We start from the raw sequence: 129,273 nt of genomic DNA on the forward strand, positions 1-129,273 counted from the left end.
ATATTAGTTCTCCAATATTCAGAATATGACATCAAACTTTAAAAAAGATCTTCAGCTACATTTAAAGCCCAACTTTGTGCTCTGCCCCCCCCAACCCTATTTCCCCAGAGGATATCCCTCTGCCCCTTGAGATCCCCTGTATATATTGTATGCTTTGTTTTCTATACTTACCTTTTCCAGGTGTCTTCGAGGTGGTTATGCCTTCTTCTGATCTTCTTCCAGCAGTGGGTGTTCCTCAATGTTGCATCGATCCTCAATGATCTGCATTATTAAACAGTGAGTGCGAAGGACCTCTGCGATGCCCTACATCCCTGGTGCCAAACCTGTGGCCTGGGGGCTGCATGTGGTCATTTGGCACTTTTTGTGTGGCCCCCGGGACCCCTGCATCTGTGCTACCCTATTGTTCTGTTATAGCAGTGATTTTCTAGCAGTCTCACGTAATAAGTCTCCATTCAATGACTTTGTCTTGAAACATGTCCCCTGTCCTCAATGACTGCTATAGCATGTTCACAGTCTCTGACCATCTCCTGTATTATGTCCGCAGTCTCTGACCATCTCTTCTATTATATCCAAAGTCTCTGACCATCTCGTCTATCATATCCAAAGTCTCTGACCATCTCTTTTATTATATCCAAAGTCTCTGGCCATCTCGTCTATCATATCCAAAGTCTCTGACCATCTCTTTTATTATATCCAAAGTCTCTGACCATCTCGTCTATCATATCCAAAGTCTCTGACCATCTCATCTATTATATCCAAAGTCTCTGTTCAACTCTTGTATTAAATCTGCAGTCTCTGACCATCTGTTGTATCATGTCTGCAGTCTTTGATTACCTGTTTTATCATGTCAGCAGTCTTTGATTATCTGTTGTATCATGTCCACAGTCTCTGACCATCTCTTGTATTATGTCCAAAGTCTCTGACAATCTCTTGTATCATGTCTGCAGTCTCTGACCATCTCTTGTATCATGTCTGCAGTCTCTGACCATCTTTTGTGTCATGTCTGCAGTCTCTGACCATCTCTTGTATCATGTCTGCAGTCTCTGACCATCTTTTGTGTCATGTCTGCAGTCTCTGACCATCTCTTGTATCATGTCTGCAGTCTTGACCATCTCTTGTATTATATCCAAAGTCTCTGACCATCTCTTGTATCATGTCCACAATCTGACCATCTCTTGTATCATACTTGCAGTCTTGGACCATCTCTTGTATCATGTCTGCAGTCTCTAACCATCTCCTGTAACATGTCTGCAGTCTCTGACCATCTCTTGTATCATAACTGCAGTCTCTGACCATCTCTTGTATCATGTCTGCAGTCTCTGACCATCTCTTGTATGATGTCTGCAGTCTCTGACCATCTCTTGTATCATGTCTACAGTCTTTGACCATCTCTTGTGCCATGTCTGCAGTCTCTGACCATCTTTTGTATCATGTCTGCAGTCTCTGACAATCTCTTGTAACATGTCTGTAGTCTCTAACCATCTTCTGTAACATGTCTGCAGTCTCTGACCATCTCTTGTATCATGTCTGCAGTCTCTGACCATCTCTTGTATCATATCTGCAGTCTCCGACCATCTCTTGTATCATGTCTGCAGTCTCCAACCATCTCTTGTATCATGTCTGCAGTCTCCGACCATCTCTTGTATCATGTCTGCAGTCTCCAACCATCTCTTTTATCATGTCTGCAGTCTCTGACCATCTCCTGTGTTATGTCTGCAGTCTCTGACCATCTCTTGTATCATGTCTGCAGTCTTTGACTATCTCTTGTATCATGTCTACATTCCAGTAAATCTGCTATGGGGCGGTCGGGTGATGTCCCCCCCCCCCCCAAAAAAATGCATTTGAAAAACCACGCCACAAATTATACATGACATAAACAATTGTAACTACAAATGTTTTGTTCTCCCAAGCCTTTGCTTTCAGAAAATAGATCATGTTTGGGGGTTCTAAGTAATTATCTAGGAAAAAAAAAAAATGAAGATCTTTGCATGTATAGGAAGTGTGCCAGAATTGACTTGGGCAGCTATGGCTCAATAAAAGCTCAGTGGTTGCAGTACAGATGTTGTCGTCTCTCATTGTTCTTTGCTCTGCTTTAGTAGTTTGTTGGAGTTCTAGGGTTGCTGGGGATTATAAAACCCTGGCAGGAAATTTGCTGAATCATAGAGCACATGTGGGGCGGGGGGGGGGGGGGCCGCAGCACAGCTGAACAAAGCGTGTCCCTCTTGTGACTGTAACTCGCTCTTCACCTTTTCCCTCCTCTCCCAAACCTCTGCTGTCTACACGTGATACAACCTTTGCTCCATCTCCTGAGCGTCTCCTGTTATCAGAACCTTCATACACTATATTGTCAAAAGTATTGTGACACCTGCCTTTACACACACATGAACTTTAATGGCATCCCAGTCTTAGTCCGTAGGGTTCATTATTGAATTGGCCCACCCTTTGCAGCTATAACAACTTCAACTCTTCTGGGAAGGCCGTCCACAAGGTTTAGGAGTGTGTCTATGGGAATGTTTGACCATTCTTCCAGAAGAGCATTTGTGAGGTCAGGCACTGATGTTGGACGAGAAGGCCTGGCTCACAGTCTCCACTAATTCATCCCAAAGGTGTTGAGGTCAGGACTCTGTGCAGGCCAGTCAAGTTTCTCCACCCCAAACTCGCTTATCCATGTCTTTATGGACCTTGCTTTGTGCACAAACTGTTCCCACAAAGTTGGGAGCATGAAATTGTCCAACATGTCTTGGTATGCTGACGCCTTAAGAGTTCCCTTCACTGGAACTAAGGGGCCAAGCCGAACCCCTGAAAAACAACCCCCCACACCATAATCCCCCCTCCCCCAAATGATTTGGACCAGTGCACAAAGCAAGGTCCATAAAGACATGGATGAGGGAGTTTGGGGTGGAGGAACTTGACTGGCCTGTACAGAGTCCTGACCTCAACCTGATAGAACACCTTTGTAGTGAATTAGAGCGGAGACTGCGAGCCATCTGCTTTTCTGGAGAGAAAAGCAGATGAACTCCCCCCCCCCCCCCTCACCCCCTGTAACTGTAACCTGAAATATGCTTTTAGCAGGCATGTATCCCATTTTAGGGAAGCTTGGAGCTTGCTAAAAACTTACTAAAGCTTGGTAAAAGTTTAGATTAAGCCACATTCATCAAGACCTGTACTCACACTGTGGTTGTGTGCAGGGCCGTCTTTAAGGCAGGGCAAAAGGGGCAGCTGCCCTGGGCCTCATCATTGTTGTGGGGCCCAAAGCAGCTGCCTTATACTTGCCAACTATCCTAATTTAAATTCCCTTGTCCCTTGAAGATTTAGTCCCGTGTTGTGTCCTGATATCTCACTGTGAAGTTCTGTTACTAATGCTACCCAGCTTTGCCCTCACTCACCTGTAGACCCTGTGTTTTCTTGGAAATAACCGGCATCGATAAGTAAATAGCGGCGGCATTAATATGTAAATAGCGACAGACCGGCGGCATTGATATGTAAATAGATGCGGCATTCATGTGTATATCATGCCCCCCTGAGGTCATATCCACCATCACTTCTGCTGAATGCTGCCCACTGGGGAGGTAAAGGGGCATGCTTGAAAGTCCTGCCTACAACTGCGGTCATTGCCCACTTGCCTACTGGGCACTTAAACCCCCTTCCTGCCCAGGCCAATTTTCAGCTTTCAGCGCGGTCGCACTCTCAATGACAATTGCGCGGTCATGCTATGCTGTACCCAAAATAACATTTTTATCATTTTTTTTCACATAGATATAGCTTTCTTTTAGAGGTATTTAAAAACTGCTGGATTTTTTATCTTTTGCTAAAAAAAAACGAAAAAAAGACCAAGCATTTTGAAAAAAAAACACAACAGTTTCATAATTCGTTATAAAATTTTGAAAACCAGTAATTTTTCTCCTTCATTAATGTGCGCTGATGCAGCTGCACTGATGGATACTGATAAGCTGCACTGATAGGCACTGATAAGCTGGCACTGATGGGCACTGATGAGGTGGCACTAATGGGCACTGATGAGGTGGTACTGAGAAGTGGCACTGATGGGTGGCACTGAAGGGCACTGATAGGTGGCACTAATAGGTGGCACTGATGGGTGGCACTGAAGGGCACTGATAGGTGGCACTAATAGGTGGCACTGATGGGTGGCACTGAAGGGCACTGATAGGTGGCACTAATAGGTGGCACTGATGGGTGGCTCTAATGGGCACTGGTAGGCATTGGTAGGTGACACTGATAGGCAGCACTAATCTGTGACACTGATGATGAGGCACTGATAGGCATTGATTGGCAGCACTGATGGGCATTGATAGGTGGCACTGGTGGGCAAAGGTAGGTAGCACTGGTGGACACTGGTAGGTGGAACTGGTGGTACAGCACATTCCTGTGGTGTCAGGAAAACGATTTTGCATGCGTTCCCGAAAGACACAAATGTGAACGCTAAATTTCTCATTTACATTGGTGGTCAATTTCAATCTTCTCATTACATTGGGGCTTGGTGTACAATCATTTCATTCACACTAGCGGCCAGTGTGAAGGTCCTCCTTACATTGGTGGTCAGTGTAAATCCCCATTACATTGGTGGCCAGTGTAGAAACTCCTCTTTTTATTGGTAATTGGTAAAAAAATCCAAACTTGCATTCGTGGCCATTTTCAAATTCTCCCTTACATTGGTGGTCCATGTAGAAGCCCCCCTTTAAATTGATGGTGAGTGTAAATCCCCCCTTATTGGTGACCAGTGTAGAAATCCCCCTTTATTGGTTGTTTATGTAAAATCCTCCATTACATTTGTTGTCAGTGTAAATTCTTCATTACATTGGTGATCAGTGCAAATCCCCCTTCACATTGGTGGTCAGTTTAAATCTCCTCTAAAATTGGTGGTCGGTGTAGAAGTGTTACCTTACATTGATGGTCAGTACAAATCTCCTTGACGATGGTTGTCAGTGTAAATTCCCCTTACACTGGTGGTTGGTGTAAATTCTTCTATTACATTGGTATCAGTGTGGAAATCCCTCTTTATATTGGCGGGGGAGTAAAATCCCCTGTTACATGTTGGTCAGTGTAAATCCCCCTCTCATTATTGGTCAGTGTAAATTACCCATTACATTGGTGGTCAGTGTAGAATCCCCCACTATATACTTGCCAAAAATTTCCAGCTTTGCTCTACATGATTCAGAATTTGCCACAGTGTACTGCCTCCTAACTCATCCCATCCCCCCACCACTGCCACTGATCCCATCAACCCCTAAGCATTGCCACCGATCACCCCCCCCCTCCTCCCCCAGCATCACCACTGATTCCAGGGGTCCTAGGATGCCTAGGGGTTTTCTGTCTTTTGATGGGTCCCCTCACCTCCCCAGTTCATGGTATATGCAGGCAGTGAGGAGATGATGTGCTGTAGCCTTTAGCAACCAATCAGTGAGCAGTAATGATGTGCACTAACCTCTTGCAACCAATCAGTGAACAGTAATAATGTGCAGTAACCTCTAGCAACCAATTAGTGAGTAGTAAGTATGTCCAGTAACTTCTAGCAACCAATCAGTGAGCAGTATCGATGTACAGTAATCACCAGGAACCAATCAATAAGCAGAAGTCATGCACTGTAACCTCTAGCAAATAATCAGTGAGCCATAATGTGTGCTGTTAGCTCTAGTAGCCAGTCAGTTCCCTGATTATCGGTGTAGATGTCTCTTTATCACAAGCAGGTTATCGGTTCTCTTCTCCCCTCCTTGCACTGTCAGTGTGAAGAAAGGAAAGCTGATAACCGGATTGTGTTGATATCATGATCAGCTGTGATTGGACACAGCTGATCATGTGGTAAAGGGCAGCTGTGATTGGCCCCTTACCTCGTGATTATGTCACACTGCCACTTCCCCAAAGCACCCCGTGCCCTGATGAAGTTATGTAGGTGGTGAAACATGTCGGGAGCACATTGCACAATGCATTTGTTGAGCAGAGCACTATGCAGCAATAATATTTTTGGTAAAGGATGGTACAGTATAGGAATGAGAGAAGTGGAAAGTAATAAATAGAAGAGCAGGAAAGGACCGGTATAAAATGTATAGAGAACCCATTCACTGCCAAGTCCTGCCTAGAACATATAGAAATCTATTGACATCTGAAAATTTGATGCAAAGTGAAAATGTTTCCCCTCATCTAATAATATTCTATTTAGTCTGTCTGCAGGATTTAATTGTGTATCGGTAAAAACCTTTTCCAAAACCCAGATAATCCAAAGAACAATTGGTTATCTTACAATCAGACAGTGGCGGCTGGTGCTCTATTTTCTCTATTTTTGGCAAACAAGTCATCTGACCCCCCCCCACCTCCATTCGTTCGGTCAGTCAAACCCACCACCAGTGTCGGTCTGACCATTGAGCCACTCGGGCACTGCCCGAGGGCCCTGGGCCACTAGGGGGCCCCATCAGGGTTGCCAGCCTCAGTAAAACCAGGGACAGTATGTATAAATCTGTGTTTTTTTTACATCTGTCTGTGTATACTGTGTGTACATGTATGTGTATACTGTGTGATTGTATACTGTGTGTGTGTATACTGTGTGGCCCCATAATCTCTGATTGCCTGTTGGCCCCATAATCTCCTATTGCCCGGGGGCTCCATGAGTTAACAGTCCACCCCTGCCCACCACCACCCCCATCACTCGCTTGATCGACAAACAAACCCCCCCGTCGCTCGCCCGTCCGTCCATCAGCCCTGCACTTACCCCATCCATTCGGTGTATTCCCCCTGCATCTCCTCCTTGGCGCCTCCCCCCCCCCCCCCCCGCTCCCGACCAATACAGTCTCTTCACCTCTTGGCCAATCAGGTCTCAGGACCCACTTCCTGATTGGCTGGGAGAAGAAGCCGGAAGACAATAGCGAAAAATAATTTGCCATTGTCACATAACTGGGTGGGCTCAGGGCGCAGTGCTTTGCGCCCTGAGCCCACCCTTTTTTTAAGCCAATAAGAGCCTCAGGCTATAATCTTTAAAAAAAAAAAAAAGAAACACCATTGAAATCTATGCGTCCGGTACCCTGCATGTAAATTAGGGGCCGGGGCGCATGGATTAGGGGGGGCAACGCCCCTGCACCCCTAATGGAGCGGTCGCCACTGCAATCTAACATTCCATAGAGTCGCGCTATAGGCTAAAAACAAATAGGAAAAAGCAGCTTGCACAACATGTGATATATAGGGGTTGATTTACTAAAGGCAAAAAGACTGTGCACTTTGGAAAGTGCAGTTGCACACAACAAGAGCAGTTGCTCCAGAGCTTAGTAAATGAGCAGAAGCTCTGCTGACTTTCCTCAACCAATCATGTGCAAGCAAAAATGCTGTTTTTTTTATTTTCCTTGCATGTGATTGGGTATTCTTTGCAAAGTGAAGCCTTACCTCATTTACTAAGCTCTGGAGCAACTGCACTTGCAGAGGGCAACTGCACTTTCCAAGGTGCACAGTCTATTGGCCTTTAGTAAATCAACCCCATAATGTGGCTAAAATGATAAAAGAAAACGTGCTGGGCAAATTTACTCAAATCATATACAATATATCTTTATTGTGAATCGTGTCTCCTACTCCAATCCTCTTCACAATAGGAAAAATACAGAATATGTCACACATAGGAAACAAAATATTACAAACCATAAAAAGGAGTGAAATAAAAAGCATTCATACAGTGGGTATAGAAAAGAATCTCCTCCTTTAACATAATCACATTGGGGGTTATTTACTAAAGGCAAATCCACTTTGCACTACAAGTGCAAACTACAAGTGCAAAGTGCATTTGAAATTGCACTGAAAGTGCATTTGGAAGGGCAGTCACCGTAGATCCGAGGGGGACATGCAAGGAAGCTTGCACATGATTGGATGATAAAATCAGCAGAGCTTCTCCTCATTTCAGATCTACCCCTCAGATTTACAGCGACTGCACTTCCAAGTGCACTTTCAGTGCAATTTCAAGTGCACTTTGCACTTGTAGTTTGCACTTGTAGTGCAGAGTGGATTTGCCTTTCGTAAATAACCCCCATTGTGTTGCTTTGCAGCCTGAAATAAAGACAGACACAGTTTTTGTTTTATCCAGCTGTATTTACTCAGTGCAACTTATAACATCCAAGTGAAGAATATAACACCAACTTGTCAGAAAACAATAAAGAAAAAAATTCAAAAACAGAATGACTGAGTTGGAAAAAGGATCATCTCTTCCTAAAATTGACTTGTAAAGACAATCAGGTGTAGTGAATCACTTTCTCAATAACACACAAAAGCCATTTGACTTTCAACTATCCCCTCCCCCCCCCCAGGCCCTTCCTTTTCTGAATAGACACAATGAGTGATTGGTACTGCACTCACTGTGTCCATTCATAAATGAAGCATAGTAACTGTGTTTACAAAGCTTCCGTTTGTGAATGAATGTTAAGCTCTGTACAAAGCTATTCCTGAGATTGTAGATGGTGGTTCTGTTCCTGGGATTGTAGATGATGGTTCTGGTTCTCAGTTTGTAGATGGTGGTTCTGGTCCTGAGTTTGTAGATGGTGGTCCTGGTCCTGAGTTTGTAGATGGTGGTTTTGGTCCTGAGTTTGTAGATGGTGGTTTTGGTCCTGAGTTTGTAGATGGTGGTTTTGGTCCTGAGTTTGTAAATGGTGGTTCTGGTCCTGGGTTTGCACAGGGTGGTTCTGTTCCTGGGATTGTAGATGCTGGTTCTGTTCCTGGGATTGTAGATGGTGGTTCTGGTTCTCAGTTTGTAGATGGTGGTTCTGGTCCTGAGTTTGCAGATGGTGGTTTTGGTCCTGAGTTTGTAAATGGTGGTTCTGGTCCTGGGTTTGCACAGGGTGGTTCTGTTCCTGGGATTGTAGATGGTGGTTCTGGTTCTCAGTTTGTAGATGGTGGTTCTGGTCCTGAGTTTGTAGATGGTGGTTTTGGTCCTGAGTTTGTAAATGGTGGTTCTGGTCCTGGGTTTGCACAGGGTGGTTCTGTTCCTGGGATTGTAGATGGTGGTTCTGTTCCTGGGATTGTAGATGGTGGTTTTGGTCCTGGGATTGTAGATGTGGTTTTGGTCCTGGGTTGTAGCTCCAACTGGGTCCTTGTTACATACGGAAGGTGAGATCTGTGTCAGACATTTCCTTCTGGTAATATTCATCAAATCTCTCATTTTGGGCTACAGTGAATTGGTTCTTCCAGTCACCGCAAATTCCTAGAGGGAAGAGAGAGATGTGACATGAAGTATCATGGAGGACTTCACACTCATACTTACACACATTGTGGTCCTGGATTCCAGAAAACTCAACCCCACACACAGTATGCAGTTTGCCCACCGACTTTCTGGCTGGGTGTGCACAAATCACAGCCAGTTTGTTGTCTGGTCCCACCCAGACCCCACCTCTAAGAATGCAGAGATTACTGACCATGTCCACTTTGATGGTTGGTTGGTCCCACATAGATCCATCCTACTCGTGTCCCCAAGCCCCGCAGTTATTCTCTTTTTGAGTTACTGCACATATATCACAACTTAAATAAGGTTAATGCTGTGATCCAGAGACATGAGCCGAGACACAACATTGGGGTGACAAAGAACCTAGATGCAGGACTGTCCCAGCAAATCCAGGACAGTTGGCATCTCTACATGGACATTATCATTTGTTTAGGTTTTGATGCAAATAATAGTTGTTTTTCAAAATATTTTTGATGTTTTTTCTTTGTGTGGACACTCAAGAAAAAGTTTCAGTGTATCGCAGTTCTTTTTTCCTTACACAAACTGTGATAAAAAGAACTGTGAGGAAAAACTTTAATAATGTAAAGCGTAACTAAACTTAAGAACAAAAGTGGAATATAATGCAGTTTACCAGTCCTTAGATGTGGTAGCTGCATTTGTTTTCTGTTTTTTCCCCCTTCTATCCACCTGGCGATCCTGACAGTAACACACCTCCTGTCCTAGGGTGACAACGCTCAGTCACTGTACTGTATTCATGGAGGAGAGGTTGTCACTCTAGAACAGGAAGTGCGTTACAATTACAGGACACCTTCTCCTGTTCACTGCTTGACATAAAACTGCAGTGTGCACAGGACGGCACTGGATTTCCAGCACAATAAACAGGTATTTTTCTACTTATCAAACAGATTTATCAAAGCTCTTTTTGTTGTATATTAAACAGACCAAAAGGGAGGACATAGCTGAAGTGCATTATTGGAGGGTTATATACATTATAAGTTTGATGTCCTTTTAGGATAAGGATATCTATTAACAAAAAGAATGGCTGTTAGGATAGAAAGATCTGACAAACCCAAAACTGTGTGGAGAGAATGGGGGAGTCATACTGAACCTAGTGCCACCCTAATTTTCCACAGAATTCACAAGTTGGTAACAAAATTTTGAGGAAACACAATCCAGCTTTAGACACTTTAGACAAAAAAGCAGACGTGTCATAAATCTCCACTGCAATACTCATCTTTGAGTATGTTTCTAATTTATACTAAACTGAACTTCCAAGGCCAAAACTCTATACATAATCCATAAATCCTGCTACAATGGAGTTATCTTCATAAAAAGTAGTTACACTAACGTATAGTAAAATGCCAATTAGTTAGACACCAAACACACATATGTTACAAGAATCAGAAGGCTAATGGGGCATATTAGACCTCCTAACAGAATCATATATAATATCTACATCATATTTGGTATCTAACAAATTGTAATTTTATTCTGCTAAACAATACGCTAATTTTATTCTGCTAAACAACATGTTCATTCTGAAAGCTTGTCAGATGGAAACATAAATCTATTTTGGATAGTTAGCATCAAGGGTCTTTGCGCCCTCTAATATAATGTAATACTCTCCAGACCACTGCAGCACCCCCTTGGACCCTTTGATTGGGTAGAGCTGGCTTTGCGACAACCTCTCCATGGATAAGAGAAGTTGATTGTATTTGGCTCTCTTTTTACATCAAAACTTCCAAGGGTATTAAAAGTCACTTTTTCTAACGGCCATTGACTCTTGCAAACATCAGGCTAGACTTTGACCCCAACACACTATTATGCCGCGTACACACGGTCGGATTCTCCGCCGAAAAAATGTTCAATGTGAACTTGTTGTCGGAAAGTCCGACCGTGTGTATGCTCCATCGAACATTTGCTGTTGGAATTTCCGCACACAAATGTTTGAGAGCAGGTTCTCAAATTTTCCGACAACAAAACTTGTTGTCGGAAAGTCCATTCGTGTGTACACAAGTCCGTCGCACAAAAGTCCACGCATGCTCTGAATCAAGCAGAAGGAGTCGCACTGGCTATTGAACTTCCTTTTTCTCGGCTCGTTGTACGTGTTGTACGTCACTGCATTCCCACGTTCGGAATTTTGTGCCAACATTTGTGTGACCGTGTGTATGCAAGACAAGTTTGAGACAACATCCTTCGGAAAAAAATCCACGGTTTTGTTGTCGGAAAATCCCATCGTGTGTACAGGGCATTAGATTTTCTGCAGATTTTTGTCTTCAGATTTACCACAACCATGTAGGGCAAGGGCCTGCTTGATTGCATACAAATGAAAATGAATTTCTGGATGCTCTAATTATTTAAAGAACTTACCAAATGTTGCCCCTGTAATAAGCTATCATAGTTCAAGCTCAGTTACATTCCCGTCTGGATGTGGCAGCGAGTGATACAGACATTTTCTTTAAAAGTCAGCATTACAACAGCAGATGCAATGAACAGTGCATGTTTCCATTAAAACGTGATGGAGGCTACTGTGTGCAATTATATAGACTCAGTTAATCTGCCCTAGTGACAATCGCTTACAGTCTGCTGGTGCTTAGGTTGTTCTCCCAGAGCAGGAAAATCTCTGCACAGGTGGGGTTACTGTTGTTATGGGATGAAGTTACCCTTTAATAATAAGAAGGGCTATTTATTTATTGATTTTTTTTCTTGTTATCTTTGTATTTTTTGCTTTCATTTTTTTAATTGAAGCCAATTATTTTAAATTGAACATAACATTTCATGTACACAATGCACTAACCAATAAAGAAAGTGTGGGGAGCAAAGAAGTAGTACAATGACCACATTATTTTTTTATTATTATACAGGATTTATATAGGGCCAACAGTTTGCGCAGCGCTTTACAACATGAAGACAGACAGTAAAGTTACAATACAATTCAATACAGGAGAAATCAGAGGGCCCTGCTTGTTAGAGCTTACGATCTAGGAGGTATAATAATAATATTAATAATATTGGGCTTAGATTTTCTACTCCAGCCAAACTTGCATGCTGATTAGTAGATTGACGTTCTTTTGCATATAATTGACCATTCATGTATGTCTCTGCAATGAACTAACATCATTTTTTGTTGATTTTGCCAATACTTGTTTAATTAAGGATTAAGGAAACATAAAACAACATAAGGAAGATTGCTAAGGCTTACCTTTCCTCATAAATGGGGATATTGAGTGATCCATGAATGGGAAGGTACTATAGTTGGCCATGGGGTTGTCCTTCATAGCCTGGAAGGAGGTGTTCTTGTGTATTTTTTCTACAATTTCTTCAGGAAGTTCCTGATTCATGAACTTCATCACCTTTCTGATTTCACGTTTTGGGTCCTAACCAAAGAGATTCGGGGAGAGTCAATAAGATTCAATTTTCTGTTATAGGTCAAGAGTTCTCCAGATGATGGCAAGACGAAGTCAAGTTACCTCCAGCATGTCTTCGTAGAACAAGTACAAGATCTTGTGTTTTTTCCTCATCTCCCACCAGCCCTTCACATGTTTGGCCCATGACCCAAAAGCAACTTCCGGACAAAGCAAAATGTTTGAGAGAATTGGCCATGAAAGAAAAGTAACAGAACATTAGAAAAGTCTTCAAAATGCCTAAGCATGTTTTCCAGTCTGTCCATTCCACAATACAGAACATGGACATTTCATGGGAACTATCAGTTTCTAAGAGCCCAACTACTGACTCACGTACCATTACCCTCCATGTAGGCATTTAGATATTCATCCCACGTCCCAGGTTCTGGATGTCCATAGGCCATTCTGTAGAAGTGATAGTACGATACTGCTACATCCTTTGCATTCCTAGCCACATAGATCATCTAGAAAAAGATGGTGATACCTTTGTTTTCAATGCAAGAAATGTCACATAGAAATGTCCCTCTCGAGACTAAGGAAGACAAATAACCTGGTAAAGCCCCACACTTGCTTAGTATTGCATTGCTTTGCTTAGTATTGCACTTTAAATGATAATCTGGAGAGCTTTCTTGAAGCCTATGAACCACCCATCAGAACCCGTCTGGTATTTTGGAATTCAGATCTTGCAATGGGGAAACCTATGGTTACCATATTATCAAAATGAAATTAAGGGTTTCCCTTACTGACTATGCCGGACAAAGGCAAGTAAAGGGCCACATTTTGGAGATCACTGCCCTAGACTGTTCATTTAGCCTGAAAGAGTGACTTCTACTGTGTGCCTGGCTGCCTCTGCACTGAATAGAAAAAAAAAACCTTGGCCTGCCCCTACAGAGGTAATAACTAACTCAAATTCTAACAAATGCAAAATACAAAATACGACAGATACTCAAAAAACAAAAGGAAACCTTGCAATTCTTTTCCCAGAAGCTCTTCGGAAGAACGTCTGCTTGAAGATGGGTCTTAATCACACGTGGGGGGTCCAATTTGTTCAGTATCTCAGTTGCTGGAGGGAAAAAAAAGATTAGAAGGAAAATAAGTAGTAATAGGAAAAGAAGATTAGAAGTAAAAAAAAAAAATGGGAGAAAGAATCTTGTGATTGCAAATTTATTCCATGAAGTTCCAGCTCTCACCAGCTCCAGAAATGGGAGGACAAAACATAATAGCTCTGGGGTGACTATAGCCGACTCAACCACCCAAAGAGAAAAACATTCCTCCTCTGACCCTACAGGGCAGTCACATAAAAATATTACTTTCAGTAAAATTATTAGAAATATTATTAGTAGTAATTACAACGGTGGAGACTCTTGTGGAGAAACATGCAAACTATTTTTCAATACTAGTCTTGATTTTGCTAAGGCTTCCCTTGTGCATACTCTGATTGGCCGAGGTGGAGACCGCGACGTCATCCACCCCTCCTTTTCACCTCGTTCAATCAGAGAAGGCCTAAAAAATACAGGAGGTTCACGCACCCCCATGTGTTCAGTAAGCTCACTTGAGCTCCGGAAAGGTTTTACTCCTTTCACGACCAGAGCATTTTTTTGCTATTCAGCACTACGCTACTTTAAAGCGGACCTTCAGTCATTTTTTTCATCTTTCCATCTATTAAATCTTCTGGCCTTGTTGTTTTAACTTTGTATAGTAAAAAAAAAAAAAAATCTGCCATTAAATACCTTATACAGCCCACTTCCTGTTTCTTGTCTGGTCATTAGCCTAGGCTTATGACATCATGCACAGCTCTCTCTCTCACTCTAGTTAGAGTTTGCCAGGAAGGGAGGGGGATGAGTCATAAGAGGGCCAATGAGAGCTGCAGAGCTGGAGGTGTGCCTCTACTTGTCTGTGTAAATCCAGGAAGTGAACAGGCAGCAGCTTCAGCTGCCCACAGTTAAAATGGTCGCAGCCAGACTCAGTGGAGGAAGAATTTTGCTGCATATTTAGCAAGTACAGAATCACGGTATATATAAAATAATATGCAAAGTGGTTGGAGGGAAGCTTCAGAATGGCAAAGATGTTTTTATTACAAATTATGTGAGCAGACTGCAGTTCCTTTTCACTGGTAATTGTCATGCAACACTGTACCCAAATTAAATTTATATCATTTTTTTTCACACAAATAGAGCTTTCTTTTGGCGTTTTTTGATCATTATTATTTTTTTTATCTGTTATTTATATTATTATTTATATTTATATATAAACGAAAAATGACCGAAAATGTAAAAAAAAAAACAACAATAAAAAACAATATTTTCTATGTACTGTTAGAAAACATATCCAATACATTCAAATTTCTTCATTAATTTACACCAAAATGTATTCTGCTACATGTCTTGATTGGGGACACTAGTATAGTTCTGATCATGATCAAGATACTGATCCCTACAGACACCATACTAGTAATGGCAGTTATAGTGTGACTGTGATAGTGTGGCGGACAATCTGGCACTAACTGACACAGGCTGGTGACACTAATACAGTGATCAGTGATAATACTGTACCCTGTACCATACCTCCCTTGAGATTGGAACGAGGGACACCTATTAGTAAACGTATGTAGGCATAGGACACACCCCCTGCCACACCCCCTTAAAGGAGAATTATAAAAAAAAAAAAAAGGATTACTTAAACCCACAAGTGCTTTTTATTTTGCCACTTTATATTGGCTTTTGAAATTTACAAATGCAGCAATTTAAAAGTTGGGTGAAAAGTTTAGCACTGGGAAACACTTTTTGGAAGATAAATGGTGCATTTTATATACAACTATACAGATCAGACCAAAATAAGGAGGATAGAGGGACAGAGGGGTCCAAAATCAGGGACAGTCCCTCGAAATCAGGGACAGTTGGGAGCTATGCTGTACTAATGGCAATGGCTGGGTGAAAGGAGTGATCAGAAGACAGATCTGTATGTTGTATTTACCAACACGCAGATCTCTGTGCTGTGATTGGCCACAGCCAATCAGCAGGTATACAGCCAAAATGATTGGCTGTAACCTGCTGACAAAATCGTGCTGTATCAAATTACAGCACAGGTTATGGCATGCGTATCTCTAAACCAGGAAGCTCCTGGGGCTGTCACCTGCCAACAGTAAATGTGCCGCTGGTGGTCAGCAAGAGGATACAGAAGACAAGTCACTGGAGCAACACCTGGAAGAGACCAGTCCATCAGCTCACTGGATGTGAGATATGAAGAATCAAATGGAAGCAAACTGGACCAATGTAAGTTTAAAAAAAAGAAAGATAACTCTTGAAGTTCACATTTAACGCTACAGCATATAAAGAGATTTTACACTTTGTTGTGTTAACCTGGTATGGACAGATACCTGCGGGAATTCCAGGTCCACGGCTCTCCATGAAAGGCACGCGCTCAAATATGGCTCCTTTCTGACTCTTCTCCAGGTCTCCCCCATTCATGATGAGATCTACGATCTTGCTCACCCATGTGGTCCCTGCAAATATTAAACATATTAAGGGGTCCACTTCTAAAAACAAAATTTGCATGGCCATCCATCTATCAAATCTGCGATTCCCTCGCAATACTTGGCGTAACATCGTCTTTCACATTATACAAAAAAATTGGGCTAACTTTACTGTTTTTTAAAATAAATTTTTTTTTATAAAGTGCATTTTTTCCCCCAAACAAAATGCGTTTGCAAGACTACTGCGCAAATACAGTGTGACATACAAATATTGACGACTGCCAATTTATTTTTTTTATAATCAAATTTTAATTTCTATTAAAACCTCAACATTTACATTCAATATTATACATTCTTGTATTTCATATTTTACATTAAGAACACCCAAATAAACCTTACAAGAAAAAACTGAATACTAAATTATCTTGTCGAAAATTATACTACCCCCCTTAAAAAAAAAAAAGACAACCACCATTTTATTCAATAGGGTCTCTGACATAAATAAATAAATAAATAAATAAATAAATAAATAAATATAAATAAATATATATATATATATATATATATATATATATATATATATATATATATATATATATACACAAAATGTTTGGGGGTTCTAAGCAATTTTCTAGCAAAAAATACTGATTTTAACTTGTAAGCAACGAGTGTCCAAAAAAGACTTAGGCCCCTTTCACACGGGGTGGATCGCGGACTCTGCTAGTTCAGCGGGAGATCACTCCGTTGATCTCCGCTAAGCCGGCAGATGACAGGTCCGTCTCTGCTCACTGAGCGGGGAGGGGCCTATCAGAGCCCCGCTGATTTCTATGGGGAGATCGAACGAAAACGGACAGCACGTCTGTTTTTATCAGATCCCATCCGATCCGTCAGACGGATGGCGAACGGCTCGCCATATGTCTGTTTTGAGCGGATCGGATGGAAGATGGGTGTCAGTGGACACACCTCCGTTGACATCTGCCTGCCCATAGGAGTCAATAGGTGGCCTGCTCGGATCCACCTGTCCGTTTTTCAGGCGAATCTGGGCTTATCGTGTCCTTATGTCTTTAACCACTTAAGGACCGGCCCTTTTTTTAGGACTCGGTGTTTACAAGTTAAAATCAATTTTTTTTGCTAGAAAATTACTTAGAACCCCCAAACATTATATATATTTTTTCTAACACCCTAGAGAATAAAATGGTGGTCCTTACAATACTTTGTGTCACACCGTATTTGCACAGCGGTCTTACAAGCAAAAATACACTTTTTGAATTAAAAAAATAAGACAACAGTGAAGTTAGCCCACTTTTATTTTATATTGTGAAAGATAATGTTACGCTGAGTAAATTGATACCCAACATGTTACGCTTCAAAATTGCGCCCGCTCGTGGAATGGCGACAAACTTTTACCCTTAAAAATCTCCATAAGCAAAGTTAAAAAATGTCTACAGGATTACCAGTTTTGAGTTACAGAGGAGGTCTAGGGCTAGAATTATTGCTCTTGCTCTAACGATCGCGGCAATACCTCGCATGTGTGGTTTGAACACTGTTTTCATGTGCGGGCACTACTCACGTATGCATTCGCTTCTGCGCACGAGCTCAGGGGGACGAGACGTTTTACTTTTTTTTTTTCTTATTTATTTAACTTTTTTTTTTTTTTTTGACACTGTCCTTTTAAAAAAATTATTTGGGTCACTTTCATTCCTATTACAAAGAATGTAAACATCCCTTGTAATAGAAAAAAAGCATGACAATATGAGATCTGGGGTCAAAAAGATCTCAGATCTCATATTTACACAAAAATGCAATAAAGAAAAAAAAATGTAATAAAAATAAATAAATAAATAAAATAAATTCTCCTTTAAGAGCATTGGGCGGAAGTGACGTTTGACATCGCTTCCGCCAGTCAATGCTATGGAGCCGAGCGGGGGGCCATCTTCCCCTCACTCGGCAGCCAGCCAAACAGGGGATAGGACGCGATTGTCTCCGCCGCTACCCACGGCTCCGATAAAAGTGATTTCGCAGCGAATCCGCCACAGAGACCACTTTTATCTGAAAGCGGACCACCCGCTGAAGAAGAGGATACCGGAGTTATAGTAGATAGCTGCTGCCATAACAACGGTATTCCTCTACAAACAGCCAACGTATAACGACAGCGGGTGGTCCGTAAGTGGTTACCGTTACACTGACCTCATTTGCAGACTGAAGTTCATCCTTTTGATCTAAAAGAACCAAATGATACATTGTTTCTTTTCATCTCTCAGCACTGAGCAATGTTGTGATAAACTTTGCTGGCTGCTCTTTTTTTTTTGACAGCTGTGAGTGAGCAGAGAACGGCTCTGCACTTGTTACATGAATCGTGGAAATGCTGGATTAAGATCGTGAGGGGGATTGAATCGAGATCGCGATGGTGCAGCTCTACAATAATAATTGAGCAATTTGAAGTTAGAAGCTGATTGGCCACCATGCACAGCTACACCAGATTTTGTACTCTCCAGTTTTATATAACAAAGACTACTTTTTCCTATGCTCCTCAGCACCATCTAGTGGCCATGATACAATATTTTACTACTGATTTTTTTTGCCCAATTTGCACAGGATGAATATACCTACAGATTCACTGGAGGAATGGCTATGCAATTTTTAAAAATAAATAGACCCCATATGTGTATACATTTACCACAATGCTGGTAGACCAGAGCTGGAATATTATTTAAAGTGTAAGTTCATGTTTGCACCTTTGGTCTCTCAAATGTATTACATTTTTATTTATTTTTAAAAGGTGGCCTGGTACGGACGCACTATTGATTTCTGTCCTCACCGGATTTTGGATAGGTGGCTATTAGCAGATCATCTTCTCGGGCCTGGAATTTCACAATGTTGTCCCAGTTGGCAGCAAAAGGACCGATGATGGGCATCCCATTCACCCATATGAGTGGGGGGCGCTTAATTGACTCCAACTCTTCTGGGGTAATGTTGGGAAGAACCATTGTGTGCTGCGCCATTTACTTGTCCAATAAAACACCTTGAAAGTCGCCGTCAGATGTCGTCAATGCCTAGAAAGTTTAAAAGGAGAATGATAATTAAAGAAAAAAATGTATTGAGATATATGAGAATGATATAGGCTTAATGCAAACAATTTTGTCAATGTATGTTCATTTTCTAAATTGCTTGTTTTAATATAAAACTCTATATGTACATGGGGACAGCCAGAGGCGTGACTAGAGCCTTCCGGGCCTGGGTGCAAGAAACCATTAAGGGCCTCCTGACCCTTGGCGGGGGGCCCTTCCCTTCGAGTCCAGGACCCTTCCCTCCGAGCCCGGTGGCAGAACACCAGGGCCCAGTCGTAAGTGCTACCTTTGCGACCCTGGTAGTTCCGCCACTGGTGTCAGTAGTTTTTTATTTTTTTTAATTTTTAATCATTTTATGATTATTTTTTTTTACAATATTATTCTTTACTATTTTATTTACAATTTTAAAGAAGCCCCATTGGGGAGCTTTGGTGAGATATCTGGGGTCTAAACAGACCTCTGATGTTTCACCTTTGAGACAGAGACAGGAGATTGAGCACACAGCCCTCAATCTCCATCTCTGTAGGCTCAGCTGTACAGAATAAAAGGACAGGAATAGCTCTGTACAGCGCTTCCTGTCAATTCATAAACTGAAGCATAGTAATCACAGTTTACTACACTTCGGCTATGAATGAACAAAATCAGTGATTGGTACCAATTGGTCATTTTAGACAAGGAAGGGGCCGGTAAATGAGATATGTACCGGCCCGTTCCCCACTCTCCATCCTGACAGAAGGGGGGGGGGGGGCAGGAAAAAGTACAGGAGAGACCGGAGTAGAGCATGAGGATTGGAGAAGAGTGTGTGTGTGTGTGTGGGGGGGGGGGGAGGGGGAGGGGGGAGGGTTGAGAGAGCACAGGGACTGGAGAAGAGAGGGGGGTGGGAGAGAGACCAGGGGACTTGAAAGTTGCCGGGGGGGGGGGGGCTTTGGGGGGTGGTGGAGAGCATGGGAACCGGAGAACAGTTAACAGGGGACTAGGGAATAGCATGGGGACTAAAAGGGACGAAAAAGGTTATAGATTCGATTTAAAGAGGAACTGCAGTCTGCTCACATCATTTATAATAAAAACATCTTTGCCATTTTGAAGCTTCCCTCCGACCACTTTGCATATTATTTTATATATACTGTGATTCTGTACTTGCCAAATATGCTGCAGAAATCTCCCTCCACTGAGTCTGGCTGCAGCCATTTTAACTGTGGGCAACTGAATCTGCTGTCTGTTCACTTCCTGGATTTACACAGACACACACCTCCAGATCTGCAGATCTCATTGGCCCTCTTATGACTCATCCCCCCTCTCTTCCTGGCAAACTCTCACAAGAGAGAGCTGTGCATGATGTCATAAGCCTAGGCTAATGACCAGACAAGAAACAGGAAGTGGGCTGTATAAGGGATTTACTGGCAAGAAGAATGCACTGACACCATGATAGATGTCTATTAAAAAGAGGTGCAAATCACATGCCCTCATGCACAACCAGTACAGATGGGTGTGTACAGAAATAAAATAATCAATGCACCGCTGGAAATTTGAAAGGTGTGTAAAAGTGTACTACAGGTCAATGCTAAAAAATAGCTCAAAATCTGAATTACTAAACAGACAAGATTTAGGATTCATAGTGATCCATTATATTCATATTTCTAGACTTTGCTCATGTAATTATGATTTTGATCATAGTGCCCAGCACACACCCAGCGCCTGGCATTACGCCTTGACTGGCTGTCACCTTTGTAACCAATAATGACCGAGTGTGCCTGGGCTTGATTCACAGGTGATTTGGTGAACTCATCATTAAATGTGGCAAAGTGCAAACTTTATTGCAAACACCATTGAAGGCAATGGGAAGTGGATATTGAAAATCAATTCTAGCAATTTTCAAAGTTGATAGGCAAGAGATAGTCAAACAAATGGCATGGAGAGCTGGGCACAGAAGCTAGTGTCCAAATAACTGGAGTTGAAAAACTTAACGCAAATCAATCACCAGGACCAGATGGCTTACACCCAAGAGTCCTCAAAGAACTTGGCGTGGTTATAGTCAGACAGTTTTTCTTCATTTTTATGGAAAGCTTACCGGTTGACTACATCTGGTTATCACATATGGCTATAGACCTATATGGTCAATAATGTCCTCAAAAAAAGTAAACAAAACCAAAAAAACAGCTTAGGTTCCCCCTAGAATGCATACCAGACCCAAATCCAAGTATGCAAACTGCCGGGCCAAAAAAGGGAAGGTAAGTGAGCATTCAAACCCCTCCCCTTTACTTTGAGTCATACAAGGCCAAATGACCTCAACATTAGGACGGTGTCTTGAAGGCCTCTTGGCGAGGCACCATGTCAAAATAATAATGTGTTAATTGGAATAAGGGCCTCATCCCCACAACCCTGGCCTGGTGGGGGTCTTGGGGGGGGGATTCATCTAAAAGCCCCCTCTAGAATAGCTATCCAGCTTCCCTCTACATCACAGGTGTCAAACACAAGGCCATTGACCATTGGTCTGGTTATCCACTTGTGCACAGGATTATTCTTTCCCTGCTATCAATTATCTTTGATAATGCACATGGCTGGTGCGCCCTTTCTTTCTTTTTTTTCGTTGACTACTAAGATTCCCCATCCTTGAGGGCAGCAAGGCCTGTGTCTTTATACCATTGGTCTGGTTATCCACTTGTGCGCAGGAGCGTTCTTTCTCTGCTGTCAAACACAAGGCCTGCGGGCCGAATCCGGCCCTCCAGGTAATTTCATGTGGCCCTCGCACCTCTCCTGCAGCTGCAGGAGAGCTCTGGTCCTCCTCCAGACCCCTACTTTCTGCTTTCAAGCAATGCATCCAGCTTCTTCCCAGCAGCAGCATAAGGAAAGGGGGGTGCACTGTGATGTAAGGGAGAGTGGGGGGACTCAACTTCTGATGGTGGGGTGACTCTTGACATCTAATGTAAGGGGAGGGGATGCATTGGACATCTAATCTTACAGATACAACCGGCCCTTTTGAGGGCAATCATAATGCTGATGCGGCCCACGATGAAATTGAGTTTGACACCCCTACTCTACATGAATGTGTAGGAGGTAAAGTGTACCCCTGGTCACTCATTCACCCAAAAAATTTTTTTTTAAATTTAAATAGTATAAAAAGTAAGGCTGGGGATATTAAGGATTAATTCCTCAATTAATTGTGAATTGTTTTGATCGATCAAAATTCTTTTGATCGGTACTCACCTCTCCGCCGGCTTCCGGGTCTTCAGGGAGTTCCGTTGGAGATCTGGTGACGTCACCGGACTCCTCCCTCCTTCCCCAAGTGCCTCCGTCTGCTAACGAAGGGAAGGGGGGAGGAGTCCGGTGACGTCAATGTCCGTGAAATCATAAATTGAGGAACAGATCCTAACGATTTGATTGATCTCACTGGTCAAGTATGTAAATCCTGGACTTGGCTATGAAAATCAACATATCTGAGGGCTTTCCAGGCTGTAAGTCAGTTTGACGATGAACTGACATTGATTGGTTATCCAGCAATCAAGAAACATTTATGACGAGGGCACTTTTTTCCCAAAGAGCTGACACTTTGCTGTCTCAGCAGGTGATGGATGTCTCTGGCTCTCCATCGGTCCCCCTGATGCACAATGGTGCTATTTAAATAGACTGTAGGGTGATGCCGTAGACTTGCTCCGCTGAGGAAGTTCTAAAGAAGTTCTGATTGAACGTAACGCGTACGGGGGAGGAGCTGCACATGATGTCAGATAAAAGTAGTTGGATCTGTTTGTGCGTTATAATTAATCGAAATTAGTCGCTTAATCAATTTTTTAAAAAATCGATTAATCGAACACGAAAATTTTAATCAGTAACAGCCCTAATAAAAAGATAACAGCACTATAGTAGTAATAGTATAAAAAAAACAGTATAAAAAAAGATCCACAATGTAAATCCATCATCAGTCACATCATCCAGCAATGCAGGTTCCAGCATCAATCTAGATGAACGGCGATCCTGAGGACACAAACGCCATGACCTCTTTTACTGGACTCTCGCCACAACTAACAGCTCCCTGGCCGGCGGTTAAATGTAAATGAAGGGGTTTGAGATGCTGGATGACAACAATGACTAAAAATGACTATACCTGGGATAAATTCTAGCAAACGGTCTGTTAGGTGTTCTATCAATCGATTATGTCACGCATTGACACTTCCCCACAGCCCCTATGGCCCCTGATAAAGTTACACAGGTGGTGAAACAGGTCGAGGGGCATATTGTACAGCTTATTTGCTGAAAAAAGCACTATGCAGGAGTAATATTTTTTGGTGAAGGATGGCACAGTATAGGAATAAGGGAAGTGGGAAGTAAGAAATAGAAGAGCAGTAAAGGACCAATATAAAACACATGGAGAGGAAAGAGATACAAAGGATAATAAAAGGGTCTTCAGCTTGTAAACTCTAGACATCTGAAGTAAGGTATAGCAGGTATAGCAACTTTTACTTATGACTTTGTGATTATTGTGAATGATTAGCAGGGTTAACTTCTCATAACTTCTCAGCCCGCCTCGTGTCACCATAGCACGATCTTCTAATTATAAAGGGATTATGGTACAATCCACAGACCACAGCAGATTAGCGGTCCCAGCCTTGATGATAGACTTACCTTCCAGGGGTCTGATCAGTGGGACAGAAGAGTGACACTCGGAGAGTGGCAGGTCACCTTTGCTCAGGTTTGCAGGCAATGTGCGATTGGTGAGCCAACAGTAGCACCAGAGACTGACACGCAGAGGGCGGGGGGTGTGTACGGATTATATTTCAACCCATTCACTGGCCCTGCCTAGAACACAAGACACTTTATATGCCTAGTAAAAATCGAATGACGTCTTTAACATTCGACGCAAAGTGAAAATGTTTCGCCTCATCTAATAAAATTCTGTGTATTCTGCCTGCAGCATTTAGTTGTATCTAATGCCGCGTACACACGATCGGAATTTCCGTCCGTAAAAATTCGGATGGTTTTTCCGACGGAATTCCGCTCAAGCGTGCCTTGCATACACGCGGTCACACAAAAGTTCTCTGAACGTTCGACCGCCAAGAACGCGGTGACGTACAACACCACGACGAGCCGGGAAAAAAGGAAGTTCAATACTTACGAGCATGCATCGAATTGTTTCGGAGCATGCGTGATTTTTTTGCACGTCCGAATTGCATACAGACGATCGCATTTTCGGATAGGAACTTTTCCCGACCGAAAAATAGAGAACATTCTCTCAATCTTTTGCTGGCTGGAATTCCGCCAGCAAAAGACCGATGGAGCATACACACGGTCGCATTTTCCGACAAAGGGCTCTCATCTGAGTTTTGCTGGCGGCATTTCCGATCGTGTGTAGAGCCCTTCCATGACTGTTAGAGAAAAAAAAAGAACGGATCCAAAGAGCAATCGGAAACAGGTTATTTTATAATCTAATTGTTAAGGTTATCAGATGTGGTATAGCGATCACAAACGCAAAACAGAAGGTATAATAATAAGCAAAGATAAATATTTTAAAAGTTTAATTCCAGGCAGATATACCATCAGTAGCGGCCTGTCCATTAGGGGCACCAAGGCGCCAGCCCCTCTAGCCATGGCCGCCACCCCCTATTTACGCGTCCGGCCCCTTTCAGGATGCCGGGGTGCATGAATTGCAGTGGAGGGGGTGTTTTTTTTTTTTAAAGCACCTGATTAGAGCCAGAGGCTCCAATAGGCTTCAAAATAGGGCCGGCTCGTGGCGCAGAGCATTGCGCCACGAGCCCACCCAGGTGTTACAACAGCGAATGAATATTCGCTATTGAAACGCTGATCTTCAATCCGGCCAATCAGAAGAGGGTTTGAGATCCATTTTACGATTGGCTGAAAATAGAAGAGTCCTGATTGGCCGCCGAGGAGAAGGGAGGAAACGGAAGCCGCCACAATGCCCGTGGAGAGCAGGGGAAGCTGACGGTGAAGCCAGGGAGAAGTTCTGCCCACTGTAGATGGGGTTAGTGCTTCAGGCCCGACTGAACGACCGACCAAGGGGGGGTGGGTGGTCGCTTCCCCCCCCCCCCAAAAAAAAAATTACAACCGACCGCCACTCTATACCATACAAAAATAATTACAGCTGTTATTATTAAGACAGATCTCAGCAACCTTTTTCACATTTTATAAAACATTCAGATAGCAATTCGCTCTTTGAAAGTCCATGTTCTGTGAGAGTGGGGCACAAACAACGACTGTGAGACCCCTTTCACACTGGGGTGCTTTGCAGGCACTACAGCGCTAAAAAATAGCACCTGCAAAGCGCCCTGAAAGAGCCGCTCCTGTCTCTCCAATGTGAAAGCCCCGAGGGCTTTCACACTGGAGCGGTGCGCTGGCAGGATGCTAAGAAAAGTCCTGCTAGCAGCATCTTTGGAGCAGTGAAGGAGCGGTGAAGGAGCGGTGTGTATACACCGCTCCTTCACCGCTCCTGCCCATTAAAATTAATGGGGCAGTGCGGCCATACCGCCGGCATAGCGCTGCTGTAGCAGCGCTTTGCGGTGGTTTTAACCCTTTCTCGGCCGCTAGCGGGGGGGTAAAAGAGCCCCGCTGGCGGCCAAATAGCGCAGCGAAATTGACGGTAAAAATAGCGGCACTTTACCGCCGATGCACCCACCGCCCCAGTGTGAAAGGGCCCTTGGAAACACAGAAAAGTGACAGCAGAAAAAAGACTGAGTAGTCCATCGAGTCTGCCCCTTTTTTGTTTTGCTTTGTTTTTATTGTTTTTTTCTGTTTTTCTTTTCAAGAATTATTTCAAAACTAATTCTAGAAAGTATTATTTTACTGAAAGGGTAGTTGATGCTTGGAATAAACTTCCAGCAGAGGTAGTGAGACAGTCAACAGTAAATGGCTGCAAACATGCTTGGGACAAACATACTCAGATCAAATCATTTGGTGGAGGGGGGATTATGGTGTGGGGTTGTTTTTTAGGGGTTGGGCTTGGCCCCCTTAGTTCCAATGAAGGGAACTCTTAAGGTGTCAGCATACCAAGACATTTTGGACAATTTCATGCTCCCAACTTTGTGGGAACAGTTTGGGGATGGCCCCTTCCTGTTCCAACATGACTGCGCACCAGTGTACAAAGCAAGGTCCATAAAGACATGGATGAGAGAGTTTGGGGTGGATGAACTTGACTGGCCTGCACAGAGTCCTGACCTCAAACCGATAGAACACCTTCGGGATGAATTAGAGTGGAGAATGCTAGCCAGGCCTTCTCGTCCAACATCAGTGCCTGACCTCACAAATGCACTCCTGGAAGAATGATCAAACATTCCCATAGACACACTCCTAAACCTTGTGGACAGCCTTCCCAGAAGAGTTGAAGCTGTTATAGCTGCAAAGGGTGGGCCAACTCAATATTGAACCCTATGGACTAAGACTGGGATGTCATTAAAGTTCATGTGTGTGTAAAGGTAGGTGTCCCAATACTTTTGGTAATATAGTGTACTGTATATAGTATATTAGATAGTAGTTTAGATATGACAATTAAATCTGACACTCTTGTACTGATTTGTGAATTTTGGGGTCAGATGTGAGTGGCAATGTGTTCAATATGACGTATTTTGGGGTGAGTCAGTCCTCATTATCATCTCACCTACACTTTGTTGGGGGGTCCCACTGAGAGGATGGCAAGCTCCTTTCCAACATGACCAATGCAATTGCTGGCACTACTAGTGCCAGGACAAACCCTCCATGTTGCTGTGGTCACTTTCCTTGTACTGTATGGTTGTAACAAAACATCCCTCACAGCAAACATACATACACATCCCATAATACACAAGACAGAGAGACACAATAGAACAATGGAATACAGCAGCCACACCCCAAACGACCCAGCAAAGAGTACACAACAGTATGAGACCATAAACAAGATATATATATATATATATATATATATATATATATATATATATATATAATATACATACACACAACATTCCAGTGTGGTTGTACAGTGAGTCCGATTAGTACAGATCAGACTGGGGTTCTCGGTCACCCTGTGCCCCTATTAGGGACACAGGGTGGCATAGACATAGGAGGTGAATGGGGAGCTGAAACAAGGGTTTCCCAACCTCTCCAAGGGATTCTGGGTTCCATGCCCCCCCCCCACACCCAAAGTGACTCCTGTCACAATGGTGAAATTTTATTGCTGGAGAATCAAGAGTGGATTGTGGTCGGTGGTCACTGTGAAACTGTCGCCATACAGGTATGGTGTTGCAGCTTTTACAGCACCTACATGATTGCAAGACAGCCTCTATTAAACAAAATACTGTATGGGACTACAAATCCCTGGAGGGGTGGTGTGCTGCGAAAGGAGGAAAAACGAAGGAGAAGCCTGCACTGGGGGAGTCTCACGTGGGGAGTGAGAGGAGATGGTTGGAGTGCTTCTGAATTGGAGAGGCTTTTGTTGCCAGAGTTAGCCGTCGTGTTGGAGTGGCACTGTGCTGCTGTGCTTGCCCGGAGGCTGCTGTCATCAGAGATCCAGCGAGCTGGAGGAGACTCAGGAGAGGGGAGTACTGACATTGTAAGAGATCATCGCTAGAGCATCCACAGTTGCTGGCACTACCACGGGCCCTGTGGGAAGCATCCCTTGTACATCCAGGGTTCTGGACACCAGAGAACAGGAGGGGGCTTTGTTCTGTCCACCAGATGTCTATGCTGATTATCTGTACCTGTGTTGTTAAAATTACATGTAAGGTTTGTAATTTACATAAGACAATCATATGTGGAGTGCAGGCTCCATCTAGCGTTCTTTTTTGATATTGCTGCAGTTCTGTTTATTTGATTTACTGTATGTGTAGTTAAGGAAGTTGTTAGTAAGCAGGGAATTCTGGGTAGAATCTTCACAGGAAGTGAAGCAGCCACCATTCTTTGAGAAGATACTGCAGAAGCAAGATGTGTATTTCTCAAGCTATCGCCATCACCCCTTAGAACTTAAAAAGTAAGTTTTTACTATCTCATCCTATATTGTAGATCGTTGTTTCTGTAATATATGCTGTAATTTATGCAATATTGTACTTATTGAGGTCTATTTCTGTTATTTTGTAGTTTCACCTGGCTTGTTCTAATAAAACTGAGATCAAAGAAATATGCTATCTGAAATTTATCGGGCAAGAAGGTTTAGCTATATGTCCTTGAGACAGAACAGGCTTCACAACAGACTGCATAGTGGTGAGAGGCCACTGGCCACAACCTTATTACCTTACTCTTAAAGGGAAATCACGACCCCAACTTGGGACCTAATTTGGGGACTTAGACCCTTTATAGTGAGATTGCAAATTTACTTCAACGCAGGAATTTGGGCCACAAAGTTTAATGGGAATTGGGAACAGAAATACTTGGTCCTCACACTGTCTTTTGTTATATTGTACAAATTTGTTTTACTTTGTGAATGTTTATTACTGTTGCCATTTTTTATGTAGTTGTCGTTGCCTCGTTGGGTGTGTAGATCAATTAAATCCTTCTTCGGTATCAGTGTCTGTTGGGTTCAACAGGGGGAAACAAAGGCACCCATCCAAACAGCGGCTCCTCGGGGGGGGTAGTGTTGCACATGGAATACCTTCCCAGAAGAGTGGAGGCTGTTGAGCTGTCAGTGGGGAGAGAGGGCAACACCAACAAGCTCATATAGGTGAAAAATGTAATTTTATTGCACTATCCTAATGTCACTCCTAGAGTGACATCAAATGAGAAAAAACAGCTGCAACTATAATGTGAGACACACACAATACACAATGTATGCTTATTGTGATCAGAAAATAAAGTGACTTATAAATAATTGTTCTAGTATAATGGAGATATAAAATCTCTGTGTAAGCCAATATTGCATAAATGATGAACATAACACAAGTGAAGTGTACAAAAAAATTAATATAAATATGACACAATGATGACACAATGAAGGCTACAAGAGTTCTCCAAATGTTCAGTCTACCCAGATGGATTGTTAAAAAGACGTTCCACAAGGTATATAGTTCATAATGACAGTTCAAGTGATGGTTCCTCAAGCCTCTATTCTGTAGTGACATGTAATCACGACGCCCAAAAAGATGTGATAGGGTATGACAGGAAAGATCCTCCACCAGTAATAATACTGCCGCTTACCAGCTTGTTAGATCTCTTGTTTAACGAGATCACAAGTGCCTGTGGCTTTATCCCCAGCCCCAGGGCTCTGTGCTTGGATAGCTAGATGTCCCCAGACACTCTGCTCAGGATATCCTCAGTGCAACTGGCAGCTATGGGTCGCCGCAGCCACTCACCAAGCGCTCAATGTTCACAGCTCGGAAACAATGTTGCACCAGGCTCCTCAGACTGTAGAAGTAGTTTGCTACCAGACAGTTCATCCAACAACCAGAAGGGTCAGGGCAGGCAGGGAGAGTTGCTCGTATTAAGGTGCAAGGTTAGCCTGTAGCAGTCCTGCATCAGGTGTCTGCTAGCCAGAAGGGGGACAAGTCTGCCAAAGCGGGAACACTAAAGCGAAGCGGGAACACTAAAGTTCAGTTCAGGGGGTAAAAGAAGCGAACATAGGGGCAGTACTCACATGGGTCCATCAGGCCGTGGAGCGGAGGCAGAGTATGTGACGGTGGGGTCCTGCGAGCCTGCCACCGACAAAGGTAACATCACATATCCTAGCAGGCTCCCCTGTGTGGGTAGTTACCAAGAGTCCACATGGCAGAGGGATATGCAATAGGCACCTCAGGCCATAGGAGCTGCCAGATGAGCCAAGGCAGACAGGGACAGTCACACCGGAAGAAGCGGAAGACACTCTCACACAGACCGTCTGTCGGCTGGGAGGGAGACAGGTCTGCCATCATAATGGTGAAAGAGAGGCAGTGTAATGCAACCCAGGGGGGCACAGAAAAAACAAAAAAAAACATAGGGGCAGTACTCACAAGAATTCTCCAGTCCGTGCAGCAAGGGCGGCCGCCATCTCTACGGAGGTAGAGTGTTTACCTATTGAGTCGCCTCAGCCGGCGAGGCAAAGAAACGGGTTCATTCCCTGTCCACCACCTGAAGGCGAGCGGGGAACAGCATGCTATATTTGATACCCTTGGCTCGAAGGGACTGCTTGACCGGATCAAAGGATTTTCGGAGCTTCTGAGTATCCACAGAGAAATCCGGAAAGAACATGAGCTTGGCGGCTTTGTGACGGATCTCGTCCTTCTTCCGGGCCTCCCTAAGCACCAGATCACAGTCCCTGAAGTTCAGCAGATGGCAGATGAATGTGCGGGGAGGTGTTCCAGGAGGGCCGTGAGCAGAGGGCATCCTGTGGGCCCGCTCCACCACAAAAAGGCTGCTTGCGGGAAAAGTGTGTGAAAGAGCTTTTCAGTAAAGGAGGTGGTATCAGAGCCCTCCGTGCCCTCCGGGAGGCCGAGGATTCGGAGTTTGTTGCGCCGGTTTCTGTTCTTGGCATCCTCCGCTCTGGATTCAAGGTGCTTCAGCCGCACTTGCATGGTATGGAGTGTAGCTGAGTGGTCTCTCACCCTATCCTCCATGTCCCCAACCCGGCATTCGGCCTCAGTAACTTGGCCCCGGATCTTGTTGATGTCCCTCTGAATAAGCCCCATCTCCAGCTGTAGGGAGTCGAACTTGGAGGTCAATGCAGATTGGCAGCTGTTGATCGCCTGCATCAGGGCCGAGAAATTGGACTGCCCGTTCAGGGCCGCGTCTGATGCAGCGGTGGTCTGGGTCGCCATGTTAGAGGCCCGCGCCACGTGTGTCGCCGATCCGCCAGGTTTAATGGGTGTTTAACGGGTGTTCCTGCTGATTTACGCGGTTCTTTCCCCGTGTCAACATCTGCTAGCAGGTGAGTACGAGAACCATGGGCATCAGCTAGGCTTGGGAGGATATTAAACAGGATTTATCCCTGTTTTGCAGCAGAGCTCTGTGCCTATATGACTTGTGCCATCTTGGTCACGCCCCAAGAGCTGTTTTCTTAAATCTGTATGTTTTAAATATGTTGATGTTAATTTAATAAAACTTTATTTGTTTTATATAACTGTGTATCTTAATTGTTACGGTACCATTAAAGTCCATTAGCCTCAAATACAAACCTTTCCATTGTCTCTACAATGTCGAATCTTTTCTCTCTGTGTCGAATAATCTTGGACTAATAGAGTTAGGTTAGGCACATTTGACCGCAGGTTGGATAGACACAGATCGCTATTGTCACCGTCATGTCGAATCTTCTATCTATCTATATCGAACTGTTGTTGCAATGATACGAAAATATAACGGATACGAAGATAAAGCATTTTTTATTTCTGATCTTCAGGGTTTCGGATTCTGCGTGTTCGTTATAGTTTTGTTAAAACAAACAAGATAATCCCAGAAATTCGGACAAATATGCATTCGGACGATAACAAATGTACATGTCTAGTGTGAACCGGCTCCATAGAGATCCGGTCACACTTGTCTGTCATGCAAATTGGATGTGAGGAAACCTGCATCCGATTCACATATATGTGAACCCAGCCTTAATAAATGAGCTGTCCTAATAAATGAGCTGTCCTAATAAATGAGCTGTCCGGTACAATAACACATGGTAATGGAACGCGTAATGTGAAAGGAGCCTAAACCTGGTGGTCACATACACTAAAATGTGATTTGTACTCCCCCTTTTTTGTAAATGAATTACCAGCTTGTTGTATGACCTAAACAATCTATTTAATTTATAACATGAAGGTGTGGTGCTACAACCCCTATATTCCACATTGAATGTAGCAAACTCCACTGTGTTAAGACCCCAGCTGGACAAGCTGTCAATACGAACATCCTAGGAATAGAAGGTCGGCACCCAGCTGTGTGTGATACACAAAAAAAATCTTCTTTATTACATACCCTTAGAGATTCAGAGGGATTCAATACATAAACTGATGCTGACGTGTTTCCGTCCTTACGGGCCTTAGTTGTAGCCACATAGGCTCGTAGGCTACGACTAAGTGAAGAAATGCGTCAGCATCAGTTTGTGTATTGAATCCCTCTGTTTCCCTATAGGTATGTAATAAAGAAGATTTTATGTGTATTGCACACTCGGGTGCTGACCTGCTACTACTTGGATAAACTATTTAATTTACATCTAACTAGGTGTGGCACCCTCTAGTGTGCTACTGGGTTAGTGCAGGCAAATTTACTTGCATGACTCATGGTTAGTTTTTTGAGTCAGGAATCTTTGTCAGGGTTTACTGAAGATCAGGCTGGATGACTCACAGAGGCTGGTCTCTAGTGCCTCTCCCTGGTTCTGGAAGTTTGGAGAAACTTCTCGAAGTTAATGGGCAGAGGCCAGGAGTGTTGATCTGCATCCTTGGGGGGAGCTTAGCCATTCCCCAGGCAGAGATTCTGGCACGGTGGTTGAGTCAGCCCTTCGGATTTGGATGAGTCATGACAGCAGAGGAGTCAGGTGGAGATGGAGTGCTGAGGAGACTGTCGGTGGCCTAGGAGGAGACCCCTAATTCAAGGGGGGCTCTGCCTCTAGGTGGTGCTCAGGCTGGCTTGGGAAGATCCTGAAAACAGTGCAGTTTGAAAGGAATCTTGCCTAAGAGGCAGCGGGAGCAAGGAGGACAGTGTGAGTACATCAGCACACCCCTGGGATTAACAAGGGAATAGACTGCCATATGTAGCCAGCCTTTCTGGAGGACAGTGTTGTGCTTAACCCTTCCCATCCCTTGCCCTGGGAGATCTTTGGAGCAGCCAGAAGGGCTGGTGAAGAAGCAACCAGGAGGGCTGGTGAAGAAGCAACCAGGAGGGCTGGTAGTTCCTGCAGGCAGTAAAGCTGGGATCAGTGTCTACATTGGAGTGGGAAATACTCCTGTATGCTGCTTAGAACACAATGAGCTACTTTCTAATGGACTGAGTTCTAGTCCTCAAGGGGCTTTTGCATTCCATCTTCAGAGACTGTCCGGGAAGGTGGACAGTTCAAGATCTTGTACATAGAGAGGAAGTTGTCCCTGGTTGTTATTTCAATTAAGCTGGGCATCCTATAATTCATATTCCCATCCACGTTTTTACCCCTAATAAAACAACAAATAGCAACCTCAAAGACTCAGACATCTCAATTCTCCCGGAAGGTGCGGGAGACTCCCGCATTTCTGCGGCGGCTCCCGCACACACGGAGGCGCCTCCTGATCTCCCAGGAATGATCGGTGTGGTGGGAATCAGCTGTGATCACGATCTCCTCTGTATAGATTTTGCCGCTTCTCGTTCTCTCCCTCCCGCGGCTGAAGGCTAAAAAGCTATACAGGGAGATCGGTGATCGCAGCTGTTCCTCCAGCCGCACCGATCATCCCCAGCTGTTCTGTGTGCTCCTCCCCCGGGCCCCTCCGTGTCCTTCTCCAGCCCCCCTCGTCCCCCGCAGCCGGCTCCCCTCCTCTCCTCTCCCACCAGCTGTGGGGGGAACTAGCAATTGGACACAGTGAGCGAGATCGCTCCTGTGTTCTGTGATAACTGAGCAGAGTAAACTGTGTTTATGAATGGAGAGGAGCCTCTGTCTCCTGTTCATTTATCTTTAGTGCTGAGAAAGGGACTGGGGAATCTGTGTCCTCAGTCCCTTTGTCTGTCTCAAAGGGGAGATGTCAGGGGTCTGTTTAGACCCCTGAAATCTCACCAAAGCCCCCCCCCCAAAAAAATTGTAATAAAATTCTAAAAAATGAAAAAGCGTAAAAAAAAAATAAAATAAAACTACTGACACCACTCTCCTCTGCCCTACCAATACTGTCCACTGCCCCAACCCCCTCCCCCCAAAAAGCATTGTGAAAAAAAATTAAAAACAAATTAAATTATTAAAAATAAAAAACTACTGACACCCACCCCTTCCCCAGAAGCACTGCGAAAAAATATTGAGAAAGTGATTTAAAAAATATTTTGCCGCGGGGGGGGAGGCGGGCCGGGCGTTTGCGGGCGCGAAGCGTCACCTCTCTGAAATGAGTTTTTGCAGGTTGGGATGTCTGAAGACTGTTCCTTGTGTCTGGATAAGAGTGAATGGGGAAACCAGTCATCTGAAACCCTTTCCGAGGTAGTGCTACATAACTAGACCGTCACACTACATGCTTGTTGGTAAAGCTAGAGGAAGTTGTATAATCACTTACGGGGTCAGGTTAAGTTTTAACCAGCTTTAGCTTTATGTTTTGCTCAGCCCCTTGCAGTTAAGAAGCCGAATGAGATGAGCTGCTAGACCAGTGATGGCGAACCTTGGTACCCCAGATGGTTTGGAACTACATTTTCCATGATGCTCAACAACACTGCAGAGTGCATGTGCATCATGGGAAATGTAGTTCCAAAACATCTGGGGTGCCAAGGTTCACCATCACTGTGCTAGACTGTACCAGAACATTTTTTACCTAGATTTTTTTTTTTGTAAATGGATAGCAATACAAGTCTTCTGACCAAAATTACTTTAGTCATAAAATGTCCCTGTAATAAAAGGGATAAGGGAAATAGGAGATTTATTCCAATGCAGCATCAGTCTTGGAATCGGAAAGTTAGATCTGTGTCGGACATCTCCCGCTCCAAATATGCATCAAGGATTTCATTCTGTGCCACTGTGAGATGATTCTTCCAGTCCCCGCAGACACCTGGAGACAGAGACATGCAGAGGCTGATCCATTAAAGGAGAACTAAATGGTATCTGAGCACCACAGATCAAAACACTATTTAATTCAGTATTGATATTCAAAGCAAAGTCACCCACCCATCCATGTCTCCATGATTTATTTTGTCGAGAAATCAATTTTAAAAACACCCTCTACCACGTCTAACTGTGGCCATCTAGAGTAAGGGCAATCTGCCCTTACTCAAGATGACAGCTCATGCATTAGGACAGCTCATGCATTAGGACAACTTAACTATGCTGGCATGCATGTACCATTTACTTCCTGAAATCCATCTGCCCTTAGCTCAGGCATGCAGGCAGGAGAGGGTTCTTGTGTAGAGTTGCCACCTCATCCCTTTAAACCTGAACACATATGAATTACACAGGTTCTGAGGCTAATTTAATGCAGATAAGGCACCAAGTGAGTTTAATTACCACCTTAATCAGCCACAGAACCCGTGTAGTTCATATGTGTTCGGGTTTAAAGGGATGAGGTGGCAACTCTATTCTTGTGGGTGGGTGCAGTGCAGTGTGGCGGCAATAACACATACAGTCTGAGTGCAATGAAAGAACCCTTTATTGAAATAATAGTTCACAAATAACCTCTGCCGGGTTAGCCCCCCCCCATATCAAAATTTTTGAAAAAATCTTATGCAGTTTGTTAGATCTTTGTTAGATCAGGTTAGATCAACCGTTGTTTGCGTTAGATCTCACACAGAAGAAGCAATATTAACAGTTATTTGCTGGGGGGGCTAACCCGTTATCAGCCCCCCCTTATCAAAAAATTGACCAAACAGCTATTTTGGAAGCTATTTGTTAGATCCGGTAAGATAAAGTGGTTTTAACGTTAGATTCAAATATGGTAATTAGAGGTCACAAATAACCCTGTGGGAAGTCAGCCCAACCGGGAACACTCACAGGTTCAACATCGTGTAGAGCAGGGTTTCTCTACCAGGGTTCCATGAAAGCCAAGGGTTCCTCTAGAGATGGGATATGCAATTAGCAGACCTCCACTACAAGTCCCATGAGGCATAGCAAGACTCTGACAGCCACAAGCATGACGCCCAGAGGCATGATGGGACTTATAGTTTTGCAACAGCTGGAGGTCCGCTAATTGCATATCCCTGCTCTAGAGGTTGCTAGGGGTTCCTTGAGCAATGAGCAATTTCTGCCTCTCCTATAAGTTTCCATTGACCAGTGGTGGTGCAGCCATAAAGGGCGCAGGAGCGCCGCCCCGTCTCTCCTGTCACCGCTCTATCACCATAGATAGATGCATGCATTGCATGCATCTATCTATGGTTGCTGCTGACACCCCCTATTCAGGTGTATGGCCCCTTTTCGAGTGCCGGGCACCTGAATTACAGCGGCGGGGGTGTTTTTTGGAAGCACCTGATTAGAGCCATAGGCTCTAATAGGCGCCCAAAAATGTGAATAGTGGGCGCAACGCTGTGCGTTCGCTATTCACTCAGCTGTGTGTTAGCAAAGTGAGAAGAATTATAAATATTTATCCTTCCTAAAACTATCCATGATACTTTTTTTTCTTATTTGCATTAACATCCACAGTTTCAGGTAGACATGTGCACTGACAAAAAATTTGTTCATTTTCGTTTCATTTGTTTTTTTGCTTTTTTCGGAAATTCAGAATTACGGAAATTCAGAAATCTGAAAATTCGGATTTTCGAATTTCCGAATTATCAAATTCCAAATTATCAAATTCCGAATTTTTGAATTTTCAAATTTTCGAATTTTCGATTTTCGGATTTTCGAATTTTCGAATTTTCAATTTTCGAATTTCCTAATCCCCAATTTTCGGTAATTTGAAAATTCGAAAACCTGAAAAAAAGAAAGAAAATCAGTAAAATTTGAAATAATAACTAACTAATAACAACTAACTATTGAATTATAGGTATTGGAATTTCCTTTCAAATTTGGCTGTTTGTGAACGTAACAAATACAAATTTATCTGAAGTTACGAATTTTTCGAAAAAACGAATGCCGTATCCAAACAAATGGAATGGAACAAATTTATAATAAATAAAAATAAAAAGTTTTTATTATTGTTATTTATTATTATTAGATCCTTACGTTCCATTCGTTTAGATACGGCATTCGTTATTTCAGATAACTTCGTAACTTTGGATAAATTCATATTCGTTACGTTCACTAACAGCCAAACTTGAAAGGAAATTCCAATACCTATAATTTAATAGTTAGTTATAGTTAAGTTATTATTAGTTAGTTATTATTTCTGATTTTTGGGTTTTCGAATTTTCGCATTTTCATTCTTTTGAATTTTCAGATTTTCATTCTTATTTTCGGACTTTCGAATTAGCGAAATTTCCAATTCCAAATTCGAAAATTCTGAAATTCTGAAACTTCCGAATTAACTAATCGGTCAAAATTCATTAAAAATAGAATTTGAAACTAAATGAATTGCACATGTCTAATTTCAGGACAAGCTTTCGTGTACCTCCTTCTTCAGGGTCCAAGCAGTACTAATACACAAAGTTTTAGAAGAACTATAGGCACTTTTTTCGTTTTTTTTTCATTTTGGATAGAGCAAGGGAGGGTTATAAATCCTTTTTCGCCATCTGTGTCCCATTGCGGAGATTTCCCTTCACTTCCTGTCCCATAGCCAAACAGGAAGTGAGAGGAAATCCCTGCATATTAGGGTAATTCCTTGGGGACCCCCAGGTCACCAGCACTTAGTGTCTCCATTGGAAAATTTCCTCTCTATTACTTTTCTGGGGACAACCCAAAAACTTGGGATTTTCTTTTACTTTCCCTTTCAATGATAATGGTAATCAGGACAACTAGAGAGAGTGAACCTCCATAACGGGGGCACAGAGAGCAATAAAAACTGACAGGGGTTCTAATACCTCAGCACTCTATCCAAAACTAAAAAAAAAAAAAACTGTTGCCTTTAGTTGTACTCTAAGTATTGCTTGGACCTTGAAGAAGGAGGTACACCCTGAAATCTTGTCCTGCAAATGTGCATGTTAGTGCAAATAAAAAAGTATCGTGGACACTACACACTTGTTCTATTGCATTAATACGGCTATAATCACCTCAAGTATTCCTAGCCAATCACAGAGGAGTTGGTCCAATATAGTAAGCTTAGGATAGGAAATGAATCCTTGGCATATCGTTCCAGAGTGCTCTGTCCTTTTTTGGGCTCTGCCCTAGATGGAGCTATGCTAGAGGAAGTTAATTGTTCCTCTGGGTTCCACACGAAGAGAGCCAGTGCTAAGAGTTTAATGCTACTCTTGGCCCTGCTTAGCAGCTCCCCAAAAAAAATGTATTTCCTGGAATTCTGTCCAGAGGAAGATGTGACTGAAATATTGAGGGAGATGTACTGCAACCTGAGGAATCACTTGTGCCTGCCTGCAAAGAGTAAGCAGAACTGAACCAGTCAGATGGGGAGGCAAGCACAAGAACCTCCTGGCTGACCTGCAGTTACTTATGGAGTAACCAAGAAGACACAATAACCTTGGCTTCTATTCTTCCTTGGTGCATTGGGTGATACAAAAGCTTTCTAAAGCTTTCTGAAGTTGTTGCATGCGTAAAGCCAAGGGGCTTCTGTACATAGAAGTACTGCTATTGTGCTTTCAGGTATACTCTTCCCTCACCCTCTACTTCTTGAATGCTCGTTAATAAATCTACAAACCCAACTAAAGTGACCATCAAACCTTTGGTGTTTTACCGACTGCACAAGAAGGATCCAGTTATGCAAGTAACAGGACTTGGACTTTCGGAGTGTACACCTAGTGGTCCACTTGGGGGTCATCTCACATGAACCTGTAATAGTGTTACATACAGTAGGACAGGTAATATGGTGGTATAACTGTACCTCATGTATGTACACGATTACAAACTATGTATTGAAACTCATCAAGATGAATTATTATGTGTTTACCTGAAAATAAATATTTAGTTCCTGTAAACTCGTAGCCCTCATGCACACAGGCTGTTAAAAAAACGTTATGAAAACGCCAGTATCTTTGCAGTGAATTTTTTTAACTTTTTTCAGCTTTTTTCAGCGTTTTTGCAATAGCGGTTTTTAGCGTTTTTGAGCGTTTTTCCGCGTTAGCGTTTTGAGCGTTTTTGAGCGTTTTTAAGCGTTTTTCAGCGTTTTTGAGCGTTTTTGAGCGTTTTTCAGTGTTAGAACGTTTTTACAGCTGAAAAACGTCTTTCAGAACGCACTGGTCCTGGGTTTTTTTTACAGCTTAAAAACGCTTATGCCACTTGCAGCTCAAAAACGCCTAGGTGGGCATGAAGCCATAGACTAACATAGACAGGCCTTTTTAAGCTGCAAAAAAAGCTCAAAAAAGCAGCTGTAAAAACGTCCATGTGCATGAGGACTTAAAACAAAAATTACTTTCTACTAGCAGGTATAGATCTGTGGATTTTATCATTTGGAATGGAGTGGGGTTGAGGATCTTTACCTTTCCGCATAAAAGGGGAGATGTTGTGGTCCATGACTGATGAAGGTATGGTAGAATAATTGGACATTTTGTTTTCCTTCATAGCCTTGAACGTGGTGTGCTGGTGGATCTTCTCCAGAACATCGTCAGGAAGGTCTTTCTCTATGAACTTCAAAACCTTCTTGATCTCACGCTTTGGATCCTTCACCCAGAGAGAAGAAGATGAAGACAATGTGCCTGGTCTTAGCGGAAAAGACAGATACATTCATAAAGCACTTCTCTGATCCCTGAACTAGAAGACCTCAAATCTGCCATCACCAAAAAAGGTGAGAAGACATCACAATGATCAGTTGTGGCCGGGAAAACTAAATTTGAAGCTGTCAGGTTTTCAAAGTTCAGTATTAAACTTTTCATCCAATGGTATTAAGTATTGGTATTAAGTGAAGTAATCATTTCACCTATCCTCTTCTAGCAGAAGGAGACTGTCTCACCTCCAGCATATCCTCGTAGAAAATATAAAGCACATTTTTCTGCTGTCTGATCTTCCACCAGCCCTTCACATGCTGGCTCCAGGAGCCAAAGGCAACTGCAAGAAAGAATAGGACAATTTCAGATTGCTTACAGCTAGAACCTGTGTTTCAGATTTATGTGGATGCTGGAAAGCTGAATCCTACACTTGCTTCTTATATCACTTAGGGAATCGAGTTTTGAGGTGACTCCAATTCATTCAAAAGTTGTTTTGTTGTTTAAACATGGTGTGCATCTTCACTCATTTTTTTTTTTTTGTTGGCCGCCATGTTTTATTTATATAAAATAGTCCTGCGCTGCCACCTAGATATTACAAATCAAACAAAATAATCAATTACCAACCGATAAGCTGCTGCAGATACCTTATATGTGTACCCACGTCTATACTTATAATATAAAATCAATATTGATGCCAAGCTGCTCACATTAATTCATAAATCCATAAACCATCAAAACAAATCCATCACCATTATAGTGCCCCATAGCCAAAAATACATGATCAAACCACATATATACAACACTTATTATGTAAAATAAATTACTGGTACTTCCATGTGGGGATTCCATGATGAAGTCATGTGATCGATGACACAACATGTTGGGCGGAGCTGGGTGGCTTCACACCAGGAAACCAGAAGTGCAGTTCTGAGCAGCCCTTGCAATTTGCTTATGCATGCTGGATAACTGTGATGATTCTCCTGCAGTGCACCAGTAGATGTGCACTGACATATGTGAGTGTTTTAATAAATTACTCCTCTGATTTAAAGTACTACACTATGGTGGCTCTTTATTCGATTTGAGTACATTCTAGCTGAAAACTGAATTAGTGGACAGAAGGAATGCCCAGCCTCCTAAAGGGAAAACATTCATTGCTGATTTGATGGACCCCAACCCTTGATCTGTGGAAGTGTCTTGAAGCCCATCATCTTCCCTCATAAAAAAAGGTTTATATGCAGTAGACCTGTATCCTTACATGGGTCCAAATTATAAGGTCAGAAATGTCATCAGCACACCAGGGATTCCTCAGAAGGATCCAAAGATTTATTTACATGGTCACACAGTACACAAACAGCAACGTTTCAGAGCCATGCAGGGCCCCTTTGCCAGGCACTTGCCTGAGAAAGGGGCCTCTGGTACTGTCTAAAAATACACAGCACTTACATTTTTTAATTAAAGGACCAGCTCACCCAAAAGTAATTTTTGTAGATATACAGTAAATAGGGTTTAGTAAGCTTAATCAGCCCCTGCATTCTTATGGATTTTGAATGCTTCAACAGCAAGAACATACCACCATAATTCCTGACTCTGCTCATGTCCACTTAGGTGCTTTGGGTGTTCTCACTCACATTTGGTATTTCTTCTCCCCCTGTTACATTCTACATAAAATAGAATAAACAAAAACAGGGATGGTGGAAGGTGTGCAGATCTGGGAACAGCAGGTGTACAGACCAGGAACTCAGCACAGGGATGGTGGGAACATCTCATAATGGGCACAGCAGGTAAACAGACCTGAGAACTTAGCACAGGGATGGTGGGAGCACCTCATAATGGACACAGCAGGTGTACAGGCCCAGGGATGTAGGACATGGAGGGTGGAAACCCCTCATAATTGGCACAGCAGGTGTACAGACTCAGGGACACAGCATGGGGATGGTGAGAACTCCCTATAATGGGCACAGCAGGTATACAGACTGGGAATTCAGCACAAGGATGGTGGAAACCCCTCATAATGGACACAGCAGGTGTACAGACTAGGGAACTCAGCACATGGATATTGGGAACACTTCACAATGGGCACAGCAGGTGTACAGACCCAGGAACACAGAATAGGGATGGTGAGAACTCCCTATATTGGGTACAGCAGGTATACAGACCCGGGAATATAGCACAGGGATGGTGGGAACCCCTCATAATAGGCACAGAAGGTGTACAGACCGGGAACTCAGCACAAGGATAGTGGAAACCCCTCGTAATGGGCACAGCAGGTGCTTTAGACTCTAGATCTCCAGAATCCACCAAACAATGAACACAATGGACACAGCAGGTGCTTTAGACGCTACAGCTCCAGAATCCACCAAACAATGAACACATATATCAGATAAAAAAATCCAAGATGTGTACCACCACAGGTGCTCCCCCCTCTCCAGAAGTAATTTCACCTAAAACGGTGTGACCACTGCAGCTAAGTAGGGTCAGAAACAGCTTTTTTAGCCTCTCTAGGGCTACACCATGGCAACCCCAGAACTCCTCTCCACTCCTTGCTCCCAGGTACCCAGTAGTGGCCGGTGAAAAAATGTAGATAAAAGCTAATAGTGCTTATATCATTTTAAAATAGGTGTTTATTGCATAAAAGGCAATAACAGGGTACTCACATTTTTCTGGTGCTACAAGCGCACCAGTCTATAAACAGCCAAAAAACAATCCGTGTTTGGAATCTACCTCTTCCGTTCCACACAAGCCCCGCTGACACTTCTAAATTAAACCAGCTCCACGCTAGTTCCTAATATCGTGGTCGTCCGTGCCCCTCCCCTATATGTGTCGACACAGGGTCATGTGTCTTCCTCAGGAGGATTTCATGAACAATGATCACCATTTTAAGCCCTTCATACAACCAAGATAGGTATAAAAAAGGAATACATACTTGTCCCATCCATAAAACCTTGAAAAAATTCCCCGAATGTCCCAGGATCCGGGTGGACAATGGCCATTTGATAGAAATGATAATATGATACCAACACATCTTTAGGATTGCGTGCCACATAGATCACCTGCACAGAGATGGAAAAGAATCTGTAGAATTAAAACAGATCTGTGCAACGTGTGAGATATTCCAGCTGTTTAGTGGCACAGTGTACACTGAGAGCTTGAACACTCTTTGTAGTAGATGAGCTGAGCAGACCAAATGGACCCACCATCACTGGTCTCTTTCTTGTCATAGGGGATTGATATAATATTCTGACATGTACATGTGTAAATGCAGACTAAAAAAATTGAAATTCTGCAGATAGGTGAAAAAAGGAAACAGCTAGCAAAACATAATACAAAATTAAATACATGAATACATAAATAAAATTGATAGGCCTCATTGTGATAAATATGAAAATTTCCAAAAAAGAGGGCTATATCAGACTTGCCATAGATAGACTCTAAAAAAAATATAGACAGACCTTTCCATCATGATACAGATCAGACGCTTCAGAAAGAGATGCAATATGCTTTCCACTAAGAGGGTGTGTTGCATTTAATATGTATGTATATATATATATATATATATATATATATATATATATATATATATATATATATGTCTGTTTTTCTGATTTTTTTTTCTCAGACTTATGCCTGGTACACACTATCAGATATTCTTTGAATAAAAAAAAGAGGCGCTAGGGAGGAGCCCCTGTACTAACAATCTGATGTTAGTGCAGCGATCTGAGCTATGGTGTTCTGACAGTGGGATGCTCCCTGCCACAACACTCCAGTCAGCGCTGTCAGCCATTGGCTGCTAGCGATGATCGGATGCTGATCGGATGCTGATCGGCAGATGTTTTTCTGGCATGCCCCTTTTTGACAAAAGCCGAATGTCAACCGGTTTCTGTTGAACCAGCCAATACCGTGTGTACCAGAAGAATGTGTTTGTTTGCCTTAGAAGGAGACATTAAGTTTCTTTGCGTGTTTGAGTGGATACTCAGCAAATGCCTGGGAAACATTTACACAAGCTGTCCTCTAAAACAATGAACTATATGTTGGGCTAAAGTCAGCTGGCAGTTAAATGTTTCTAGTGTTTTACATTAATTATGTAACTGAAGTCAACAAGTCAGGTAACCAATGGTCAACATAGCTTGACCTTTTGACATATATGACCTATGGCATGTATGATACAACAGTGTCATCTAGAGGTTGAGTTAAGTTGAGAAATGTTCTCCCATATAAAAGTAGTGAGAAAGGGTACACATATGGGGGATTGTCTAACTGAACTTTCCAAATAACAGTCTAAGCTGACAGGATTGTCTAACTGAACTTTCCAAATGACAGTCTAAGCTGACAGGAGGACCCTATAATGACACCAAAGAAGGTCTATGCCAGAAGAAACCTTTTTGTGTAGTCCTATTGTACACAGACCATAGTTCATGTGTTTGCTAGGAAGTTGGTGGCATTTTGCTTGTCGTATGTATATCTGTCAGTCTTGTATTGTTTTCCTATAATTGTAATATTTTGTATGTGCAGCATTTTTGTTTAGTAAAAGCACATTAATAAGCTACAGAGGTCTAAGCTTTCTTGCTTCTAATGCAAAGTTACCTTAATAGATGCAAAGCAAAATAGAGGGCTACACCAGGCTCTTCTGGCAGATTTAAAGCAGAGTTCCACCCAAAAATGGAACTTCCGCTTTCAGTGAAGGTGACCCCCTGACATATCATTTTTTTTGGGGGGGGGGAGCAAATACCCTCTTTTTAGAGGCACCCAGCTCCCACTTCCTCCCGCGGCACCTCTCCCCCTCCCTCCATGCAATCTTCTGGGATATGTCACAGGTCCCAGAAGATTGCCCGGCCAATCAAAGCACGCAGCACGGCTCGCAAATGCGCAGTGCGTGCCCGGCTGTGAAGCCACAGCCAGGCGCCCACAGTCAGAATGCCGGCGCCGTGCAGAGGAGGGGGAGAGGAGCGGGGCTTCGTTCTCCCGCATCACTGGACCGTGGGACAGGTGAGAGTCCGATTATTAAAAGTCAGTAGTAACACTCTTTGTAGCTGCTGACTTTTATATGGGTGGAACTCTGCTTTAATTCTCCAGAAAGATATTTCAGGATTTCTGTATTAATATGTGTTAAGCTTTATACGCAGTGATATGCAATTAGCGGACCTCCAGCTGTTGCAGAACTACAAGTCCCATGAGGCATAGAAGGACCCTGACAGCCACAAGCATGACACCCAGAGGCAGAGGCATGATGGGTCTTGTAGTTTTGCAACAGCTGGAGGTCCGCTAATTGCATATCCCTACTTTATAGAATAGTGTATTGGTTTTTTAAGAAGAAGAGGTGGACATGACTTTCCAATAGAGAAGATAGACCAGACTCTCAGGAAGCATAGACATGACAGGCTAATTGCATATCCCTACTTTATAGAATAGTGTATGGATCTTTTAAGGAGAAGAGGTGGACATGACTTTCCAATAGAGAAGATAGACCAGACTCTCAGGAAGCATAGACAGGGCAGGCTCAAGGATGTGAGAGGAATACCAAAATGTACAGAAGAAGGATATAGTAGAAAGAGAGACAGAGCGGGTTCTCCAGAATGAGATATAATTTGGGATCTCCAGAATAAGTAATAGACCAGGCTTTCCAGAAACATAGATCAAGCAGGCTCCCCAGAATGAGGGATAGACCAGATTCTCCAGAAACATAGATAGGACAGGCTCTGCAGAGTGAAGGTTAGACTGGGCTCTCAAGAAACAAAGGATAAACAGGATCTCCAGAATGATAGATAGAAGTGATTATCCAGAATGAGGGATAGACCTGGATGTTCATAAAACAGGGATAAGAAGTTCTTGGAGGTCCGTTGAGCCCAAAACTGGGTGTGTGTTGCTTTTGTTATGTTGGTACTCTTTATACCGGGAGCTCCACCCCTCCACATTTCTATTCAGTATGTAGGAGTCGGAATAAGAGACACCTTTTTTTGACTTTTTTAAGTTTTATAGATCAGTATCTCCAGAAACAGGGCTTGACCAGCTCTCCAATAGAATGTAGATCACACCAAAGCCTTGCACCTTGCAGTTCTTTTCCCAGAAGCTCTGTGGGACAAGCTCCATAGGTAGGTGAGATTTGATCACGCGCTGAGTCTCCATTGAATTCAGGATTTCAGTTCCTGGGGGTGAAGAAGCAACCAAATGTAATTTTATTCTTTAGAATTCCATATTGGTGTACAATTCACTATCCAAATACTGTATACTATCGCTATTTGCCATTAAAGAAGAATTCCAGGCATTGTATATTTTTATATAGTTACATTGGTCCCACTTGAACCAATGTAAATATGTATATACCATTCCTGGCCGATGTCCCTGGAAACCACTGAAGTAGACAGTGATCCTACTCTAGACATCTCCATTCCAGGTCCCATGGTGAACTGCTGGCCTAGGGTATTCTGAAAACTGGTGGATCGGCCACACATGGTATATACATAGTTACATTGGTCCAAGCTAGTACTAACATAGCTATGTATAAAATATCCATACCTGGAATTCTTCCTGAAGTTTAGCTAAAAACACATTTTTTTTTCTCTACAGTTTTAGTTACATTGCTTACCTGTAATAAAGTATGCCCCCATGATGTGCAAATAGCTGGATTATGTAGAACCCTTCACTGCAGGATTGCCCTGTCCTCTTCCTGTTGCTAAAGTTCTGTTTCTGTTGGGGGTTATCAGCTTCGGGGTCTCCAGGCTCAGCTGTATTAATGATGATCTGAGGAGGGCTTGCCCCCCTACCATCTCCCCCAATGAGTGAAGTTTTTTCATACTTGTAACACAATCTGTGAATGGGGGAGAGAATCCTGACTGATCAGGCTCTGCTCCATTCACACATCTTGTTATAGGTTATGCAATTAATGATAGAACTTTTCTATAGCTGAACCCAGAGATCTGAAGCGGGTAACCCCTACAGCAACAGAAGTTTAATAGCAGTAGGAGGACAGGACAGCAACGTCAATGGCTTGTCCACAATGGCTTACTCACTTTACACTGGGAGTGCGTAGGCCTTATATGACCTACATTTCTTCATATGAGGTCAGCATCATTCAATGAGTGCCTGGAAAAGGTGGAGGGTACAGCGCTGAGCGCACCTTTATAGACAAACTATAAGTGTTGTCTCTGCAGTGTATGGTTCAGCATTTTAGTAACGTCTTACTCTGGCAGTGGCGGCTGGCGGACTTTTTTTTTTTGAGGGGGGCGGCAAACAGTATGCCACAACCCCAACCCCTGGCAAACCCCATCCCGGTCCGGTCGGTAGCACTTTCCCCATCACCGGCAGCTTCCCCTGTTCGGTGGCCGCAGCCTTCCGTTCTCCTGCTCTCTATGGGTCATCACAGTGACAACGGCGGCGGTGGCTTCCGTTTCCTCCCTCCTCCTCAGCGGCCAATCGGGAGTCTTCTCTTTTCAGCCAATCGGAAAACGGGCCTCACACCCGCTTCTGATTTGCCGGATTGAGAATCAGTGTTTCAACAGTAAATATTCATTCGCTGTTGTAACACACCTGGGTGGGCTCCGGTCGCACTCTCTGGGACCCAAGCCCACCCTATTTTGAAGCCTGTTAGAGCCTCTGTCTCTAATCAGGTGCTTAAAAAAAAAAACCTGGCCGCTGTACTTCATGCGCCCAGCCTTTCAATTGTTTCCCCAGACCTTTGCAAAGCTTGTTTTACTCTTGGCTCAGGAAAATAAAAAATTGTGCTATGTTCTGACTTACCTTTGCCCACATTGGGTACTGCAAACTCTAGGAAGGGCACCCGATCATATATTGCACCTCTGGCCGTCTTTTTTGTGTCTCCACTATTGAGGATCAGATCCAAAATCTCACTCATCCAAGTGGTTCCTGGGAAAGAACAGAGTGACTCATAAACCCTTATTCCATTAATGGGGAACTATTTGTTTGCGCTTACTTGAATTATATGCAAAAATCCAGAGCCCCCCAGTCAAATGTTTACTATCATATCAGTTAACCACTTAAGGACCGAGCCTCTTTCTGAGATGCGTTGTTTACAAGTTAAAAACAAGTTTTTTTGCTAGAAAATTACTTAGAACCCCCAAACATTATACATTTTTTTTTCTAACACCCTAGAGAATAAAATGGCGGTCATTGCAATACTTTATGTCACACCGTATTTGCGCAGAGGTCTTACAAGCGCTTACCATTTTTTTTGGAAAAAATACACTTTTCTGAATTAAAAAATAAGGCAGCAGTAAAGTTAGCCCAATTTTTTTTTTATATTGTGAAAGATAATGTTACGCCGAGTAAATTGATACCCAACATGTCACGCTTCAAAATTGCGCCCGCTCGTGGAATGGCGACAAACTTTTACCCTTAAAAATCTCTATAGGCGACGTTTAAAAATGTTTACAGGTTGCATGTTTTGAGCTACAGAGGAGGTCTAGGGCTAGAATTATTGCTCTCGCTCTTCTGATTGCGGCAATACCTCACATGTGTGGTTTTCACCGTTTTCATATGCGGGCGCTGCTAAATGTATGCATTCGCTTCTGCGCGCGAGCTCGGCGGGATGGGGCGCATTTACATTTTTTTTTCTTTTTTCTTTTACCTTTTATTTTTATTTTTTTACACTGTTCTTTTTTAAAAAAAAAAATGTGTCACTTTTATTCCTATTACAAGGAATGTAAACATCCCTTGTAATAGAAAAGAGCATGACAGGTCCTCTTAAATATGAGATCTGGGGTCAAAAAGACCCCAGATCTCATATTTACACTAAAATGCAATAAAAAAAAACATTTGTCATTTGAAAAAATTCCAAAAAAAAATGTCCCTTTGAGAGTTATGGGCGGAAGTGACGTTTTGACATCGCTTCCACCCTGCTATGGTATGGAGACGGGTGGGGGCCATCTTCCCTTCCCTTGTCTCCATACCCAGCCACAGGAAGGACCCAATCGCCTCCACCGCTATCGATGGCTCCGGTAAGCAGCGGAGGGCACGGGAGAGCGGCGGGAGGGGGGGCTCCTCTCCCACCGACGATAACGGTGATGTTGCGGCAAATCCACCACAGAGGCCACCATTATCGGAAACCGGACCGCCGACTGAAGAAGAAGATATCTGGGTTATGGCAGCTAGCTGCTGCCATAAGAGAGATATCCCTCTTCAAACAGCCGGCGTATATCGGCGTGCTGGGGTCCAGAAGTGGTTAAAGTGATTGTATACCCATTTTTAAAAAATTTTACCTACTACAGGTAAGTCTATAATAAGGCTTACCTGTAGGTAAAATGAATATCTCCAAAACCTGCATGGGAGTTTAGGAGATATTCACTTTGCATGCAGCCACTGACGTCAGCGGCGCATGCACTGTGAATGCCTGGCTGAAGGTCCGGCAGGTGCTGCCGAACCTTGCCGGGAAGAAGACTCCCGAGCGTGTGTCGTCATCGCGGCTTCGGCGCTGTAGGTGGAAGACACGCAGAGGGCAAAATTTCAGCTCCCTCAGCGTGGACCAGGATTAGATACCGACGGCTTGTTCTAAGGTAAGTATTTCATAATGAGCTAGTATGTGGTGCATACTAGCTCATTATGCCTTTGTCTTACAGGCTTTTTTTACATTTTTTTTTTTGTTCTGCAGGTATACAACCGCTTTGAGGTAAATCTAAAGCCAACATTTTTTACATTTTGGACAGAGTGTGGAAGGGTTAGAATTAGAATCCCTGTAAGTTTTTTTGGGGTGCATGTTTCCGCTAAGAAGTTTCACATTTATTAGGCCTCATGTTCACTGCTGCTGGTAAACGGACATTTAGGAGCAGTTGGGTGTTTTGTTTTCAGCTGCTCCTGAGCTCTCCTCTATGTTATCTTATCAGTACATCTACACAGGGTCCTTCATAGTAGTTTCTAGACAGTTGAGTTTAGAAGCTTTCTTTGGCAAAGCTAAAAAATGCGTTCAGGACGGATGTTCAGAGGCATTTGAAACGCCAAATGCCTGTAACAACTTGTAAACGTGTGTAAACGCAGTAACTCGTGTTTAGCCACATTTCACTTACCGAAGCAGTTTTAATTTCTTACTATTTGAAAAAAACGCTTACAAACGCAAACGCGGCATGTAAACGCGGCAAAACGGACGTTTTTAAACGTCAGTTAACTATCTGTCATGTTAAATCGTTCAGGAGAGGTTGAAAAACGTCCCGTGTACATTAAACCTAATGCCCTGTACACACACATTACGACAACAAAATCCATGTTGGATGTTATTATTATTATTATTATTATTATTCAGGATTTATATAGCGCCAACAGTTTACGCAGCGCTTTACAATATAAAAGGGAGACAATACAGTTATAATATAATACAATACAATAGGATTAAGAGGGCCCTGCTCAGAAGAGCTTACAATCTAATATGTTGGCTCAAACTTGTCTTGCATACACACGGTCGCACAAATGTTGTCGGGAATTCCGAACGTCAAGAACGCGGTGACGTACAACATGTACGACGAGCCGAGAAAAATTAAGTTCAATAGCCAGTGCGGCTCTTCTGCTTGATTCCGAGCATGCGTGGAACTTTGTGCGTCGGATTTGTGTACACACGATCGGAATTTCCGAAAACGGATTTTGTTTGCTGGAAAATTTGAGATTCAGATATCAAATTTCCATGTCCGATGGAGTCTACACAATTTCCGACAACAACGTCCTATCGAACATTTTCCGACGGAAAATCCGACCGTGTGTACGAGGCATTAATGTGGGAGATTTCACCTAGAGGAATTTCTCTCACCTGACTTTGGGTACGTATTAATCATGATATCATCTTCTCTGGCTTGGAAGACCTGAACATTCGCCCAGTTTTCAGCAAAGGGTCCCAGGATCGGCATCCCGCTGACAATTTTTATCGGAGGGCGGCTCATGTCTGCAGAAAGGTCTGCTGTACAAAAATGCAAAAGTTATTGTAGAAAACTTCTTGACAATTAGATGCAATAACCTTCACCATAAAACACAGAGCAATATGTGATGAAATTTAAAGAATATGATACACAATAGCACAATAAGGATTTTGTTTTCTCTTAAGCCTCCTACACACGGTATGATTGTTGGCCAACCGAGCGTCTGATTTTTGTCAAAACGGGCGTGTGCCAGGATCTTGTCTTGCATACTAACGGTACACAATTGTCGTGCCACAAACACGAACATAGTGACGTACTACGAGGAATTTCAGCTCTTGAGCGCCACCCTTTGGGCCCCTTCTGAAAATTTTGCGTTTGGTGAGCATTGATTCCAAGCATGCGTGTTTGTACTTTCGACTTTTGCGTGACGGATGTGTGTACTGACCATCCGAAAATCTGACGTCAAACCGTTGTCTGCCGAAAATTTACTAGCCTGCCATCCAACATTTGTTGGCGGGAAATTGGACAACAATTGTCAAAAGGAGCGTACTAACGGTAAGATTTTAGGATAACAGTCTGTCTACAGACAATCCCCTGCCAACAATCGTATCGTGTGTACGAGGCATAAGTCATTGATATATAAGATGGCCTTGAATGTTACAATCTGAAACTCTTGTAGGACCCATGTTGAAGGCCTTTGGCCTTGTGTTGATGGCATCAGTTTCTGAGCTTCTGAGATCACTCATGCCGCATACACATGATCCAAGATCCAAGATTTTTCCGACGGAATTCCGCTCAAGCTTGGCTTGCATACACACGGTCACACAAAAGTTCGCTGAACTTATGACCGTCAAGAACGCGGTCATGTACAACACGACGAGCCGAGAAAATGAAGTTCAATGATTCCGAGCAAGCGTTGAATTGTTTCCGAGCATGCGTAGGAATTTTGTACGTCGGAATGTGTACATCCGTTCGGAACTTTTTCCGACCGAAATATTGAGAACGTGCTCTCAATCTTTTGCTAGCTGGAATTCGGCCAGCAAAAGTCCGATGGAGCATACACACGGTCGCATTTTCCGACCAAAAGCTCTCATTGGTCTTTTGCTGGCCGAATTTCCGATCGCGTGTACGGGGCATAAGAATTCATTGATAGGTCTATTTGATCTGCATTTGATATTTCTTTTGACCTGCTTCAAGGGTGTGGGCGGGGCTTAATACGCCCATGTGGGGACCAGGAGAAAACACTTGCTAGTGTCCCCAAAGGTGGGCCAAGGCTGCCAATTACAGAAAGGCTGGCGTTAAGGCAATGCGATGCTTCTCCAAACAAATTAACTACTTGTAATCCATGGCCCAACTTCTGTACACTTTGCATTGTTCACTACGGAGTCCGGACATCAATTCCTCATTACATTTTATTACTTTTCTCTTACTTTTGTGCAGCATTTCAGAGCCAATACCGCTGAGCCTGTACCGGACTCCACCAGCCCAGTAACCTGTCGCCTCACTCCCAGGGACATCGATCCGCATATTACACTTGAATACTAGGAAGCTCATCTCTTTACATAACTCATGCTTATTCTCTCCCATGGCATCACTCCATCTTCTGGGACTTCTAGGCTGGGACCCTAGGATGCCCCATGCTGCGAGTCAGACCCAGTATTGGGGTTTCCGGTGACTAGGAAAGGAGCCTAAGCACACAAACTCCTTCACGACCAGGGCCTTCCGTCACCTTTGTCAGGTCACACCACTTCCTGACTGGCTGTTTGCTTATGCAACAGCTTTGCTGCATGTTAGACATTTATACTGCATCTTCTCTAAGTTTTTTTGTCCCCTTATTAGGCCCTGTTCCTTTAAAAGGCCATACAAGCATGCACTCCTTTAACCACTCAGCCCTGGAAGGATTTACCCCCTTAATGACCAGGCCATTTTTTTTGTGATTCGGCACTTCGTCAATTTAACTGACAATTGCGTGGTCGTGCGACATTGTACCCAAACAAAATTGATGTCCTTTTTTACCCACAAATAGAGCTTTCTTTTGGTGGTATTTGATCACCGCTGCGGTTTTTATTTTTTGCGCTATAAACAAAAAAAGAGCATTAATTTTGAAAAAAAAGGTTTTTTTTTACTTTTTGCTATATGTAAAAAAACGAATGTCTTCATCAGTTTAGGCCGATATGTATTCTTCTACATATTTTTGGTAAAAAAACCCCGCAATAAGCGTATATTGAATGGTTTGCGCAAAAGTTATAGCGTCTACAAAATAGGGGATAGGATTTAAGGCGTTTTTTTTTTAACTAGTAATGGCGGTGATCAGTGATTTTTAGCGGGACTGTGACATTGCGGCGGACAAATCTGACACTAAGTCTCACTCTTTTGGGACCAGTGACATTTATACAGCGACCAGTGCTATAAAAATGCACTGATTACTGTATAAATGACACTGGCAGGGAAGGGGTTAACACTAGGGGGTGATCAAGGGGTTAAGTGTGTTCTAGAGAGGTGCTTTCTAAGTGTAGCTGGAGGGGACTGACTGGGAGCAGAGAGAGATCGCTGTTCCCAATCACTGGGAACAGACGATCCCACCGTACTCCATTGACAGATAGGGGATCTGCTTTGTTTACATTGACAGATCCCTGTTCTGCCTCTCTGTGGAGGGGTATCGGGTGGGTGGTGGACAACGCGGTCGCTGTATCTATTAATTGAAGCGACATACCGGTGCAGCGATTCATGCAATAGGGCCGCCCTGCCGCAGTGTAACTGCGGCGGCTGATCAGCAAGTGGGTAACATATGCCATTGCTGAGCCTGTCATCTACAAGGACCCCCAGATCCTTTTCCATCCTAGATTCCCCCAGAGGTTCTCCTCCCAGTGTATAGATTGCATTCTTATTTTTCCACCCATACGCATTATTTAACATTTTTCTACATCAATCCTCATTTGCCATGTAGTTGCCCACCCCATTAATTTATTTAGATCTTCTTGCAAGGTTTCCACATTCTGCGGAGAAATGATTGCCCTGCTTAGCTTAGTATCATCCGCAAATTCAGTAATTGAGCTGTTTATCCCATCCTCCAGGTTGTTTATGAATAAATTAAATAGGATTGATCCCAGGACAGAACCCTGAGGGACCCCACTACCCACCCCTGACCATTCCGAGTACTCCCCATTTATCACCACCCTCTGAACTCGCCCCTATTGCAAATACACTTGCAGTGCACTTCCAAGTGCACAGTATATTTGCCTTTAGTAAATCAACCTCTATGATTGTTAAACAATATTCACAATATTACTAAAATATATTTTGTGATTTGCTGTTCCCAATCACTAGGAACAGACGATCCCACCGTACTGTCTCTATCGGTTGCAACTAGCGGTACAAGACTCAATGTGAATAGGAGGCTTGGCTGATTCATCACTTCCGCTGGCTCTGCATGGGTCACTTAGTTATTCGTATGATCCAGATTGAGGCTTGGTATGGTACTGCTGGCTGGCTTTGTTTTGATATTAATAGCGGTGACAGGAAGTGTTCCCCATGCCCCAGAAGAAGTCCAATCGTGACGAAACCGGTCGGGCGGCGACAGACGCTGTCCTAGTCGCCGCAACTTTTAACATTTTTATGCTGCAGTTTTTTAATATTAGATGCACCTTCAATGGCCTTTCTGTTTAGTGCATTTATTTCAATAAACACCTTTAAAAGGTTTTACGCTATTGGAAGCCTCATTTATTTTCTTTTGGGTGTTGCTTGGCTGACATGAGGTTTTGATTCTGCTGCGGGAGGAACAGCTGGAGAGATGTATACTGCCTGCACTACTTCCTTATTGATGCCTGGAGCTGGTATATCCCAAAGCGCACTTGACCTTCCATAATGGAGGGTCCACACCATGGGATAAGAGCACATCCTGACTATATGTTGGTGGCGTCACTTGGTGGAGGATATCGTTGGATTCCTTTTGCACTGGCACTTTATACAGCACTTCTGGTTTTCCTTGATCTGTTAGATTCATAGATCATCTGTTGGACTTTATTTACTTTAGTATTTATTTAGCACAACTTTTTTTATTTTTCATTTACTATTTATATACTTAAAGAATTTCTTGTGATTTTTTTTTTTTACTCTCTTCCGCTATGTGCCATTCGTGTTCTATCTAAGCCACCCTAATTGCACCCTTACATTTTTTGTTGAATTCTTTGTAAAGATGGAATGCTGATGATGATCCCTCAACCTTATATTTTTTGAAGGCCTTTGCCTTTGCTTTTATATGCATTTTCATGTTGGAGTTAAGGCACTCAGGACTTTTATTAGCTCTTTTAAATTTATTTCTCATTGGGATGCACTGGCTAATACTATTATTTAATATGCTATTAAAGCATACCCATTTTTCCTCCGTGTTTTGTGTTCCTAGAATTTTATCCCATTTAATATCTTCAAGCAAGGAGCATACTTTATGGAACTTGGCTCTTTTGAAATTCAGTGTCTTTGTATTACCCTTATGTTTCCTATTTGTGTGATTTATATTGAAACTAATTGACCTGTGGTCACTGTTTCCTAAATTGCCCCTTTTTTTTACATCTGCGATCAGGTCTGTATTGTTAGTAATCAGTAGGTCTAGTAATGCATTGTTCCTTGTTGGTGCAATTACCATCTGATCCATGAAATTGTCCTGTAAGACATTTAGGAAATGGCGAGCCTTAGCCGAATGCGCGGTTCCTTCTGCCCCAGTCTATGTCTGGATAATTAAATTCCCCCATTATAATGACACTTCCCATTTATGCCGCCATTCCAAACAGTGATAGGAGGTCTACCTCCCCCTCCTCTCTCTGGTTAGGGGGTCTATAGTATTCTCCTAGTATTACTTTCCCCTTGGTTTCCTCCCCTTGAAGTTCTACCCATAAGGATTCCACCTCCTCCCTTGCTCCATTAGTGATGTCGTCCCTCACATTCACTTGTACATCATTTCTGATATACAGGCATACCCATCCCCCCCCTTTTTTTTCACCCTCCCTATCTCTGTAATATAGGGAATACCCTTGAATGGTTGCCAGCCAATCATGAGAGCTGTTGAACCAAGTCTCCGAAATTCCCACAAAATCTAAATCCTCCTCGTACAACAGTATTTCTAGTTCTCCCATCTTCTCTGCTAGACTCCTGGCTTTGGTGAACAAGCCACGTAGTTTTTCCTGGTTGCATACTATCTCATTGTTGGGCGTTCTGAGGCTGCAAATTGGATTTGTTACTATACTTACCTCGGGTTTGGGTGCTTTAGTCAACCTACTACTAATGCCCCCAATACTACCCTCTGGAATTTGTTCCACGCTGACTATCTCTACATCTGGACCATTCCCCCCCCCCGTAGCCTAGTTTAAAAGCCCCTCTAACTTATCGGCCATTTTCTCTCCCAGTCGAGTTGCACCCTCCCCATTTAGGTGCAGTCCGTCCCCGCTAAAGAGCTGGTAATCGACTGAGAAGTCAGCCCAGTTCTCCAGGAACCTGAACCCCTCCTTTCTACACCAGATCCTCAGCCACTTGTTTACTTCCCTACTCTCCCGCTACCTATGGCTCGAGGTACCGGTAGTATTTTTCAGAATACTACCTTGGCGGTCCTATTTCTCAATTTACCTCCTAGGTCCCTAAAATCGTTTTTTAGGACACTCCATCTTCCTCTGACTTTGTCATTGGTGCCAACGTGCACCATGACAGCCAGGTCTTCCCCAGGCCCTCTCAGTAATCTGTCCACCAGATCCGTGATGTGCCGAATCCGAGCACCTGGTAGACAACATACAGTTTGGAGCTTCAGGTCTTTGTGACAGATTGCCCTCTCTGTCCTTCTGAGAATTGAGTCCCCTACCACCAGAATCTCTCTATCCTTTCCTTTCTATCCTGACTTTTTCCACTCTACCCTTCCTAACTGTCACCCATCTACTCTGCTTTGGTGCCTGCACAACTTTGTATCCACCTGCCTCTGTGCCGGCACCTGCTGGGTGCATTCCCAGCTCTCCTTTAGTATAGAGATTCTTTTCAGTGTTGACAGTTGCTTCCCTAGATTCAGAACATGGGCTTCCAGGGAATCAACGTGCTTACATTTTGCACAGCAGTATTTGCCCTAGTTCTGCGAAAGTGCAAACGTGTCCCAAAAGACCACTACACATTAACAGCCGTGTGTTCCTTGAAGACACCTGGAAACTAATCTTAACCCTTTCTATGCCAGAACCATTTTTTTGTTTTTGAAAAATCATTTGAGGCCTGAAGATTAGTTAAAAATAAAATGCTTTGGCTGTACATACACTTTAAGACTGGGCAGATCTCCAGCATTTGTTCCACGTACAAGTCAGAAAAGTGTCAGAAAAGTGTCTATTACCTGATGGATGAACTGGACAGAGCCGGGAGGGGTTGGCGAGCAGTTTCTGTGTGCGGACGGGGAGATGCAGAATCAGTTATGAGACCAGGAGGGAGGAAGAGAGGCCCAGTCTGAGAGTGAAAGGGCGGTCACTGTATTGCTGCCAAAAGAAAAAAGAAATGTGCCTACTACGCCAGATGGCTCTGTGCCAAACACAGGCTCCCTAAGCTTGCAATTATACATTATAAGCCGAAATTCCCAAAGTATCATAAATAGCGACACAACTGGGACACAATTGTAGCACCCTGGGGTTTAGTCAGGAAGCTCCTCACCCAATTCCCTGTCAGGAGTAGCTACTGTAGATAACTGTTAGAGATCCGCTGATTTCTCCCTAAGTTTGGCCTTGTTGTACTTTTCTCTTCTGCCGCTAGGTGGCCGGGCACTTAGTGACATTAGATGTGAGAAGGACATTTCAAGGTCAAGTTATGAGTATATGGGGTATCTCAGCGAATGGGCAGGGGTTTTCTTAAATCCCTTTGCCTGCTGGGAGAGCCTATATCAGTGATGGTGAACCTTGGCACCCCAGATGTTTTGGAACTACATTTCCCATGATGCTCATGCACTCTGCAGTGTAGTTGATCATCATGGGAAATGTAGTTCCAAAACATCTGGGGTGCCAAGGTTCGCCATCACTGGCCTATATATTCGGGTAGAGTCAGGTGATCTATGTTCTGTGACACCTGGATGCAGTGCCGGCCCAAGACATGGTGCTGCCTGGTACCAAGAATGAAATGCTGCCCCCCCCCCCCCCCCAAAAAAAATAAAAATCACTCCCACCAAAAGGCCCCCACATTTATTATTTTATATCATGATAACTAAAATTAAATCTTTAAGGCGCTGTAGGAGCGGTGAATACACCGCTCCTAAAGCGCCCCCTACCCATTAAAATCAATGGGCAGTGCCTCTGAACCGCCGGCAAAGCGCCGCTGCAACGCCGCTTTGCTGGCAGTTTTAACCCTTTTTCGGCCACGCTAGCGGGCGAAAAGCGCCGCAAAAACAACGGTAAAGCCCCGCAATGCCTCAGTGTAAAAGTAGCCTTACTGACAATCTGATCTATCTTGCACAGAGAGGGAGTTGAAGCACAGCAGTAATTAACCTCTTTTATGCCTGTTCCCAATAAAATTCGCCACTATTGTAAAACTATTGCATCTTGATTAGAAGCCATCAAAATCATACAAATAATTTTATAGTTTGTATGTAAAACGCATGTTTCTTTTGTAAATCTGCATGATCATTTACAAACAGTATAGAAGAAAAGGCCCCATTGAAGTGTTTCCAGGGAAAACATGGGTACAATAGAAAGATCAGTCCCATTCAATCCAGCTTGAGTCCCTTATAAAAAAAAATCTTAGAGAGAAATAACTTGAAGTTGTACTACCAACCAACCTAACTCACCTTGTTTTTCAGATAGGCAGAGAGGCTGCCCAGGCTCAGCTCACACTCTGTCACGGGCACAGCCACACAGGCAGCTCTCCTCAGACCCTTCCTTCCCTCACGCTGGAGATGGAAGAGGTGGGCGGAGCAATTGATTGGCCTGAAGGCTGAGCGCTGTGAATGCTGGGGCGGCCGCGGCCTCTGACGTCAATGGTTACTAGGCTCCGGGCGGCAGGCGATTCTAACAACCAGTGCAGGAGACAGCGCACAGTGCACAGCAGATCAGCATCTGCTCCGCTCCGCTCTGCTCTGCTCCTGAGAGTCTTGCTGACTGATCCGGGATTCCTGTCGGTAACTTCTTGCCGGCCTGGATGCCGCCCCCTGTTAAATGCCGCCTGGAGCCATGGTCCCATTGGGTCCCATGGTAGGGCCGGCCCTGCCTGGATGGCTGTCTGGGTGGACGTGTGTCGTATGCCCTGGGCTGCTAGGCCAATGATTGGTCCTACACCGGGGCATCTGGCTGCCAGGTCTAGTGAGGGCCTATCCAGAAGTAAGAGAGCAGCGCAGGGTTGGGACTGCGGCTTGCAGTCCAACCAGAAGTGACGGCTCTGCCGGCCAGAGAACCTATCGTGGTCGGAGGTAGAAGGGAAGCTGTCGCCACTAACCACCTTTACCAGGGACCACAGTGAGTAGCGGAAGCAAGTACCGGAGCAACATTCTCACCTAACGGGCGCGGTGGAGAATCAGGAAACTTCAGCCGGTGACCAAACCAGGGACCCAGCCAGCAGAGGTGACGCTTGCAGGGCAGCCTTGTGTGTCAAGCCAGGGACCGAGCCAGTTAGCAGGGGTGAAGCTTGAGAAGTATCTGGAGTCCCAAGCTAGGGACCCAGCAGGGAAGCGTGGGTGACACTTGAGGGAGATACCACCACAAAGTCATAAGGAGCTTAAGGGATTCATAGTCAGTGAATCAGAGGGTCCAGTGAGAGACTGGGAGCTCAAGGGGCTGAAGAACTACAAGTAGAAGTTGTAGTGAAGCTGAGAGAACTGTTGAACTTTGTGTTAGGAACTGTTGAACATTGTTGCCATAGGAGACAGCAATCCTGCACGCGCAGAAGTGGCGCCTTCCTGGGGCCTTTCCCTGTACGGCTGTCCTCCTATTGAAGTCTCAGAGTTACCACATATTGAAGGATGTCTGCGGCCTTCTTGTATGACATCTAAGTGCACCTATTGTTCTGTGCTATCGCCCTCTTTCGGCTAAGGGTTCCTACGAACTTAAGACAGGTCTTCTCAGAAGAGTTGAAGCTGTTATAGCCTCAAAGAGTAGGCCAACTCAGTATTGAACCCTATGGACTAAGACTGGGATGCCATTAAAGTTCATGTGCGTGTAAAGGCAGGTGTCCCAATACTTTTGGTAATATAGTGTTTATCCACCTATGCGTATGAATGTGTAAATTGGGTTTTGCGTCAGTGGTAAATTGGACACACTTACGAGGGAAAGTGTGAGAGTGGGAAGTTTGTCCCTACTTACTATCACACATTACCATACGTGAAGATATGCAGAAACTCTTGTCATTATGGTTTGGCACTCAGCCAGGTAAAGTGCATTTACAATTACTTGTTTCAAGTGTGAAAGCAACGTTATTTTTCAAACTATTGCTGTAATTATGAGCAGGGCTGCTGATAGAAATCACGAGTCCCTTTACATCCTACCTGGCAAGCCCCCCCGAATATATTAAAACTATATTTTCATTTAAAATACAGTAAAATCATTATTAGGGGACACAAACATAACAGAGAACCTGTTTCTTTCAATTGTTTCTTACATTGTTAAAATTAGTTTATTTTACGATATTTAAAAATTATTTATTACAATGTTTAGCAATTATTTTCTTTACAATTTGTTATATTTTTAGAGGACAGGGAAGCCGGCAGCTCCACGGGGGCGGCAGAGTGACAGGGGGGCACACAGAGGGGGATCAGAAGCAGGCAGAACAGGGAGGGGGCTGGGGAAGTAATTACAGGAATGATGTCCTGTGTCTGTGTCTCTCCCTGCAGCAGCTGAAAGTCAGCGGAACGGAGAGAAACCGGCTTTCAGCTGCTGCAGAGAGCCTTCTGTAATTGCCCCTCTGCCTGGCTGCACCAATTTCCTTTGCTGTTCGGGCCCCCTATGTGCCCGGGCCCCCTACAGGAGGACTGGTAGTCCCCCCTATCTGCGGCCCTGATTATGAGTGACAAGAAACTGGCTGATTGCTAAATGACATGGTTATTTAAGCGGTTAGCAGAGTGCCAGGCTGGTACATGTTGTTCTACTGACAGAGAGAGTAGCGACCTTGCCTGAAATTTCTAGTGTAAAAATGAGAGACAAATTCACTTACTAGTCTTTCTCCTTTTCTTCACCCACAGCAGTCTCCATAAGCTGTACTGAGTTGCTGTCTCTAACTACACTGCCTCTTGCAAGCTGGTGAGATAAGGGAGAATGCAAAAGTGAAAGTGGGGAATGATAAAATCCTTGCTTATAGCTGAAAATTGTTAAATTGTATTACTAGTAAAAAAAAAAAAAAAAAAAGAATAATAAAAGTGCCATAAATATATCCCCTATTTTGTAGACTATATAACTTTTGCGCAAACCAATCAATATACGCTTGTGATTTTTCTTTACCAAAAATATGTAGACGAATACATATCGGCCTAAACTGATGAAGAAATTAGTTTTTTTTATATTTTTATGGAGGATATTTATTATAGCAAATGTAGAAAATATTGTTTTGTTTTTAAAATTGTCGCTCTTTTTTGTTTATAGCGCAAAAAAATAAAGACCGCAGAGGTGACCAAATACCACCAAAAGAAATCTCAATTTGTGGGAAAAAAAAGCACATCAATTTTGTTTGAGTACAGCGTCACACGACCGTGCAATTGTCAGTTAAAGCGAAGCAGTGCCGTATCGCAAAAAATGGCCTGGTCATTAAGGGGGCAAATTCTTCTGGGGCTTACAGTAAGTGGTTAATGTGCTGTTTCGAGACACTGCTAGCAATAATAATAATAATAATGAGAGCTATGATGTCATTAATCAGCAGTAGGGTTGTCACCTTTTCTTCAAGCCAAACCGAAAAACTTTAGCGGCACACAGCAATTTTTAATTTTTTTTCAAGGCGGAACTCTGTGGACTCTGGTGTAAAGAGGAACTCTGATGTAGGGGGGGTCTCTGTTTACCAAAGCCCCTCCTACATCAGAGTCCGCAGAGCACCCCTTACATCTGAGTCCAGTGGCGGCTGGACTGTGACCTTCCACTTTGCCACCCGTTTGGACTTTTCCAACTGCGGAGGGGCAATTGATGGGAAACATGTCCACATAGTCCCACCCCCCATCTCTGGGTCATACTTGTATAATTACAAGGGGTTTAATAGTATTGTGATGTTGGCGGTGGTGTCAGCTACTTACGAGTTCCTCTATGTGGACGTGGGGAAGAATAGCCAGATGTCGGATGGTGGAGCTATCGCCCAGACCGAGTTCTACAGGCGTCTCCACAATGGCAGCTTGGGCTTGCCACCTCCTGAAGACAATGTGGAAGGACTCCCATTCATCTTTGTTACGGATGAAGGATTTGCGCTGGGGGACCATCTTATGCGGCCATTCCCTATGAGGACCCTCACCCCGGACCAGAGGGTTTTTAATTACCGGCTGGCCAGAGCCAGAAGAGTGGTGGAGAATACGTTTGGAATAATGGCCAGCCGCTTCCGCCTATTTCTTACACCCATACACATGGCGGAATATAAACGTAATCACATTATCCTTTCTTGCTGTGTTCTCCACAACTTTTTAAGGAGAAATTCTTTGAACTATGTTGCCTCAGCTGGGCCTGAGGCCGGACTTATTAATGAACAAACCCTGACGGCTCTTGAAACTGGCCGTCCCGGCTTGCCCCCTCAAAGCGCCCGCGAGGTCCGTATAAAATACATGGAATACTTTGCGGGTAAGGGGGACATTGATATGCCAGACAATGTCTGAGACATTTTTAAAATAAATTTATTTTTGAAACTGAACTAATATTTGCTTTGATTTACTGCTTGGCTTTCTTTTAGCTGTCTCCTCGGTAATCTAATGGTATTTTTTTTTGGCCTTTTTCTTCAACAGTGCAAACAAAATTTCTTTGAGACATGAGGTGACAATCTCTTCTTCAGCTAACTATTATTATTATGTTGTGTGTCTGCTACCTTGTTTTTGTTGTTAATGTATGTAATGCATTACTGACAAAAATACTCATCATTTTCAGCACCATGACAGAAATTTGGGGAGTCAGGAAAATGGCGTGATTATGCCAAATTAAAAAGCACTGTGGGTGTTATTTACTAAAGGCAAATCCACTTTGCACTACAAGTGCACTTGAAACTGCACTGAAACTGCACTTGTAGTGCAAAGTGGATATGCCTTTAGTAAATAACCCCCATTGTCACTGAAAACACCAACTTTACTCCAAAAACTCATTTTGAGCATTGAAAGAAGAAGCCACACATTGTTGATTATCAAACTTTTTACTCAAAGCACAATCACATGTGCATTTATAAAAGGGGTTTTGAACAAACCAACATCTTTGGTGTATAACATTTTTTTGGGTCACATTAAAAACAGGCCTATTTCAAAGCATAACATATACAACTCAGGAACTTAGAAAGTTCAACATTGATAAAGTGAAGGCAATATCAGACATTAGTATGTCCAAACTGTGTTGATCTTGCCTCCATCAGATGGGGTGAAGTCACCCCTGTAAAAGCCAAATTTTGAAGATGCACACAAATTGGGATTCCAAATGGGGATTTCCCTCCTGATCCCATGTCTAATGTCAACATGTGCTAGCTCCCATCATGGGGGATCAAAGGACGTGTTTTGGGGGTGCAACCCCTTCCTCTCAGCTACTTTATTAGCGAGGAAGGGGTTGCACCCACAAAACGCATACCTTGATCTCCCGTGATGGCAGATAGCACATGTTGACACACCGTGTGCATCTTCAAAATTTGGCTTTTAAAATACTTAAAAAATTTTTAGGAAATCAAAAAATAGACGAGAAAAAATGTGTTTGGGGTGTTTTATATTCTCCCTAAAACATCAATGATGTTCTTCATTTTTTTTTGAACACCATTGATGTTTTTCTTTAGATTTTCTAAATCGCGATTGCACCCCATTATCTCCCCGATGAGGATCTGGGCACTTTCACTGGTGAAATTACATTCTTCTTCCACAACATCCCCATCACCTAAAAACAAAAACAAAAAAAACACCATGTATTATAAATATGCAGGCATAGATCTCTTACCTGAAGCTGTGGTCTCGGACACTCACCTGTTGTGGTGACTATTTCGCCAATTTCAAAAACGTCTCCCTCCTCCTCCTCTGCTTGGGTTTGGGGGATTTCCCCTTCTTCCTGAGGTGGGGGGTCCCTGGTGTCCTCTGATGAGTGGTGTCCTCCGAGTCTTTTCTCCCCTATGTGAATAAAAAAAAGGTATACTTAGCACACAGATATTGGAGGGCAGAAATAGAATATGAAACATTGCTTGGAAGTGTTGTCCAATTGTCTGTTTTGGCAGAGTTCCAAGCTGAAAACATTATTTGTTTCCCTTTCTAAAGCTGGAATACTTACCTGTTTTGTGCAAGTTTCACAGATGGAGACACCCCTATAGTATCCACTGGAGCACCTGTGTGGGACACCCTAATAAAAAGTTTGTTCTTGTGTCCCTCACTAGTGCTCCTGTGTCCAGATGTGTAAACAGCTGCTGAGTGTCCTCTCCTCACACTGAATCAAGTTTGCATTTCATTCTAGTTACAAACCCATCTAGACAACAAACTTCTTTTAATAGAACTAGGCCTGATAAAATGTAGTGAACTGCATCTGCCCAAAAAATCGTATTTTAGTGGCCGAACGAACAGTGTTTCCTACGAATGATTAATGTGTCCATGAGCATGAAAGTTGCCATTTTTAACTGAACAGTAAAGAAAAGGACATGGAGCAGCACAAACATAATAATAATAAGAATAGGAACACAGGACAACTACTTACTTTTTGCAGCACTCTCCTGATCCTTCTGTACTGATCGTGCTCCCTCAGTTTCAGGTCCGACCAGCATTTCCTCAGTTGATCCTTGGATCGTCGTACCCTAAAATTCCTGTGCAGACTCTTCACAACTTTAGCCACGATCTTGGCCTTTCTCACATTTGGGTTTGAGTACAGTCCATACTTCCCATCATAGTCGGGCCTTTTCAAGATGTCACCATCTCCACCATCTCTACAAAGGACATATTTGATGCCTAAATCTCCTGCGGGATCGGGACATTTCTGGCTCCGGGCTTTCCTCCTCCTCGTTGCTGAAATTATCACGTACCTGCTGTGTCTCCGCCATGTGCTCTCTCTCCCACTGAGCCGCAAGAGAAGGGGCGGGGAATAGACTAGAAAGAACGTCAGGGGCGGGCGGAGTTGTATATAAAGAGTAACGCGCGTGCGTCGTACGTACGATCTGTGAGCGGGAGGAAGGAGTAGCGGAAGCGCCGATTGTTATAACGAAGGTACAATTTTAACTTGGGCCTATACTGCTTATAGATTAAGGCCTATATTGGGAGAAGATTAGGAGAGTTTAGCCTGATATTAGGGTTTTTCTTGTGTTGTGTCTTGCAGAGAAAATGGATATCTTCAAAGACCACAGTTTCCTCCCCCTATTCATAGAAAAGTACAGGGAGCTGCCCTGTCTGTGGCAGGTGAAACATCCACAATATAATAACAAATTAAAGAGGCAGGCAGCGCTGGAGAAACTGCTGGAATTGGTTGAAGCCGCAGGTCCCTACAGCAACCATCCCCTATTTAAAAGCCAAAATTGGTGGCCTGAGGAGCACATATCTTAGGGAGCGCAAGAAGGTCCAGGATTCCATGAGATCCGGAGCTGCAGCAGATGATATTTATGTCCCCAGGCTGTGGTACTGCGACAGACTGTATTTTCTGTCAGACCAGACTAAAGTCGGGGAATCCCTCTCAACCCTACCTTCCACTCTTCCTTCCACCCCAGCTGAGGCTTCCGATGTCCAACCTGGGCCTTCCAGCCAGGAAGAAGTGGAGGAGCCCAGCTTGAGCCAGGTATAGCATTGTTCTACAGATTTCTTGTCAAAAAATAAATTATGTTTACTAGATGTTATTATTGATCACTAATTGCTGATTTAATAAAGGCGTTTACATAACAATAGACAGTAGTAGCCAAAAATAATTGGGACAAGAATGAAAAATGCTGGGGTCAGAATGATAGTTTTTTATATTTGTTAACATTCAATTTGCAACTCTCATGAGCTGAAAATTGTGTGTGATTGATGAACAAAAAAATAAAACTATGTCCCTTTTTCATACACAGGAAGACCTCAGGCAGGAGGAGGCTGTGGAATGTGGCACACAGGAGGAGGCTGTGGAATGTGGCAGCCAGGAGGTGGCCGTGCCCAGTAGCCTCACAGAATCCCAGGTCCCTCCCCCCCCCCGCCTTCCAACCAAAAGACCCAGGAAGGAGAGGAACGTGGAGGAGTCAGCACTCAGGCTGATTGGGGAGGCTTCTGCGGCCCTCAGAACCACCCCCACTCATCAAGAGGCCTTTGCCTCCATGGCTGCATGCAAACTGCAGCACATGGAGGGGCAACGCCTCTTGTGTGAGGAAATCATGTACCACACACTAAATAGGGGGTTGAGGGGACAAATCACCAACAAAACCCACCCGTGTGAGTTGGACCATCCTCCTCCTCCTCCTGCCACACCTCCAACACCACAGCCACAGCCCGGAAGGAAGAGTGCAAGGAAGACAAGAAAGTGATGGCCTGGGTTCAGTCTGGTCTGACAAAAGATGCAGGCTCTTGGAGGACCACAGCCTGGGGACATGTATGTCATCTGCTGCTGTTCATGATCTCTTGGACTTCTGGACCAGATTGTACTCCCTTATATATGGACTCCTCAGGCCACCAATTTGGCCATAAAATAGTTGATGTCTGCCCTGGGGGCCAAAGGCTTTGCCAGTTTCAGCTGTTTCTCCAGCGTTGCCTCCCTCTTTATTTGGTTATGACCCCTAATAAAGGTTTTTTTTTCTAATAAATACTTGCCTATGTGTTTTACTTCAAAAAGGACAGTTTGTTTGTGAGTAGGCAGGTACATTTCAAAAATACAATGTCAAATTAACAAGGGACACCAACACCAACCAACCTCCTTGAGATTAAAAAATATAAGATAATAATGGTGTTGTGGTAACTTGACACACAAAACCCACCAAAAAAATCATGGAGATCACCAAAAAAAAACAGGAGATCTTGATTAAAAAAGCAAACACAAAATAATAAAAAATATAAAAACATAAAACTAAAAAAATTGTTCGGTAGATCTGATGAATAAAAATATTATATTCATGAAATCACGAGAAATAATAAAGAAATAAGTTTGTGAGAACTCTGTGTGAATATGAGCAGCAAAACAACTTCATTCTTCTAGCATTCTAAAGAAGAAGAAAATGCGCTGCATTAAAAAATTTAAAACATTGCAGCATGACGAAAGTGCTATATCCATTACGAACGCTAGTTTTACCAGACCGAGCACTTCCATCTCGTAATTTATTCTGAGCATGCGTGGCACTTTGTGTGTCGAAATTGGCTACACACGATCGGAATTTACACGAACGGATTTTGTTGTCGGAAAATTTTAGATCCAGCTCTCAAACTTTGTGTGTCGGAAAGTCCGATGGAAAAAGTCCAATGGAGCCTATACAAGGTTGGAATTTCCAACAACAAGCTCCGATCGCACATTTTGCATCGGAAAGTCCGGTCGTGTGTACAAGGCATTAGGGTGTAAATTTTTGATTTCACTCCTCACTGCCTATCACAGTTTCAGAGGCCATGGAATGCCTAGATGGCACAAAAGCCCCCAAAATGACCCCATTTTGGAAAGTAGACACCCCAAGCTATTTGCTGAGAGGTATGGTGAGTATTTTGCAGATCTCGCTTTTTGTCAAAAAGTTTTGAAAATTTAAAAACAGAAAAAAAAATGTTTTCTTTTCTTTCTTCATTTTCAAAAACAAATGAGAGCTGCAAAATACTCACCATGCCTCTCAGCAAATAGTTTGGGGTGTCTACTTTCCAAAATGGGGTCATTTGGGGGGGGGGGTTGTGCTATCTTGGCATTTTTTGTCCTTCAAAACTGTGATAGGTAGTGAGGAGTGAAATCAAAAATTTACGCCCTTAGAAATCCTGAAGGTGGTGCTTGGGTTTCGGGGCCCCGTATGCGGCTAGGCTCCCAAAAAGTCCCACATATGTGGTATCCCTATACTCAGGAGAAGCAGCAGAATGTATTTTGGGGTGTAATTCCACATATGCCCATGGCATGTTTGAACAATATATCATTTAGTGACAACTTTGTGCAAAAAAAAAAAAAAAGTTTGTCATTTTCCCGCAACTTGTCTCAAAATATAAAATATTCCATGGACTCACTATGCCTCTCAGCAAATAGTTTGGGGTGTCTACTTTCCAAAATGGGGTCATTTGGGGGGGGGGTTGTGCTATCTTGGCATTTTATGGCCTTCAAAACTGTGATAGGTAGTGAGGAGTAAAATAAAAAATTTACGCCCTTAGAAATCCTGAAGGCGGTGATTGGTTTTTGGGGCCCCGTACGCGGCTAGGCTCCCAAAAAGTCCCACACGTGTGGTATCCCCGCACTCAGGAGAAGCAGCAAAATGTATTTTGGGGTGTAATTCCACATATAACCATGGCATGTGTGAGCAATAAATCATTTAGTGACAACATTTTGTAAATTATTTAATCACTTGGGACAAAAAAATAAAATATTCAATGGGCTCAACACGCCTCTTAGCAATTTCCTTAGGGTGTCTACTTTCCAAAATGGGGTAATTTGGGGGGGTTTGTACTGTCCTGCCATTTTAGCACCTCAAGAAATGAGATAGACAATCATAAACTAAAAGCTGCGTAAATTCCAGAAAATGTACCCTAGTTTGTAGACGCTATAATTGTGTGACTAAAATTGGGTTTATTGGATTTTTATTTTAACAAAAAGTAGAAAATATCATTTTTTTTCAAAATTTTCGGTCTTTTTCCATTTATATCGAAAAAAAAAAAAATCGCAGAGGCAATCAAATACCATCAAAAGAAATCTCTATTTGTGGGAAAAAAAGACGCAAATTTAGTTTGGGTACAACATTTCATGGCTGCGCAGTTACCAGTTAAAGCAGCGCAGTGCCAAATTGTAAAAAGTCCTCTGGTCTTTGGCCAGCCAAATGGTCCAGGACAAAAGTGGTTAAAAACCTGTTATATCGCAATAAACCAGCTAGGAAGGCATCGCTGGAGAAACTGCTACGATTTTTGAAGACGCAGGTCCCCAACGCAGACACTGAGTTTGTGAAGAGGAAAATTGGTAACTTGAGAAGCATGTATAGGAAGGAGCTTAATAAGGTCCAGGCTTCCATGAGATCAGGAGCAGCAGTAGAAGACGTGTATGCACCCAGTCTGTGGTACTACAACAGGATGCGGTTTCTGGAAGACCAGATGGAAGGGAATCACTTTCTATACTTCCATCCAGCCTTCCCTTAACCTTTCACTCAACCCCCGCTGAGGCTTCCAAGGACCAACCTGGGCCTTCCATCCTGGAAGAAGTGGAGAAGCCCAGCTGGAGCCAGGTATAGTATTTTTTAACATATTTATTGTCCGAAAATTATTGTTGTCAACTAGATGTTATTATTGATAAATGAATGATTTAACAAAAAGTGTTTACATATTAATAGACAGTAGGGGCCAAAAATGATTGGGACAAGAATAAAAAATGCTGGGCTCAGAATGATAGTCTTTTCTATTTATTAAAATTCAATTTGCAACAGTCATGAGCTGAAAATTGTGTGTGATTGCTGAACCAAAAACTAAAACTATGTCCCTTTTTCATACACAGGAAGACCTCAGCCAGGACAAGGCTCTGGAATGTGGCAGACAGGAGGAGGCGGAGGTAAGTGTCAGCCAGGAGGAGGCGGGGGAAAGTGTCAGCAAGGAGGTGGGGAGGTAAGTGTCAGCCAGGAGGAGGTGGGGGTAAGTGTCAGCAAGGAGGTGGCGGGGGTAAGTGTCAGCCAGGAGGTGGCCAGGCCCTGTAGCCTCACCCAATCCCAGGTGCCTCCCCTCCGCCTTTCAACAAAAAGGGCCAGGAAGGGGAGTAACGTGGAGGAGGCAGCACTGGGCCTCATTAAGGACGCTAATGTGGCCCTGAAAAGCCCCCCCGATGCTGAAGAAGCCTATGGCTGCTATGTAGCTGCAAAATTGCCACAAATGGAGGAGGGCCAATGCCTCAGGTGTGAGAAAATTATTTTTGAGGCCATTCATAAGGGGTTGAGTGACCAAATAAGTGATAACATGCACTTAGTTGCGCTCGCCCATCCTCCTCCTTCTTCTGCCACAAGTCCACCTCCAGAGCCACAGCCTCCAAGGAAGGCTGCAGGGAAGGCTGCAGGGAAGCGTGGTGGGAAGGCTGCAAGGTAGACAAGAAAGTGATGGCCTGGGTTCAGTCTGGTCTGACAGAAGACGCAGCCTGTTGTAGTACCACAGCCTGGGGTCATATATGTCATCTGCTGTTGTTCATGATCTCTGGGAGTCCAGGACCAGATTGTGCTCCCTATTATATGGACTTCTCAGGCTACCAATTTTAATTTACAAAGAGCTGATGTGTGCCCTGGGGGCCAAAGGCTTCGCAAATTCAAGCAGTTTCTCCAGCGTTGCCTTCCTCTTTATTTTGTTTTTATGAGCTAGAATAAATGTTTTTTTATATGAAAATACTTGCCTATGTGTTTTTCTTCAAATAGGACAGTTTGTGAGTAGGCAGGTACATGTCTAATTAACAAGGGACACCAACACCAACCTCCTTGAGCTTTATAAAAATACGAAATAATAATGTTGTTGTGGAAACTTGACACACCAAGAATAAAAAATTATGAAGATCACTAGAAACTAATTTAAAAATAATCCAAAAAACAGGAGATCTTGATTAAAAAAAAAAAAAAAAATGACTATAAAAAATAATTCTAAACATTATTATGGAGATCTGGCTTTAAAAAAAAAATATTATTCAGGAGATCACAAGGAATAATAAAGAAATAAGTTTGTGAGAACTCTGTGTGAATATCAGCAGCATACACACGGTCGCATTTTCCGACCAAAAGCTCTCAACGGTCTTTTGCTGGCCGAATTTCATGTGTATGGGGTATGACACTCAGCATGCATACGTGTAAACAAAGTACTATAACTGATGTCTGCATTAGGACCCAATTACACTTCTCCTAGGTGATAATGAGAACTGTCCACTGGAGTGCATACAAGTCTTGTGTACACGGATATTTGGAAGCTGACACAGGAAACCCCCTCTGTAAAATTCGAAGGGCCCATTCAGACTTTGGGGTCCTTGTGTGTTGCTTTAACGCACATTTTTTTTTTTTTTTTTTGCATTAACGTTTTGCATTAAGGCAGCAAATTCAAATAAGCTGGCAACCACTCATAAGGGGCACATCTGGTGTACAGACCCGGAACTCAGCACAGGGATGGTGGGAACCCCTCATAATGGGCACAGCAGGTGTACAGGCCTGGAAACTCAGCACAGGGATGGTGGGAACACATCATAATGGGCACAGAAGGTGTACAGATCTGGGAACTCAGCACAGGGATGGTGGGAACTCCTCATAATGGGCACAGCAGGTGTACAGACCCAGGAACTCAGCACAGGGATGGTGGGAACCCCTCATAATGGGCACAGCAGGTGTACAGACCCGGGAACTCAGCACAGGGATGGTGGGAACCCTTCATAAGTGTGCAGCGAGACTGGTGTACAGTGACATTGCAGTTGGTGAGAGTGGCCCCCAGGCCGGGGGGGGGACAGCACCGCTGGGAGATGGCAAGGTTTACCCGAGGCAGGCACACCAACAGTTCACCATAGCGTGCTACACATCTGCCTCATTGATTTCCTCTGGGTGCCCAAGGCTAAACCCCAAGGAAAGAAAAAGAGTATCTACACTCCTGGGTCGAATGTTTTTCATTGAGTTAAAGCTCAATTCTAGATAGGGATATTTTTGCAGTCACATTGGTCCAGCTTGGATGTATCATACCTGTGAAAGTGGAGAATCATTGTAGCTGCCACTGCTAATACAGTGATCAGTGTTGAATTCTGGATCCCTTGCCGAGTAGCTGCCCTGCTGCAAAGTAGCCACATGGGGGCACTCACTCAGCATGGGCACCCTTCAGAGAATGCTTTGCATTTTCGTGTGAAAAGCGTTCTCTGATTGGACAAGCTGGAAAGATGCTCTACATTTGCATTGTCTATGCTGCCAATCAGCATGGTGTGGTGGAGGCATGGAAACATCACTTGGGTTTCCTACTGAATTTGCTCACTAGCTTAACTAGTAGGGGAAAAAAGTAAGGGGAAAAAAAGTAAGGGAAAAAAAAAACTGTTTTAGCTTTTTGTAAAGTTTTTTTTTTTTTTTTAAACAACCTGTTAGTTTTTTATTAGATCACATCTTTTTTACCATCATACAATTTATAGGCTCCAGAAAGAGTCCCAACGTTTCTTGTAAAAATCTCTTGCATTATTATTATTTTGTCTTAAAATGTCATTAAGGTCTCTCTATCGAAGTTTGGCTCCAAAGAGCCCACTATTTACAGATGGTGGTTTTGGTCTCAGGTTTCCAGATAGTGGTTACGGACCTGGGTTTCCAAATGCTGATTTTAGTCCTGGGTTGTCAGATGTCGGTTCTGGGTTTGCAGATTGTGGTTCTGGACCTGGGTTTGAAGATGGCAGTTCTTGGTTTGCAGATGGTGGTTCTGGGTTTGCAGATGGCTGTTCTGGACCTGGGTTTTCAGAAGGTGGTTCTGGTTATGGACCTGGGTTTGCAGAAGGTGGTTCTGGACCTTGGTTTCCGGAAGGTGGTTCTGGACCTGGGTTTGCAGATGGTGGTTCTAGGTTTGCAGATGGTGGTTATGGACCTGGTTTTGCAGAAGGTGGTTGTGGACCTGGGTTTGCAGAAGGTGGTTTTGGGTTTGCAGATGGTGGTTATGGACCTGGGTTTGCAGAAGGTAGTTTTGGACCTGGGTGTGCAGAAGGTGGTTCTGAGTTTGCAGATGGTGGCTCCAGCTGGTTCTTTATTACATACTAAAGGTGAGATCCGTGTTGGACATTTCCTTCTGGTAATATTCAAATCTCTCATTCTGGGCTATGGTGAATTGGTTCTTCCAGTCACCTCGAATTCCTGGTGGGAGTAGGGAGATGTCATGTGAGGTGTAATGGGAGTGCTGCAATCTCCTACTTAGAAATATTATGGTGCTGGATCCTGGGACAGTCTAAAGTATGCCCACCAACATTCTGGGTGAGTGTGCTGCACAAATTACGCCCACTGTTTTGGCTGGCCCCACCCAGACCCCACCTCTAAATATGCGGTTAATGCCCATCACACTCACTTTGCTGGTCCCACCTAGATCCTTCCCACTCGTGTCCCCAAACTCCGCCACCTATCCCTTTTTGAATTACTGCACAAGGTTGATGCTTTGATCCTGGGACAAGGCCCGGGACACAAAATCACTGGTACCAAAGACGAAGATGCAGGACCATCCCAGGAAATCCGGGGCAGTTAGCATTCCTACACTCGCATCTTCCTTGTATAGGTTTTGATGCAAATTATGCCCCGTACACACGGTCGGACATTGATCGGACATTCCGACAACAAAATCCTAGGATTTTTTCCGACGGATGTTGACTCAAACTTGTCTTGCATACACATGGTCACACAAAGTTGTCGGAAAATCTGATCATTCTGAACGCGGTGACGTAAAACACGTACGTCGGGACTATAAACGGGGCAGTAGCCAATAGCTTTCATCTCTTTATTTATTCTGAGCATGCGTGGCACTTTGTGCGTCGGATTTGTGTACACACGATCGGAAATTCCGACAACGGATTTTGTTGTCGGAAAATTTTGATAGCCTCCTCTCAAACTTTGTGTGTCGGAAAATCCGATGGAAAATGTGTGATGGAGCCTACACACGGTCGGAATTTCCGACAACAACGTCCTATCACACATTTTCCATCGGAAAATCCGACCGTGTGTACGGGGAATAACAATTGTATTAAAAATATTTTAAATGTTTTATATTATATGTTTGTGGACACTCAAGAAAAAGTTTCTGAGCATTCCAGTCTTTGTAATGCACAAACTTAATTTTGAATTTTTTTTTGTTGATTGTGCCAGTATTTGTATGACCACTATATATGTTGCAGTATGCAAGTGGTTTACAGGGGTTATGGCTGAAGCTATCAGCCATAACCACAATATTTTTTTTTTTCAGCCAGCCACTGCCTTTCTCATGCAAGAAATCTGAGCGGCTAATAAGCCACTGGATCGCTTTCAGAATGGATGCCCCCCCCCACCTCCTTCCCGCCCATAGCTGGTGTTTCTCGGGCTTACTGTTTTTAGGTAATGATCTGACAGGTCGCACGGCTGGCCATAGAGGTTACCAGAGACCAGATCATCTCTGATTGTCTCTATGGTCTTGGAGGACCGGACTGACGTCACTTCTGGTCTAGGGCGGAAGCAAACAATTTTTAAAAAAATTTTCTTCTTTTAAAGGTAGCGGAGAGATTTGGGGTCTTATTGACCCCAGATCTCTCCATAAAGAAGACCTGTCATGCTTATTTCTATTACAAGGGATGTTTACATTTCTTGTAATAGGAATAAAAGTAATAAAGAAAAATTTAAAGGGACAGTGTAAAAATAAAAAATAAATAAATAATTTTAAAAATTTAAAGCGCCCCATCCCTCTGTGCTCACGCGCAGAAGCAAACGCATACCTAAGTCGTGCATACATATGTAAACGGTGTTCGCACCACACATGTGAGGAATCACCGCGAACGTTAGAGCAAGAGCAATAATAATAATAAAATTAATAATAATAATAATTTTCTGTAACTCTAAACAGGTAACCTGTAAAAAAATTTAAAGCATCGCCTATGAAGATTTTTAAGTTTCGTAGTTTGTAGCCATTCCACGAGTGTGCGCAATTTTAAAGCTTGACATGTTTGGTATCTATTTACTTGGCATAACAACAGCTTTTATATTTTACCAAAATATTGGGTTATGTATATTGTATTTTTATGGATTAAAATTAATTATAGTATTTTTTCCAAAAAAAAATTGCATTTGAAAAACCGGGGCCTTTGGATGACCGGGTTGCACGGGGGGCAGTTAGCGGTGAGCGTGGTCGGAGAAAACCCTGTCCAGACCTCCCGCTGTGCGGCCATGCCTATGTCTCTATGTCAGCAGGGCAGGGAGAGGGAGGAGCTAGAGATCTGCACAGAGAGCAGGAGCCTTTCATATTGATAAGCACTGCAGGTAATCTTCCATTTGTTATTATAAGCTGGGCAGCTCCTGCCCTCCGTCCAGATCTGCAGCTCCCCCGCTCCCCCTGTAACTGTAACCTGAAATATGCTTTTAGCAGGCATGTATCTCATTTTAGGGAAGCTTGGAGCTTGCTAAAAACTTACTAAAGCTTAGTAAAAGGTTTAGATTAAGCCACATTCATCAAGACCTGTACTCACACTGTGGTTGTATGCAGGGCCGTCTTTAAGGCAGGGTAAAAGGGGCAGCTGCCCTGGGCCTCATCATTGTTGTGGGACCCAAAGCAGCTGCCTTATACTTGCCAACTATCCTAGTTCAAATTCCCTTGTCCCTTGAAGATTTAGTCCCGTGCTCTGTCCCGATATCTCAGTGTGAAGTTCTGTTACTAATGCTGCCCAGCTTTGCCCTCACTCACCTGTAGACCCTGTGTTTTCTTGGAAATAACCGGCATTGATATGTAAATATCGGCGGCATTAATATGTAAATGGAGGCATTGATATGTAAATAGATGCGGCGTTCATGTGTATATCATGCCCCCCTGAGGTCATATCCACCATCACTTCCGCTGAATGCTGCCCACTGGGGAGGTAAAGGGGCATGCTTTAAAGTCCTGCCTACAACTGCGGTCATTAACCACTTGCCTACTGGGCACTTAAACACCCTTCCTGCCCAGGCCAATTTTCAGCGCGGTCGCACTTTGAATGACAATTGCGCGGTCATGCAACACTGTACCCAAAATAAAATTGTAATCATTTTTTTTCACACAAATAGAGCTTTCTTTTAGAGGTATTTAATAACTGCTGGATTTTTTATTTTTTGCTAAAAAAAAACAAAAAAAGACTAAAAATTATGAAAAAAAAACAGTTTCATAGTTTGTTCTAAAATTTTGAAAACAGGTAATTTTTTCCCCTTCATTGATGTGCGCTGATGCAGCTGCACTGATGGGCACTGATAGGCTGTACTGATAGGCACTGATAAGGCGGCACTGATGAGGTGGCACTGAGAAGTGGCACTGATGGGTGGCGCTGATCGTTGGCACTGATAGGCGGCACTGATAGGCGGCACTGATAGGTGGCACTGATAGGCGGCACTGATAGGTGGCACTGATAGGCGGCACTGATAGGCGGCACTGATGGGTGGCTCTGATGGGCACTGGTAGGCATTGGTAGGTGACACTGATAGGCAGCACTGATCTGTGGCACTAATGATGAGGCACTGATGGGCATTGTTTGGCAGCACTGGTGGGCATTGATAGGTGGCACTGGTGGGCAAAGGTAGGTAGCACTGGTGGGCACTGGTAGGTGGCACTGGTGGGCACCGGCAGGTGGCGCTGGTGGGCACAGATAAGGCAGCGGCGGCTCTCTGTATGAGAAACCGATGTCCCTCTGACAGAAACTGCTGATGGGCTTTTTTTCCCCTCACGCTGTCAGCCATAGTATATGGTTCCCTCACTTGAATGAAACCATTCAAATTTAATGATTAGGTAAGTGCTATTTCTTTGCATACCTTATTTTAGACCCGAAACTTGCTGTCTGTGCGTCTCTATGCAATAGAGACAGATCGTAGCTGGTGGGAGAGGCCAACGGGGTGCTGTACATAGCTGTTGTGTCCGATATCATGTCCCACTCTAGGAGCCATTGATCCCACCTCTCTACAGGACACAGAGTGGTAATGTCACAGCCAACAGCAGAAAACCACAGAGCCCAACAGGGTGTGCTTTATTCGAAACACCTGGAAGTTTCAGATAGCAGCTCTCGGAGAACGTTAAAGCCACTTAGTGTTGGAGAATTAGGTATAAACCTTTTTTAGTCTACAGCCAGGGTTGCTTTCATTTGTTTTTGTTTTTTTAAAAGATCGCTTTAAAGGAAACCTATCATGAATGAAGCATGTAGCTTGGGCAGCTCAGTGGGTAAGTGGTTAGCAATAGCACCTCTGCCTAGCGGCACTAGGGTCGTCGGTTTAAATCCCAACCAACCCAATCCCAGCTAGACCTACTGAGAGTGTCACTTTCCTGGATATAAGGGTCCTTTTAAGGGGACTCTTAGGTTGTATTTGTCGTGGAGATCCTATGCTTTAGTTTGTCTAAAGCAGAGTAATGCCTCCAGATGCTCCAGATAAAAGGAAACTTTGCTTGTTTATCCAGTACCTTGGCCTGCATTTCTTTCATAAGCATTATATTGTTTATTTCGCTCACCCATTCTACAAGGGATGGGGGAGTGGTAGTTTTCCAATCTCTGGGGATCAATTGTCGCCCTGTACTGAGGAAAAATTTTAAAAGGTTGTGCTTTTGTGATTTAATAGTACCAGGGAGTATAGAGAGAAGGGCAATGGTAGGAGAGGGCGTAAGCGGTTTATCGTATATTTCTGTGTATATCTGGAAAATTTGTGTCCAAAATGGGAGGAGCACATCCCATTCCCACCAAATGTGAATGTACGTACCTTTCGCTGAATTACATCTCCAACAAATATCAGTGGTTGAAGGAAATATGATCCTGAGGGTGGAAGGAACCCGATACCACCTTGACACTAGTTTATAGTTTTTTTCCTGAGTGTAGCTCGAGATGGCCGATTTATGAGTGAAGAGGAAGGCCTTACCCCATTCTGCCTCTGTTATGCCTCTCCCGAGTTCCTCCGACCAGGTTTTAGTGTATTTAGATAAGGACCCGTGAACGTGGTCCAGCATCATTTTGTATATTAATGATAAGGTATGTCTAGGAGTCTCCGAGAGCGTGCATAATTGCTAAAGCCAGTCAAAGGTCTGTGGATTTGTTTGGAGTCATGGAGTTGTTTACAGTAGGAACTCAAGTGTAGACGTGTAAGCCATGTCACTTTAGAGGATGTGGTAATTTGGTTGGTGATGAGGGTACCTAGGGTGTTGTTCACAAATTGTTGGGCTGTTGGCCAGGAAACTCTATTGTAGTTGTCTAGAGTCTGAGTGTAATTGCCTTCAGGGAAGGAGGGGTTATCAAATAGGGGGGTGAGAGGACTCGGTTCTAAGGATAATGAGCAACTCTCCCTTCTGCGGTACCAGATTGCCAAAGCATCTCTGGTGAGAGGGAACAATCCTGCTAACGATTTGTATGTCTGATCATAGCCCCATAGTAGAGCACGAAGATCAATTGAGGACAAGTCTTGCTCCACAAGGGTGGAGGCTTTGACCAAGGGGCGGGGGAACCACTCCAGAATACGGGAGATCACTGTTGATGTGTGATAAAGTTCAAAATCCGGTAGGCCTACCCCTCCTTTAGTGGTAGGGGAGCATAGGAGTTTATGTTTAAGTCTAAGGTGATTCCCCTGTCATACAAATCGTATTGCCGTAGATCGAAGGGTGTGAAAAAATGCCACGGGAAGGGCAATTGGGAGGGCCTGGTATAAATAAAGTAGCTTGGGGAGAATATCCATTTTTAATACGTTCATGCGACCAAACCAAGACATTGGTAAGGCCATACGGCTTTCAGTAAGGCGTCTGAGTTTCGTAAGTAATGGGCTGAAGTTCCGGGCATATATATCTGAAGTTTGATTTGGAATGGCTGTTCCTAAATATAATATGGAGTTTGTCTGCCATTGAAAGGAGAAATTAGATTTAAGGGAGGAGAGGGTGGCATGCATCAGGGATAAATTTAGTGCCTCTGTTTTAGTGATGTTTAATTTGTTATTACTAAAACAGCCAAACCGATCGATCTCAGCTAATATAGATGGTACGCTGATATGCGGTTGGGTTACATAAAGTAGCAGGTCGTCTGCATAGAGGTAGAGTTTACAGTGGGAGGTGGGAGATTGTATACCGTGTATGTTGGGGTTAGCTCTAACAGCTTGGGCCAAATGTTTAATTACCAAGGCGAACAGGAGCTGGGAAAGAGGACAGCCCTGTCTGGTACCATTGGTGATCGTGAATTTTTCTGATTGGGTACCGTTCACCAAAACGGTAGCCGAGGGTTTTGAGTACAGGAACATGATGCATGTAAGCATTCTTGGGCCTAATCCTAACTGTGAAAGGGTGGCAGATAGAAAGGGCCAACTGACCCTGTCGAAGGCCTTTTCCACGTCACACGAGAGAAGACAGGTCGGTATGTGATTGCGTTGGGCATATACAATAAGATGTATTGTTTTGGTGGGGTTATCCCTGGTTTCACGTCCAGGGACAAAGCCCACCTGATCTTTATGAATTGTCTCGGGCAGTAAGGGAGATAGGCGATTCGCAAGGATCTTTGCATACAATTTTAAATCTATATTTAAGAGGGTGATTGGCCTGTAGTTGGGGCATAAGGAGGGGTCTTTACCTGGTTTTGGGATAACTGCTATTTGGGCTTGAAGCAAAGTAGGGGAAGGAGCAAGATCAATGGCATTGAATGCTTTTGCTAATAAGGGTGCCAATTGGAGAGTAAACGTTTTATAAAAGCGTGAGGAAAACCCATCAGGGCCGGGGCTCTTTCCGTTTTTAAGATTTTTTATGGCGAGTTGAAAGTCTGTTTTTGAAAGGGCTGATTCCAATTCTTCCGTTTCAGATGTTGGGAAGGGTGGTAGTGCCGTCTCCTGGATATATGAAGGGAGGTCTTGTGAGTGAGCTGAGGGGTATGTAACTCATGGGGTGAGATTATATAGAGTAGAATAGTATTGGCGGAATTCTTCGGCTATGGCCGAGTTGTTCAGTATTTTACCTTTAGCTGGGGAGTTAATGAATTGAATTGGCTTACGGGCTTGTCGGGTTGGAGTGTATTTGCCAGATGTCTGCCACATTTATTGGCTTGGGAGTAGTGAACGAATCGCCCCTTATCCCTCGCTACCAACGATCGCTCTGCAAAAATTTGCAAGAGGTCTCTCCTAGTGTTGGTGAGTTCTAGTAGCACTGTGGTGTCAGGGTTTTTTTTGTGTGATTCTTCCAACGTGGCTATGTTGGCAAGGAGACGTGTACATGGGCTGTGCGTGCACGTTTAAGTCGGGAACCATGTTGAATAAATTTACCCCTGAGCACACATTTAAGTGCTTCCCATTTCGTAAGTGGGTTGGTGGTATCTTGGGCATGATCATCTACAAAGTGGTTAATGGTCTGTATAATGTCTTGTATGCAAGCTGAGTCAGATAGTAGATTGTCATTCAACCTCCAGGAAGTCCGTTTCGGGGACTTTTCCTAGTTTCATGTGTATGGAAGCATGGTCAGACCATAGGGTGAGGCCTATGGAGGGAGGGGGGAGTAATCTAGTAAGGACTGGGAGATGAAGAAGTAATCCAGTCTGCTATAAGAAGAATGTGCTGGGGAATAATACGGGTAATCCTTAGTGGAGGGGTGTAATATTCTCCACACGTCCACTAAGGAAAGGTCAGATAGAAGTGTTCGTATTTTGGTCAGGGAAGCCGGGGAGATTGAGGACTTACCAGTTGAGGCATCGAGGCGGGGTATCAAGGTGGCATTGATCATGATCATGTTGGTTGTACTAAATCGCTTCAGGCGCGAAACCACGGTGGAGAGAAAGTGGTGCTGATCCTGGTTTGGAGAGTAAATATTAATTATAGTATAAATCATATTCATGTATGACAATTTAAGAAATATATATCTACCCAATGGATCAATATAAGTATCAAGAACATCTGGGGTGAATGTGGCGTGAAATGCATTGGAGACACCTTTAGATTTTGCCGAAGGGTTGGTGCTATGAAACCAGGTGGGATATTGTTTATGGATCAAATGTGGGATCGCATCAGACCTAAAATGAGTTTCCTGTAGGAGAAGGATTTGGGTGCGAAATTTGTGAAAATGATAAAGTATGTGTCTTCTCTTCTCCGGGGTGTTAAAGCCCCTGCAATTTAACGAGGAGACTCTAGGGGAGTTTGGAGTTGTCATAGGGAGAGTAATTTAGGGGGTGAGCAAGAGTAAATATGGTGGAGGCCCGCTGTCCCAAAGGAGAGGGAGGGAAGGGAGAGGGAAGGAAAAGAGCGACATCTTGTGGAGAAAAGATAAAAGGTAAGTATGAGCGATAGAAGAGAAAGAATTGTAGAAGAGGAAATAGAGAACTGAGGCCTAAATGGCCTTACTAATAATGTTGTAATCAACATAACAGCTAAAACCGCTATGGGCGCTGAAAACCCTAAGTGGGGGGGTCGCGGTCAGAGCATAGAGGGGCCCGCACACGCCGGGCAACTTTTATTGATTTTATCTATATGCAAAAAGGGCTCAGGCCCTGCATTGCCATTTGTATTTTTGTTCTCCCTGTGTTTGCGTGGATTTCCTCCCACACTCCAAAGATATGCGGGATACTTATTGGCTACTGTCTACATATTATGTGTATGTATGAATGTGAAATAGGGACCCTAGATTGTAAGCCTCATGAGGACAGGGACTGATGTGAGTGTATAATATATATGTAAAGCGCTATGTAAATTTACAGAGCTACAGTATATTTTGAAAGTACTTGTAATAAATAGCTCTCACTCTGAATATGCTAGCTGCCTGGCTTTCCATTCTTGCTAGGATAACAACTGTGGCTTTTTGTTGCCCTTCATTTGTTGCAGCAAAATACTTAACCACTTACCTACCAGGCACTTTTACCCCCCTTCCTGCCCAGGCCAATTTTAAGCTTTCAGCACTGTCACACTTTGAATGAAAAATGCTCGGTCATGCAACACTTTACCTATATGACATTTTTATCTTTTTTTTTTTCCACACAGATAGAGCTTTCTTTAGGTGGTATTTAATCACCACTGGGGTTTTAAATTTTTTGCTAAGCAAACGAAAAAAGACCGAATATTTTGAAAAAAAAAAAACAGTTTTCATAGTTTGTTATAAAATTTTGCAGTCAAGTAATTTTTCTCCTTCACTGATGAGGCTGCACTTATGGGCACTGATCAGCGGCACTGATGAGCACTGATAAACTGCACTGATGGGCACTGATGAGGCTGCACTTATAGGCACTGATAGGTGGCACTGATGGTTACTGATGAGGCGGCACTGGTGTACACTGATGAGGCTGCACTGATAGGCACTGATAGGTGGCACTGATGGGCACTGGTAGTCGGCACTGATGGACACTGATTGCCAGCACTGATTGTCAGCACTGGTGGACACTGATTGGCAGCACTAGTGGTCACTGATAGGCAGCACCGGTGCGCACTGTTGGGACTGCACTGATAATCAGGACACTGATAATCAGTTCCCTGATTATCGGTGTAGATGTCCCTTAACACAAGCCGGTTATCAGTTCTCTTCTCCCCTCCTTGCACTGTCAGTGTGAAGAGAGGAAAGCCGATAACCGGATTGTGTTGACATCATGATCAGCTGTCATTGGACACAGCTGATCATGTGGTAAAGGGCCGCTGTGATTGGCCTCTTACCTCGTGATTACACTGACACTTCCCCAAAGCACCCCGTGTCCTGATGAAGTTATGTAGGTGGTGAAACATGTCGGGAGCACATTGCACAATGCATTTGTTGAGCAGAGCACTATGCAGCAATAATATTTTTGGTAAAGGATGGTACAGTATAGGAATGAGAGAAGTGGAAAGTAATAAATAGAAGAGCAGGAAAGAACCGATATAAAATGTATGGAGAGATACAAAGGATAATAAAAAGGGTCTTTAGGAAGTAAACTCTACATATCTGAAGTATTGTACAGGTATAGCAACTTTTTCATATGACTTTGTGATCAGTGTAGATGATTACTAGCCCCATGTCACAATAACACGATCCTCTTATTATACAGTCAGGTCCATAAATATTGAGACATCAACACAATTCTATTCTTTTTGGCTCTATACACCACCACAATGGATTTGAAATGAAACAAACAAGATGTGCTTTAACTGCAGACTTTCAGCTTTAATTTGAGGGTATTTACATCCAAATCAGGTGAATGGTGTAGGAATTACAACAATTTGTATATGTGCCTCCCATTTTTAAGGGACCAAAAGTAATGGGACAGATTAACAATCATCCATCAAACATTCACTTTTTAATACTTGGTTGCAAATCCTTTGCAGTCAATTACAGCCTGAAGTCTGGAACACATAGACATCACCAGACGCTGGGTTTTATCCCTGGTGATGCTCTGCCAGGCCTCTACTGCAACTGTCTTCAGTTCCTGCTTGTTCTTGGGGCATTTTCCCTTCAGTTTTGTCTTCAGCAAGTGAAATGCATGCTCAATCGGATTCAGGTCAGGTGATTGACTTGGCCATTGCATAACATTCCACTTCTTTCCCTTAAAAAACTCTTTGGTTGCTTTCGCAGTATGCTTCGAGTCATTGTCCATCTGCACTGTGAAGCGCCGTCCAATGAGTTCTGAAGCATTTTGCTGAATATGAGCAGATAATATTGCCCGAAACACTTCAGAATTCATCCAGCTGCTTTTGTCAGCAGTCACATCATCCATAAATATAAGAGAACCAGTTCCATTGGCAGCCATACATGCCCACGCCATGACACTACCACCACCATGCTTCACTGATGAGGTGGTATGCTTTGGATCATGAGCAGTTCCTTTTCTTCTCCATACTCTTCTCTTCTCATCACTCTGGTACAAGTTGATCTTGGTCTCATCTGTCCATAGGATGTTGTTCCAGAACTGTGAAGGCTTTTTTAGATGTTGTTTGGCAAACTCTAATCTGGCCTTCCTGTTTTTGAGGCTCACCAATGGTTTACATCTTGTGGTGAACCCTCTGTATTCACTCTGGTGAAGTCTTCTCCTGATTGTTGACTTTGACACACATACACCTACCTCCTGGAGAGTGTTCTTGATCTGACCAACTGTTGTGAAGGGTGTTTTCTTCACCAGGGAAAGAATTCTTCGGTCATCCACCACAGTTACTTCCGTGGTCTTCCAGGTCTTTTGGTGTTGCTGAGCTCACCGGTGCGTTCTTTCTTTTTAAGGATGTTCCAAACAGTTGATTTGGCCACACCTAATGTTTTTGCTATCTCTCTGATGGGTTTGTTTTGTTTTTTTCAGCCTAATGATGGCTTGCTTCACCGATAGTGACAGCTCTTTCAATCTCATATTGAGAGTTGGCAGCAACAGATTCCAAATGCAAATAGCACACTTAAAATGAACTCTGGACCTTTTATCTGCTCCTTGTAAATGGGATAATGAGGGAATAACACACACCTGGCCATGGAACAGCTGAGCAGCCAATTGTCCCATTACTTTTGGTCCCTTAAAAAGTGGGAGGCACATATACAAACTGTTGTAATTCCTACACCGTTCACCTGATTTGGATGTAAATACCCTAAAATTAAAGCTGAAAGTCTGCAGTTAAAGTACATCTTGTTCATTTCATTTCAAATCCATTGTGGTGGTGTATAGAGCCAAAAAGATTAGCATTGTGTCGATGTCCCAATATTTATGGACCTGACTGTAAATGGATTACGGCACAGTTTGCAGATTATCGCAGAATAGCGGTCTCAGCCATAATGATAGTCTTACCTTCCAGGGGTCTGATCTGTGAGACAGGAGAGTGCCGGGTTGCCTTTGCTCAGGTGTACAAAGGTGTGAAAAGGATGGAATCAGAGACTGACATACAGAGGTTGTACGCAGATTAGAATTGAACCCATTCACTGCCAAGCCCTGCCTAGAACATATAGAAATCTATTGACATCTGAAAATTTGATGCAGAGTGAAAATGTTTTTAATGACTGTTCAAAAAAAAAACAGTTAATCCAAAGAACAATTGGAACAGGTTATTTTACAATCTGACAGTGGCGTCTGGTGCTCTATTTTCTCTATTTTTGGCAAACAAGTCACCTGACCCCCCCCCCCCCGTCACTCGCTCGCTCAATGAACAAACCCCCCCCTCGCTCACCCGTCGGTCTGCCCATCAGCCTCGCCCTTACCCCATCCAGGTCGCAGGCAACTTCGGCGTCTTCCCCCTGCGTCTCCTCCTTGATGCCCCCCCCCCCCTCCTGCTCCCGACCAATATGGTCTCTTCACCTCTCGGCCAATCAGGTCTCAGGACCTGCTTTCTGATTAGCTGGGAGGAGAAGCAGGAAGACAATAGCGAAAAATAATTTGCTATTGTCACACAACTGGGTGGACTCAGGAGGCGCAGTGCATTGCGCCCTGAGCCCACCCTTTTTTGAAGCCAATTAGAGCCTCAGGCTCTAATCATGTGCTTAAAAAAAAAAAAACATTGAAATCTATGCGTCCGGTGCCCTGCATGTAGATTAGGGGCCGTGTGCATGGATTAGGGGGGCGACGCCCCTGCGCCCCTAATGGAGCGGCCGCCACTGCAATCTAACATTCCATAGAGCCGCGCTATAGGCTAAAAACAAATAGGAAAAAGCAGCTTGCACAACAAGTGATATATAATGTGGCTAAAATGATAAAAGAAAAGATGCTGGGCAAATTTACTCAAATCATATACAATATATCTTTATTGTGAATCGTGTCTCCTACTCAAATCCTCTTCACAATAGGAAAAATACAGAATATGTTACACATAGGAAACAAAATATTACAAACCATAAAAAGGAGTGAAATAAAAAGCATTCACACAGTGGGTATAGAAAAGAATCTCCTCCTTTAAAATAATCACATTGTGTTGCTTTGCAACCTGAAATAAAGACAGACACAGTTTTTGTTTTATCCAGCTGTATTTACTCAGTGCAACTTATAACATCCAAGTGAAGGATATAACACCAACATGTCAGAAAACAATAAAAAAAAATTCAAAAACAAAAAGAATGACTGAGTCAGAAAAAGGATCATCCCTTTCTAAAATGACTTGTAAACTCAATCGGGTGTAGTGAATCACTTTCTCAATAGCACACAAAAGCCATTTGACTTTCAACTATGCCCCCCCCCCCCCCCCAACCCCTTCCTTTTCCCAATAGACACAGTGATTGATCGGTACTGCACTCACTGTGTCCATTCATAACTGAAGCATAGTAACCGTGTTTACAATGCTTCAGTTTGTGAATGAATGGGAAGCTCTGTACAAAGCTATTCCTTGGATTGTAGATGGTGGTTCTGGTCCTGAGTTTGTAGATGGTGGTCCTGGTCCTGAGTTTGTAGATGGTGGTCCTGGTCCTGAGTTTGTAGATGGTGGTTCTGGTCCTGAGTTTGTAGATGGTGGTTTTGGTCCTGAGTTTGTAGATGGTGGTTTTGGTCCTGAGTTTGTAGATGGTGGTTTTGGTCCTGAGTTTGTAGATGGTGGTTTTGGTCCTGAGCTTGTAAATGGTGGTTCTGTTCCTGGGTTTGCACAGGGTGGTTCTGTTCCTGCGATTGTAGGTGGTGGTTCTGGTCCTGGGATTGTAGATGGTGGTTCTGTTCCTGGGATTGTAGATGGTGGTTCTGTTCCTGGGATTGTAGATGGTGGTTTTGGTCCTGGGTTGTAGCTCCAACTGGGTCCTTGCTACATACGGAAGGTGAGATCTGTGTCAGACATTTCCTTCTGGTAATATTCATCAAATCTCTCATTCTGGGCTACGGTGAATTGGTTCTTCCAGTCACCGCAAATTCCTAGAGGGAAGAGAGAGATGTGACATGAGGTATCATGGAGGACTTCACACTCATACTTACAAACATTGTGGTCCTGGATTCCAGAAAACTCAACTCACACACAGTATGCAGTTTGCCCACCGACTTTCTGGGTGGGTGTGCACAAATCACAGCCAGTTTGTTGTCTGGTCCCACCCAGACCCCACCTCTAAAAATGTTGAGATTACTGACCATGTCCACTTTGATGGTTGGTCCCACATAGATCCATCCTACTCGTGTCCCCAAGCCCCGCAGTTATTCTCCTTTTGAGTTACTGCACATGTATAGCAACTTAAATAAGGTTGATGCTGTGATCCAGAGACATGAGCCGAGACACAACATTGGGGTGACAAAGAACCTAGATGCAGGACTGTCCCAGCAAATTCAGGACAGTTGGCATCTCTACATGGACATTATCATTTGTTTAGGTTTTGATGCAAATAATAGTTGTTTTTCAAAATATTTTTGATGTTTTTTCTTTGTGTGGACACTCAAGAAAAAGTTTCAGTGTATCGCAGTTCTTTTTTCCTTACACAAACTGTGATAAAAAGAACTGTGAGGAAAAACTTTAATAATGTAAAGCCTAACTAAACTCAAGAACAAAAGTGGAATATAATGCAGTTTACCAGTCCTTAGATGTAGTAGCTGCATTTGTTTTCTATTTTTTCCCCCTTCTATCCACCTGGCGATCCTGTCAGTAATACACTTCCTGTCCTAGGGTGACAACGCTCAGTCACTGTACTGTATTCATAGAGGAGAGGTTGTCACTCTAGAACAGGAAGTGCGTTACAATTACAGGACACCTTCTCATGTTCACTGCTTGACATAAAACTGCAGTGTGCACAGGACGGATAAACACGTATTTTTCTGGGGCGTGGCTTAGCGGCAGATGTAGACGGTCGCATCTCTCTCCTGCTCCGCCGAGAATCCGGACAAAACATCCTATAGAACATTGTTGCAGGTCCATATTGGATCCCCCTGTGGATCGGAACTGATCAGGCTACGATCGCGACCCGTACCGCGGATTTACCTGCATGAATCCTGTCATGACAAGGGGGAAAAGTAAAGAATCCAGAGGCCTCATGGAGGAACTCAGCCAAGATGGCGCCTGGGCACAGAGATCTTCCAAAGAGAAATACAAGGAGGCTGCACAGAAACTCCTATATGGAGGTAAATTACCCAAAGACCCTCAGACATCCTCATCGGCACAAGGAGAAGCTGTAGGAGGCCAGTCTGAAACAGATGACACAGCCCCACTGGAAGATGTCGATGGATTATCTCAGGCCTGGGACACAGTGAGTACCCCCAGAAATGTGTTCACAGGGAGCCAGAATGTATCACCGGTTACAGATGAGACAGAACCCACTTTAAGGGATATATTGTCGGCAGTGACATCATGTAATATGTCCATCACTGCTATGGCTGATGAACTTAAGGGGGTGAAAGCTGAAATATCGTTTGTGCGCCATGATATGCAAAAACTGAGGGAACGCACCTCCGCCATAGAGGGCAGAATAAGCACAATGGAAGATGAAATGACCCCCATGAAAAGAGACTTACAATATAATTGTCACCTCACAGATCAGCATGCGGCACGTTTGGACGACCTAGAAAATCGCATGAGACGTAATAATGTACGTGCTATAGGTATTCCTGAGCGGGCTGAAGGCAAGGATCCTGTCTCTTTCATTGAGCAATGGCTGATAACTACCTTTGGCAAAGAGGCCTTCTCTCCACTTTTTGCTGTGGAGAGGGCGCATAGGGTGCCATCACGTCCCCTGCCACCGGGTAATCACCCACGTCCATTTCTTTTCAAGCTACTTAACTACAAAGATAGAGACGCTATCCTGTCCAAGGCTAGAACCATGAGTGGCAGCCTGGCCATTGACAACTCCAAGATCTCTCTGTTTCCAGATTTCTCTGCAGAGCTGCAGAAACATCGTGCTAAATTTATTGAAGTGAAAAGGAGGCTCCGGGATCTGGGTGTTCAGTATGCCATGTTATATCCTGCGCGCCTTAGGGTAACAGCCCTGGGAACAACACATTTCTTTGACCGCCCGGATATGGCTGCACAGTGGCTGGAACGAGAGGAACGTGCAATTAAGACAGCCAAATCGCAACGTCAAGCACCGGTCTGAACATAAAAATGTCTTTTCTGATGTCAACTGAGAGACTCCCCATTTTTTCATTGACTTCTCTTTTTTCAGGAGACACTGATCGCAGGTTTAGAATATCTATTTCTTTTTGTTCGGTTACCCCTAGTTAAGGCGGATTGCAAAAGGAGAACACTGGAAGCATAATCGCACGGTACATCCCACGTAGTATGCAGAGGTGAAACCCCCTCCACTATCTTAACGGGAGTTTCCACTGCCCTCCCCCATCCATGGCTAAGCTATGGAAACTATACACTCGGAGGCCTGTTCGGCCAGGAGTCATGTTGGCTCTAACAGTTTGCTCTTCTCTTTTTTTTTTGTGTTTCTGCCTCTTACAAGACTTACGCTACACCATTGGATGCTGCTTTAGCCCACCAGGAAATACACGAAGGACCAAACCCATCACGAACTGTAAAGTCACTCTGTGCGTATTCACATGTACTTATGGTAAACTTGGCTTAGCAAATGCAGCTCATTTATATCCATATACTGAGTTAACGCGAATGCTGGAGGGGGATTGTGCGGCAAATGTGTGGTTATTATTTTTATTAATGGATAGACTTCCCTATGGCGGCTAAATTTAAATTTAAATTTATGTCCTGGAACGTTCGAGGACTGAGCAACCCAATAAAAAAAGTGGCGGTTCTCAGACACCTTAAATCTGTGGGGGCTGGAATCGTGTGCCTACAGGAGACGCATTTTTCTCCAGATCCGGCGCCCAGTTTCAGCCCTCGCATCTATAATATTCAATTTCATTCGACTTATACAGCATACTCCAGAGGAGTCAGCGTTCTGATCCGCCAGGATGTAGAGTTTAAATGCATACGTAAACTTATAGACCCAGGAGGGAGATATGTGTTCCTATTGTGTAAAATATTTGGTTTTTCATGTATTATAGCAGGAATATATATACCGCCGCCGTTCTCGGCGGGGGTCCTCAGGTGTCTGGCAGGGTTTATGGCTCAATTTCCTGATACCCCGCTACTAGCATTAGGAGACTTTAACAATTACTTACTATATCAATGGGATAAGCTTCCAACTCCCACTAATATACCGATGGGGGGTGGGGGGTTTACACCCTTTGCCAGGTTGCTTGGGGAACTCGGACTGACAGACATATGGCGGCAAGGTCATCCACACACAAAAAAATTCTCATGTCACTCAGCATCACATGGGGGACTGTCCAGAATTGATTTAGGTCTCGGCAATCTCGCAATGCTGCCATTGGTGGTGGAGTCAGACTATAGTGACAGACATATTTCAGACCACTCCTCATTTTGGGTGACTATTTTGCTTCCCGGCACAGAGAAAAGGACAGAGTGGAAGTTAAATCCCTTCTGGCTTTCACTGTTCCCGGAACAGGACCCCATACGGGTCTCACTACAATTTTTTTTTAAGGACAATCTGGGTAGTACTACACGTAGTATAGTGTGGGATGCAGCAAAAGCATATTTACGTGGCCAATTTATCAGAACAATAAATCGTATTAAAACAGACACTAAGGCATGGGAAAAACTGGTAAGAGAAAAGGTCACTGAGACTGAGGATAGATTTATTGCTGACCCTAATGAAGACACAAAAAGTGCGTGGCTGGGAGCTCAGTCCATGTCCGCCCAATTGGCGTTACAGCTGGCCGAGAACAAACGTTTTTTCCTACAACAGAGCCATTTTGAGGAGGGTGAGGCAACTGGGCACATGCTAGCTGTGATGGCACGTGCGCAGCGGCCCTCTTCTCTGATTTCGGCCATCTGTGACGAGCAGGGATCCCCTCAATACCAGACCACAAACATATTACAAACTTTTAAGGCATTTTATGCCTCCCTTTACACCTCTCAGGTACAACCCACAGGAGAACAGATAGATGATTTCTTAGGACGGTGTGAGCTGCCTCGCTTGTCAGCCTCGGATGCTAATATGCTTAATGCGCAACTGACTGAGGAAGAATTGTCTAATGCTCTAACACAGTCGCATAATAATAAATCTCCAGGAATAGATGGTCTCCCATCCGAGGTATATAAGCGATATGCAGATACATTGCTCCCCGAATTGTTAAAAGTGTACAATGAAGGATTGAGGGAAGGTAAACTCCCTGATTCCATGAATGAAGCGATTATTATTGTACTATTGAAACCAAACAAGAATGCAACATCCCCAGACTCATATAGACCTATATCCTTGCTTACAGCGGATGTGAAACTGTTGGCTAGGATATTAGCAACCAGACTCGCTAAGGTTGTACACAAACTGGTGCATAGGGACCAATCAGGATTCATTCCAACTAGATCCACGGCCCAAAATATTAGAAGGCTCTTTCTGAACCTGCAAATTCCTGTGGATAACCCTGGCAATAGAGCAATATTTTCGTTGGACGCAGCTAAGGCCTTCGACAGCGTCGAGTGGCCTTACCTGTGGAAGGTGCTTGAGCATATGGGCTTGGGGGCAACATTCATTAAATGGGTCCAACTGCTATACGCAGCACCCTCAGCTAGGATCAGGATTAATGGAGAACTGTCGGAACCATTTTCCTTGTTTCGAGGCACTAGGCAGGGGTGCCCTTTGTCGCCCCTGCTGTTTGCCTTGGCACTGGAACCTCTGGCAGCAAAGATAAGGGGGGACCCAAATATAACAGGATTCAAACGAAATACGGGTACAGATATTGTCTCCATGTATGCGGATGATACTTTACTGTACTTGGGTGATACACAGGATACATTGAAGCATGTTATGTCCCTTATTAAAGAATTCGGAAACCTGTCAGGCTTTTCCATTAACTGGAATAAGTCAGTGCTAATGCCGGTAGATCCCATAACTGAACCATTGCCACAGGGAGCTGAGATGATACAAATAGTACCAACCTTTCGTTACTTAGGTATACAGATATCCCCAAACCCATCCCAATATATAAATCTCAATCTAGTCCCTTTGCTTAGTAAATTCCGTGAAAAATGCACGTCCTGGTGCAAACTACCACTCTCAGTGGTAGGAAGAATTAATTTGATAAAAATGATATGGGCACCGCAGCTCTTATATATATTTAACAACTCCCCGGTTTGGATCCCTAGAAAGTGGTTTGACAGGATAGACTCCCAATTCAGGGAATTGATTTGGAGCAAAAAGACAGCAAGGATTAGCTTAAAAACACTGCAGTATAGAAAGGATGGAGGCGGGTTGGCGGTTCCTCACTCCGGGGCCTATTACCTAGCATCCCAGCTCCAGCAACTTGGGGGCTGGGGGGTGACAGATCTAGCGGACCCTATCCGCAGACTGCTGGCTGTACAGGATGGGAGTGTGACGGCTCTGGAGTGCCTGGAGGCTGGCTACATGCACCTTGACCCTGAAGCCCCTACAGTGAGAATGCTTAAAACATTATGGGCTCACACGAAAAAAATAGTGGGGATCAGAGGTTTCATAGCGCATACACCAATATGGCATAATACCAATTATAAAGAGTTATTAAAATTAAAAGGATTTAGAAACTGGGAACTGTTAGGAATCCGATACCTGTCTCAACTGTATAATGGTCCAAATTTTAAATCTTTCATGGAAATGCAGGGGGAATTTAATATCCCACGAACCAATTTTTTCAAATATCTACAGTTGCGACATGCGATACAAACACAATCGCAACGTACTCCATTACATCGGACTGACCATACGCTGATACAGGGGATCTTCATGGAAGACGATAAGAAAGGAATGATCTCCAGAGCATATAACATACTTCTTAATGCCATGCAGGACCCATCTGGTCTTCCTTGTCGGCGAGGCTGGGAGGAGGATATTGGGAACATAGATGGAGAGACGTGGAACCTGTGTCTATCCTCTGCACCCTTAGTCTCGGTATCCGCATCCCAAAAGCTATCGCATCTGTATCTGCTGCACAGGGTTTACAGGACTCCGGCTAGGCTGCACAAATGGGGGATTAGAGAGACTCCATTGTGTCCGAAGTGTGAGGGTGCCCATGGGGACCTACTCCATATGATATGGAGATGCCCCAAACTCTTTCGGTACTGGAAGGAAGTCCTAGACATAATATCACAGGTTTATATGTTCAATATTCCACGAGAGCCAGTAGTGTGTTTACTAGGAGCATTGGATGAGGAGGCTCTAACACCTTCGGCACATACAGCGGTCCTTCGACTATTATACATTGCACGTAAACTCATTGCTCAATTATGGATCACTCCCAGGGTACCCACTGGAAAACAATGGGTGGAACAGGTGAACAAATTACTAATCAGGGAGAAACTAACATATCAACACAGAAAAGCCCCACGTAAGTTCTACTCATTGTGGCAGGCATGGCTAGATGTTCCGGGTTTGGCACCACATCAGCTGATTAAAGACAGGCTATTACAAATGTAAGATTTTAACTGCATTGATAAGGAGGTAATTAATCACTTGGCAAAAAGAAAATGTATGATTCCAGGGGGGGCACCACACCATGGTGGGCTGAGGCAGCTTTTATGTGGATTTGTTGCCCTGTGCCCTTAGGGTATTGGGGAAACTTGGGTGAGAAGGGGGCAGGAAGAGGGGAGGAGGGGGAGGGGGAAGGGAAAAAAGAGAAGAGCTTTGTTTTGTTTGATTGTTTTCTCTTTGTTTCTGTTTTTACCCATCTATATTTTTCTCCTTGCGCTCTTTTTTTTTCTTTTTTTTTGATATATATGACTATGACAATGTAATATGAAAACGCACTCTTAAGGTCATTGATATCCGGTAATACCCGATGATGTGTTGTTGAAGATGTATGTTCCATATTCCCATGATATTGTAGTACATCAACTGTCATATATTATGTAATGTGAAAGTAAAAAAAAAAAAAAATTTTCTTTTCTGATTTAAAAAAAAAACACGTATTTTTCTACTTATCAAACAGATTTATCAAAGCTCTTTTTGTTGTATATTAAAGAGACAAAAAGGGAGCACATAGGTGAAGCGGGTTTACATACATTTTAAGTATGTTGTTTTAGGATAAGGATATCTATTAACAAGAAGAATGGTTGTTAGGATAGAAAGATCTGACAAACCCAAAACTGTGTGGAGACAATAGGGGAGTCATACTGAACCTAGTGCCACCCTAATTTTCCACAGAATTCACAAGTTGGTAAGAAAATGTTGAAACACAATCCAGCTTTAGACACTTTAGACAAAAAAGCAGACGTGTCATAAATCTCCACTGCAATACTCATCTTTGAGTATGTTTCTAATGTATACTAAACTGAACTTCCAAAGTCAAAACTCTATACATAATCCATAAATCCTCCTACAATAGAGTTATCTTCATAAAAAGTAGTTACACTAACGTATAGTAAAATGCCAATTAGTTAGACACCAAACACACATATGTTACAAGAATCAGGAGGCTAATGGGGCATATTAGACCTCCTAACAGAATCATATATAATATCTACATCATATTTGGTATCTAACAAATTGTAATTTCATTCTGCTAAACAATATGTTGATTCTGAAACCTTGTCAAATGGAAATATAAATCTATTTTGGATAGTTGGCATTACGAGTCTTTGCGCCCTCGAATATAATGTAATACTCTCTAGACCACTACAGCACCCCCTTGAACCCTTTGATTGGGTAGAGCAGGCTTTGCGACAACCTCTCCATGGACAAGAGAAGATGATTGTATTTGGCTCTCTTTTTACATCAAAACGTCCAAGGGTATTAGTAGTCACTTTTTCTAATGGCCATTGACTCTTGCAAACACCAGCTCTTACTAAAACCATGTAGTGCAAGGGCCTGCCTGATTGCATACAAATTAAAACTCTTATGCCGCGTACACACGAGCGGACTTTTAGACGGACTGAACTCCGAAGGACTTTTCGACGGAGTTCCGACGGAGTTACAACGAAACGGACTTGCCTACAAACGATCACACCAAAGTCCAAATGATTTGAACGTGATGACGTACGACCGGACTACAATGGGGAGTTCATAGCCAGTAGCCAATAGCTGCCCTAGGGTCGTTTTTGGTCCGTCGGACTAGCATACAGACGAACTGATTTTTCAATAGGACTCGAGTCCGTCGGAAAGATTTGAGACATGTTCTATTTCCGTCGGACCTTTGCTGTCGAAAAGTCCGGTAGTGTGTACACGGCATTAAGGTTTGACCTCATATTATATGGTTTTGGTAAATCTGAAGACAAAAATCTGCAGAAAATCTAATAGTGTGTATGGGGCTTTACTCTGCAAGCGAATGGGATTCTGCACATAACCAAAGACCAGACAAAATTTTCTTAAGTATTTTTTCACTTTAAATCCCTTTTGTTTTTGCTGTTGCCTATGTCTATCTTGTAATGTTTTTCTTGTAAATATTTCCTGCACCATCTTTCTTTTCTTTTTTTATTAAAACTATATTTTCAAAATGATGAAAATGAATTTCTGGATGCTCAAATTATTTAAAGAACTTACTGAATGTTGCCCCTGTAATGAGCTATCATAGTTTAAGCTCAGTTACATTCCCGTCTAGATGTGGCAGCGAGTGATACAGACATTTTCTTTAAAAGTCAGCATTACAACTCTCTTACAACTTTAAAATTCTCAAAAAACGTAGTCGCGCTCTTGAGCGTCTGTGGCACAAGACTAAGTCTCTCAAAGACTTCAACCAATACAAATCTGCCCTCCAAATATACTATTCTTTCCTCCACACTGCCAAGCAAACCTATTTTACAACTCTTATTAACACTTTCTCATCCAATCCCCGTAAACTCTTCTCTACCTTCAACTCTCTACTTTGTCCTCCACCGCCTCCACCCACTGACTTACTCACTGCCCAGGATATCGCTAATCACTTCAAAAACAAGATTGATACAATCCGTGGTGAAATCTCTATTCTACAGGTATCTCCCCCAGCTAAGACCCCATGTCAACAGATACAACTGACACTCCCCCTATTCAAATCTACTACTACAGATGAAGTTGCTAAACTCCTTTCTATCGCCCACCTAACCAACTGTCCCCTGGACCCTATTCCCTCTCAAATGCTAGGTCACCCTCTGACCCCATCCTACACTCTCTAACCCACATCTTCAATCTCTCCCTCACCTCTGTCATCTTCCCCAATGCTCTAAAACATGCACTGGTCACCCCCATACTCAAAAAGCCATCCTTGGACCCTACCAATCTTAACAACCTACGCCCAATCTCCTTGCTCCCCTTTTCCTCTAAACTCCTTGAACGCCTGGTTTACAACCAACTGAGTGACCACCTCATTAAAAACAACCTTCTTGATCCCCTTCAATCTGGATTTCGCCCTCAACACTCCACAGAAACTGCTCTTTTAAAACTCACAAATGACCTACTAACTGCAAAAACCAATGGACACTATTCTGTACTCCTACTTCTGGATCTTTCAGCTGCCTTTGACACGGTTGACCACCCCCTCCTCCTCAAAAAACTTTACTCCCTCGGTCTCCGTGACTGTGCTCTTCAGTGGCTCTCATCCTACCTATCCCAACGCACCTTCAGTGTCACTTACAATTCTACTTCCTCCACTCCTCTTCCCTTCTCTGTCGGGGTCCCCCAAGGTTCTGTTCTTGGACCTCTTTTATTTTCAATCTACACCTCTTCCCTGGGTCAGCTGATAGCTTCTCACGGCTTTCAATATAATTTCTATGCTGATGACACACAAATCTATCTCTCCACCCCTCAACTCACTCCATCAGTCTCCTCACGCATCACTAACTTACTAACCGACATATCTGTATGGATGTCACACCACTTCCTCAAACTCAACTTGTCCAAAACCGAGCTTATAATATTTCCTCCCCCACGTTCCTCTTCCCCCGACTTCTCTGTCAAGAGCAATGGCAAAACCATCCACCCGTCCCCACATGTCAGGGTACTAGGTGTTATCCTGGATTCTGAACTCTCCTTTCAGCCCCACATCCAATCACTTTCCAAAGCTTGCCGCCTCAACCTCTGCAACATCTCTAAACTTCGTCCCTTTCTAACCAATGAAACCACAAAGCTCCTGATTCACTCCCTGGTTATCTCTCGCCTTGACTACTGCAACTCACTCCTCATTGGCTTACCTTTAAACAGACTATCCCCCCTTCAGTCCATCATGAATGCTGCTGCCAGACTCATCCACCTTACAAACCGCTCAGTGTCTGCTACCCCTCTCTGCCAATCCCTCTATTGGCTACCACTCGCCCAACGAATTAAATTCAAAATACCAACAATAAGTTACAAAGCCATCCACAACTCTGCCCCCAGCTACATCACTAACCTAGTCTCAAAATATCAACCTAATCGCCATCTCCGTTCCTCCCAAGACCTCCTGCTCTCTAGCTCCCTCATCACCTCCTCCCATATCCGCCTCCAGGACTTCTCCCGAGCCTCGCCCATCCTCTGGAATTCCCTACCCCAATCTGTCAGACTGTCTCCAACTTTATCCACTTTTAGGCGATCCCTGAAAACTTTCCTCTTCAGAGAAGCCTATCCTGCCTCCATCTAACAACTGCACTATTTTCTCCATTAGCTCATCCCCCACAGCTATTACCCTTTTGTATCACTTGACCCTCCCTCCTAGATTGTAAGCTCTAACGAGCAGGGCCCTCTGATTCCTCCTGTATTGAATTGTATTGTACTTGTACTGTCTGCCCTAATGTTGTAAAGCGCTGCGTAAACTGTCGGCGCTATATAAATCCTGTATAATAATAATAATAATAATAATAATTACAACAGCAGATGCAATGAACAGTGCATGTTTCCATTGCCCTAGTGACAATCGCTTACAGTCTGCTGGTGCTTAGTTTGTTCTCCCAGAGCAGGAAAATCTCTGCACAGGTGGGGTTACTGTTGTTATGGGATGAAGTTACCCTCTAATTAAAAAAAGGACTATTTATTTATTGATTTTGTTTGTTGTTATCTTTGTATTTTTCGCTTTCATTTTTTCAATTGAAGCCAATTATTTTAAATTGAACATAACTATCCATGTACACAATGCACTAACCAATCAAGAAAGTGTGGGGAGCAAAGAAGTAGCACAATGACCACATTATTTTTATTATTATTATACAGGATTTATATAGCGCCAACAGTTTGCGCAGCGCTTTACAACACGAAGACAGACAGTAAAGTTACAATACAATTCAATAAAGGAGAGCTTACAATCTAGGAGGTATAATAATAATATTAATAATTTTGTGCTTAGATTTTCTACTCCAGCCAAACTTGCATGCTGATTATTAGATTGACTTTCTTTTGCATATAATTGACCATTCATGTATGTCTCTGCAATGAATTAACATAATTTTTGCTGATGTTGCCAATACTTGTTTAATTAAGGATTAAGGAAACAAAAAACAACGTAAGGAAGATTGCTAATGCATACCTTTCCTCATAAATGGGGATATTGAGTGATCCATCAATGGGAAGGCACTATAGTTGGCCATGGGGTTGTCCTTCATAGCCTGGAAGGAAGTGTTCTTGTGTATTTTTTCTACAATTTCTTCAGGAAGTTCCTGATTCATGAACTTCATCACTTTTCTGATTTCACGTTTTGGGTCCTAACCAAAGAGATACGGGGAGAGTCAATAAGATTACATTTTTTGTTATAGGTCTCCAGATGATGGCAAGACAAAGTCAAGTTACCTCCAGCATGTCCTCGTAGAACAAGTACAAGATTTTGTTTTTTTTCCTCATCTCCCACCAGCCCTTCACATGTTTGGCCCAGGACCCAAAAGCAACTTCCGGACAAAGCAAAATGTTTGAGAGAATTGGCCATGAAAGAAAAGTAACAGAACATTAAAAAAGTCTTCAAAATGCCTAAGCATGTTTTCCAGTCTGTCCATTCCACAATACAGAACATGGACATTTCATGGGAACTATCAGTTTCCAAGAGCCCAACTACTGACTCACGTACCATTACCCTCCATGTAGGCATTTAGATATTCATCCCATGTCCCAGGTTCTGGATGTCCATAGGCCATTCTGTAGAAGTGATAGTACGATACCGCTACATCCTTTGCATTCCTAGCCACGTAGATCATCTAGAAAAAGATGGTGATACCTTTTATACCTTTGTTTTCAATGCAAGAAATGTCACGTAGAAATGTCACTCTCGAGACTAAGGAAGACTAATAACTTGGTAAGCCCCACACTTGCTTAACATTGTATTGCTTTGCTTAGTATTGCACTTTAAATGCTAATCTGGAGAGCTATCTTGAAGCCTATATACCACCCATCAGAACCAGTCTGGTATTTTGGAATTCAGATCTTGCAATGGGGGAAACCTATGGGTACCATATTGATAAAATAAAATTTAGGGTTGCCCTACTGACTATGCCGGACAAAGGCAAGCAAAGGTCCACATTCGGCCCCCGGGCTGCAGTTTGGAGATCACTGCCCTGCCCTAGACTGTTCATTTAGCCTGAAAGAGTGACTGCTACTATGTGCCTGGCTGTATCTGCACTGAATAGAAAAAAAACCTTGGGCAAAATCCAGCAGCCCCTACAGGGGTGAGCTCTACATGTTGACTAATAACTAACTCAAATTCAATCAAATTCAAAATACAAAATATGACAGATACTGAAATAAAACAAGGAAACCTTGCAGTTCTTTTCCCAGAAGCTCTTCGGAAGAACGTCTGCCTGAAGGTGGGTCTTAATCACACGTGGGGGGTCCAAGTTGTTCAGTATCTCAGTTGCTGCAGGGAAAAAAATATTAGAAGGAAAATAAGTAGTAGTTGGAAAAGAAGAGACAGAATCTTGTGATTTCAAATTTATTCCATGAAGTTCCAACTCTCACCAGCTCCAGAAAGGTTTATCTAAGGGAGGACAAAACATAATAGCTCTGGGTGACTATAGCCGACTCAACCACCCAAAGAGAAAAACTTTCCTCTCTGACCCTACAGGGCAGTCACATAAAAATATTACTTTACTTAAAATTATTAAGAATATTATTAGTAATTGCAATGGTGGAGACTCTTGTAAAAAAAAAAAAAAGAAACATGCAATTTTTCAATTCTGTTCTTGATTTTGCTAAGGCTTCCTTTGTGCATTCTCTGATTGGACGAGGTGGAGACGGCGACGTCATCCACCCCTCCTTTTCACCTCTTTCAATTTAGAGAAGGCCTTGTATTCAGTGGAAAAAATACAGGAGGTTCACACACCCCCACATGTTCAGTAAGCTCACTTGAGCTCCAGAAAGGTTTTAACCCCCTCACGACCAGAGCATTTTTTGCTATTCAGCACTGTGTTACTTTAAGGCGGACCTTCAGTCATTTTTCAACTTTCCATCTACTAAATCTTCAGCCCTTGTTGTTTTAACTTCAGATAGTAAAACATTTTTTTCTGCCAGTAAATCCCTTATACAGCCTACATCCTGTTTCTTGTCTGGTCATTAGTTTAGGCTTATGACATCATGCACAGCTCTCTCTCTCACTCTTGTGAGAGTTTGTCAGGAAGGGGGGGGGTGAGTCATAAGAGGGCCAATCAGAGCTGCGGGGCTGAGAGGTGGAGGTGGGCCTCTGTGTGTCTGTGTAAATCCAGGAAGTGAACAGGCAGAGGTTTCAGCTGCCCACAGTTAAAATGGATGCAACCAGACTCAGTGGAGGGAGATTTCTGCAGCATATTTGGCAAGTACAGAATTGCGGTATATATAAAATAATAAATGGTTGGAGGGAGCTTCAGAATGGCAAAGATGTTTTTATTACAAATTATGTGAGCAGACTGAAGTTCCACTTTAACTGGCAATTGCTCAGTCATGCAATACTGTACAATGAAACTATCACTACTGGGAATAATTCCAGACGGAATTCTACCTATAGAGATGCATACAATGTAGACTAGATCTCTCTATCTAGCCCGCAAACTCATCCTACAAAAGTGGATTGTTAAGACTCCACCATCCTATAAACAATGGAGCAATAAAATAAATTATATATTAAGAAAAGAAAGACTAACATACAAACATAGAGGAGTCCCTCAAAAATTCATTAAAATTTGGCACTACTGGCTTGACTCAAGTAATCGACTGTATGATGGTTCATGTGGAGGGGCTGGTGAGGGGGAGGGGGGGGGGAATGGGGATGAGGAGATCGATCAAATTAAGATGATGAGAATTGAACAATACAAACGCAATTGGAAATTAGTATAGAGGTGTATGTTTGTTGTTGGTTTGTCTTGTTAGTTTATTTGAGGTTTTTGGTGTTCTTATTTTCTTTGTTGTTGTTTTTCCCTTATGAAAATGTATATCAAGAAATGAAATGATGGTAACTTCTTTATGTTGTTTTTTTTTTTGTTTAAAAATAACTTTTCTTCTTTTGTATGGCATAAGCATTATAAAAATAAAAAAAAAAGATTTGAGATAAAAAAAAATACTGTACCATGAGAGATGATGTCTCTTTAGACAAAACGCGTCAACGCGAGCCCTGCTGATGTCATTGCATTAGCCACAAACTTAAATTTTAAGCGCTTGATCCACTTTCTAAATGTGAGTGTTTCCAACCTTCTTTTAATAAATTTTACGTTTATACAGATTCACACTATGTGGAGTATTTTTTTTTGGTCATGCCATTTTGAACACTTGAGAGGATTTGGTCTGGCAAGTTGGCTGCTTCTGAAGACCGCTTCTTGGTGACGTCTCTTGACCAATTGGATTGCTTTACAACTTGATCTGGAACCCAGACGTTGAGGTCCCTTATTTTGGTGGTTGCACCATAAGCCTTGTTGACTCACTGAGCATATGCCTATTTGAGTCCTTTCACTCCAGTAAGCTTCCTCACTAACCGGTGGTGGTTCTATTGTCTGTGTCCTCACCTCAACATTGATGTCACGTGGAATCCCACTTCTAGTTACACAATTTGTTTTTCACCGTTTATTTATGTTTATGTTGTTTATGTTTTAAAACAGTGGTTCTCAACCTGGGGGTCGGGACCCCCTCGGGGGTCAAATGACAATTTGCCAGGGGTCACCGAACCCTGGGCTGTTCCTGAAGCCCGCACTGCTCTCCCAGCCTTTTTGCGTCCGCCCAGCAGGGTTGTCCTTGGAGCCCGTGGCCACCCACTCAGTCTCTTCGCAGCCGCCCATTCAGTTCATGGCATGGCTGGGGGGCAGAGACTAGAGGTCAGCGGACTGGTGAGGAATGTGAAGTGGGAGGGGCTGGAGGAGACCCAATCTCCTGATCTCGGAATAGGTGTCAATGCTACGAGACACAACAAAGTGGGAGACACAGTAAAGTCGGAGACACAGTGAGTAACACTACCTGTGATTATAGTTGCCATTAAAAGTCCCCACTACAGTTCTCAGATCAGATGACCTGGATCAAGAGCACCTAAGTTGGCTCATCAGAGGCAATCCCAACTCCCTGCCAGAACTGCCACTCATCTCATTCCCCCCCACCAAGGAGCAAGAGAAGGAATAAAAATAGAGAATACATGGAAGGGAGAGGAAAAGAGGGGGAGGAACAAAGAAAAAGGGAGAGAAAGAATAAGAGAAAGAACAAGCAAGACGGCTAGAGAGAGGGATGGGGGAAACACAATAACATAGTATAGAGAGAGATAAAAGGGAAAGAAAGTAGAACTAAGAGAGAGTGTGGTACATTCTAAAATGTACCATGATGCAGCGTACACACGAGCGGACTTTTCGACCGGACTGGTCCGACGGACCAAGTCCAGTGGACAATCCGGTCGTGTGTGGGCTTCATCGGACCTTCAGCGGACTTTTCCAGTCGAAAATCTGACGGACTTTAGATTTGGAACATGCTTCAAATCTTTACGTCATAACTCTGCCGGACCCAGAAATCCGCTCGTCTGTATAATAGTCTGACGGACAAAAAACAACGCTAGGGCAGCTATTGGCTACTGGCTATCAACTTCCTTATTTTAGTCCGGTGTGTGTCATCACGTACGAATCCGTCGGACTTTGGTGTGATCGTGTGCAGGCAAGTCAGTTCGTTAAAAAGTCAGTCGGAAGGCCATCAAAAGTCAGTCGAAAGTCCGCCGGAAAGTCTGTCGGACTAGTCCGGTCGAAAAGTCCGCCCGTGTGTACACCGCATAAGGGGTTTTATTACTGCACGAGTGGAAGGGACTCATGCTACGAAAATAATTTTACTGTTAGGGGTCCCCACAACTTGGGAAATTTTATCAAGGGGTCACGGCACTAGCAAGGTTGAGAACCACTGTTTTAAAACAACTTTTGTATAATGGCGCATGGACTTTAGTTTGGGTGTGAATTTCACATCTCATTTTCATTATTATTCGTTTTTCTGGTCATTGCACAGTGTACATTGGTTTGTATACATATGTATTTCCATGCTTTGTGCACATAATTTCACTTTTTACTTATTCCATGCAACACTGTACCCAAATGAAATTTATATCTCTTTTTTCAAATAGAGCTTTCTTTTGGTGGTATTTGATAATTACTATTTTTTTTAATCTATTATTTATATTGTTATTTAAATTTATCTATAAATAAAAAATGACCGAAAATGTAAAAAAAATAAAAAAATAAAAAAAAATTCTATGTTCTGTTATAAAACATATCCAATACATTCAAATTTCTTCATTAATTTACACCAAAATGTATTCTGCTACATGTCGCAAGTGCTAGCAGTGATTCGCGACACTAGTATGTTCTGACCATGATCAAGATACTGATCCCTACAGACACCATACTAGTAATGGCAGTTATAGTGTGACTGTGATAGTGTGGCGGGCAATCTGGCACTAACTGACACAGGCTGGTGACACTAATACAGTGACCAGTGATAATACTGTACCCTGTACCATACCTCCCTTGGAGTGGGAACGAGGGACACCTATTAGCAAAAGTATGTAGGCATAGGACACACCCCCTGCCACGCCCCCCTTAACCACCTCAATACTGGGCATTTTCGCCCCCTTCCTGCCCAAGCCATTTTTCAGCTTTCAGCGCTGTCGCACTTTGAATGACAATTGCGAGGTCATACAACACTGTACCCAGATGAAATTGTTATCATTTTTTCCCCACAAATAGAGCTTTATTTTGGTGGTATTTGATCACCTCTGCGGTTTTTATTTTTTGCGCTATAAACAAAAGAAGAGTGACAAGTTTTAAAAAAAAACACAATCATTTTTACCTTTTGCAATAATAAATATCCAATTTTTTTTTCTTTAAAACAAATTTTTTCTCAGTTTAGGCCGATATGTATTCTTGTACATATTTTTGGTTAAAAAAAATCGCAATAAGTGTATATACATTGGTTTGCGCAAAAGTTATAGCGTCTACAAAATAGGGGATAGTTTTATAACATTTTTATTTTTTTTTTATTTTTTTACTAGTAATGGCGGCGATCTGCGATTTTTATCGTGACTGCGATATTGCGGCGGACACATCGGACACTTTTGGCACATATTTGGGACCATTCACATTTATACAGCGATCCGTGCTATAAAAATGCATTGATTACTGCATAAATGTGACAGGCAGTGAAGGGGTTAACACTAGGTGGTGATCGAGGGGTTAACTGTGTTGCTAGGGAGTGATTCTAACTGTAGGGGGCGGGGACTCACTAGGGGAGGAGACCGATCGGTGTTCCGCTGTACTGGGAACATACCATCGGTCTCCTCTCCTCTGACAGGACCGTGGATCTGTGTGTTTACACACACAGATCCACGGTCCTGCTGTGTTACCGGTAATCGCAGGTGCCCGGCGGACATCGCGGCCGCCGGGCACGCGCACCGGGTGCCTAGTGACAAGGCGGGCGCGCCCCCTGGTGGCCTAGGAAAGCGAGGACGTCATATGACGCCCACCCGCAACGAGAGCTGCGCCAGCCTGGCCGTCAATTGACGGCCGGCGGTCGGCAGGCGGTTAAAGGAGAATTATGCAAAAAAGGATTAGTTAAACCCACAAGCGCTTTTTATTTTACCACTACTATTCCTTTAAATTGGCTTTTGAAATTTACAAATTTACAAATGCAGCAATTTAGAAGTTGGATGAAAGGTTTATTACTAGGAAAATACTTTTTGAAAGATAAATAATGCATTTTATATATAACTATATAGATCAGACCAAGATAAGGAGGATAAAGGGACAGAGGGACTTTGTTCCAAATCAGGGACAGTCTCTCGAAATCAGGGACAGTTGGGAGCAGTGGCGGTGCGTCCATAAGGATGCATGGGTGCCGCCCCCTCTGCATTGCATAAATATATCTATGGCCGCCGATGACACCCCCCTATTCAGGCGCCTGGCCCCTTTTCGGGCGCATGAATTCATGCGGTGGGGGGTGTTTTTGAAGAACCTGATTAGAGCCATAGGCGTCAAAAAAAGGTGGCCTGCGAGCGCCATGCTGAAACAACAGGCCTATTAGGTGTACAATCATAGCAGAAGACAAGTCACTGGAGCAACACCTGGAAGAGACCAGTCCAGCAGCTCACTGGATGTGAGATATGAAGAATCAAATGTAAGCAAACTGGACCAATGTAAGTTTTAAAAAAGAATGTTAACTCTTAATGATACAGCATATAAATAGATTTTACACTTTGTTGTGTTAACTTGGTATGGAAAAATACCTGAAGGAAATCCAGGTCCACCGCTCTCCATGAAAGGCACGCGCTCAAATATGGCTCCTTTCTGACTCTTCTCCAGGTCTCCCCCATTCATGATGAGATCTACGATCTTGCTCACCCATGTGGTCCCTGCAAATATTAAACATATTAAGGGGTCCACTTCTAAAAAAAAATTGCATGGCCATCCATTTATCAAATCTGCATGTACTGTACACTAAAGCTGCACGATTCTGGATAAAATGAGAATTACGTTTTTTGTTTTTTTTTTGCTTAGAATAAAGATCACGATTCCCTCCCTAACATCATCTTTCACATTATACAAAAAATTGGACTAACTTTACTGTTTAAAAAAAAAAAAAATTTTAAAAAATTGTTAGAGTGTATCTTTTCCCCAAAAAATGCACTTGCAAGACCACTGCGCAAATACAGTGTGACATAAAATATTGACGACCGCCATTTTATTCTCTAGGGTCTCTGCTATAAATATATATATATATAGAGTGTTTGGGGGTTCACAATAATTATCTAGCACAGTGGTTCTCAACTCCTATCCTCAGGACCCACTAACAGGCCAGATTTTAGGTATTACCTTGAGGAGATGCAGACTAGAATTCTGCAATCACTGAGCAGCAAATGATATCACCTGTGATGTATTTCAGTTATCTTGCAAACCTGACCTGTTGGTGGGTCCTGAGGACAGGAGTTCAGAACCACCGATCAGCAAAAAATACTGATTGAACTTGTAAGCAACAAGTGTCAGAAAAAGGGTTGGTATTTAAAATGTTAAACTGACATTTGCAGACCGAAGTTCATCCCTTTGATCTAAAATAACCAAATGATACATTGTTTCTTTTTATCTCTCAGCGCTGAGCAATGTTGTGATAAACTTTGCCGGCTGCTCTTTTTTTTTTTTTTTTTGACAGCTGTGAGTGAGCAGAGAACGGCTCTGCACTTGTTATATGAATACTGGCAATGCTGGATCAAGATCGTGAGGGGGGTTGAATCAAGATCGCGATCATGCAGCTCTACTGTATACTCATCCTGTGCAAACTGGGCAAAAAAGTTCATTGGGCTTAGTTCTTCTATTTCGGGCAGTAGTAAAATACCACATTATGGCCACTAGATGGAGCTGAGAAGCATAGGAAATACATACATCATTGTAACAAGAGATACAATGTAACAATTCTGTTTGTACATTTATTTGCTAGCGATCTAGTGGCCATCTAGATCTAGATCCAGCTTTTGACCATAATGTGGTATTTTACTACTGCCAATAATAATAGAACATTTGTTCAGAAATGAAAGTAGCTTAACGATCGTTCACTAAAAGTGAAGTGACCAGTTTGCACTAAAAGTAAAATACTGAATTGCCCCAGACGACGTCATCCTATGACGAAACGCGCGTCGGGTGGACAGGACGTGCTGACGTCATCGCGTTTGACCCTCTGAGCGAACGGGCGTTCGCAAGCTGGCCGGCTACCTATGCTATTTTTACTCCTACGTCTGTAAGTGTATTTTTTTATCCTTTTTATTAAACATTTATATCAGTATTACACCATGGGAAGTTCCCTCTTTTCTGTTTCTGGGTGACACCTGGTATACATTCGAGAGTCTCTGCAACATCTTACCAGTGGTTTACCGGTCGCTTTGTGTTCCTGTGTTTGACGCCCCCTGAGCTGTTTGCCCCCCGGATCTCCTAGGACAAAGGCCCTGGCTGGGTGTTTAGCCGCAAGCTATTGTCGCTTGCCTTCTGGGAAGCGTGTATTTCTTATGGTGTTCAGCACTTATTGGTGACGGAAGATTGCACATATATGTCACATCATCTCAGTTGTTCGTTTAACTAACAAATGTTAATTTGGACATTATTTGACCTTTATTAAGTCTCACACTCACTTTTAGAACTTTTTCATCATATATTTGGGACTTTTATTTATATAATTATTCATTTTGTGTTGTTATCATTTTTTGTCACATTTGTGTATATATGTTCAATTCTAATTTAGCACTGGTTCATCACTGGTGGTTTCACTGTTAGCGCAGCTATCTCTTCTTTTTTCTTTTTGATGCTATATGTGTGTATCTCATATATTAGTTGCTGCTTTACATTCACTTTTAGTTTTAAATATTCCTGTTAGGAGCACGGTATTCCCCCTTCTTCCATCATAAAATACTGAATTATGGCCAATTGATGGACCTAGATCACTAAAAGAATTTAGCAAATGAATGTAACCAACAGAATTGTTGCATGATTTACTAAAACTGGAGAGTGCAAAATCTGGTGCCGCTCTGCAAAGAAACCAATCAGCTTCCAGGTTTGTTTGTCAAAGCTTCATTGAACAAGCTGAAGTTAGAAGCTGATTGGCTACCGTGCACAGCTACACCAGATTTTGTACTCTCCAGTTTTAGTAAATCAACCCCATTGCATCTCGCTACAAAGCGGTATGTATTTCCTATGCTCCTCAGCACCATCTAGTGGCCGTGATACAATATTTTCCTACTGCCCAGAATAATTTTTCCCCAATTTGCACAGGATGAATATACCTACAGATTCACTGGAGGAATGGCTATGACATTGTTTAAAAATAAATAGACCCCATATGTGTATACATTTACCACAATGCTGGTAGACCAGAGCTGGAATATTATTTAAAGTGTAAGTTCATGTTTGCACCTTTTGTCTCTTAAATATATCACATTTCTATCTATTTTTCAAAGGTGGCCTGGTACGGACGCACTATTGATTTCTGTCCTCACCGGATTTTGGATAGGTGGCTATCAGCAGGTCATCTTCTCGGGCCTGGAATTTCACAACGTTGTCCCAGTTGGCTGCAAAAGGACCGAGGATGGGCATCCCATTCACCCATATGAGTGGGGGGCGTTTAATTGACTCCAACTCTTCTGGGGAAACGTTGGGAAGAACCATTGTGTGCTGCGCCATTTACTTGTCCAATAAAACACCTTGAAAGTCACCGTCAGATGTCGTCAATACCTAGAAAGTTTAAAAGGGAACGATAATTTAAAAAAAAAAATTCTTGAGATATATAAGAATGATATAGGCTTAATGCAAACAATTTTGTCAATGTATGTTCATTTTCTAAATTGCTTGTTTTGATATAAAACTCTATATGTACATGGGGACAGCCAGAGGCGTGACTAGAGCCTTCAGGCCTGGGTGCGAGAAACCATTAAGGGCCTCCTGACCCCCAGCCGGGGCCCTTCCCTCCGAGCCCAGTGGCAGAACACCAGGGCCCAGTCCTAAGTGCGACCTTTGCAACCCTGGTATTTCCACCACTGGTGTCAGTAGTTTTTTTTCTTTTTTTTTACAATATTATTCTTTAGTATTTTATTTACAATTTTTAAGAAGCCCCATTGGGGAGCTTTGGTGAGATATCTGGGGTCTAAACAGACCTCTGATATTTCACCTTTGAGACAGAGACAGGAGATTGAGGACACAGCCCTCCATCTCTATCTCTGTAGGCTCAGCTGTACAGAATAAAGGGACAGGAACAGGTCCACACAGAGCTTCCCGTCAATTCATAAACTGAAGCATAGTAAACACAGTTTACTACACTTTGGTTATGAATGAACAAAATCAGCGATTGGTACCAACTGGTAATTTTAGACAAGGAAGGGACCGGTAAATGACATATGTACCGGCCCCTTCTCCACTCTCTATCCTGACAGAAGAGGGGAGGGGGGAGCGCTGCGGGGGAGGAGGGGGGCAGGAGAAAGTACAGGAGGGACCGTAGTAGAGCATGAGGATTGGAGAAGAGCGGGGGGGGGGGGGAGCACAGGGACTGGAGAAAAGAGGGGGGGGGCGGGAGAGGGCTGGGGACTGGATAGATGCAGGGGGGTGGGGTGGTGGAGAGCATGGGAACCGGAGAACAGTTAAGAGGGGACCAGGGAAGAGCACGGAGACTGGAGAAAGCGGGGGGGGGGGAGAGAGAGCACCTGGACTGGAGAAGAGGGGGGGAGACCACAGGGACTGGAGAAGAGGGGGGGAGCGCACAGGGACTCGAGAAGAGAGTGGGAGGAAAGCACAGGGACTGGAGAAGAAAGGGGGGAGAGCACAGGGAGACTGGAGAAGAGAGGGGGGGAGAGCGCACAGGGACTAGAAAAGAGGGGGGAGAGCGCACAGGGATTGGAGAAGAGAGGGGGGTAGAGCGCACAGGGACTGGAGAAGAGAGTGGGGGGAGAGCACAGGGACTGGAGAAGAGAGGGGGGGAGCGCACAAGGACTGGAGAAGAGGGGGGGAGCACAGGGACTGGAGAAGAGAGGGGGGAGCGCACAGGGACTGGAGAAGAGGGGGGGAGAGCACAGGGACTGGAGAAGAGAGGGGGGAGCGCACAGGGACTGGAGAAGAGGGGGGGAGAGCACAAGGACTGGAGAAGAGAGGGAGAGAAAGAGCACAGGGACCGGAGAAGAGGGGGGGAGCGCACAGGGACTGGAGAAGAGAGTGGGAGGAGAGAACAGGGACTGGAGAAGAGGGGGGGAGAGTGCATAGGGACTGGAGAAGAAAGGGGGGGAGAGCACAGGGAGACTGGAGAAGAGAGGGGGGAGAGTGCACAGGGACTAGAAAAGAGGGGGGAGAGCGCACAGGGATTGGAGAAGAGAGGGGGGTAGAGTGCACAGGGACTGGAGAAGAGAGTGGGGGGAGAGCACAGGGACTGGAGAAGAGAGGGGGGGAGCGCACAGGGACTGGAGAAGAGGGGGGGAGCACAGGGACTGGAGAAGAGAGGGGGGAGCGCACAGGGACTGGAGAAGAGGGGGGGGGAGCACAGGGACTGGAGAAGAGAGGGGGGAACGCACAGGGACTGGAGAAGAGGGGGGGAGAGCACAGGGACTGGAGAAGAGGGGGGGGGAGAGCACAGGGACTGGAGAAGAGAGTGGGGGAGAGCACAGGGACTAGAGAAGAGAGTGGGGGAGAGCACAGGGACTGGAGAAGAGAGGGGGTGGGGGAGCGCACAGGGACTGGAGAAGAGAGGAGAGGGCCGGGGACTGGATAGGTGCTTGTGGGTGGGGTGGTGGAGAGCATGGGGACCAGAGAGCAGTTAAGAGGGGACCAAGGAAGGGACTGGAGAAGAGAGGGGGGAGAGAGCACAGAAACTGGAGAAGGGGGGGGGGGGGGGAGCACAGGGACTGGAGAAGAGAGAGGGGGGGGAGGGCCAGGGACTGGAGAAGAGAAGGGGGGGGGCTGGGGACAGGATAGGTGCAGGGGGTGGGGTGGTGGAGAGCATGGGGACCAGAGAGCAGTTAAGAGGGAACCATGGAAGAGCACGGAGAATGGAGAAGAGCGGAGGGTGGCTTGATGAGGGCACAGAAGTTGCCGTGGAAGATTACAGGGGAACCAGGAGAGAGCAGAGGGGCCACGGGCAGCAGAAGGAATCTGGACAGGAGGGGCAAAATATAGGAACGCTAATGCTCTCTATGTTCCTCCTGCAGCTGCTGAAGGCCGAGGAGGAGAAGCAGGCATTCAGGGGCTGCAGGAGAAATATGGAGAGCATCGATTCTTCTATATGAGTGGGTCTCTGTGCTTTACTATGCAATGCAGGTAGATCATGGCTGATGGGAGGGTCTAGCAGGGTGCTGTACAGAGCTTCCTGAAAACATCCCAGCACCCGGCCTCAGTACTCCTCTCAGGAGCCCTCAGTCCTGATGCAAGCAGTGGCTTGGCTCGTGGGAGGGGTTATGCATATACCAAAATGCCTTGCTGGGTGGATGTCAGTCTGAAGGAGTGGGTGTTCCTGGGCAGGCTACATTTACATGAATGCCACCCTACGTAATACCCAAGTGTGAGGCTGAGCCTCACTGATTGAAAGAAACTGAAATCCAAAAAAATGAAAGGGGCAGGAAAGGGAAGGGACAGCCATGCTGGGAAGAAAAGCAATAAGTGATGTTGAATTTCCTCCTGCCAGGAAATAGGGCTGGCTTTAACTTTCTGCAGCTTCTAATGCACATTGTGAGAACCTCAATGTGTGCAGTGAAATCAGAGTGAGCAATTTCAGTACAGGAGAGGAGCCGGTACAACTGTGCAGGACTGACGAAAAAGCTTGGAGATTCAAAGAGGAACTGCAGTCTGCTCACATAATTTATAATAAAAACATTATTGTCATTCTGAAGCTTCCCTCCAATCACTTTGCAGATTATTTTATATATACTGTGATTCTGTACTTGCCAAATATGCTGCAGAAATCTCCCTCCACTGAGTCTGGCTGCAGCCATTTTAACTGTGGGCAGCTGAAGCTGCTGCCTTTTCACTTCCTGGATTTACACAGACACACAGAGGCACAACTCCAGCTCTGCAGCTCTCATTGGCCCTCTTATGACTCCCCCCCCCCCTTTCCCTTCCTGTCAAACTCTCAAAAGAGTGAGAGAGAGAGAGAGCTGTGAATGATGTCATATATATTTTACTATCCAAAGTCTTATAGATCCATTCCTTAAGCGGAAAAGCCTGAAGACTGACACTTTTTTAATGTATCCCTTGGCTGCTATGTTTTCCCTGCGGTACCTCCATTGTGGACTCCATTAAGGTATGATGCTTTTTCATGTAGATCCATGGAATTGTACTCTGGCCTTTTCCTCTTTTTTCTGACCCATGTCTGTTTAAAGGAGAAATCCTTCGGACATGGAGCAGTTTGGTATGCATTGTTAAATCTATATATATATATATATATATATATATATATATATATAAATATATTAATATATAATACCTTCCCTACATTTTTGTTAGATCACACACTCTGGAGAGCCCCTAGGAATACTGAGTGGTATACCCATTTTTTGCTGCCCCTAGTATGGGACTTGTGTGGATGTCTGGTGACCCACCCGGTACAACAATGTCCTTGGGACATCAGTGGTGTATGTCTGTGATGCAATTGCTGCCCCCAGTCCAGCAGTGAACTTACATGATGATCGTCCTGGGTATGCTTTTTATGCAATCTCTATGCTGTATGTGGTTTATTTTAAGCAACTGATTTAAATTACTGTAATTATTATACTGTTACTCATGAATGTATTTGATCTGTATCGTACAGTGTGATTCCTTCCTGATTATTGCCCCTGATGAAGGGACATTTTGTGTTCTGAAACGCTTAGGTCTGTCTGGACTTCTGTGGGAATTCATCATCATTGTTATCAATTTCTAGTGGTTTGATAATTCATATTTGCATCTATGTATTTTTTTTAAATAAATTACATTGTATTTTTGTATCTCGTTGCCGTTAAAGTCCCAGTTTTTATGGGGGGTATCTCCTTTTTCAAATGAACTGCATTAGGGATGTTGGCAACTCTAAATTGGTACGGTTGGATGTTCTCTTTTTATGGTCTACTATCCAAAGTTAAAACAACAAAGGCAGAAGATTTAATAGATGGAAAGATGAAAAAATGACTGAAGGTCCGCTTTAAGCCTTTGTTCTTGAAGAGCTTCAGGTGCTGCTGGTATACGACACTTCCTGTTGTGATGGATATCATGCCCCCTGTCGGTGCCATGGTTCCTACCTCTTTCATACCTCCCAACATTTAGAGATGGGAATGAGGGACACCTATCAGCAAAAGTATGCAGGAGTAGGACACACCCCTTGCCATGCCCCCTTAAAGGAGAATTGTAAAAAAAAAAAAAAAAGATTGGTTAAACCCACAAGTGCTTTTTTACCACTGCAATTCCTTTATATTGGCTTTTGGAATTTACAAATGCAGCAATTTAGAAATAAGATGAAATGTTTATCGCTTGGAAACACTTTTTGATAGATAAAAAGTGCATTTTATATAAAACTATATAGATCAGACCAAAATGAGGAGGGACAGAGGGACATTGCTCTAAATCAGGGACAGTCCCTCGAAATCAGGGACAGTTGGGAGCTATGCTCTTTACAGAATGAAATATGTAGCCCAACAATACTGTCCTCCTGCTCTGAAAAAGCTAGCTGCCAGGCTTTCTATTCCAGCTAGGATAACAATTCTAGCTTTTTGCTGCCCTTCAATTACTGCATCAAAATTCTGAGTCTGTGAGGTATGGAAGCCATAGGCAACCAGGCAGCATAGGCATGCGCACAGGGTGCTGGGCAGATTCCCCCTGCTGCTTGGCTGCAGAGAAATGGACTGGGGAATCTCTGTCCCCAGTCCCTTTCTTTATCTCAAAAGTGAAACATCAGGGGCCTGTTTAGACCCCTGATATTTCACCAAAGCCCCCAATGGGGCCCCTAAAAAGATTGTAAAAAACAATAATAAAAATGAAATGTAATGAAAAAATAAACTACTGACATAGTCCACTGCTCTACCGATGCTGTACATTGCCCTTCTGCCCTATATATTTCTACACACACACTTTAAGTGTGTTAGAGCTTTGGGGTGCACACCCTAATGCAATAGTCTGCGCACACCTATGCCAGGCAGCTAGCATTTTCAGAAGAAGGATGCAATGGCACCATGATAGATGTCTACTAAAGAGAGATGCTAACCACATTCGCTCGTGTACGACCAGTACAGACGGGTGTGTACAGAAATAAAATAATCAATGCATCGCTGGAAATTTGAAAGGCGTGTAAAAGTGTACTACAGGTCAAAATCTGTATTTACTGAACAGACAAGATTTAGGATTATAGTGATCTATTATATTCACATACCTCCCAACATTTTGAGATGGGAATGAGGGACACCTACTAACAAATGTATGTAGGCATAGGACACGCCCCCTGCCACACTCCCTTAAAGAAGAATTAACTGGGAAAAAAAAGGTTAATTAAATCCACAAGGACTTTTTTTTACCACTACTATTCCTTTATATTGCCTTTTAAAATGCGCAAATGCAGCAATTTAGAGATGAAAGGTTTAGCGCTGGGAAACACTTTTTGAAAGATAAAAGGTGCATTTTATACACAAATATATAGATCAGACCAAAATGAGGGACAAATGAGGAGGAATGAGGGACAGAGGGACATTGTTCCAAATCAGGGACAGTCCCTCAAATTCAGGGACAGTTGGGAGCTATGTATATTTCTGGACTTTGTTCCTGTAATTATCATTTTGATCATAGTGCCCAGCCAACACCCAGCTCCTGGCATTATGCCATGACTGGCTGTCACCTTTGTAACCAATGACCGAATGTGCTTGGGTTCGACCCACAGGTGATTTGGTGAACTCATCATTAAATGTGGTAAAGTGCAAACTTTATTGCAAACACCATTGAAGGCAATGGGAGCTGAATATTGAAAATCAGTTCTAGCCATTTTCAAAGTTAATAGGCAAGAGATAGTCAAACAAAGGGCATGGGGAGCTGGCCACTGGCAGGGAGGAAATTTTCATGAAATATCATTCAGCAGCAAGCAAATCTTTAATGAGGCTTAAAGTGAAACACAGTTCCTTTAAATAACATGCTGAGGGGGTGCCTTAAACCTGCCTGTGAAGGGGTGTACCTGTAGGATATACTAAAGCAACTCTGATATTATAAAAGAAAAAAGCATGCACACATCCTCCCTCCCCTATTGAACCACACCAGGTCAGATATCCCCAACACTGCGAGTGTACCATGAATATCCCCTGGCACAGGCACCATGTACCCATGTTGATGTGTTGATGGGGACAAGGGCCCCATCCCCACAACCCTGGACCGTTTTGCGGTGGTCTGCAGGGGAAGAGGGGACTTATCTAAAAGCCATCTTTAGTTCTGATCTCGGTTATGCTCCTGTTTGCATACAAAGCAGCTAGGGGATCCTGGGTGAGAATAATGGGAAAAAAGAGAAAAAAATGGCCTTTAAAATATAAGGCTGAGGGGTCATTGTCAGCATTCCAATAACAAGGAATGCCAAAAGAAATGTAAGAGCGCAATCAGGGCAGGTAAAATAGACCACAAGAGGCACATAGCAGAGAAGAGTAAAAAAAAAACTCCCAAACATTTTTAAAAATACATTAATAGTAAGAAAGCAAGGCTAGAGCATATTGGTCCCACAAAAGGTGACCAGGGGGAGTTGGTTACAAATGACAAGGAGAAGGCAACTGTACTAAATGCATTTTTCTCCTCAGGTTTTACAAAGGAAAAGGAGGGGTATAGTCACCAAACCTGTATCATTAGTAACACATCACAGAATGTACCCTTGTGGCTTACATAAGCCATTGTCCAAATAAGACTTGAAAAACTTCACGCAAATCAATCACCAGGACCTGATGGCTTACACCCAAGAGTCCTCAAAGAACTTAGTAAGGTTATAGCCTGACAGTTTTCCCAAATTTTTGTGGACAGCTTACTGGTTGACCACATATGGTTATAGACCTATATGGTCAATAATGTCAGCAAAAAAAGTAAACAAAACCAAAATATAGCTTAGGTTCTCCCTAAAATGCATTCCAGACCCAAATCCAAGTATGCGGACTGGCTGGCCAGAAAAGGAAGGGTAAGTGAGCATCCCCCCCTCCTTACCTTGAGCCATACAAGGCCAGATGTCCTCAACATTAGGAGGGTGTCTTGACGGCCTCTTGGCAAGGCACCATGTCCCAATGATAATGTGTCTATTGGAATAAGGTCCTCATCCCCACAACCCTGGCCTGGTGGGGGGTCTTTTGGGGGGATTGATCTAAAAGCCCCCTCTAGAATAGCTATCTAGCTTCCCTCTACATGAATGAGTAGGAGGTACATTGTACCCCTGATTACTCATTCACAAAATAAACAAATGAAACAGTATAAAAATATAACAGTAGTATAGTAGTAATAGTATAAAAACAGTATAAAAAAGACTCACAATGTAAATCCATCATAAGTCACATCGTCCAGCAATGCAGGTCCAGCATCAATCAAGATGAACGCAAACCCTGACGACACAAACACCATGACCTCTTTTACTGGACACTCGCCACAACTGACAGCTCCCTGGCCAGCATTTGAATGTAAATCAGGGGTTTGGGATGCTGAGGGACATCATTGACTAAAAATGATCAATGACTAAACCTGGGATAAATTATAGCAAAAAGGGTCTGTTTAACTGTTAGGTGTTCTATCTTGATTTTGTCACACTGACACTTTCCCAAAGCACTCTGACCCCTGATAAAGTTATGTAGGAAGCGAAACATGTCGGAGGCACATTGCATAACTCATTTTCTAGGTAGCACTATGCAGGAATAATATTTTAGATGAATGGTACAGTACAGGAATGAGAGAAGTAGGAAATAAGAAATGGAAGAGCAGCAAAGGACCAATATAAAACACATGGAGAGGAAAGGGATACAAAGCATAATAAAAGGGTCTTTGGCAACTAAACTGTAGATATCTGAAATGAGGTTAATAAAAATGCAGCGCTATCACTTTAGTAATGAGTAGGAATGAGGAAGCCTAGCACACACTACCACCTTGTAGGTGTAAAAAATGTGCCGGCATAACAACGCACTATATAAAATCAGTCCATATGCTTAAATCCATAAATATGATACTATGACCTCTACTTTCAGCCTCAAATCCAATTGCTGTACAAATCTTGCAGACTTCACCTCCATAACATGTCCCTTTTTAACCGTTATGTCTCGCCTTGTCTATTAACTCCCTACTCATTGGCCTACCTCTCCGCAGGCTATCTCCACTTCAGTCCATCATGTATGCTGCCAGACTCATCCACCTTACCAACCACTCAGTGTCCACCACCCCTCTCTGCCAAACCCTCCACTGGCTTCCCATTTCCTAATGTATAAAATTCAAAACACTAACAATAATATACAAAGCTATTTACAACTCTGCCCCGATCTACATCACCAATCTTATCTCCGAGTTATTATTATTATACAGGATATCACCCAAATCGTCCTCTCCGCTCTTCCCAAGACCTCCTGCTTTCCAGCTTCTTTGTCTTCTCCTCCCATGCTCGTCTCCAGGACTTCCCCAGGGCCTCTCCCATTCTCTGGAACTCACTACCCCAATCTGTCCAGCTATCTCCTACTCTGTCCACTTTCAGGCAATCGCTGAAGACTCAGGGAAGCATATCCTGCCCTCAGCTAATAACCAAATCTTCTATTTCTCTTATCAGTTCATCCCTCACAATTACCTTTTATTCCATCAGCCTCTAAATATTAGATTGCAATTTCACAGGAGCAATTTTTAAATCGCATTTGAAAAACCGTTGCGCAAATAACGTGTGACATAAAAAATTGCAACACCCATCCTTTTATTCTATAGGGCCTCTGCTAAAATATATACAGTATCTCACAAAAGTGAGTGCACCCCTCACATTTTTGTGAATATTTTATTACATCTTTTCATGTGACAACACTGAAGAAATGACACTTTGCTACAATGTAAAGTAGTGAGTGTACAGTGTAAATTTGCTGTCCCCTCAAAATAACTCAACACACAGCCATTAATGTCTAAACTGCTGGCAACAAAAGTGAGTACGCCCCTAAGTGAAAATGTCCAAATTGGGCCCAAAGTGTCAATATTTTGTGTGGCCACCATTTTTTTCCAGCGCTGCCTTAACCCTCTTGGGCATGGAGTTCACCAGAGCTTCACAGTTTGCCACTGGAGTCCTCTTCCACTCCTCCATGACGACATCACGGAGCTGGTGGATGTTAGAGACCTTACGCTCCTCCACCTTCTGTTTGAGGATGCCCCACAGATGATCAATAGGGTTTAGGTCTGGAGACATGCTTGGCCAGTCCATCACCTTTACCCTCAGCTTCTTTAGCAAGGCAGTGGTCATCTTGGAGGTGTATTTGGGGTCGTTATCATGTTGGAATACTGCCCTGCGGCCCAGTCTCCGAAGAGAGGGGATCACGCTCGCTTCAGTATGTCACAGTACATGTTGGCATTCATGGTTCCCTCAATGAACTGTAGCTCCCCAGTGCCGGCAGCACTCATGCATCCCCAGACCATGACACTCCCACCACCATGCTTGACTGTAGACAAGACACACTTGTCTTTGTACTCCTCACCTGGTTGCCGCCACACACGCTTGACACCATCTCCAAATCCAAACAAGTTTATCTTGATCTCATCAGACCACAGGACATGGTTCCAGTAATCCAATCCATATATATATATATTTGGGGGTTCTAAGTAATTTTCCAGTAGATTTTTAAATGTAGGAGCAAATTGGCCCGGATACGAAGTGGTTAATGTAGAAGTTTGCTGGGTCCATGTAGGGTTAACTTCTCATAACTTCTTAACCCGCCCCGTGTCACCATAACATGGTCCTCTAAATATAAATGGATTACGGTACAATCCACAGACCACAGCAGATTAGCAGTCCCAGCCTTGATGATAGACTTACCTTCCAGGGGTCTGATCAGTGGGACAGAAGAGTGACACTCGGAGAGTGGCAGGTCACCTTTGCTCAGGTTTGCAGGCAGAGTGCAATTGGTGAGCCAACAGTAGCACCAGAGACTGACACGCAGAGGGCGGGTGGTGTACACAGATTATATCTCAACCCATTCACTCTGCCAGGCCCTACCTAGAACACAAGACACTTTATATGCCTAGTAAAAAATCTATTGACGTCTTAACATTTGATGCAGAGTGAAAATGTTTCGCCTCATTAAATAATATTCTGTTTATTCTGCCTGCAGCATTTAAATGTATCTAGTTAAGAGCCCTTCCATTACTGTTAAAAAAAATTAAAATAATAAATAAATAAAATAAAAAAAGAACAGATCCAAAGAACAATTGGAACAGGTTATCTTATAATCTAATTGTACAGGTTATCAGATGTGGTTTAGTGATCACAAACACAAAACAGAAGTTATAATAATATCCCAAAAATACTTTAAAAGTTGAATTCCAGGCAGATATACCATATAAAAATCATCACAGCTCTGTTATTATGAATACAGGTATCAGCAAACTTTTCCATATTTAAAAAAAAACATTAAGATAGCAATTTGCCAAGTGAAAAGTATATGTTCTGCGTGAATGGAGCACAAACAACGGTTGTTACTAGGCTATTTCCGGTGCTGTTTCAATGTCTCTTATTGATTTAACCACTTAAGGACCGGAAGATTTTCCCCCTTAATGACCAGCCCATTTTTTTGCCATATGGCACTGCGTCGCTTTAACTGACAATTGCACGGTCGTTGCGACGCTGTACCCAAACAAAATTGACGTCCCCCACAAATAGAGCTTTCTTTTGGTGGTATTTGATCACATCTGCGGTTTTTATTTTTTGCGCTATAAACAAAAAAAAGAGCGACAATTTTGAAAAAAAAAAAAATTTTAACTTTTTGCTATAATAAATTTCCCAAATTTTGTAAAAAAATAAAAACTAAAAAAAATAAAAATTTCTACATCAGTTTAGGCCAATATGTATTCTTCTACATATTTTTGGTAAACAAAATCGCAATAAGCGTATATTGATTGGTTTGCGCAAAAGTTATAGCGTCTACAAAATAGGGGATAGTTTTTTGGCATTTTTATTTTTTATTTATTTTTTACTAGTAATGGCGGTGATCGGCGATTTTAAGAGGGATTGCTACATTGTGGCGGACAGATCGGACACTTTTGACATTTTTTTTTTGGGACCGTTGACATTTATACAGCGATCAGAGCTAAAAATAGCCACTGATTACTGTATAAATGTCACTGGCAGGGAAGGGGTTAACACTAGGGGGCGATCAAGGGGTTAAGTGTGTTCCCTGGGAGTGTTTCTGACTGTATGGGGGCTGGGCTGACTGGAGGAGGAGAAAGATCACTGTTCCTAATAACTAGGAACAGCAGATCTCTCTCTAACTCCCCTGTTTGTTTACATTGGCAGATCCCCGCTCTGGCTCCCATTCCCGCGATAGCGGGTGGCCGGGTCCCCCGCCATACAGCACGTGCCCCATTAAAGGAACCGACATACAACAACGGTGACTTGTGGGAACGTGCCCACCTGCCGCCATATAACGACGGCGGCTGGTCGGCAAGTGGTTAAAATGGAAATTACCACATTTGGCCACTAATGGTCCTAACCAGTGGCAGCTGGCTGGTGCTCCATTTTTTTAGGGGGGCAAACAAACCACCCACCCCGCCCGCTTGCCCACCAGCCAGCCTGCCCGCCAGCCCGCCAGCCCTTCCCCCATCCAGGTCGCGGGCAGCTTCCCTGGCTTCTCCTCCCCGGCCAATCCGGTCGCTTCTCCTCCCGGCCAATACGGTCTTGGGACCCGCTTCCTGTCCTGATTGGCCGGGAGGAGAAGCAGGAAGACAATAGCGTATGTTGATTTGCTAATGCCGCAAGTGGGACTGCGCCCCAAGCCCAACCTTTTTGAAGCCAATTAGAGCCTCAGGCTCTAATCATGTGCTTCAAAAAAAAAAAAAGAAACCTTGTAGAAATCTATGTGTCCAAATCGCTGGCAGAGTAAATCCAATCTGATATACAGTAAGTCCACTGGTCCTTATAAATGACTCTTAGCATTCCTTCATAGTTATAATGGTAAAACGAAAGCTCCAGCTGCAAAATGAAAAATCTTTTTGTTCTCTATGAAGAGGGTGTCGCAGAACTCTCTCTCTCTACCCCATCAATCTCAGTCTCTACCCAATCAAACGGTCCGAGGTATGTGGTAGAGGGGTGTTGGAGAGTTTTTATAATGCTCATCAGATATTCTCTAATGCCAACTATCCTTAATAAATCCATATTTCCCTATGGAAAGGTTTCAGAATCTGACAACCAGTATATTCTTTAACAGAATGAAATTATGGTTAGTTAGAGATCAAATATGGAATATATCTTGTGCATTTTAATCTTAGAAGATCTACTGTGTTTTATTAGCTGTCTGGACCTTCTAGCATAGGCATGTTTTTGTGTCTAACTTATTGGTATGTTCTGGATTTGCGATTTTAGGATTTTGAAATTTGAATTTTTCCAAAGTTACGAATTTATTCGAAATAACGAATTTCAATCACCCGAAACACGAAAAAAAAAAAAAATGAATGAAACGAAAACTAACAAATTTTGCAGCAGAGCCTGGCCTTGTCCACCTGGCTGCTCTCCTATTTCTTCGTCCATCTGCTGTGGATGGGGTAAGTGCGGACCCGGTGGCGGGGGGGGGGTTTGTTTGCTGCCCACCCCCCCCAAAAAAAAAGATGGAGCACCAGCCGCCACTGGACAAGTGCTGTCCCCTGACTCCAACACGTTTCACCACTATACATGGAATCTTCAGGAGATGATTTCTTTTTTGGGATCATTCACAAAGCTAAGGATAAGAATACAGATTTTCAAAAAAAAGTGACAGTTATTTTCAGTTAAATCCATTGAGATTAGAAAATTATAGCCACATGGCTAAAATAAAGACACTTATTCTTGTGTTAAAGATTTGTGAATTGAGCCCTTTGGTGTACTGTATAAAAGCAACAGCAAAATGTCTTTTTCTGGCGGCACACTAACTACACTATGCACATTATTCCCTGAAGAAGCTTCATAGGGTGGCTGGATTTTCTGGGTCTGTGAGATATGGAAGCCATAAGCCATCAGGCAACAGACCGGTATATAAAATCAAATAATCAAATTATGCACGGCAGGAAATTTGGAAGGCATGTATAAATGTACTACAGGTAAAGGCTACTATAATAACTGATAACTCTGTGAAAATAAAAGATTTATAATGCCAGTGTTCCAATAAATTTATATTTCTGAACTTTGCTCATGTAATTGCCATTTGGATCACAGTGCCAAGCTCACACCCAGCGCCTGGCATTGCCCTGTGTCACATTGTATGCAGATAAATACAGTAGGCGAGGAGTCCTATGGAGCTCATTGTGGTGTGTTAACCACTTCAGCCCCCGAAAGATTTACCCCCCTTCCTGACCAGGCCATTTTTTGCGATACGGCACTGCGTTACTTTAACTGACAATTGCGCGGTTGTGCGACACAGTACCCAAATTCATTTGATGTCCTTCTTTTCCCACAAATAGAGCTTTGTTTTGCGGAATTCTCTGTAAACCCCAGAGATGGTTGTGCATGAAAATCCCAGTAGATCAGCAGTTTTTGAAATCCTCAGACCAGCCCTCCTGGCACCAACAACCATGCCACGTTCAAAGTCCCTTAAATCCCCTTTCTTCCCCATTCTGATGCTCGGTTTGAACTCTAGCAAGTCGTCTTCACCATGTCTAGATGCCTAAATGCATCGAGTTGCTGCCTTGTGATTGGCTGATCAGCAATTTGTCTTACCAAGCAATTGAACAGGTGTACCTAATAAAGTGGCCGGTGAGTGTATATAAAAAAAGAATTCTACTTTAAAGCGGTAGTAAACCGTTGAGTGATTTTTAATTTTTTTTTTTGTGACCTGAATGGTAAAGGCATAATGTGCTAGTATGCTTTGCATACTAGCACATTATGTGAAACTTACGTGAAAACGAAGCATTCCAGCTGCAAGCCGCTTCCATATTCACCCATCTTTCTGCCGGGTCCACAGACTCCGGCTGTGTGACTGGTTGGAGACACGATGATGTCACTCCCGCGCGGCCGTTCCTTCAGAGCGCATGCGCCGGGGACGTCATTGGCTGCATATACAGTAAATATCTCCTAAATGGTGCACGTTTAGGAGATATTTACAGTACCTACAGGTAAGCTTTATTATCTGCTTGTCATTATACTGCAGGCAGGTTGGCACAGGAGCGCGAATCACCGTAGGTGTACGTCGGTCGCTTTAAGAGCAATAGAGTGGGCGTGCGCGTGTCCACCGGCCACCCGCGATCACTCCTCAGGAGAGCCAAAATGGGGATCTGTCAATGTAAACAGACAGATCCCCGTTCTGACAGGGGAGTAGAGAGAGATCTGCTGTTCCTAGTGATCAGGAACAGTGATCTTTCTCCTCCTCTAGTCAGTCCCCTCCCCCCCCACAGTTAGAAACACCTCCCTGGGAACAGTTAATCCCTTGATCGCCCCCTAGTGTTAACCCCTTCCTTGCCAGTGACATTTATACAGTAATCAGTGGCTATTTTTAGCTCTGATCACTGTGTAAATGTCACTGGTCCCAAAATAGTGTCAAAAGTGTCCGATCTGTCTGCCACAATGTCGCAGTCATGAAAAATATCGCAGATCGCTGCCATTACTAGTAAAAAAAAAAAAAAATTATAATAAAAATGCCATAAATCTATCCCCTATTTAGTAGACGCTATAACTTTTGCGCAAAGCAATCAATATACGCTTATTGTGATTTCTTTTTTTTTTTACCAAAAATATGTAGAAGAATACATATTGACCTAAACTGAGGAAAAAATTTGTTTTTTTATATAATTTTTTGGGGATATTTATTATAGCAAAAAGTAAAAAATATTGTTTTTTTTTAAATTGTCTGTCTTTTTTTGTTTATAACGCAAAAAATAAAAAACGCAGAGATGATCAAATACCACCAAAAGAAACCTCTATTTGTGGGAAAAATAGGATGTCCATTGTTGTGTCCAAATCACTAGTAAAAAAAAATAATAATAATGCCATTAATCTATCCCCTATTTTGTTATTTTGTAGACGCTATAACTTTTGCGCAAACCAATCAATATACGCTTATTGCGATTTTTCACCAAAAATATGTAGAAGAATACATATTGGCCTAAACTGATGAAGAAATTTGTTTTTAGTTTTTTTTTTTTGGATATATATTATAGCAAAAAGTAAAAAATATTGTTTTTTTTTTTTTTCAACATTTTCACTCTTTTTTTGTTTATAGCTCAAAAAATAAAAACTGCAGAGGTGATCAAATACCACCAAAAGAAAGCTCTGTTTTTGGGCAAAAAAATAAATAAATCTTGTTTGGGTACAGCGTCACACGACCGCACAATTGTCGGTTAAAGCGTCGCAGTGCCGTATTGCAAAAAATGGCCTGGTCATTAAGGGGGCAAATCCTTCCAGTCCTTAAAGGCGTTGTAAACACTCGAGGTTTGCATTCTATGCATTAAAGTGGAGTTCCACCCAAAAGTGGAACTTCCGCTTTTCGGAATCCTCCCCCCCTCCGGTGTCACATTTGGCACCTTTCAGGGGGTAGGGGGGAGCAGATACCTGTCTAATCCAGGTATTTGCTCCCACTTCCGGGCATAGATAGCCGCAGTATTCGCGGATATCTATGCCATATCCAGGGCCTCCCCCCGCCCGCTGTCTTCTGGGAGACACACAGGTCCCAGAAGGCAGCAGGAACCAGTGGGATCGCGCACCGTGACTCGCGCATGCGCAGTAGGGAACCAGGCTGTGAAGCCGCAAGGCTTCACTTCCTGATTCCCTTACCGAAGATGGCGGCGCCTCCACCCGGAGTCGTGGGACAAATCAGCTTCAGGTGCCGACATCGTTGGCGCCCTGGACAGTTAAGTGTCCATGTTTTAAAAGTCAGCAGCTCCGCTTTAAGGTGAAAAACCTTCTGTAGTGCTGCAGCACCCCCGTTTTACTTACCTGAACGCTGTCATCCTCCGTCCGGGAACGAGCACATCATCTATAGCTGGTGTCTTGTGTCCTGATTGGATAGATTAATAGCAGCGCAGCCATTGGCTCCCGCTGCTGTCAATCAAATCCAATGACGCAGCGCCAGGGGGGGGGGCGGTCAGAGATGGGCGTTTACTCCCACTTTAACCACTTACGGACCGCCCGCCGTCATTTTACGTTGCTACATTGAGGAGGAATATCGTTGTTATGGCAGCAGCTAGCTACTGTAACCCTGGTATCCTCTTCTTCAGCGGTCGGTCCGCTTCAAGATAAAAGTGGTCTCTGCGGTGTATTCGCCGCAAGATCACTTTTATAGGCGGCGGGAGAGGGGCCCCTCCCTCCCGCCGCTCTCCGGTGCCCTCCGCCGCTGACTGGAGCCGTCGCTAGCGGCGGAGGCGATCGGATCCTCTCCCTAGCCTGACATGGAGAAGAGTGAGGGGATGATGGGCCCCATCTGTCTCTATATCATTGCAGGGCGGAAGCGACGACAAAACGTCACTTACAATGCTCTTAAAGGGACATTTATTTATTTGTTTATTTTTTATAAAAAACCACAACATTTCTGCTCATAAAAATTGTGACTCTTGTGCTGAAATTGATATCCGTTGACTTCCATGCTCCCCCTCAAGGGTCCCCACTCAACAGCTCCTCATACCCCTGCAGGGGCAATAAGCATGTACCACCAGAAGATGAAGGGCTTCCCAGAGCCAATGCAGGCGTCCACACGTGTCTCCTCTGTGACCCAGCTCCAAGCAGTGGATGGTACACCACCTTCTTGCATCACGTCCTCATAGGAAAAAACAGGGCTCCCATAGTGTAGTAGTTTCTATAAAAGGACTTTATTAAAAAAGCAACCAATAAAAACAATCATGACTCCCCATCCAGGGGCAACCAAAAAGCTCACACTGAACGTGGGATAAAAAGCTTGGAAAGAGGGAGCTATGGATGGAGCACAACAGCCGAACGGCGTGCGCCTCAGCTGCGTTCCAAGCTCGCTCTAACTTCCGGGTGTGATGTAAGTGCGTAGCTCCGCCTTACGCGTTTCATCATCGACGTTGTCAAAGACAGGAAGCACTTGAACAACATATAATGACCAGAAAACTGAATGATGGAAACAAAATTCAGCGCCTCAGATGACGTCCGTATGACGAAACGCATAAGGTGGGACATACTTTATATCCAAAAGTGCTGAGGAACCTGTAACCACATAGAGAGGCTGTTGCGAGCTGCTTGACACCAGAAGGAATTCTTACCCTGGGGGACTTCTCCATCTGGATTCAGCTTTTACGCCTGTTAACCTTGCAGGGGTTAGGTGCTCTGGTGAGTGCAACAACAAGAGGGGCATGCGGTTGGAAGAGGGGAGCACTGAAGAGTCACGCTTTATTTGTGTGTGCACAGTCCACCATTCACAGATTGCTATTTGAATCATTTTTCTGGGACTCTGTCACCATATATTGAGTTACTTAACAATGGACATTTGATTGATTGTTTTTGGGACTTTCTTTATATATACAGTCACGTGTATATATATCTTATACTTTTTCATTTTTTAATTTTTAATTTTATTTTTGAATTTGTCTTTTTATGTTATTTTAGTTTTTACTTGCACTTTATATTGTTTGCATATTCACAGAGTCATACGTGATTGCAGACACATTCACATATCCCTATTCACATTTTTTATACATTCAGGAATTCATTTTTTCACTGTTCACAGTCTTATTTTCTCTGATGTTTTATAACACACCACTTGGTTTTTTAGTGTTATAATTTGGGCTGTATATACATTAAGCTTATACATCATTTAGTCAGAGGTTCTCTCACTAATAATATATATATATTTTTTATTTTCACGAACAGCGCCAATTCCCCTTTCTGTATCATTTTATTATCCTGGTGGTGTTCTTCACAGGGGGGGGCTGCAGTTCCTTTTTTTTTCTAAGCGCGGAAAATTTGTTCTTAATAGGAATAAAAGTGACCCAATTTTTTTTTTAAAAGAACAGTGTAAAAATCAAAAATAAAAGGTAAAGTAAAGAAGAAAAAACATTTTTTTTTTAAACGCGCCCCGTCCCGCCAAGCTCGCGTGCAGAAGCGAACCATACATATGAGGTATCGCCGTGATCGTTAGAGCAAGAGCAATAATTCTAGCCCTAGAACTTCTCTGTAACTCAAAACATGTAACCTGTAGAATTTTTTAAAACATCGCCTATGGAAATTTTTAGGGGTAAAAGTTTGTCGCCATTCCACGAGTGGGCGCAACTTTGAAGCGTGACATGTTGGGTATCATTTTACTCGGCGTAACATTATCTTTCACAATATAAAAAAAAATTTGGCTAACTTTACTGTTGTCTTATTTTTTTAATTCAAAAATGTGAATTTTTACCAAAAACAGTGCGCTTGTAAGACCGCTGCACAAATATGGTGTGACAAAAAGTATTGCAATGACCACCATTTTATTCTCTAGGGTGTTAGAATATATATATATATATATATGTATATATATATATATATATATATATATATATATATATATATATATATATATATATATATAATGTTTAGAGGTTCTAAGTAATTTTCTAGCAAAAAAACATTTTTTAACTGGTAAACACCAAATCTCAGAAAGAGGCTCGGTCCTTAAAGCGGAGTTCTGCTTAAAAAAAAAAAAAAATAAATAAAAGTCAGCAGCTACAAATATTGTAGCTGCTGACTTTTAATAATTGGACACTTACCTGTCCCAGGGTCCTGTGGGGGATTGAAGCCTCGCTCATCTTCCCCTCCGCTCGGCAGTGCCGACATTGTAACTGTGGGGGCCCGGCTGTGGCTTCACAGCTGGGCACCCAATGCGCATTCGCGAGCCGCCCACCGTGACTGGCCGTGCAATCATCTGGGACCTGTCACATGTCCCAGATGATTGCCTAGAGGGAGGGGGGAGAGCTGATCTCCCGTCCTGCGCCAAGGGAAGTGACGTCAGCAGTCTAGGCGCCGAAGGAGGCAGATTATGAGGGACCCCCTAGCAACAGGCATTAAAGAGGTGAGTAAAAAAAAAAAATTTTCTCAAATGTTTTTTTTTTTAATTTTTCTTGTCATGTCATGTCATGTAGCTTGCTAGCTGATATAAAAATGTTGGTGGTGCCCAAAATACTATTATTCAAAAAAGGGAAATGGCACTGATAATAACTACGTAAATATAACCCGATCAGGACTAATCATGAAATGTAATAATCAGCAATAGAAAACAGTATGTGTGTGCAACAAAAATCCCTATGTGATAATGCATGAATAATATAATGAATAATAAAAGACCAACATAAAGCAAAAAAAAAAAAATATATATATATATATATATATATATATATATATATATATATATATATATATATATATATATATATATGTATATATATATATATATATATGTATATATATATATATATATATATATATATATATATATATATATGTATGTATATATATATATATATATATGTATATATATATATATGTATATATATATATATGTATATATATATATATATATATATATATATATATGTATATATATATATATGTATATATATATATATATATATATATATATATATATATATATATATATATATATATATGTATATATATATATATATCAACACCATAAAATTAGCAACCGTTCAAGCAGATTGAATAAACCGTATGTGAAACATATAAAGCGATGGAGATATGTGTCTAATCCACAAATTAAAAGGAGCTGTGCGGCAAAAAGGAATTTCAGAACTTTCTGCCACCACAGTCAAAGCACACAAAGATAAATGAACACACTTAGTCCATTTAAAAAATTATCTAAAAAAAATGATTAAAAAAAAGTCTCTTAACCACTTCAGCCCCGGAGGATTTTACCCCCTTCCTGACCAGAGCACTTTTTGCGATTCGGCACTATGTCGCTTCAACTGACAATTGCGCGGCTGTGCGACGTTGTACCCAGACAAATTTGACATCCTTTTTCCCCCCACAAATAGAGCTTTCTTTTGGTGGTATTTGATCGCCTCTGAGGTTTTTATTTTTTGCGCTATAAACAAAAAAAAGTGAGAATTTTGAAGAAAACGTAATATTTTTTACTTTTTGCATAAAAGCTAAGTTAAGTGATGCGCTAATATTAACCAATTAATATCACACTGTGTGTTATACGTGCAAAATAAAATACAAATATGTGAATAAATTATGTATATGAACCTCTACGTAAAAACTTAATAGATAAATAATATATTCCAAACCCACACACAAGGTTCCCTTAATTTTGGAGAAACGGGACCTCTTTCAAATTTATATCACAAACCCGTGCTCCTGTGCATGTAAAAAGTAAATTTTTTACTTTTTGCTATAATCAATATCCCCCAAAAATATATATATATAAATTTTCTTTTTCCTCAGTTTAGGCCGATATGTATTCTTCTACATATTTTTGGTAAAAAAAATCGCAATAAGCGTATATTGATTGGTTTGAGCAAAATTTATAGCGTCTACAAAATTGGGGATAGATTTACGGCATTATTATTATTTTTTTTTTTTTTTATTAGTAATGGCAGCGATCTGAGATTTTTATCAGGACTGTGACATTATGGCGGACACGTGGGACATTTTTGACACTATTTTGGGACCATTGTCATTTATACAGCCATCAGTGCTATAAAAATGCATTGATTACTGTGTAAATGACACTGGCAGTGAAGGGGTTAACCACTAGGGGGCAGTGAAGGGGTTAATTGTGTCCTAGGGAGTGACTCTAACTGTGGGGGGGGAATGGGCTACCACTGACATGACAGCGATCACTGCTCCCAATGACAGAGAGCAGCGATCTCTGTCCTGTCACTAGGCAGTACAGGGAAATGCCTTGTTTACAAAAGCATCTCCCCGTTCTACCTCTCCGTGACATGATCACGGGCACCCAGCGGACATTGAGTGCGCGGGACCCGCAGGCATGGTCACGGAGACCGCGGTGGGCCCGCACCCGCGACACCGATTCTTAAAGGGGACGTACCTGTACGGCCTTTTGCCTGCCAGCGCCATTCTGCCGACGTAAAACGGCGTGCTCTGGTCGGTTAATAATAAAAGTTCATATTCCCAGTGACGTGATTATTTTCAAGTGATGCGATTTATCTCGACTTTTGTGCAACAAACAATAAAGTGACTTGTGCAGGTTTTCAAGTGATGCGTCTTTATCTCAGCTGCTGTGCAACAAAACAAAGTGACTTCTCGTGCTCCCCCTTAGGTGTATGCACTCACCAGAAGCCCTCACCCCTGCAGGGGTAAAGAGCATGTAGTTTATACAATCTTGAATCCTGATAACCCTGGGGCCAATTC

At 43.2% G+C, this 129,273-nt stretch overlaps 3 protein-coding genes across 8 annotated transcripts; all 3 read right to left on the bottom strand.

The window, feature by feature from the left end:
- Window positions 1-8,058: 8,058 nt before the first annotated feature.
- On the bottom strand, window positions 8,059-117,913 carry LOC141148486 (sulfotransferase 1 family member D1-like). 2 transcript variants are annotated; one of them, XM_073636001.1, is made up of 8 exons: window positions 117,808-117,913; window positions 18,897-19,130; window positions 15,983-16,108; window positions 13,572-13,669; window positions 12,944-13,070; window positions 12,673-12,767; window positions 12,405-12,579; window positions 8,059-9,184 (listed from the first exon to the last, which is right to left on the bottom strand). In XM_073636001.1, exons 2-8 carry the CDS (start codon window positions 19,078-19,080, stop codon window positions 9,078-9,080), a joined length of 912 nt encoding a protein of 303 aa, XP_073492102.1. In that variant the 5' UTR covers window positions 19,081-19,130; window positions 117,808-117,913; the 3' UTR covers window positions 8,059-9,077. The 2 variants fall into 2 exon arrangements, with proteins under 2 accessions (XP_073492102.1, XP_073492101.1); XM_073636000.1 differs by lacking the exon at window positions 117,808-117,913 and adding an exon at window positions 23,764-23,910.
- LOC141148489 (sulfotransferase 1 family member D1-like) lies at window positions 34,435-60,500 on the bottom strand. 4 transcript variants are annotated; one of them, XM_073636007.1, is made up of 8 exons: window positions 60,396-60,500; window positions 50,147-50,293; window positions 47,137-47,262; window positions 45,448-45,545; window positions 42,329-42,455; window positions 39,651-39,745; window positions 39,181-39,361; window positions 34,436-34,718 (listed from the first exon to the last, which is right to left on the bottom strand). In XM_073636007.1, the coding sequence occupies exons 2-8, from the start codon at window positions 50,274-50,276 to the stop codon at window positions 34,606-34,608; spliced, it is 870 nt and encodes a 289-aa protein (XP_073492108.1). In that variant the 5' UTR covers window positions 50,277-50,293; window positions 60,396-60,500; the 3' UTR covers window positions 34,436-34,605. The 4 variants fall into 4 exon arrangements, with proteins under 4 accessions (XP_073492109.1, XP_073492108.1, XP_073492107.1 ...); XM_073636006.1 differs by lacking the exon at window positions 60,396-60,500 and adding an exon at window positions 56,608-56,747 and having other exon boundaries at window positions 50,147-50,290; XM_073636005.1 differs by lacking the exon at window positions 60,396-60,500 and adding an exon at window positions 56,608-56,747 and having other exon boundaries at window positions 34,437-34,718.
- LOC141148487 (sulfotransferase 1 family member D1-like) lies at window positions 71,619-117,940 on the bottom strand. Of its 2 annotated transcripts, none has more exons than XM_073636003.1 (8): window positions 117,808-117,940; window positions 107,318-107,552; window positions 104,567-104,692; window positions 98,622-98,719; window positions 97,937-98,063; window positions 97,666-97,760; window positions 97,406-97,580; window positions 71,619-72,299 (listed from the first exon to the last, which is right to left on the bottom strand). In XM_073636003.1, the coding sequence occupies exons 2-8, from the start codon at window positions 107,499-107,501 to the stop codon at window positions 72,196-72,198; spliced, it is 909 nt and encodes a 302-aa protein (XP_073492104.1). In that variant the 5' UTR covers window positions 107,502-107,552; window positions 117,808-117,940; the 3' UTR covers window positions 71,619-72,195. The 2 variants fall into 2 exon arrangements, with proteins under 2 accessions (XP_073492104.1, XP_073492103.1); XM_073636002.1 differs by lacking the exon at window positions 71,619-72,299 and adding an exon at window positions 85,629-85,882.
- Between the last annotated feature and the right edge of the window lie 11,333 nt (window positions 117,941-129,273).

Source organism: Aquarana catesbeiana, linkage group LG06 (assembly GCF_042186555.1).
Source record: "Aquarana catesbeiana isolate 2022-GZ linkage group LG06, ASM4218655v1, whole genome shotgun sequence".
In the NCBI taxonomy this organism is placed as follows: Eukaryota; Metazoa; Chordata; class Amphibia; order Anura; family Ranidae; genus Aquarana; species Aquarana catesbeiana.

Excerpts from the sequence above, each read along its gene's own strand:
- LOC141148486 (XM_073636001.1), bottom strand. The coding sequence starts at position 19,080 with ATGGCGCAGCACACAATGGTTCTTCCCAACATTACCCCAGAAGAGTTG. Across the intron at positions 13,071-13,571 it reads TCTGGGAAAAGAATTGCAAG|ATGATCTATGTGGCTAGGAA; the intron begins GTTTCCTTTTGT and ends ATCTTTTTCTAG. Across the intron at positions 12,768-12,943 it reads TGCCTACATGGAGGGTAATG|TTGCTTTTGGGTCATGGGCC; the intron begins GTACGTGAGTCA and ends TTTGTCCGGAAG.
- LOC141148489 (XM_073636007.1), bottom strand. The coding sequence starts at position 50,276 with ATGAGCCGCCCTCCGATAAAAATTGTCAGCGGGATGCCGATCCTGGGA. Across the intron at positions 47,263-50,146 it reads TAATACGTACCCAAAGTCAG|GAACCACTTGGATGAGTGAG; the intron begins GTGAGAGAAATT and ends GTTCTTTCCCAG. Across the intron at positions 39,746-42,328 it reads AGGTTTTATGGATGGGACAA|TTGCCTTTGGCTCCTGGAGC; the intron begins GTATGTATTCCT and ends TCTTTCTTGCAG.
- LOC141148487 (XM_073636002.1), bottom strand. The coding sequence starts at position 107,501 with ATGGCGCAGCACACAATGGTTCTTCCCAACGTTTCCCCAGAAGAGTTG. Across the intron at positions 98,720-104,566 it reads TGGACCTGGATTTCCTTCAG|CAACTGAGATACTGAACAAC; the intron begins GTATTTTTCCAT and ends TTTTCCCTGCAG. Across the intron at positions 97,761-97,936 it reads TGCCTACATGGAGGGTAATG|TTGCTTTTGGGTCCTGGGCC; the intron begins GTACGTGAGTCA and ends TTTGTCCGGAAG.